The sequence below is a fragment of the Littorina saxatilis genome, linkage group LG11, assembly GCF_037325665.1.
Source record: "Littorina saxatilis isolate snail1 linkage group LG11, US_GU_Lsax_2.0, whole genome shotgun sequence".
Taxonomy (NCBI): Eukaryota; Metazoa; Mollusca; class Gastropoda; order Littorinimorpha; family Littorinidae; genus Littorina; species Littorina saxatilis.
In genome coordinates this window covers 31,168,513-31,306,759 of record NC_090255.1, presented here as the reverse complement: position 1 = coordinate 31,306,759, position 138,247 = coordinate 31,168,513, and the positions used below count along the sequence as shown (strand labels likewise).

The 138,247-nt window shown below is 42.0% G+C and overlaps 5 protein-coding genes and 1 long non-coding RNA gene across 12 annotated transcripts in view; 2 read left to right on the top strand and 4 right to left on the bottom strand.

Moving 5' to 3' along the window:
* LOC138980604 (alpha-amylase-like) overlaps positions 1-8,576 on the bottom strand; it is a 335,113-nt gene extending 326,537 nt beyond the window's left edge. For both annotated transcript variants that reach the window (XR_011460399.1, XM_070353520.1), the window contains exons 1-7: positions 8,421-8,576; positions 6,942-7,078; positions 5,518-5,663; positions 4,860-5,034; positions 3,453-3,629; positions 2,107-2,274; positions 554-763 (exon numbers count right to left, since the gene is read on the bottom strand). Coding sequence is in view for 1 of the 2 variants with exons in the window: in XM_070353520.1 (XP_070209621.1) it covers positions 554-763; positions 2,107-2,274; positions 3,453-3,629; positions 4,860-5,034; positions 5,518-5,663; positions 6,942-7,078; positions 8,421-8,463 (1,056 nt within the window). In the remaining variant the exon portion in view is untranslated. The remainder of the gene's footprint in view (positions 1-553; positions 764-2,106; positions 2,275-3,452; positions 3,630-4,859; positions 5,035-5,517; positions 5,664-6,941; positions 7,079-8,420) is intronic.
* A 10,315-nt stretch (positions 8,577-18,891) lies between these two features.
* Positions 18,892-36,944, bottom strand: LOC138980249 (uncharacterized). The gene is made up of 8 exons (XM_070353094.1): positions 36,436-36,944; positions 32,903-33,600; positions 31,272-31,382; positions 26,596-26,933; positions 25,656-25,736; positions 22,612-22,824; positions 20,788-20,856; positions 18,892-20,340 (listed from the first exon to the last, which is right to left on the bottom strand). The coding sequence occupies exons 1-8, from the start codon at positions 36,669-36,671 to the stop codon at positions 20,236-20,238; spliced, it is 1,851 nt and encodes a 616-aa protein (XP_070209195.1). The 5' UTR covers positions 36,672-36,944; the 3' UTR covers positions 18,892-20,235.
* Positions 36,945-40,002: 3,058 nt separating this feature from the next.
* On the top strand, positions 40,003-72,436 carry LOC138980623 (uncharacterized). The gene is made up of 11 exons (XM_070353546.1): positions 40,003-42,414; positions 47,948-48,360; positions 53,155-53,287; positions 61,153-61,250; positions 62,615-62,740; positions 66,456-66,632; positions 67,757-67,958; positions 68,927-69,086; positions 69,581-69,765; positions 71,296-71,383; positions 72,014-72,436. The coding sequence occupies exons 1-11, from the start codon at positions 40,524-40,526 to the stop codon at positions 72,102-72,104; spliced, it is 3,564 nt and encodes a 1,187-aa protein (XP_070209647.1). The 5' UTR covers positions 40,003-40,523; the 3' UTR covers positions 72,105-72,436.
* A 9,605-nt stretch (positions 72,437-82,041) lies between these two features.
* Positions 82,042-117,001, bottom strand: LOC138980602 (cytochrome P450 4A4-like). Its single transcript, XM_070353517.1, has 11 exons — positions 116,829-117,001; positions 116,560-116,648; positions 115,209-115,352; positions 100,937-101,043; positions 100,495-100,613; positions 99,711-99,823; positions 96,572-96,717; positions 94,305-94,429; positions 92,931-93,103; positions 87,957-88,070; positions 82,042-86,678 (listed from the first exon to the last, which is right to left on the bottom strand). The coding sequence occupies exons 1-11, from the start codon at positions 116,982-116,984 to the stop codon at positions 86,405-86,407; spliced, it is 1,560 nt and encodes a 519-aa protein (XP_070209618.1). The 5' UTR covers positions 116,985-117,001; the 3' UTR covers positions 82,042-86,404.
* LOC138980631 (uncharacterized) lies at positions 112,634-125,659 on the top strand. Of its 2 annotated transcripts, none has more exons than XR_011460406.1 (2): positions 112,634-112,906; positions 125,480-125,659. It is a non-coding gene; the product is annotated as an uncharacterized lncRNA (long non-coding RNA). The 2 variants fall into 2 exon arrangements; XR_011460407.1 differs by lacking the exon at positions 112,634-112,906 and adding an exon at positions 123,603-123,724.
* Positions 125,660-130,155: 4,496 nt separating this feature from the next.
* LOC138980601 (uncharacterized) overlaps positions 130,156-138,247 on the bottom strand; it is a 24,014-nt gene continuing 15,922 nt past the window's right edge. Inside the window, exons 10-13 of one of the 5 annotated variants that reach the window (XM_070353511.1) lie at positions 135,944-136,206; positions 134,949-135,026; positions 132,377-132,489; positions 130,156-130,741 (exon numbers count right to left, since the gene is read on the bottom strand). In XM_070353511.1, coding sequence (XP_070209612.1) covers positions 132,425-132,489; positions 134,949-135,026; positions 135,944-136,206 — 406 coding nt within the window. In that variant the 3' untranslated portion in view covers positions 130,156-130,741; positions 132,377-132,424. The remainder of the gene's footprint in view (positions 130,742-132,376; positions 132,490-134,948; positions 135,027-135,943; positions 136,207-138,247) is intronic. The other 4 variants (XM_070353512.1, XM_070353515.1, XM_070353514.1 and 1 more) reach the window with 4 other exon arrangements.

The following is a 138,247-nucleotide window of genomic DNA, read 5'->3' as shown; positions in this document are numbered from 1 at the left end:
AGCATTGAGCGATACATGAATCAATGTTAAAAGCAAAACAAGGCGTTTATCACACACATAATCACCAACACGTTCATGCGCACTTATGAACGTGCTCGCGAAAGAAACAACAACACACACGCACGCGCGCGCATACACACACACACACACACGCACGCACGCACACACACACACATACACACACACACACATACACACACACACACACACACACACACACACACACACACACACACACACATAATTCATCAATCGAACACCTAACATATACCTTCGTGAAAGATATATCTTTATATATCTATATATAGATAGTAAATTTTCCCGGACTAAAAAAAACAACAACGCGCCACGTAGAAATTAGGAATTCACAAAGCATCATCCAATTTGCGAAACTATCTAGTACTAGTAGTTCAATTCAGTAGGGTTATGTGTAAGACTGGATGGAAGTTAAACACTTTCATAATAACTTGACATGCGCATTCCTGTACACTTCATGGTCCGTCGGGAAAATAATTTATAATTATGATAATTGAACACAGAACAAACTGCCCACCTGGTTGACCTCAGTGAAGTTATAACTGGACGTGATGATAGGAACGCCGTGAGGCCAGGCCAGCATGAAAGCCGTGGCCATCTTGTAGAGACGCGAGTCTTTGTAGGTCAACACGTTGCCGTCGTTACGCTGACTGTCATGGTTACTGATGAAAACCACCACGTCCGTGCTCTCCCCGATGCCCCACGATTTGCCGAAAGTTTCCAGCCACTGAAATCACGCAGCCATGGTATTCATCTTACGGGTATTTTCATGCAACTGGGACCACAGGAGCTTGTGAATAATAGTAGCAATACTACCGGACGGATAAAGAAGTAGGATACTTTGATAGACCGGCGCTTTGATGCAAGCTCCTGTGACTAGGACACAGAAAGGTACGGTCCATTCAAACACACCCTCGTTGCACATTTCTGATCTAATGTCAACAGTGTTTGTGCGTGAAAACAGCTATAGTTCTTTTATTTTCAGAAGGACGATTTTCAATGACCTGCTTTGACTTTAAGAAAGACATTCCTAAAAGTTGATTATAAAAAAAGATCCAGACTCCGTGCCGGATGCTTTAAAATGTAATAGCCCAAAATGTTGTTAGGTTGGATTAATTTATAATAGTATTTTTGGAAGGAAAGTCCTTTCAGTTTTCCCATCACCACCATTCCATCGCCCTCTTTCAATAAGGCATTACACCAAGGAGTACCGATAGAGAGCTCCTTGCATTACACATTTTCTGGTTCTCCTGGTGTGGTGTGGTGTGGTGTGGAGTAGTGTGGCCGTGTGGTGTGGTGTAGTGTGTTGTGGTGTGGTGTAGTGTTGTGCGTGCGCGCGCCTGCGTGCGTGCTTGCGTGCGTGCGTGCGTGAGGTGTGTGTATGTGTTTGCATGCGTGTGCTTGTGTGCGTCCTTGCACGTGTATACTTTCGTGCTTGCGCGTCCCGGTGTAACACGAAATTTTTACCCCACGAAAAATTCACTCCGGAGTAAAAATTTCGTACGAAATTCTTACTCCGAGTAAATTTTTTGTACGAGAAAAGAACTCCCCAAGGCTCGAAAAAATTACTCCCTCCACGAAATTTTTACTCCCCATTTTTTGTGCTTCCAGTAAAAAATCTCGTGCGCGAAAATGGGATGCGGGCGAAGGGATAATGCCAATAATGTGATCTCGTGCAAACCAATGTCGCGCTACCCTCCCTCCACCCCTTCCACCACCAAGACTAACAGGGGACAAGGGAGTACAAATTTCGTACACCTGGCATGGGAAGTTAAATTGCTCGTGTTGGGGTGAAGTAATTTATTCGTTATTTATTCGTCAGGGGAGTAACATTTGTGTACGAAATGTTTACTCGGAACTCACCTGTCTTGGGGAGTAATTTTCTCGTGTAATGGGGGAGTGCTTTTTTCGTAAAGGGAGTAACTTTTTCGTACGAAATGTTTACTCCGGAGTAAAAATCTCGTGGGAGTCATTTTCTCGTGTTACACCGGCGTGCGTACGTTTTTCCGTGCGTGCGTGTTTCCGTGCGTGATATTGTACGTGCGTGCATTTGTTCGGATGTTTCCCCACCTTCAGCGCATTCTGTTTGCGGAAAACTTCATTGAGTTTCACCCCATAAAGATACTTGGTGATTCGCCCTGTGGTCAGGTATTCGCCGTCACCCACCGTCTGGTCGTCTCGGATGTCCTGATAAAGGAACGGTTTCTTCCCACTGCCGAACACCGTCGAGTTCAGATTCTGAGGGAAAACGAAAGATAAAATATCATACAGTCGAACCTGTCAAAACATTTTACCCAAGGGAACGACCATGGCATACGTGATGGTTAGGCCAAATAAAAAATATATGTTGTTTTAGGGTAACCCGACCGACCCTATTTTTTTCCCGACGACCCTAAAACTTTTTTTCATTTCTAAAAATAAACAACAACTTTTGGCGCATTTTACTAACCATACCAGATGTGCTGTGTATCTTATAAGAAGTTCTTAAAAGTTCGAAGTTATTTTAGCATATAGGTTTTTTATGGTCTTAACAGTTAAACATGTATTACGTTATCATTAAGATTCATGCTTTGTTAGCACTAAGCAGTTGTTTTAATCAGTCTGGTTTTCTCTTGTTTTCATCTTATGAACATTCTAAATGTTAGACTAACTTATTGTCTTGTACAGAATAACAACTGTGTGAATGGTGCTATACTGAATGAAAGAGTGTGACATGAAGTTCTTGTACATCATTGTAAAGAGTGTGAATGACGTTTAGTTTAGATGTCAAGCGCTTAGAGCAAGCCTTTTTAACGAAAGTTTTTGATTTTGATTTAGCGCTATATAAATGTTCTTCTTATTATTATTATTATACCGAGACTGTAAGGGAAGTAACCTCCTCTAAAATCGACTAAATTAAAAAAAGCAAAGAAAAAAAAGCCACGTTACCCTAAACCAACATATATTTTTATTTGGCCTTATGGCCCAGGTGGTGGCTATGGAAAGGTGAATATTCAATTTAAAGATTGAAAAGACCTCGTTCGGGTTTCTTGGAGGCGGTCGTTGTGGGCATGTGGTCGCAATGAACAGGTGGTATACAGAGCAGGTTATTCTGTAATAAACATGTTTCAGCTCGTCTCGAGTTATCTCAGCTTAACTCGTCTCGTCTCGTTTCGTTTCGTCTCAGCTCACTTCCTTTCGTCTTGTTTTGTCTCAGCTAGTTTAGTCTTGTCTCGTTTCGTCTCAGCTCGTCTAGTCTTGTATTGTTTCGTCTCAGTTTGTTTTGTCTTGCCTTGCTTCGTATCAGCTCGCTTAGTCTTGGCTTAGCTCGCATAGTCTGGTCTTGTTTTTGTCACAGCTCGCCTGGTTCGTCTCAGGCTGCCTTAATTGTCTTATCGTGTTTCGTTTCAGCTCGCTTTGTCTCGTGTTGTCCATACCTGCAAGCGGCCGAAGATGGCAGTGAGGTCTCCAGGCCACATGTTCCGCGTAGCGTCCACCCGGAACCCGGCCACCCCGATACCCAGCAGTTTGTTGAGGTACTCGGCTATCTTGTCTCTCACATAGTCCTTGCCCTGGTGCAAATCTACCTTGCCGTCCAGTCTACACTTTCTCACCTGAAAATAACATGGTTTGCTTTTAGGTGTTGACACTCCCGGGTCGGGCCCGGTGGGAATGCTAGCTTCATCCTCCTCGAACACTGATTGCCACTGAACTGTGTATTATAGTGTTAAACTTTTACTGAGCCTGGGCCACCCACAGACCCATTTTAACCAGCGCTGCTTAAAAACTCCACTCGCAGAACTTTTAACGTCCGAAAGGACACAGTCCATGATTCGGAAGAAGAGGAAGAAATATTCAAATATTCCGTAAATTCTGAAAGGGTTGAATAAACTTATTATTCTTGGTAGGGGTTAACTGTGTACTGCATGGAGCATCCAGCACAACAATTATTGGACCGAATTTGTTGTATATTTCCTGACGCAGGGCAAAAAACCGAGCGAACAGCTACCTGTCCAGTAAACCCAGTATCTTCGCCTCTGTACACGCACCCGGAGTGCATTACACGGGTATCACTGGTGTAGAAGTTGATCGGATGAATACAGAAAATATAAAGGGTCACAGGAGAGAATGGTAGACAACAAGAAGAGAGTTGAATGGCGAAAAAAACTACTGAAAATGAGAAAAGATATACGCAGGGGAATAAAGGAGGAGGGGGGGGGAGGGGGGAGGGGAGGGGAGGGGATGAGGGGTCGATCTAACTGGAAAGACTGAAGGATATTTTAGCAGAAACACTGCATGGTCCGCACTTACTATTTTCAGTAGTTGTTTTCTAAAGTGCCGTTCATTTTGCAGACTTGCAACCAACTTTTGCCCAACTTCTGTTGTTTGAAAATCGCTTCTGAGGTGTCGAGGCCAAGTTGGCGAAAAGTCGGCCATGTGGACGGCCCCTGCGATTTAGACAATTTAGGCCAGATTCAGCAGCGACTCCAAAACTCAGTTGAGCACTGCTCGACTCGGCCGTGACTTGGCGAAGATTTTGCGTAGACTTTTCTTATCGCGCCTACTCATTGGTTAGCTCTAGCCAAACTGCACCTACTGCAATAGGAGGTAGCTCCGATAGCTGAACTGGCCTTCAAGTCTGGCGAGAATAGCCGCTTAAAACTAGTTATGGGCAGCGATTTTGATTTGACTTGGTGCTGACTAAAATCGTTTGAAAGTTGGGGGAAAGTTGGTACAAAGTCTGCCATGTGAACACCGTTTAACAGGTGTTCGCGATACAGGTTTGTATTAATTGACTTTGTTTTGTTTTTTGTATTTACTTTAAGCAAAAATATACTGCATACCCCTTGCGCATCATAGTTGCTTTGAATGGTGCTGGTGCAGGCCGTGTTGACGTCCGAATTGCCAAACGGGACACCGGGGAAATCATTCAGTGTCCCGTCCCAGCTTGTCCCGCCAGTCCCAGTCCCTTTCCCAGCTCCCGAGGCCATGTTGTTGATCGCCACATCCGCGTAGATTCTGTCAGATAACAAAACGAGGATATATATGTGGTTAATACAGATAATCATCATCATCATCATGGAGGTGATCATGATGACGATGATCATGATCATAATATTAATAATAATCATAATAACATTATCTTATCAAGGGCAGAAATGCAGGGAGGTCCTGCTCAAACCTCTGTAACACTTAAAAATTAACAGTGCATTAATACACACACACACACGCACACACACGCACACGCACACACACACACACACACACACGTGTGGACACACACACACACACACACACACACACACGTGTGGGCACCCACATACACACACACACACACAATTATAAACCACCACTGCACCCTCGTCTCGATCCTAAGTTTATCTAAAAAAAACATTTAGTCAAATTAACCTACCATCCTCCTCCGCTGATAATAACGGGGGGGGGGGGGGGGGCACAAGAGCAGAATTCACAACAACAAACTACAACAACTACAACACCAACCTGACGTTGACGTTGTTGCATCGTTCCACCATGTCCTGGAACTGAGTCTCGTTTCCGCTGCGAGTTGAAAGCTTGTAGCTGATTGGCTGATAGCGCTCGGTCCACGGTCTTCCGGTAACCACGGCATTTTCACTGGGAGGTGAGATCTAATGAAAACAAAAACAGAACATTCGGGAAAGACATGAAACTGTGCAGTCAATTAACAAAGCAAGAAGAAATTAATAGTCAAGCGATGCATCTTTTTCATTTACTTCTAGTTTCTTGATTATTGTTAAATCCAGTTGCCCGGGCCCCATGCATTAATAATGATAATTGCGCACTTGCCCTCACTGATGCGTCCTGCATTTCTGTTTTAGTGCCATATATACTTCGTGTACACTACATTGGGGTGTGCACGTTAAAGATCCCACGATTGACAAAAGGGTCTTTCCTGGCAAAATTGTATAGGCATACATAAAAATGTCCACCAAAATACCCGTGTGACTTGGAATAATAGGCCGTGAAAAGTAGGATATGCGCCGAAATGGCTGCGATCTGCTGGCCGATATGCGATGTGAATGCGTGATGTATTGTGTGATGCATCTCACACAGCATAAATAAATCGCATAAAATTAAAAAAATTAAAAATCCCTGCGCTTAGCACTGTACCCACGGAATACGCGCGATATAAGCCTCATATTGATTGATTGATTGATATATACTTCAAACTATGACGGTAATAAATATAATCTTTATCATGCTGCTTGTGATGAAAACTAACGTAATGCTTTTTTGCAAGGATCACAATGTGTAAGTTTCTGTGTGTTGAGCAAATTGCAAACTGACGATGTCTTAAGAATCTGTGTCAGCCACAACGTCCGGCGAAAGTTAATACACACACACACACATGTATACACACACACCCACACATGCACACACACACGCACACACACACACACACACATACACTCACACACAAAGTTCGGTCAGTCAATGAGTTAGTCGGTATTCTTCTTCGCCGTTGTGAATACATTTTTTGAAACGAGAAGTTAATTGCTGACGCAAACGTCGTTGATAAAAAAAAGTTCTCCGAAGAAGAAGAAATGACAAGGATCAGCCGTGACTTCACCCTACAGGATATAACCGTTACAGCAAGGCGTCGAAATATTATGTTATGATCAAAATCGATAACAAACAAATAACAAGTCGCGTAAGGCGAAATTACTACATTTAGTCAAGCTGTGGAAATGAGCCGAACTCATTTTGATCTGAGTTCAGGATGCTGTAGACGGGTGCATGTTTTTGATTAAAAGCCCCACAATGTGCTTGGCAAACTAAAAAATAAATAAAAAATAAAATAAAAACATTCCCGCGCGCAAGGCGTCGAAACATTCTGTAATGGTCAAAATCGACAACTAACAAATAAACCAAACATGAAAAAATACCTGCACGCCACAGAATCCCTTGGGACCCAGAAAGTCCTCGCACTCCCTGGCAACGTCCGCCCAGCGCCACTCAAACAACTGTACCAGGGTGGTGCGACCCGTGACACAGTGAAGCTCGCTCCAGTCACTGCATGACGCTGTGGTTTTGTGGTCAACAATAAACGTCGGTTAATAAGGTACAGTGGAACCCCCCTTTTACGACCCCCCAATCTAAGACTCCCACCTTTTTAAGACCTTGTTTTCTCAGACTTTCTGTTCTCAAACTCTGTAAAATTACCCCATTTTTTAAGGCTCCCTCCTTTTAAAGACCCTATTTTCTCAGATTGTTGGAGGTCTTAAAAGGGGGGGGGGGGGGGTTCCACTGTACACATTCCCAATAAAGACTGACCCGTCCTTCTTACGACCATTTTCAAGATAGTTAGTGCCGGTGTTACACGAAATTTTTACTCCACGAAAAATTTACTCCGGAGTAAATATTTCGTACGAAATTCTTACTCCGAGTACACTTTTCGTACGAGAAAAGAACTCCCCAAGGCACGAAAAAATTACTCCCTCCACGAAATTTTTACTCCCCATTTTTTTTACTTCCAGTAAAAAATCTCGTACGCAAAAATGGGATGTGGGCGAAGGGATAATGCCAGTAAGTGATCTCGCGCACACGAATGTCGCGCTACCCTCCTTCCACCCCTTCAACCACTAAGACTAACAGGGGACAAGGGAGTAAACATTTCGTACACCTGGCATGGGAAGTTAAATTGCTCGTGTTGGGGTGAAGTAATTTATTCGTTATTTATTCGTCAGGGGAGTAACATTTTTGAACGAAATGTTTACTCGGAACTCACCTGTCTTGGGGAGTAATTTTCTCGTGAAATGGGGGAGTGCTTTTTCTCGTAAAGGGAGTAACTTTTTCGTACGAAATGTTTACTCCGGAGTAAAAAATCTCGTGGGAGTAATTTTCTCGTGTTACACCGGGAGGTTTTGCTGTACTCCTTTGTTTGTCTATAACAGACAGAAATAAACCGAAGGTAAAGAGAGGGGAAAAAAGACAGAACCCCAAAAGCTTCCTTTTTGTAGTTTTTTTTAATTTCAGGATAAGAAAGGAGAAAATGAAAGAAGAAAATGAAGAATGAAATAAAATGTTGAATTTAAAAAAAAAAAATTTTAAGAGTGAAGAACGAAAGAAAAAAGAATGAAGAAAGAAAGAAAACATGAATAAGAGTAAAGAATGTGGACAACGAAATGATGAGAAAAGAAAAGAAGATAATTATAGACACACACAAATGAGAACAACACATGAAACAAAAAAAACAAAAAAAAGAAGAAAAGAAACGAAGACACGAATATTAAAAGCAAGGAAGAAGAAAAAACATCAACAACAAAAACTAATAAGCACACAAAATAAGAATAAAAACTTTTTTTATCAAAAGAGAAAAAGAAAAAGACGGAAAATGCCCCAAAACAGAATTACAGTCTACTTACCAGAGGAACAGCACAAGACGACCACTAACCACCGGAGGAACATCTTTACCGATCAAATCCTCATCCACTATTGATTCGATCTCCTTGTCTGTGTGTGTTGTAAAAGGCGTAGGTATCTCCCGGCATCGCCCCAGAAACTGCAGGGGGTACAGAACGCTAGTCGGATTAAACGTCACCCGATACCAGGAATGGGAAAGCGCATTATCTCTCAAGAGTGTAACCCCTTCAGAAGTGTGTGTACGCGTGCTGATCATAAGTCAGAGAGTGTGTGCCGGGGGGGGGGGGGGGGGGCGGAGAAATGGACAGACAAAATGAGAGAGAGGGAAGAGAGAGTGAGGGGAGAGATATATAGACAGACAAAATGAGAGAGAGAGAGAGAGAGAGGGGGGGGGGGGAGAGACGGACAGACAAAAGAAAAGAGTGAAAGAGAGCGAGAGGGAGAGAGAGAGAGGGGGAGAGAGAAACGGGGGGGGGGGGGGGGCTGTCGGACTGGTATCCATGCAAGTCCCACGTATCTTTACCTGAGATTGGCACGGTACCAGCCATCAGTATGTACCCTGGTGACTAACACATAAATACAAGCGAAAAATAAGCAAATCCCAAAGCACTGATGTAAGGTGAGACAAGTCAAGTGTGAAAGCTTAGAAGAAGCGATCTCAAAATCAAACAGTTTAAAAAGATCACTTTGCAGAGTTGACCAATTCGATTTGAGCATCTTCAGTGTCTCTGCATACAGGTCGCTTCATTAACCAGATAAGGGGACGGTTTCTATTTATTCAGGGATGATTCAAATTTGCACATGATGTCAGCAATGGCGAGTAGAACACATAAAACATTTTTCTGGCATGAAGTCAGGAACGTTATAGGAGAAGGATATTTGGACACACCGACGAACACTCTCACACAACCGGATCGACAGATAATAATAATAAATGAGCATTTATATAGCCCAACATCATAACTTTACAATTACATGTATGCTCTTTGCGCTTGACACATTTAAAATTAAAACACGGTTATACAAGCATTTACATCTACATTCATAGTCAGCAACGCTTAATTAAAAGCATACACCATCAAACATTCATTACAATAGATTCTTCCACTACAGGTACAGAATAGAGACAGGCAGGAAGACACTGACACACGCGTACGTTGACAGCTCTGCGAATGGATGGCACACACACACACACACGCGCACACACACTTATTACATGCCGATGCTGGAACACAAGCACAGACACACAAGCACTATTCAAAAATAAAAGACATTACCTGTCCGTGTGCTGCCCTACATGCCAACAGGCATAACGGGCAGTATGTAAGTAAGTGTACCTGTCCGTTAACAACCATAGTCGGTGTGTGTGGGTGTGCGTGTGTGAGTGTAATCAGAGAGAGAGAGAGAGAGAGAGAGAGAGAGAGAGAGAGAGAGAGAGAGAGAGAGAGAGAGAGAGAGAGAGAGAGAGAGAGAGAGAAAAAAAAGAGTGTGTTCGTGCGCGCGAGTGTGTGTGTGTGTGTGTGTGTGTGTGTGTGTGTGCTTGCGCGCGAATACGACCATAGGCAAATGTATAACATAAAAATGTATGTGTCTTGTCTGCGTGGGTGTGACTGTAAGCATACAAGAGAGAGAGAGAGAGAGAGAGAGAGTGTGTGTGTGTGAGTGTGTGTGTGTGTGTGCTTGCGCGCAAATATGACCATAGGCAAATGTATAACATAAAAATGTATGTGTCTGGTCTGCGTGGGTGTGACTGTAAGCATATAAGAGAGAGAGAGAGAGAGAGAGAGAGAGTGTGTGTGTGTGTGTGAGTGTGTGTGTGTGTGTGTGAGTGTGTGTGTGTGTGTGTGTATGTGTGTGTGTGTGTGTGCTCTCAAGGTAGAGAGCTCTTCTTCTGCGTTCCCGAATAATCGAGATGAAAGGAAAGTGCAACTCTTTCCCAACTAGAAGCTATGTTTGTAATACTTAATTGCAATGGTGTGCGGATTCATAATGAATTACATGGATAATTTTATCAATGCAAGCATTCAGCATCAACCAGTGCAAAGTAATATCCCAACCACAGCTGAAAATTAAAATACAAGTTTTAAAAACAAAAACATTAAAAAGAAAGTTTTTATTGAGCACAAACAATAAAAAGACCAATCTGACAAAAAATGTGCATTTGCAGTATGAAAAAATCAAGTTCGACATTAAAAACAGGACCAAAAAGGTCTCTGCTTTAAAACTCGACTGACAAGCTTTATCAATTGAAACTCTGTGATCACAGACATTGAAAAGTAAAGAAATTGTCACACACACACATTTTTCTTTTGTAAAATACACAAGAATAAACCACGTGGGATTTTCAGAGATATGAACAAATATTTTGAATGAATCATTTTGATTCTTAGCACCTGAAACAGTCACAGAGGTGTGTACTTAACTGCATCAACTTAATGTCAAGAACTCTGCAAAATGTTACATGCTTTGGTAGTATAAAAAAATTGTTTCTGCATGGGAAACTTGCGGAGGATATAATTCTGTAAAATGGAAAACATATTACTCACACAGAAAAATGTCAAACACAAAACTCGTAACTGGCACGTACTAATACATACAACCTTAATGTTTTAGCGAACGAGAAGAAGAAGAATAAAAGTTTCAAGCCATAACCAGTTACCACAGGGTCTTCTAAAAATATCATAAGTCATATAACTACTGCAAATAATTCTAAATCTTTCTTTCTTTATTTGGTGTTTAACGTCGTTTTCAACCATGAAGGTTATATCGCGACAGGGAAAGGGGGGGGGGGGGGGGGGGGGGGGGAGATGGGATAGAGCCACTTGTTAATTGTTTCTTGTTCACAAAACCACTAATAAAAAAATTGCTCCAGGGGCTTGCAACGTACTACAATATATGACCTTACTGGGAGAATGCAAGTTTCCAGTACAAAGGACTTAACATTTCTTACATACTGCTTGACTAAAATCTTTACAAACATTGACTATATTCTATACAAGAAACCCTTAACAAGGGTAAAAGAAGAAACAGAATCCGTTACTCGCCTCTTACGACATGCTGGGGAGCATCGGGTAAATTCTTCCCCCTAACCCGCGGGGGGCATAATTCTAAATGAGCATAGAATTTTATCATTTCTAAAAATAACTCAAGCTATTAGTTGTAAATAAAAAGAAAACAATTTATTCTGTAGGCCTACAACAATAAGCAAAGTAACAAGTGCATTTAATAGACATGCACATATTATCACACTTATTATCTTACTGAGATAGGGACAGGGTAAGCTACATCTAAGGCCTTTAATTTCATTTTTTGGACATGAATCATAAAGCAACCATGGCCCAGGAAGATGACAAAATGTAAAAGTAAAGACAAGTCACTGACTGAGAAGTCATCTTTTTAGTGAGCATTCTGAAGCACTTCACCCATGAAAACTCACCCAGAGGCAGAGTAACTTTTTTTTTAATTCTTTCTTTCTTTCTTTCTTTATTTGGTGTTTAACGTCGTTTTCAACCATTCAAGGTTATATCGCGACGGGGGAAGGGGGGAGATGGGATAGGGGAAAGGGGGAAGATGGGATAGAGCCATTTTTTTTTAATATCTGAGGAACTCTTCATTGGAATCACTGACCATAAATGCATGTCCTACGGAAAAATGTATTTCTGTACAATGAGCATTCTTTGAACACAAACATTCGTTACACAACATTCATTTTGGCAAAAAAACTTTGTTTGCAGTGGCTATACATGAGCATTTTACTAAAACAAGAAGGGCAAAGCCCATACGACTCACATGCTTGACCTTGACCTTTACATGACCTTGACCTTCAGGGTCAAGGTCAAATAACTAAACCTAGCAATGACATCATACACTAAGAACTGCTTTACACATTTTTCCTACCAAAATACATGTGACCTTGACCCAAGGTCAAGGTCATCCAAGGTCATGCAACACAAAGCTGTTAATTCAAGACATAGGAAGTACAATGGTGCTTATTGGCTCTTTGCCCCCACTGCCCTCCCTAAATTGATTCCCCCATCAGAACTCCCCGAGACTTTCAGCAATTTCTTTGACCAGAAGATCTCTGACATTCGCAAAGGTCTCGACTCATCCAAAACACAAATGTCCTTCGCCGCATTTTCAGGGACCCCCCTTACACGGTTTAGCCCTGTTTCTGAGAAGTTTGTTTTTGAACTTATTTCAAAATGTGCTCCAAAATCCTGCACACTTGACCCCATTCCCACGTCACTCATGAAAACTTGCCTGGATTTCCTTGTTCCTGTTGTAACGAGAATCTTAAACCTTTCTCTTCAGTCTGGGTCTGTGCCTGCACAGTTTAAAGAGGCAGTCATAACACCACTTCTAAAAAAGCCAGGCCTTGACACGGAGTGCTTAAAGAACTATAGACCCATTTCAAACTTACCCTTTCTGACCAAGCTGTTAGAAAAGTGTGTGCTAGCGCAGCTCCAAGAACATCTGCTGAGTAATGATCTTTTGGACGTCCATCAGTCCGCATACAAGAAAAATCATAGCACAGAAACCGCTCTTCTTTACGTAACTGACAAGCTGCTGACCAGTGCTGACAACAAGGAAGTGTCTGTGCTCGCACTCTTGGACCTCTCGGCGGCATTTGACACCATCGACCACGACGTCCTCCTAAAGAGACTACAGTTCACGTTTGGAATTGCCGACAAAGCCTTCCAGTGGTTCGTGTCATATCTCTCTGAACGCTTTCAAAGAGTACAAATAGGTCAAAAAGAATCATCCCCTGTTCCCCTGAAGCACGGAGTACCTCAGGGCTCTGTTCTAGGCCCGGTTCTGTTTACACTATATACACAGGACCTATCTGACGTCATCTCGAGGCATGGCTGCGAACACCACAAGTATGCCGACGACACCCAAATAGAGGATTCTGCTCCCCCCAGTGATTTTCCAAAAGTGGTTAAAAACACTGAGCGCTGCATTGAGTCAGTTAAAGACTGGATGATAGACAATAAACTCAAGCTGAATGACTCAAAAACTGAGGTGATGCTGTCAGGCTCAAGGCATGCTTTAAATCAGATTGACTGTACTTCCCTGACAATAGGCGACACTCAGATTGTTTCCCAAACCGCTGTTAAGGACCTAGGCGTGTACCTGGACTCTGCTCTGACAATGCAAAAACACATTAGTTTTGTTTGTAAATGTGCCTTTTTTGAGTTGCGCAAGATTTCCTCTGTCAGATCATTCCTGACACTCCAAGCCACTGTTCAACTTGTCTCCTCTCTGATCCTGAGTCGACTTGACTACTGCAACTCATTGCTTGCCGGCCTCCCCACTGAAGAACTTGATCGCTTACAGAGAGTCCAGAACAGTGCTGCAAGGCTCATTCTGCAGAAGTCTAAGAAAGACCATGTCACTCCCCTACTTACCACCCTTCACTGGCTTCCTATGAAGTATAGAATCGAGTACAAGCTCGCTCTGTTAGGGTACCGCTGTTTTGAGAAATCACTTCCCCCCTATTTGTCCCATTCCCTCAGTATCTACGAGCCATCCCGTTCTCTCAGATCCTCCTCTGAAAAACTCCTTCGCATCCCCAAAACCAGGACCAAGACCTTTGGTGAAAGAACCTTTAGGTACCAGATTCCGACCGTCTGGAACTCGCTTCCAAGTTCTATCCGTGATTCCAGCAGCCTTTCCTCCTTCAAAACCCAACTCAAAACATATCTGTTTCGTAAAGCCTTTGCTTAGCCTGAGTAGACTCTCCACAACTCTATTCTGTTTTGGAACTCTCTACCCTGTATGTGCTTTATGGTCTCTTTGTCAATGGTATCTTTGTGTGTGCGCGTGCGTGCGTGTGTGTGTGTGTGTGTGTGTGTGTGTGTGTGTGTGTGTGTGTGTGTGTGTGTGTGTGTACTTTTAACATTGTACGCTAAGTTTTGCTTAGTGCTTGGTTCTTGGTGTTATGTCTCAGTTAAATGTATGCTTTGTATGCTTGTTGATTTGTGCTAGTTTATTCTATAATGAATTTGTAAAGCGCCTGGAGCCAATTGATGGGACTCGCGCTATAGAAAAGTTATTTATTATTATTATTATTATTATTATTATTTCTACCATGACATATGGTCACTTTTAGTGGTTCACTACCTTATTTTGGTCACATTTCATAAGGGTCAAAGTGACCTTGACCTTGATCATATGTGACCAAATGTGTCTCATGATGAAAGCATAACATGTGCCCCATATAATTTTTTAAGTTTGAAACAGTTATCTTCCATAGTTCAGGGTCAAGGTCACTTCAAAATATGTATACAATCCAACTTTAAAGGACCCTTGCGACCTTGACCTTGAAGCAAGGTCAACCAAACTGGTGTCCAAAGATAGGGCTTACATTGCCCTGTATAGCATACATAGCTAAGGTTGCCATTCTCGATAACTTCAGAAAAAAATGCGAAAATGTGAAAAATAGTCGTTTTTAAGACAACAATTACGGCCCCTGTGACCTTGAACTTGAAGTGAGGTCAAGTTGCCGCACATGTTTTTTGAGATCTTGTAACCATACACCATCAGGCCACATCAGGTGTTGATAGACTTAATAGTGTCCAAGAAATATCCAACGTTAAAAGAATTCTAAACAACGAAGTGACTGTGGTAAGATGAACAAAGTTAAAAAACAAAGGAATACTGTACTCACCAATACAAGAACGGGACAAGACGGTACGAATTTTCGCTTATGGAAGCTTCATCAGGAAAAACAAGAACACAAAAGACAACAAAAAGCAGACGCAACACGGAACGAACAAGGTTTGAAAGGTGTTGCGTCTGCTTTTTGTTGTCTTTTGTGTTCTTGTTTTTCCTGATGAAGCTTCCATAAGCGAAAATTCGTACCGTCTTGTCCCGTTCTTGTATTGGTGAGTACAGTATTCCTTTGTTTTTTTAACTTTTTTCCAACGTTAAAGTTTTTCGGACGGACGCCGGGACGGACGGACGGACGGACGGACGGACGACTCGGGTGAGTACATAGACTCACTTTTGCTTCGCATGTGAGCCAAAAACCATCATCAAACAGCTTCTACATGAAGCAGCTAGAGCTTTACATTTTTTACAGAAATATGGACACTGCCATAGCCAATGCATGGACCCGATAGATTTTTGGAAAACAAGAAGAAAAGGACAAGAAAGAAGAAAATGGGAAGGAAAAAGTCATTCTTTTCACTTAATAAAACATAGTATATATGTACAGGTAATACAGGAAATAAAACAAGCCATCACATCATTTTTTGTTAGTGTCATTGGTGTGATAAGCACACGATTGTGTCTTCAATGAAAGCAATTTTGTCACATGTTACAAATATCCGGGGCAATGAGTAAGCATCTTTACCCAAGACAAGTATAATCCATTGAAACATGATACACTTAAAAATGAAAGAAGAAAAAATCAGGCACAATCTCAAGCTTATAGTACATGGCCCCGTGAACTGTGGTCATATCTTGGTCACAGCAAAATATAATACTCAATTTGCATATGTTCACCTCATATGTAAGTCATGTCATTTCTGAGTTGACTCACCTGATGTATGCACTGGCTCCTACAGCTTTAAATATATATCCTTGTTTGGACCCATCTTTAAACTTTGACCACTGTATTCAATTAATAAGCCAACAATGACATACACTTTGCAAACATTTTTAAATTCCTCCTTTAAGTTAATGGTAAACAAGAAGGGCAAAGCCCATACGACTCACATGCTTGACCTTGACCTTTACATGACCTTGACCTTCAGGGTCAAGGTCAAATAACTAAACCTAGCAATGACATCATTCACTAAGAACTGCTTTACATATTTTTCCTACCAAATTACATGTGACCTTGACCCAAGGTCAAGGTCATACAAGGTCATGCAACACAAAGCTGTTAATTCAAGACATAGGAAGTACAATGGTAATTATTGGCTCTTTCTACCATGAGATATGGTCACTTTTAGTGGTTCACTACCTTATTTTGGTCACATTTCATAAGGGTCAAAGTGACCTTGACCTTGATCATATGTGACCAAATGTGTCTCATGATGAAAGCATAACATGTGCCCCACATAATTTTTAAGTTTGAAACAGTTATCTTCCATAGTGCAGGGTCAAGGTCACTTCAAAATATGTATACAATCCAACTTTGAAGAGCTCCTGTGACCTTGACCTTGAAGCAAGGTAAACCAAACTGGTATCAAAAGATGGGGCTTACTTTGCCCTATATATCATATATAGGTGAGGTATTGAATCTCAAAAACTTCAGAGAAAATGAGAAAAATGTGAAAAATAGCTGTTTTTTAGGCAACATTTATGGCCCCTGCGACCTTGACCTTGAAGCAAGGTCAAGATGCTATGTATGTTTTTTGGGGCCTTGTCATCATACACCATCTTGCCAAATTTGGTACTGATAGACTGAATAGTGTCCAAGAAATATCCAACGTTAAAGTTTTCCGGACGGACGTCTGGACGTCCGGACGGACGACTCGGGTGAGTACATAGACTCACTTTTGCTTCGCATGTGAGTCAAAAAAGGGCGGGGATGTAGCTCAGTCGGTAGCGCGCTGGATTTGTATCCAGTTGGCCGCTGTCAGCGTGAGTTCGTCCCCACGTTCGGCGAGAGATTTATTTCTCAGAGTCAACTTTGTGTGCAGACTCTCCTCGGTGTCCGAACACCCCCGTACACGCAAGCACAAGACCAAGTGCGCACGAAAAAATCCTGTAATCCATGTCAGAGTTCGGTGGGCTATAGAAACACGAAAATACCCAGCATGCTTCCTCCGAAAACGACGTATGGCTGCCTAAATGGCGGGGTAAAAACGGTCATACACGTAAAATTCCACTCGTGCAAAAAAAACACCAAGAGTGTACGTGGGAGTTTCAGCCCACGAACGCAGAAGAAGAATTAGAAGAAGAAGAATGGTAAAAACTGGTTTCAATTAAAAGCTGGGTGCATTGTTTGCAGTTCCATAGACAGTGGAACCCCCTTTTTACGACTCACCAATTTAAAGGCATATGTACGCGCTCCCGTGTTTACAAAGTGTAGTTTGCCCATAATCGATGTCAAACGCACCATAAGACCATATAATGACGATATGTCACCATGCGCGGACCATAATACATGCATTACAGCTTGTTCTAGCCTCTGAAAAAGTGAGGATGTCAACAAAGCCGCGGTGTTAGCTCCCTTGCATCAACGTTACATGTGTTGCTAAATCTATAAATAGGACGATCCAGATCAAAATGAAAATTAACATATCTCAACATCGAAGGGGTCCTTGACCACAATATTTTGCAGGGAACTTAATTTAGCATGTCTCCAGCTGTTGGTAAAGCAATTAGCGTGTATAGTCATCGAGTACATATGCCTTTAAGACTCCCAAATTTAAGATATCCCCCTTCTCAAGACCTAATGCTTTTTCAGACTTTCTGTTCAGAATGTCTGTACATGTACCCCCATTTGAAGACTCCCTCTTTGGATTTTGTCAGGCCTTAAAGGTGGTCGTCTACATTTTTGCCTTTTTTCAATAATCTTATGGTTAGATTTCGATACAAAATTATGTCAAATGATGAATGAACCATGGGGAAAAAAGTTATAGAAAAAAAATATATGTAAAAAAAGATTTTATTTTTGGGTAGCGTGACTCACGCTTCCAATATTTTGTTTTCTGTTTGCTGAGAACATGTGCTTTGCCTAAAAATACTGACCAATCAAATTCATGTCACTGTGCTTATAGCCACGCCCAAACAAGTGCAGCAACAGTATGACACTGGAGCGCTGTTCACGCTTTTTTTTAAACGCACGAAATGCACGGGATTTGACAGGAGGTTTGCGCTTGGCATTTTTCAAATAAGGATATCCTACTATGAGTACTACGCTGGAATACTACAATGAATTTTCAAACGGCTTCACTGGCTTCGTCTTACCTGATCGAAAGGGGGTGTATTGTTAATATTTGTAGATAATAGACTCTGCATTTTAATGGTCAAATGACGATTTCAGTGTAAAAATGTAGACAAGGACCTTTAAAAGGAGGGTTGAACTGTATATCAATGCAGCAACATTAGACCAATCTCTGTAAATTCTGGTCATGTCAACATGGAACTTCACACTCACATTACTCTCAGCCCGCACTCACACTACATCACCACAAGAAAAGGAAATCGTGAAATAAGAAACAAAACTTAAAGAACACAAAAGTTGCAATCCATGCTATTCATTATATATACAGTGCATAAAACTCACACCAATATGTGAATACACTTGAACCCCCCTTTTACGACCTCCAAAAATCTGAGAAAATCAGGTCTTAAACAGGAGGGAATCTTAAAATGGGGGTACATTTACAGAGGTTATGAACAGAAAGTCTGAGAAAACAGGGTCTTAAAAAGGAGGGAGTCTTAAAATGGGGGTACATTTACTGAGGTTATGAACACAAAGTCTGAGAAATCAGGTCTTAAAAAGGAGGGAGTCTTAAAATGGGGGTAAATTTACAGAGGTTATGAACAGAAACTCTGTGAAAACAGGGTCTTAAAAAGGAGGGAGTCTTAAAATGGGGGTAAATTTACAGAGGTTATGAACAGAAACTCTGTGAAAACAGGGTCTTAAAAAGGAGGGAGTCTTAAAATGGGGGTAAATTTACAGAGGTTATGAACAGAAAGTCTGAGAAAACAGGGTCTTGAAAAGGAGGGAGTCTTAAAATGGAGGTAAATTTACAGAGGTTATGAACAGAAAGTCTGAGAAAACAGGGTCTTAAAAAGGAGGGAGTCTTAAAATGGAGGTAAATTTACAGAGGTTATGAACAGAAAGTCTGAGAAAACAGGGTCTTAAAAAGGAGGGAGTCTTAAAATGGAGGTAAATTTACAGAGGTTATGAACAGAAAGTCTGAGAAAACAGGGTCTTAAAAAGGAGGGAGTCTTAAATTGGGGGGTATTAAAAGGGGGGTTCCACTGTGTGGAACTTGACACTGGCATTACTCTCAGCCCGCACTCTACATCACCACCAAAAAAGGGAACAAACAAGAAGAGCAAACGCTCGATCGAGTCACTTTCGCAGTTCTGAATATTATATGAGGCATCAGATGGACAGGAAGAAATTGCTATTCACAACACAATGAGTCACGTTCACATAAAATTTGAGCCCGGTCACTTTTATAGTTTCCGAGAAAAGCCCAACGTTAAGTTGTGTGTTGCCGAACAGAAAAGGCTAGTTATCTCCCTTGTTTTTCTGATAACGTTCGTAAAAGGCTACAGATGTAAATACTTTGATGTAAAGAATAATCCTACAAAGTTTCAATCACATCCGATGAACTTTGTCAAAGATATAAAATGTCTAATTTTTCCTTTGACGCTGACCTGTGACCTTCAAAAAGGTCAAAGGTCAACGAAACCATCGTTAAAGTGTAGAGGTCATTGGAGGTCACAACTAAACAAAATATGAGCCCGATCGCTTTGATAGTTTCCGAGAAAAGTCCAACGTTAAGGTGGTGTCTACGGACGGCCGGCCGGACAGACTAACACTGACCGATTACATAGTCACTTTTTCTCAAGTGACTCAATAAAATGGATAAAAGTCAAAAGTTGCAATCCAGGATTTCCATTTTATACAGTGAATAGAGCTTCACACCTTCTTCTTCTTCTTCTTCTGCGTTCGTGGGCTGAAACTCCCACGTACACTCGTGTTTTTTGCACGAGTGGAATTTTTACGTGTATGACCGTTTTTTCCCCCCGCCATTTAGGCAGCCATACGCCGTTTTCGGAGGAAGAACTTCACACCAACACAATCAACTGATGATGATACCATGTGGAATGAAAAGTCTATGTGCGTGAAATCTCATCTAAGATCATCCTGGAACCAAAAGCTACAGAGAATCCCAGAATGACTGTCACCATGGCGTTGTACGTCACCGTGAAACTGAACACCTGAAACATAAGCAGAAGTAGTTTTGTATCGTTAGATTAAGAATGACTTGAAAACAAACATTTTACAGAGATCAACTGTGAATCTAAGGTCAAGTACAGACACACACGCATACACATGCAGGCACGCACGCAGGCACGAACACACACATGATGCACACACACTCGCATGTACGGGTATGCACACACACAATACAACCACACACCTCACTCATGCACATGCACACACACACACACACACACACACACACACACACACACACATACACACACACACACACACACACACACACACATGCATGCACACACACACACACACACACGCGCGCGCGCACACATGCACATGCACACACACGCATACACACACACACATGCGCACACACGCATGCGCACACACGCATGCGCACACACGCATGCACACAAACACCCACAAACACTGAAAGTACCTACCCTGACAGTCAGGGGCTGCTGGTTGAAGTAGAAGATAAGAGCCATCCGTTCCTCTAAGGGACAGATTGTCTGCAAAGGAATAGTTTAATTTATTTTGTCAAAATGTAGAGAAACACGATAATCAAGCATTGCTGATGTATGCACCCACACTTACACACGTATGCATGCACCCACACTTACACACGTATGCATGCATGCACCCACACACGTATGATGCATGCACCCACACTCACACACGTATGATGCATGCACCCACACTCACACACGTATGATGCATGCACCCACACTCACACACGTATGCATGCATGCACCCACACTCACACACGTATGCATGCATGCACCCACACTTACACACGTATGCATGCATGCACCCACACTTACACACGTATGCATGCACGCACCCACACTTACACACGTGTGCATACATGCACCCACACTTACACACGTATGATGCATGCACCCACACTTACACACGTATGCATGCACCCACACTTACACACGTATGCATGCATGCACCCACACTTACACACGTATGCATGCACCCACACTTACACACGTATGCATGCATGCACCCACACTTACACACGTATGCATGCATGCACCCACACACACACACGTATGCATGCATGCACCCACACTTACACACGTATGCATGCACCCACACTTACACACGTATGCATGCACCCACACTTACACACGTATGCATGCACGCACCCACACTTACACACGTATGCATGCATGCACCCACACTTACACACGTATGCATGCATGCACATACATGCACACACACTCATAAAAATGCCGACACAAGAAAACATCATTCAACACACACACACAGCCCCCTCACCCCCCCCCCCCTCCCCCCCCCGCATATTCCTCACCCACACATCCTCCAATACCCTATCTAACCCTTCATCCCCCTTTCAAGAATAGATCTCTTCAAATCAAGCCTTATACATTTTCTGGCAGCAAAGTCTGGAACTGAAGTTCTTCAAGAAACAACAATTGAAAAAGGTTTTAAATCCAAACTCCTAGATTATCTAAAAAAATTATTGTTGCATCAAACTAGAATCTTTTGTTGGATACTGCATAATACTAAATAACTTATATTTACTTAATGCCTTGTCAGATGTGATACCTGGATCTTCAGGATTGTCGTAATAAAAATGATGTGATATAATGCGTTAAGTGTTACCGTTAGATTTTTAGGTACTTTTGTTTGTTTTTTCCCTCATGGGCGAGGGCTGATTGAAAAAAAAGCAGCAACTGCTTAAATCATAACACTCGTAATCACAAAACAAGAAAGGTAAGTTGTTGGAACGTTCTTTGTTTGTTTGTTTGTTTGTTTGCTTAACGCCCAGCCGACCACGACGGGCCATATCAGGGCGGTGCTGCTTTGACATATAATGTGCGCCACACACAAGACAGAAGTCGCAGCACAGGCTTCATGTCTCACCCAGTCACATTATTCTGACACCGGACCAACCAGTCCTAGCACTAACCCCATAATGCCAGACGCCAGGCGGAGCAGCCACTAAATTGCCAATTTTAAAGTCTTAGGTATGACCCGGCCGGGGTTCGAACCCACGATCTCCCGATCACAGGGCGGACGCCTTACCACTAGGCCAACCGTGCCGGTGTTGGAACATTCATGGACCCAACTGTCTTTTAAGTGCACAGACAAACAATAAGTAGAATAAACTTCGCTTGACGGAATGTGCGGCCGCTTGTTAGGAAGTCACAAGCGAATGAAAATATGAATGACACTGACGTGAATAAAATGAAATAACACTCGTAAATAAAGTGTATCTTATCTTATCTTACCTTCAACAACCTCTGCCCCTCAGCATTGACCTCTGCGTACGCCGAGCAGACCAGAAGCAGGATAAGAAGCGGGACGATGAACTGCAGAATGCCGGCGACGGTGGCGTCATGGCTGGTCCAGTAGATGACGAAGTAAGCGTCCCACATGAGAACAAAGGCTATCCAACTGGCCATCCATCGCTGCAGGAATCGTGACGTTACGCTCAGTCGTCGCTGTACAGGGCAAAAAAGTAACATCACCAGACCTGGAAACCCCTGTTTTGCACTTGGAGTATCAATCAATCAATCAATATGAGGCTTATATCGTGCGTATTCCGTGGGTACAGTTCTAAGCGCAGGGATTTTTTAAAAAAAATTTTAATTTTTCATGCACTTTATATTGCGCACATATTCAAGGTGCAGGGATTTATTTATGCTCAGTATTCTCAAACAAACTTGGCGTATTTTCAGAAAAATTAGCGTACTCTATGGCAATGCAGCATTTGAACATCCATGATTAAAACATGCTCCGCCACACCATTGATTAAGTTTACCAATACATTTAAAAACAAATGCTTCTTTCAATTTTTAATGACAAAAGCTGTAATCATTTATCAAATTCCGAGTTAAAAAGTTATTTTTAATGATTAAAATAAACAGTGCCCCAGTCAATAATACAGGAATGACAGGGAAGCCCCTTTGAAGAAAACTAGTCTGGGAATTATTGTTCGTATTTTTTCCCCACCGACCATACTGATCATATTTTGGACAATCAGGAGTACAAAATACAGCAAAATCGTATGGGTTCCTAGGTCTGCATCACGGATTATCCTATCAAAGTTCTTGTGAATGCTTGGTTTTGTCCTGAATTAAATTTCCAATAATTGAACTTTTCTTGTTTTCTTGATTTGGAACCTTCGGAGTTTATCTTGTTTTGGGATTTTTAACCTATCAACAATACAGAAATCAGAAATGGTATTAACCAAAAGTTAACTGAAATTTACTGGCTTAATATTGAAAACTTCAGCAACAATTAAAACAATCAGGCGGTTGAACAGAGCGACCGCTTGGTGCTTCCATTGACAAACGGCTGCCATGCATTTACAGATACAAGGAATCACGTGCACTGGTCATTTGCTTTGTTTTACGTGTTGAAGACATTGCTAGGATAATTTTTATCAGCGAATATACCGAAATGTCCGCCCAACCGACCTTCCCCTTGACCCTACTTGTGACCTCGATGTTTGATGCCCGTGCAAGGGGCATGGTACTCTCTAAGCACCCAAAACCTCAAAGAGAGATAACTGGCGGAAACCTTCCTATTGTAATCTCCTGTCCGCCCAGCCGACCTTCCCCTTGACCCTGCTTGTGACCTCAATGTTTGATGCCCCCGCAAGGGGCACGGTACTCTGTAAGCACCCAAAACCTCAAAGAGATAACTGGCGGAAACCTTCCTATTTTGTAATTTTTCAAAAGTTAATAGCAGACTTTGGTGTCATCTTTGTCCCACTGTGAAAACAGTTTTGCAATTCAGCCCCAAATCACGACACTCTAATTAGGTGAAATAAGTTAAGGACGTTAGCAGACTGCCACAGATTGCCGAAACTTAATTGTTCCGGCAAATTTGCCAAAGAAAATAAATTCTAGCAACATCCTTCTAGCCTCCTAGATTTAAACAAAACAATAAAATCTTGTAAAACAAATAAGAAATAAAAAAAATACACCCCAAGTACTGAAAATGTATTAGCTATCTTTTGATTAAATATAAAGCATTAACACTTTGTACCCCACCTATGTTGACCAAGGTTTCTTTTTAGCCGAGACCAGCTGTGCTGCAGCAGGTCACTCAGAATTGTAGTAACTGTGTAGTAACTGTGTATCAACACGTTGGAATTCAGGCGTTAGATCAAAGTTACAGGAAGCGACTGAAGCTAACAGTCTGAGCGGATATATCCATACCCGGTCAGATAGAGCCATATGACTCATGAGTGGGTACGGATATATCCGTACCTGGGAGACAATGAGTTAAACGTAAAGAAGCAGTGAAACAGAAAACAATAAATTCATTCCTAGATTCAGACTGGACAGCATCACTGCACAGACTTATAATATAAGCAAACAAGAAGGGCAAAGCCCATACGACTCACATGCTTGACCTTGACATGACCTTGACCTTCAGGGTCAAGGTCAAATAACTAAACCTAGCAATGACATCATACACTAAGAACTGCTTTACACATTTTTCCTACCAAAATACATGTGACCTTGACCCAAGGTCAAGGTCATCCAAGGTCATGCAACACAAAGCTGTTAATTCAAGACATAGGAAGTACAATGGTGCTTATTGGCTCTTTCTACCATGAGATATGGTCACTTTTAGTGGTTCACTACCTTATTTTGGTCACATTTCATAAGGGTCAAAGTGACCTTGACCTTGATCATATGTGACCAAATGTGTCTCATGATGAAAGCATAACATGTGCCCCACATAATTTTTAAGTTTGAAACAGTTATCTTCCATAGTTCAGGGTCAAGGTCACTTCAAAATATGTATACAATCCAACTTTGAAGAGCTCCTGTGACCTTGACCTTGAAGCAAGGTAAACTAAACTGGTATCAAAAGATGGGGCTTACTTTGCCCTATATATCATATATAGGTGAGGTATTGAATCTCAAAAACTTCAGAGAAAATGTGAAAAATGTGAAAAATAGCTGTTTTTTAGGCAACATTTATGGCCCCTGCGACCTTGACCTTGAAGCAAGGTCAAGATGCTATGTATGTTTTTTGGGGCCTTGTCATCATACACCATCTTGCCAAATTTGGTACTGATAGACTGAATAGTGTCCAAGAAATATCCAACGTTAAAGTTTTCCGGACGGACGTCCGGACGTCCGGACGGACGTCCGGACGGACGGACGGACGGACGGACGACTCGGGTGAGTACATAGACTCACTTTTGCTTCGCATGTGAGTCAAAAACAATGGCGACTGCACGTGAGAGCGAACAACAAATAGACCAAAATAATATAAGTTTCACACACAAAAGAATAAAGTTTATACACACCAGGAACTTCCAGTAACTGAAGAGAAGGTCCTCGTTGGTTAATATAGTTGGTCCATCGTTCATTTGAAATGACTCTGTGAACTGGAAATTATTCAATTGAAAACAAATTTAAGTGTTATAAGCAAAGAAGACAGATAGTAAACCAAGTTACCCAAGAACAGGTATACCAATCACGTACCAATATGCTGTCATTCAAACAAATCTAATCTATATATTTATATATATATATTCATATGTTATTTATTTATATTTATGTGTAAGTTTTGTTTTCTTTCCCCTGTCCCCCAAGCAACATAAAGATAATCAAAGAAACCATTTCCAGATAATTAAATCACTTATAGTGCAAATAAGGCAATGCTGATGTTTTCCATGAAGTTCCTTACAATAATCATCGACCATTTTTCATGCCATTTCTCAACTGCAACAACATTTTGTTTACACCCCTTGGTAACTATACATATACATCATCATGTACAACATGTGACAGCATTGTCACATTATAATGATCCTAAGGGGGACCGTTTAGTCTTGATACAAAAATAATGTTTGTCAATTATGTGTATTTAGGTATTTTCAGTGGTACATGTATTCCCTTCCCCAACAACCCCTGCACCCCCCCCCCCCACCCCCCTCTTCCACAAAGCCCCCTCTTTCTCTCCCCCCCCCCCCCCCCCCACACACACAAATCCCCTTTTGTGGTTCCACTCTACATGTACTGCAATATAAACATGTAATAAAGTCTTGAGCTCGTCTCATGTAAATCTTGGCCTGTTTACATAAAGATAACCTAACCTAGCATACATGTCAGTGTACTTTACAGATTCACAGAGAGTACTTGAAAAGGTTCTAAACATGATGCAACTGAGAGCAAGATCAAGAAAATCATCTCTCAACGTAAGCATTTGTAACTGTAATGAATCAGCCAATCAATCTTTCTTACCTCTTCATGTATCTCTTCATCGTCTTTTCTTTCCGATGTCTCTTCAGTAACAAAGCCGTCAGTTTTAGCCTCCTCTGGCCGTTTCTCCTCAAAAGCATCATCGTTCCCACTGGCATCGCATACCTCACCCCCATCATTATTAGCATCATTAGCATCACAACCAACACCAATGCTACCACCGCGGTTCTCCTCCCGAGCAGGGGAAGACATTTGCGAGCCCAGTCGACGATAAGCGGACGATCGACGACGGTTTGAAAAGGACTGTAAGAATACTCCTTGAGTAGCTAGGTCTTCATCGCCGTCTAAATTGCCCAAATCGTCCCACAGATACCAGGAATCTGCACACGCAAAATGACACAGTCAATATAGTACTGATATACAGTAAAACCTGTCTCTAAAGGACACCCTTGGGGTATGGTAATGGTGTCCCTATTAGACAGGTGTCCTTTCTTCACAGGTGGAGGGGCAGGGGCAATACTTTACAAAAAGCACGTAAAATGTACAAGACACTTTTTGTCAATCCTGGAGTATGTATTTATTTTTATATTCTATGTTCGAAAGTCTGACTTCTGTTGGGGATTCGCGTGATGAAGACTGCGGTAAATCTGTAGATGATAAGAGAACAAGGATTGTCTCAGAAGAAACGACTAAATGTTTCAGACCGGTAACTTCATTTCAACAATGGACGTTCCATGTGACAGGAGAGTTTGCTGAGATCGTCTGCTAGAATCAGAGATAGGTCGCTTCAGATTGCAGCTTCTTGAACTTTGCAAGGTTTGTTGCCCGTTAAAGAACTGGATTTTACACGTAATGTATGTCAGGGTTCGACACTAGCGGGGGCGGGGGGCGGAACGCCCCAGAGTTTTGTGTTCTGCCCCAAACATTGCCGAAGCTTGGGGCCCACTCTGCCCCAGGATAAATTCCAACAATGACAACCCGAAAATTCCAATGCAAGAACCAATCACTAAAAATCGCCAGTCAAAGTCGTCACTGAAATTTGCGTTACGATCAATGCCACAGTCAAGAGAAAAAACAACATTGAAATCGTCGAAGGACAATGCCGCCAGGGAAATAACTCCCAGATTGCGCTCTTTAGCGTGAGAGATAAGTATCGCCTTCAAATGCCAAACGCAAAATGTGGCGACACATCCCTGGTGTAAAAAGACATGGAAATGAATATGAAGAACAGGGTGGAGAGAAACGAAACAAGAGCAAAGCCCATACGACTCACATGCTTGACCTTGACCTTTACATGACCTTGACCTTCAGAGTCAAGGTGAAATAACTAAACCTAGCAATGACATCATACACTAAGAACTGCTTTACACATTTTTCCTACCAAAATACATGTGACCTTGACCCAAGGTCAAGGTCATCCAAGGTCATGCAACACAAAGCTGTTAATTCAAGACATAGGAAGTACAATGGTGCTTATTGGCTCTTTCTACCATGAGATATGGTCACTTTTAGTGGTTCACTACCTTATTTTGGTCACATTTCATAAGGGTCAAAGTGACCTTGATCATATGTGACCAAATGTGTCTCATGATGAAAGCATAACATGTGCCCCACATAATTTTTAAGTTTGAAACAGTTATCTTCCATAGTTCAGGGTCAAGGTCACTTCAAAATATGTATACAATCCAACTTTGAAGAGCTCCTGTGACCTTGACCTTGAAGCAAGGTAAACCAAACTGGTATCAAAAGATGGGGCTTACTTTGCCCTATATATCATATAGGTGAGGTATTCAATCTCAAAAACTTCAGAGAAAATGGGAAAAATAGCTGTTTTTTAGACAACATTTATGGCCCCTGCGACCTTGACCTTGAAGCAAGGTCAAGATGCTATGTATGTTTTTTGGGGCCTTGTCATCATACACCATCTTGCCAAATTTGGTACTGATAGACTGAATAGTGTCCAAGAAATATCCAACGTTAAAAGTTTTCCGGACGGACGGACGGACGACTCGGGTGAGTACATAGACTCACTTTTGCTTCGCATGTGAGTCAAAAAGGAGACCGATGCAGCCAAAAGCGCGAAGCGCTGTCGTAATTTCAATGTCAAATGGTTGAAAGAATTTCCCTGGCTTCAGTACGATGAAGAAAAACAGACAATGCATTGCCGCACGTGAATAGAGAGTGGGCTCCAGATTTTTTTTCCGCCCCAGCAATTTCCATCTCTGGGGCCAGTGTGGCCCCAGGCCAAATAAGTTAGTGTCAACCCCTGTATGTCATGTACAGTAAGCAACAAAAAAAACACACACAAAGCAAATGGCATCGTCTGTCGACTAGTCACAGAAACAAACCTGGTGAGGTATGCGTGTACTTTATACACGTGGAAGAAACCGGAACCATGCGTCTTTGTTATTGCCGATATCGTTTGGATATCGACAAAAAATTACCAACTTCCGTAGCGTTATCCTTTGATGATCGCAATAGGGATGTGTGAGAGGTCCATCCAATCACAGCCCCCGAATTCCCCCACGTGTCTATGAGAATAGCTATACAGTAAAACAGTATTTTTGGTCCACTGACGGGCAGATTCTTCGATCTTGCAGTACAAAACCACTCCCATACCACGTTGTTCAGGTCTTCATATTGCGTTTTCCGACGTTTCACAGTTTTTTGATCGCTTCGTGCCCCTGACTCCCACTCCTTCATCACGTCTTCTTTTTCCGATTAATCCTCGCGATCTGTGTTTTACCACATCCCATCTCCTTCGCCACATCTTGGCATGATTGGCCGCTATCTAGTTTTTTCAAGGCAGCGACACGCTGCTCTAAAGTCAACGCTTTTCTTTTTCCTGCTGGAGATTCCATTTTCAAACACGGTACTGTTGCTTTTGGTTGTGACTGTATCCACCATGCGGAAAAGCGAAAGTGAGCGAAAGTGAGCGAAGCGAAAGCGAGTGAGCGAAAGTGAGTCTCCATCTAAACAAGCCACTGATTAGTCAGAAAAGGGACAGGACAACCAATCAACAACCATTTGTGCTACGGCTGCCGAGCACTGACCTGAATAACAGTCGAGTTTTCAAAGTTGCGTTTTCATGTACGTAGTGTCCGTTTGTGACAGTGTTTACACTTCCTACGGTCCGAAAAATCGTGTCCGCGTCCGTAAGTGGCAGGTGTCCGTCCGTTAAAGTTAGTTATTGTTGAAATCGTGTTCGTTCCATGATAAACTGTCCGTATGTAGCAGGTGGCCGTTACAACAAGGGTCCGCTAGACTCAGGTTTTACTGTAGTACTTTACATGTTTTTTCATAGAAATGTTATGTTTCTCAAATCAGTAGAGTCTATCAGTTATTTTCACTTCATGCAGCTTAAGACACTTAACTGTAAGTTCTGAAAAGACACAGAAATTTCAAATTCAAAAGTAGTATTTCCCAGAAAATGTATGTTTCTTAAAATCAATTCAGTCTGACAGTGAGTTATTCTCTGTTCAGCTTCAGACACTTATAAGGGAAAAAATTTGAAATGCAATAATTATCACTTTAACTTTTAATTCATGATAATTGAACTGTGACAAAGAGACAGGTTTTCTGTGCTTATTCACACATTCAAGCACAAAGAAGATGGATTGATTGATCGATTGATCAATTGATTGATTAATGATTGATTGATTGACTGACTGACTGATTGATTGATTGATATGTGTACTGTACAACTTCAGTGATCGGCACCTGGAAAAAAATAAACCGGTTAAATGTCTTTTCATATAATACATGTATCACACACAATGATTTTATTGGTAAATGACTATGGTATCCACAATAATAAGCTAACAAGTCGCGTAAGGCGAAATTACAACATTTAGTCAAGCTGTCGAACTAACAGAATGAAACTGAACTCACTGCATTTTTACAGCAAGAGCGTATACTCGTAGCATCGTCAGTCCACCGCTCGATGCACAGGCAGTGAAATTGACAAGAAGAGCGGGGTAGTGGTTGCGCTGAGAAGGATAGCACGCTTTTCTTTTTAACTTTCTGAGCGTGTTTTTAATCCAAACATATCACATCTATATGTTTTTGGAATCAGGAACCCACAAGGAATAAGATGAAATTGTTTTTAAATCGATTTCGGAAATTTTATTTTAATAATAATTTTTATATTTTTAATTTTCAGAGCTTGTTTTTAATCCGAATATAACATATTTATATGTTTTTGGAATCAGAAAATGATGAAGAATAAGATAAACGTAAATTTTTTTTAAATTTTTTTTTTTACAATTTTCAGATTTTTAATGACCAAAGTCATTAATTAATTTTTAAGCCACCAAGCTGAAATGCAATACCGAAGTCCGGCCTTCGTCGAAGATTGCTGGGCCAAAATTTCAATCAATTTGATTGAAAAATGAGGGTGTGACAGTGCCGCCTCAACTTTTACAAAAAGCCGGATATGACGTCATCAAAGGTATTTATCAAAAAAAAAGAAAAAATTGTCCGGGGATATCATTACCAGGAACTCTCATGTCAAATTTCATAAAGATCGGTCCAGTAGTTTGGTCTGAATCGCTCTACACACACACACAGACAGACAGACAGACACACACACACACACACACACATACACCACAACCCTCGTCTCGATTCCCCCTCTACGTTAAAACATTTAGTCAAAACTTGACTAAATGTAAAAAGTCACACATTTCTATCTTTACTTTTTCTCTATGTTTTGATACCTTCTAAGCTGTTGGCGATAGACGCATTTCTCTGAATGTTGTGTTGCTGAAGGCAGAAGTTTTCATATGATTTGGCATCATAGTTCAGCTCCCTCATAAAGCGCCGAATTCCTGTAAATCATAAATAAAATACATTGTACATGTATACATATCACGTGGCAATTAGGTTTGACATGTATAATGTATTGATGGAGTTTTCTTCACTCAAAAGATTAATTTAATGTTCTTGCTACTACTTTTTCAAAAGAATGAGCTCAGAAAAAACAGCAGTTATCATGCATTATTTAACTGACAATTACCGTGTTAGCAATCAACAGTCTGTGTGCAACCCTATTCTTCCTCCCGACCTTAGAACTTTTTTTGACCCTTCAAATAAATTTCATTATTACGACATAAATACAGACATTACAAGAAAAATAACTCTTCTCCAACATCCAAGGGACACAGCTAGAACAATTTTCGGCCAATAAGCCACGCACCTTCGTAAAAGAAAATATGAAAACTTCGATTAACAATATTTTTAAAAAGCAATCGACCTGCCGACCCTAACTATTTTGGCCTTATCATAAAAAAAACCATGGTGGGGGGCTCTTGACAAATATTAAAAACAGACAGAGCGACTGAGCATCAGATATATATATATATATATATATATACAGTGAAGTCCGGATGTAGTGATAGCCCTCGGGACCAAATTTTTTTATCACTACATCCGGACTATCATTACACCAGGACGTCCGGTTATAGTGATATTTTTGTAGGTTTTATCACTACATCCGGACGTCCGGTTATAGTTCTATTTTTGTAGGTTTTATTACTACATCCGGCCAATCGCTTGTAGTTGTAGTGATATCTTCAAAGCTTTTATTGCTACATGCGGCGGCACATTTGGTAAACTAGCCTCAAGGCAGTAACAAGGTGATTTTGGAACCACTATTGATTTCGTTTTGGGACGTTTCTTCTGTCGTCTTTGTCAGGCTTGCAAATGTCCTGTGTTAACCTACCCCCGTCCTGGCAGTTCAACAGCCGGTGTGTGTGTGTGTGTGTGTGTGTGTGTGTGTGTGTGTGTGTGTGTGCGTGCATGCGTGCGTGCATGCGTACGTGCGTGCATGTGTGTGTGTATGTTTTAGAGCGAGAGAGAGAGAGAGAGAGAGAGAGAGAGAGAGAGAGAGAGAGAGAGAGAGAGAGAGAGAGAGAGAGAGAGAGAGAGAGAGAGAGAGAGAGAGAGAGAGAAGGGCCACTTAGAAATAAGGGTTAAATAAAAAATTGTCAGATCAATTTTTCGCTTCAGGGTAAGCACAGTGCGTGGCTGGCTTTTGCTCGCCATTTTGGTAAAGGGAGATTACTCTCGAACATTATCACTACAGCCGGACTTTAGCTTCCCCGGGACTTGAAAATAGTATCACTACAAGCGGACTATCACTATATATATCCGGACTGAAAAATATCACTACAACCGGACTAAGTTAACAAAGAACATGAACAACTGGGACCGGGACCCAGAAATGCTATTACTACAGCCGGACTATCACTATATGGGTCTTTCACTACAGCCGGACTTCACTGTATATATATATAGCACCAAGAAGTCCTCGGACTGTATAATTCAAATACATTTATAACAGTCTCACCAATGGTGTGCGTCCTGCAGACAGAGAAAAGAACGTAGACGACGATAAAGTTCCACAGGATCATAAGCACAGCATACACCACTCTGCCGACATAGAACACCTGGCACACCAAAATCTCAATCTGCGCCGTGCCACACGTGCTGTCCCCAAAGATCGGCGCAGCCTCGTAACAGTTGACACCAACGACCAGCACACCAAGAATCAGCGTCAGCCATGACACGCTGATTTTGAGAAAGGTCTTCGAGTGAATGCGCACACACTCCACAAAGTTCTTGTTGCTGAACAGTCTCCCGGCCAAATTGTGTGCGTACACGCCCAAGCAGGCCCAGGCGAAGCCGATGATCATCTGAACAGTGCCAATCAGAACCGTTGTCTTGGAGTACTTGCTTTTGATGTCATAAACCGTGTACCAGCCACCTGGGATGGCGAAGGTCAAAGCTGCAATGAGGGTGAGGATGTGAAGAAGCGTGGCGCAGACGGGTTTGTCCGCATGGCTGAGCTTTATTCCCAGTGACTTGGCGAGAATGTACCAAAGACGACGAGGTAACCGTGACGACAGATGGATGTTTTGATGCTGTATGCCGTCTTCAGTGGACATGCCGGGGTCGAATCCCACTGCGCCGGGAGTATGCTGAGAGTCAATAAAGCGATCCACTACGGGAATAAGCGGGTATTGTCGTGTTATTCCTGATGCAGACCTGGAGAGAAGAAAAAATATTAAATACAGCAATATGAAACAAACAAAAATATGAATGGAGCCTTGTTCTCTTTGACTTAAAGGTGGTCATCTACATTTTTGCTTTTTTTCAATAATTTTATGGTTAGATTTCGCTAAAAAGTTATGTGATCTAGTACACTAAACAGCAGGCAAGAAGAAGCACAAGACATATAATATATATATCCGTCTTAGTTCTTTGTTCATGCAGGTTTTAAGCATGTCACAGAGATAACCATGGCACAGAGATAACCAATCGGGTTGTGTCGGTTAATCATCAACACTGTCGGTCAGTGTTATAACTCTTCACAATGGAAAGCAGAGGACAATGACACTGAGAGGCTACTGGTCACTGCTGATAGAGTTTACCACATTTATTCTCAACTTGACACAATGGACTTATGGTGAAAGCCAATTCAGCATACTGGCAGGATCAAGTGGTAGTTATACGTACAGTAGAAGTACATGTACTGCAAAGTAGCAGTAGTAGTACTGTACGTAGTAGTAGTACTGGTAGTAGAAGTTAATAGCAGTGGTAGAAGGAACTGCATGGTGGAAGAAATATAATGGTGGGGGTAGAAGCTGGTCCTTTCTTTGTTGTTTTTACTACAGCTGGGCCTGCAGGACATATTTATTATTCTGTGTATATTATGTGCAAGGGCTTTTACATGCATGTATCAGGGATGTTGCTACAGCAGTCCCTGCAATGTACGGCCCCCGGCGTGAGCGGACACCTGACATGTACGGACACATTTGCTCGGCACGGAGTGTTTTCCTTCTATATTTGCCCCCCCTTAAACGGACACCTGCAAAACGTGGACGCGGACACTCATTTTCGGTCCCAACAGCAGGTCATACCTCCAATGTACGGACAGACCATCGTCAAATTTTCACCACAACAAAATCGATAACAGAGCAGTCCGGCTCTTGGTACGAAGATCACAGCCGCAATGGCGTGATGACAGTCACTGTGTGTCTGTGTGTAACCTCTTTCATTGACAAGATACTCTTGTTTCCCCTCAGCCTTGACCAGTGAGTCGGTTGCCTAATCTATGAACCCTTCAGTTGTCTTGCTTTGTCAAAAGTTACGACACAGTCAACTGGTTTTGCTCTGAGTGAACAGTGCAGCTGGCCTCTCTGGCCACAGCCCCCAACAGTACATGGCTGGAGGGAGTGAGAGAGAGGAAGTGGGGGGTGGGGGGTGGAGGGTTAGCTGGCTAAACTCTGTGGGGTGTCCGGTGTCACCGCATGTCAGCAGGAAGAGCATTGGAGAGAAATAGAGAGGTGTACTCTTCCACACAATTTCCAAGCATCAGTTGTCACGGCTTGGGGTAGGCATTAGTGAGGGAGAGTGGGAGCTGTGTTATGTACAGTGTATTTCCGTCTGAAGAGTGAAAAGTCACTGCCATGCCACATGATCGGCATGCAGTCAATAAAGCCAGACAAGAAACAAATAAATTACTTGATTATGACATGCAGCTCTATCTGCTGCTATTTATTCAAACTGGTTTTCAAGCTTATTCTTGCAAAGCATCTGCACACGCTCCTCTGTGCTGTGTTTGTGTGGCTGCTTTCGTATGTCAGTGCATGGTGAGTGTGTTCACTGCCTTGAGGATTTATTTTATCTCTTCTTTTCAACACTTTTCATACAAATCCTTTTTACAGAACGTTTAAAGAAGTATTAGAAGTTTATTGTTATTGTTTAGTAGCCACAAGAAGTGCACACATAGACTCAATCCTGTTGTTTGTGTGTCTCTGTGTGAGTGTGTGGGGGAGGGGGTGCATGGTGTGGTCACCCCTCCCGTGACCGGACACCTGCAATGTACGGACAGTTTTGCTATGTCCCAAGGGTGTCCGTTCATGAGAGGGACTGCTGTACAATTATGTGCTAATGGGACAAATGTCCTGACTTAATCAACATAAACAGAACATTTGACCCGCTTCACAAATTTTAATAGGACTATTCAGGTGACCTACATTGTGGTCTGCACACACATTATCGTCTGCTATTAACTGTTCTCTCTTTATGTCGTCTTTTCTTCTCTTTCGTTTAATTTGGGTTGCATTTACCTCCTTTTGTTTACTTTTGGCTGCTTTCAGTTTCACTTATAACCTCTCTCTCTCTCTCTTTTTACATTTAGTCAAGTTTTGACTAAATGTTTTAACATAGAGGGGGAATCAAGACGAGGGTCGTGGTGTATGTGTGTGTGTGTGTGTGTGTCCGTACGTCTGTCTGTCTGTGTGTGTGTGTAGAGCGATTCAGACTAAACTACTGGACCGATCTTTATGAAATTTTACATGAGAGTTCCTGGGAATGATATCCCCGGACGTTTTTTTCGATAAATGTCTTTGATGACGTCATATCCGGCTTTTTGTAAAAGTTGAGGCGGCACTGTCACACCCTCATTTTTCAATCAAATTGATTGAAATTTTGGCCAAGCAATCTTCGACGAAGGCCGGACTTCGGTATCAGTGCTTGCGCAATTACCTCTGTGGAAACTGTCAACAGAAGCGAGATCGATCGAAACACAGACAAACACACACACACTAACCGGATACACTGGCAAATTCTCATATCATCTTATGGCACTAAATTAGTAAATAGCACTATATTTTGCATCTTTGGACAAAGCATTTTCAGACAGCCTAGCCTGCTTTGTGCGTTTTGCCTTCGATTATGTAATGTCCTATTAGAATTTGGTTGTGGGGGACAAATGTCCCATTGTCTTTTTCTTCCAGGCTAAACCCTGCACACACACACACACCGTGACTCACGATTGCATAACAGTCATGGACGACTGATTTCACTACAACTTACCACAGTCCTTGCGAACTGTCGTATCTGCCAGTAACAAAGTCGCCGATGCGGTTCCATTCCCTTCCTGAACGTAACGATGACCCGACAGAATAAGAGTTGGAGTGTGTTCGCGACGCAGGAAATTCGGCAGCCCCACCCCTTCCTTCCGTTGATGCCATTGCTGCTGATCGCTGCCTCTCCATGTTTATTTCTCTAACGCGTCGCAGTAAGGAGCACCGTTCATCCAAATCTGCCATTTTCCTGTCGACTCATCCTACTGCAGCGAAAAAAGCCAGCAGAATGTGTGATGAAGACAAACAGCTTTCCTTTTCTTTTTTTTGTTGCCTATGTTTAAAGTTGAAACCGCGGGGGTGTTTTCCGTGTCGTCTGCGGCAAGTATTCGGCAGCTACAAGAGTTATCGTTCATACGCCCGCAAGGGAAGCAACTCCAAGGGAAGCAAGCCGATCTGCGATGGCCACAGGCCCACGACATTGTCATTGAGGGCTAGCCGGGTGGGTGGGTGTTGTCAGTGTTGAGGCCTGACAACAACGCTTCAGTGCCTCGGAAGCAGGGAGGGGATAGAGGGGGGGGGGGGGGGGGGGGGGGGGGGGGAGGGGGGGGTGTTTGGACGTGCAGTCTAATTTCAGCAAAACTCGGCATATAACGCATGCATTTTCTTTTTTGCTGTCGGCTTCCGGCGCAGGGCCCCAAAGACACTCTGAGCAGGGACCTATATTTAGATAGGTCTGAGTAACTTGACTTTTCTAATGTGAAAACGTAGAGGGAAAAGCAGAAGCAAGACAGAAGAACTATATTGATCATGCTGTTGCCGATCATTTTCACATTTTGCGACCGATGTTAAACTGAGGCACACTCAATCAATCAATCAATCGCGCGTATTCCGTGGGTATACAGTTCTAAGCGCAGGGATTTATTTATTTCTTTTTTATGTTTTTTATGCAATTTATATCGCGCACATATTCAAGGCGCAGGGATTTATTTATGCCGTGTGAGATGGGATTTTTTTTTACACAATACATCACGCATTCACATCGGCCAGCAGATCGCAGCCATTTCGGCGCATATCCTACTTTTCACGGCCTATTATTCCAAGTCACACGGGTATTTTGGTGGACATTTTTATCTATGCCCATACAATTTTGCCAGGAAAGACCCTTTTGTCAATCGTGGGATCTTTAACGTGCACACGTACACCCCAATGTAGTGTACACGAAGGGACCTCGGTTTTTCGTCTCATCCGAAAGACTAGCACTTGAACCCACCACCTAGGTTAGGAAAGGGGGGAGAAAATTGCTAACGCCCTGACCCAGGGTTGAACTCGCAACCTCTCGCTTCCGAGCGCAAGTGCGTTACCACTCGGCCACCCAGTCCACAGCGGCGGCTTCACGTAAACCATCAGTTTCTGGTCACAGACACTGTCAGGCTTTTCAACACAGTACAAACACCCTTTCGTTTAAACACTCACCGCTTGAGAACATCCTAGGTGCCCTCCATCAAGAACGAGCATCAGTCTTTCAAAGAATTTATTTTTGCGTGGCCAGGCGGATTGTCTCGTACCACAATTAGACGCCTCGTTTTGGCACTTGAACTAAATTTTTTAATCTAAATAATAAATTGACAGCTTGTAACACAAACATTCTTAAATCAAAAAAGATTTTTTTTTTCTCTCATCAAGACAAGATCAGTACAATTCGAAGTTTTGAAAGTTTTAAAAAAGGGACCCACCAAAATATTGTGAGAAAAAAAAGGAAAGTGTGTGACACGGGTTCATGATGGCTCAGGGGTAAAATAAACCACGAAATCTGGTGTGTGGTTTACGCAAGCTAAATACCCATTAAAACGAACTGTGTCATGTAATGCTGTCAAATGCTTTTGCAAGTGTGTTCCATAATAGTTAGAACTGCTTTTTCTCGTGAGAAGATTTAAATCGTTCTGTAAACCATTTGAGGCAGACTGGACCTTTAAAGGGCCTTCCTACTCCCTCCCCTTCATCCCCCACCCCATCCTGACCTCAGGTCAAAATGAGTTCGGCTCATAACTGGCAATAGCCGTTGAGCGATGTAATCAAAATGCCCCCACCCCACGTTCTATTACCTCCCCTTATCCGCCCGTTTCCTTCTCCCCCCTCCTCATCCTACTCTCACCCCTTAGCACCTCCTCTTACCCCCTAGCCCCTAGACTGAACTATCCTTGGCACAAAGGGTCAAAAATAAAAAAAATAAGCCCTTATATGCCCATATTTTTGAAAATATGCCCATATTTTTGAAAATATGCCCATATTTTTGAAAATATGCCCATATTTTTGAAAATAAGCCCTTATTTCTATAAATAAGGCCTTATTTTAGAAATAAGGCCTTAAATATTTACAGCCATAAGGAAATAAGGGCATAATGAAATAAGGCCTTATTTCTGTTAAGGCCTTACTGAAATAAGGCCTTATTTCTGTTATGACCTTAAAAAAATAAGCCCTTAAAAAATTATGCCCATATTTTTCTGCGCATCGCTACTGCGCATCCGGACATTCAAAAGCGCACACAAACTCGCCTCTCGTTCAAAACATCCGTCATAACATCGAGCGGATACAGCATGGCTTCACGCATTCGAAAGCGCGCACAAACTCGCCAAAACCCCAATTCTCTCGCAATTTGCAATTTCAGCACAAATTCTTCTCAAAACTTCATCACGATCTGTGAACCCCCCGGCCCATTCGCCATGTTTCTTATGAGATCTCTGCGCATGAGCGGCGCAGCCGAATTCTATTCAGCTTCATGATTGGTCAAAAAAATAAGGCCTTATTTTTTTATGCCCTTATTTGTTTATGCCCATATTATTTTATGCCCTTATTTTTTATGCCCTTATTTTTTATTAAGGCCTTACAGAAATAAGCCTTATTTCTCGTAAGGCCTTATTTTTAAATAAGGGCTTATTTTTTTATGCCCATATTTTGTTAAGGGCTTAAAGATTTAAGGCCTTAATAATGGAAAATAAGGCCTTATTTTAGAAATAAGGGCTTATTTTCAAAAATATGGGCATATTTTCAAATATAAGGCCTTATTTTTTTAAGGGCTTATTTTTTGGATTTTTGACCCTTTGTGCCAAGGATACTGAACGCTATGCCCCTAGCCCAACTCGCTCCTATGATGTCTGTGAACACTACAGCTCCCCTTACGCCTTCTTCCTACTCCCTCCCCTACCCCTCCTCTTCCTACTCCCCCCCTTGTTAACCCACCCTCTTCCTACTCCCATAGCCCCCTTTTCCTCACTGGACCGGAAAAAAAGGACACGCCCCTTTTCCGGCCAGGACCACTTCAAAATGTCGTCTGCTTCTGAGCTGCGCTGTCTGGATAATCTAGGCACAGTACACAGTATAAATTATCTTGTTTTACGCGCATTTTGTTGCCATTTCTTCTAGCTTTTTCTCGAAACTTGTTCCAATCACTCAGTATCTTTCCATGGAGATATCTAGAGAGACGTTTCAGTTGTGTCGGCTGGACGAGCAGAGAGCCGGCCCTGGCATAATCACATGACCGTCACATGATCATCTATAGCGAACTCTAATTCAAGATGGACGCAGTCACCTGAATCACAGTGTCAATAGAGTGGATGCAAACACATTTTAAGGTCTTCGTCGGTCCGCAGACTCGGCAACATGACGACGATGGGTGAAATAAGCAGAAGGGTGCACATTTTATCCACATCGGTGCTTTGTATAGTGGAGCAAAGGCGGGTATCGCCCCTGCACAATCTGTTGGGACTGTCTGTTGCGACTTGGATCATTGCGTTTGTGACAGGGCAGTGGGGCCTGATAATTATATTGATTACCAGTTTGATGGGGTTGTTCTATTTAACCGACAGAGCTGTGACAGCGGGGTGGCTGGGAGCGTCAGACCCGTTCGCCCGTTTCTTGGAAAGTCTGGAACACTGCAAGGAAACTATGTCCCAGGTTTGTTGTCGATTGTTCAACACCAGACGGGAGACCGAAACACAAGGACTGAGAGCGAGAAGCGAGTCAATAGCAACTTCACACATTCCAGACCTCGATGTTGACTTGGAATCTTCGAGTGTAGGCAGCAATTTCCACAAAAAAATGCGCCTGGAGCTTAATTCCATTGTTTTGCTCATCATTCGTGATTTTGTGCAGTTTTGGTACAACAAGTTCAGTTACAACTCTCAGTTTCTCAAAGACTCGCGCCAGTGTCTGTTCAAGGGGCTTCACAACATTGTTGATCGTATGTCACGATTAGGGCCGCAGCCTACTTCAGCTAAAGTTATCCTCGCCTACCGAGAGCATTTATCAACATTCCAAAAAGCAAAAAGTTTAATGGAACACCAGGAACAGACTCAAAAACCACCAATAAAAATTCTGCCTAATGTCAAGCTCAAAAAACTTGAATCAGTTGATGAGGCTTTTCATGCAAAATTCAAATTCCACCCTGCACTGAAAAGCAAGGATGCAGAGAAACGGTATCTGCGGTCGCTGACGAAAATGATCCTGCTTTGTTCGTGTTCTCGCGACGTTGTATCAGCTCAGAGTGCTCAGCTATTCTTCATTGAAATTCTCTCTGTGAACCTTCTGCTTCCTGTGATGGAGATGCTGAGCACACCAGACCGACTGTACGAAATCTTGATCAGACTGACATACAGTGACGATGACGTTATGCTCAATGAAAACACCATCAAGGAACTCATTGATCTTGAAGTGAAAAGGATGCAGTTACAAAGTGCAGCAGTCCAAACTCAGCCTGATACAGACTCTCCTGTTTCCCAGACGATAGCAAAAAGTCTGGAACTACAACTACAAGCAGGCACGCATACAGAAGGCTGGAACCAAACAGATGGAGAAAAGGGACAGAGTAGCCAAAGCTCAGGGCCATGTGATTCTCAGAACTCTCATGTCAGCTTCAAACCTCAGTCTCAGCCACAGCAATCCTGCAGTTTGTTAGAAGTCAAAGCGGGTGCTGAGGGTGATAGGAAGCTAACAGCTATCGGTGATAAAAACCCACCTGGTCTACTTACACCGGAAGAGACGAGTTGTAAGGCCCTGACAAAGATGGGGAGCAGGGAAGACATCACTGAAAGTGAAAGTAAAACACAAACAGTGGCCAGTGATGGTAAAACTGGTAAAAGCAGGGATGATGTCACAAGAGCAGACAAAGTGATGGGTGATAGTAAAACCGGTAAAAGCAGGGATGATGTCACTCAGGCAGAAACTGTGATAAGTGATGCCAAATTCAGTGTAAGTGGCGCATTTGATTCTGGCGAAACAGAAAAAACTACAACCTCTGCTTCATCAGATACAAGGAGTGAAAAGGAGAAAGTACAGGGGGTGTCGGAGCTTGAAACTGTGACAGAGCAGTCGGAAGTCTCTGAGATTGGTGACAGTCCAGTAGATGGTCATTCTGTGAGTGAACAGGAACAAGGTGTAGAAGAACCAGCAGCTACTGGGAATGCTGAGTCTGCTGTTGCAAAGGAAGGAAAGAATCATATCTACGGTGAAATAGTGGCCACTAACGTACCAGCGGTGAGGCCCAAACTTCAGGCGTTTAAAGACTTGTTCAAATCCAAGAAATCCAAGCAGCAGGAAGAGAACAAATCTGACACGAGCTCTGACAAAATCAAGTCAGAAGCGAACGGCAGGTCTTTCAGCGACAGCATTCTATCGTCAGAGAGACTGAAATCCTTGCGGCTCAGCCCGCTTTTGGGCCGATCCAACAAACTGAGCAGCTCTGGGAAAACTGATGATTCCTCCGCCATGGGTGATCGTGCAGCAACGGGTAAAAAACAGACTGATTCCGACAGCGAGAGGAAATCCCCCAGCCCCCTCCCGACCCCCAGCCCCAGTCAGCCCAGCAAAGGGGGACCACTCAGCTTTTTTAAGTTTCGTAAGCCGACATTGGAGTTCCGGAAAAGTTCTCCACCAGCTTCAGATCAAGCCAAGACAGTTGATTCTTCACCGGCTGATGTGTCACCGGAAGGAGGTGGGTATAACACTGTGTGAAAAAAAAGTTGATAGGGCCAAGAAAAAAATCAATGTTTTCGATTCCCAAGCTGACCCCATTTCAGGATCAGGATCAGGATTGATGCGTTGCAGGAACCTTTTTTGTTCTCACAGCCCTGGAACTTTTTTTGTTGTCCCCTCAATTTAAAAAAAAAAATTATGTCAAAGCATAGACCACTTATCCTGGACCGCCAAATAGCTCTCTCTCCGCTCTTTGTCTCTATTACGAGGTAGCGCCTCTTGCATTTAGGAACCTACGCTTACATGGCCTTTCAGAAATCAGGGGGACGTCATATCCGGTGTCGATTGTAAACATGGACGAAGTTGCGGAGGTAAGTTCTGAAAATGCTAAAATACACTCAGCAAAAGTGCATACGGAACATGTTTTTCGATGAGTTTTGTTAAGTTTAGTTTGGAGTTTTGGAAAATCCAGTTCATTGTCACCTCCCATTGTCACAAATAACTGGAGCGTGCTTTCTTTTCACTGTCTTCGAATCGCTGGCCTTTCAAACCGGACGTGACGCGCCCCTGAAAGTCAAGAGTCGTAACCTCGAAGGGTCACGTGACGAGTTGGTGGTCCAGGCTATTTGGTCTATGGTCAAAGTAACAATTCTCAGTTTTGTAGACTTTGCAAGGAAAGTCATTTGTTTGCAACATCCAGGGGACACAGTATGCATGATTTCCAACCAATACAAAAACTTGAGTTTGTGTAAATGAAAAGCAAACTTGAATCCGCAAGAAAAAAGTAGCCAACCTACCGGTCGACCCTATTTTTTATGGCCTTGTCATATAATGTAATCGGAAACAAACTTTTGTGTGTGCCTAGTCTTCTCAAATTGTATTGAATGACGCCCTCTGGTTTTGCTTTTCCTATCTTAAGTTATTTCATTGAATATTTGGTGGACAGTGTTGTGATGAAATAAGATTTATTAGATTTAAGGTAAGTCGAGAAGTTCGTAACTACACCCCCTCCCCTTCAAGCCTAACATTTCAGAGGATAGCTCCAGTGTAATTTGTTTGTTTGTTTGTTTAACGCCCAGCCGACCACGAAGGGTCATATCAGGGCGGTGCTGCTTTGACATATATTATATAGACAGACAGAAGTCGCAGCACAGGCTTCATGTTTCACCCAGTCACATTATTCTGACACCGGACCAACCAGTCATAGCACTAACCCCATAATGTCAGACGCCAGGCGGAGCAGCCACTAGATTGCCAATTTTAAAGTCTTAGGTATGACCCGGCCGGGGTTCGAACCCACGACCTCCTGATCACGGGGCGGACGCCTTACCACTAGGCCAACAGTGCCGGTTCCAGTGTAATGCTAGAAATGGTTTTAAATGGTGTAAAATCACATTGAATTTGATACAAAATCACAAACTTGGATTGAGGCAATAGGAGGATTAATTAGAGTCAGTAATACTTTTTCTTACAAGTTTGCTTGATTCTTTTGAGGTTTGTTTACTGTTTATAAAACTAAAAGAGCCTACACGCATACACGCATTCTGTGTTCATGTATAATCTGTCTGCTGATATTGTCCCACTCACACTCACAGTGCAATTACGCCTGCAGGCATGAATAATTTATATTTTAATGGATAGCTCGATCATTGGCAATATTCTTCATGAGTGAAATTGCGTGATTAGCCTTTTATTGACTGGCAGTGGCACCTTAGGCTTTATTTGAAAATGTGTCCAGTGAAACTAAAAGATCGCCTGTCAAAACATATTTTTTCCCAGTTTTATAGTTTCAGTGTCACAGTGCCTTTCTACAACTTTCAATATGAGGGCTAAAAGTAGGCTGTTTTGGAAAAATGTGCAGATTTTTTAATCTAAAGTAAAGGTAGTAACCAAGGCCTAAAAATTCACCACAGAATTTACACCTCAGTTAATCAGATTGCACATGATATAAGTATGTATCAGAACTCAATGGCAGTTCTAAACTTTTATTGGTTGTGTTTCATCTGCATTTTACTTTTTAGCCTCATTATTTAATCAGATTTTACATCATGTTAAAAAACAAAGGATGTCTGTACTCACCGATACAAGAACAGCACAAGACAATATGAATTTTCGCTTATGAAAGCTTCATCAGGGGGGAAAAAACCCACAAAAGGCAACAAAAAGCAGACGCAACACGTCTTTTTACATTTAGTCAAGTTTTGACTAAATGTTTTATCATAGAGGGCGAATCGAGACGAGGGTCGTGGTGTATACATGTGTGTCTGTGTGTGTGTAGAGCGATTCAGAGTAAACTAACTGGACCGATCTTTATGAAATTTTACATGAGAGTTCCTAGGTATGATATCCCCAGACAGTTTTTGGCTCACGTAAGTGTAGCCTATGCGATCGTAACTTTGTCTGTCTGTGCGTGCGTGCGTGCGTGCGTCTGTGCGTGTGTATGTCTGTGGTAGAAACTCTAACATTTGAAGACGTCACATTACATTGACGTCACATTATGACGTAAGAGGGTTAGACGTCACGCGAAGGAAGTACTGACAGTCTCGGTCATTATTATTTTGAGCGCGCCGAGACTAGTTGGCAGTCGTGTCCTTGTAAGTAGGCTACATGCAGACAGACAGATCTAGATCTAGTGTCTCGCTTTCTTGCACAGTTTCACCTATGCTCTTTCTCTGTGTGTGTGTGTGTGTGTGTGTGTGTGTGACGGAGTGATTGAGTTTGTGTTACTGTTTGTCGATTACTTACGTGAGCCTTGATGGCTTCGCCTCTTGTTTTCTTTGTTTTGATAAATGTCTTTGATGACGTCATATCCGGCTTTTTGTAAAAGTTGAGGCGGCACTGTCACACCCTCATTTTTCAATCAAATTGATTGAAATTTTTGTAAAGCAATCTTCGACGAAGGCCGGACTTTGGTATTGCATTTCAGCTTGGTGGCTAAAAAATTAAAAATCTGAAAATTGTAATTAAAATTAATTTTTTTATAAAACGATCTAAAATTACGTTCATCTTATTCTTCATCATTTTCTGATTCCAAAAACAAATAAATATGTTATATTCGGATTAAAAACAAGCTCTGAAAATTAAAATTATAAAATTATGATCAAAATTAAATTTCCGAAATCGATTTAAAAACAATTTCATCTTATTCCTTGTCGGTTCCTGATTCCAAAAACATATAGATATGATATGTTTGGATTAAAAACACGCTCAGAAAGTTATAACGAAGAGAGGTACAGAAAAGCGTGCTATGCAGCACAGCAAAACCACTACCGCGCTAAACAGGCTCGTCAGTTTCACTGCGTTTTGCACGAGCGGCGGACTACGGTCATTGTGAAAAAATGCAGTGCGTTCAGGTTCATTCTGTGAGTTCCACAGCTTGACTAAATGTAGTAATTTCGCCTTATGCGACTTGTTTTTTTTAACTTTGTCCTTTGTTTTTTAACCTTTGTTCATCTGACCACAGTCACTTCGTTGTTTAGAAAAAAATTTTATCAGTTCGTCCCCACGTTCGGCGAGAGATTTATTTCTCAGAGTCAACTTTGTGTGCAGACTCTCCTATATATAAGAACTTAGTGGCAGAACTATTTATCAGTCTGTGTGTTTCATTTTGTTTTAGCCTCATCATTTAAACATCAGAACTTCTTCTTCTGCGTTCGTGGACTGAAACTCCCATGTACACTCGTGTTTTTTGCACGAGTGGAATTTTACGTGTATGACCGTTTTTTACCCCGCCATTTAGGCAGCCATATGCCGTTTTCGGAGGAAGCATGTTGGGTATTTTCGTGTTTCTATAACCCACCGAACTCTGATGTGGATTACAGGATCTTTTTCATGCGCACTTGGTCTTGTGCTTGCGTGTACACACGGGGGTGTTCGGACACCGAGGAGAGTCTGCACACAAAGTTGACTCTGAGAAATAAATCTCTCGCCGAACGTGGGGACGAACTCACACTGACAGCGGCCAACTGGATACAAATCCAGCGCGCTACCGACTGAGCTACATCCCCGCCCAACATCAGAACTGAACGGCAGAACTTGTGATTGTTTTTGTTTCATCTACTTTCTGCCTCAGCATTTAAACGGATTTGACACCAGAACCCAATGGCAGATTTGAGAGAAGTTCTCTGTTGTGTTTCACACCATTTCACATTCAGACTCAATGTCAACTTTTGTTTGTATCAGTTGTATTACATGTATACAATTCACATCAGAGCCTGTGGCAGAACTTCTGGTGTTATCAGTTGTGTGTCATACAATTACAGGTCAAAACTTGATGGCAGAACTTGTTCTCACTCTCAGTGTACTGTTTCATACAATTTCACTTCAAAACTTGATGGCAGAACTTGTTCTCACTCTCAGTGTACTGTTTCATACAATTTCACTTCAAAACTCCATGGCAGAACTTTTGATCAGTTGTGTTTCATAGATCTGCTTTCAGTCTCATCATTTAATCATCCCGCAGTGGGGCACTGCGGTTATGAAATTAAAAGCCCCTCCTGTTTTTGGAACCGCAGGAGCTTTCTAGTTTGCTGTTAGGTAGATTTTTGGTTCCTCTTTCCTGTCATGCTCTCTTTTTCTTCATGAATTCTTTTCTTTTTTCTGCCTTCTTGCTCATTCACCTGTATTTTTTCCAAAAATCTCTTCTCTTGCCGCTTGTCTCGCGATTCATGTATAGTTTAATCTGTTAGTGTTCTGATGTAAGTCCAGCAGTAGATAGGTTAAGCCTATTTTAACATACTGGAAACTGGTAATCTTCCAGTAGGTATTAATTTAGTTTTACTAAAGCCTGCTGGGACACAAGTAATGGGTTAGTGCATTTGTAAACAGGAATCGCTTGACAAGTGGCCCCCTTCATCCCCCCCTTCCTCGTCCTGATATGGCTCTGCGTAGTCGGCTGGACGTTAAGCAACAAATAAACAAACAAAAATCATTTAATCAGATGTCACATCAGAAGTGATTTGCGGAACTTCTTATCATTATCAGTTGTGTTTCATACAGTTTCATATCAGACCTCCATGGCGGAACTTTTGATCACTTGTGCATACAAACTCAATCAATGGCAGAACTTCTTATCTGAGTGGCGTTTCATAAGATTTCACACCAGAACTCATTGCAGAACTTCTTATCAGTTGTGTTTCATATGATTTCACATCAGAACTCTATGGCGGAACTTTTGACCAGTCTAAGTGTGACAGCATCCAAACTCGATCAATGGCAGAACTTCTTATCTGAGTGGCGTTTCATAAGATTTCACACCAGAACTCATTGCAGAACTTCTTATCAGTGGCGCTTCATAAGATTTCACACCAGAACTCTATGGCGGAACTTTCAATCTGTAGTGTGCATCCAAACTTGATCAATGGCAGAACTTCTTATCAGTGATGTTTCATAAGATTTCAGACCAGAACTCTATGGCGGAACTAATTTGATCTGTAGTGTGCATCCAAACTTGATCAATGGCAGAACTTCTTATCAGCGATGTTTCATAAGATTTTCACACCAGAACTTAATGGCAGAACTGTTTATCAGTCGTGTTATTTATTTTCTTTCAGCGAAATCTGACAGACCGGCAACTCTCATCATCCCCAGCGTACAAGTCACAGACGAAAATGGCGACGGCAGAAACAGAAATCGTTCCGCGTCAGGCGGCAGTGCTTCCAGTGCCACCTCCCCTTCCCATCTTCAGATTCTCAGCATCTCTTCATACGATGAGATCTCCCAGGCAGACATGCAAGGGTCACCCAGAGAAAAGAAACGACGAATGTTCTTCAGCTTCGGGGAGGAGGAGGGAGAGGTTGAAGAGGCGGAGGAGGGGGAGGAGGTGGAGAGAGAGGAGGGGGACGATGAGGGGGTGTTGGTCATACCGCCGGACAGTTCGCTCATCTTCCAGGACATCTCCGTCCCCTCCACCATGACGTGTGCAGAATTCCGCAGCAACACCCCGTTCACCGTCTATCAGATCGAGGTAATTATTTTTTTTTATCTATTCAGCGTACATGTATTATCCTGCAGCTGTCATTAACTCATTTACTTGCAAATTTGTGACTACTGATTCTGAGAAAGGAGAGATTCAATAGTAGTTTAATTGATGAATTTCTGAGGGGGTGTTTGTGGGGATTGAGCTTTCTGATTGCATGTTGAGACCTAGAACTAGAACGTTTTGTCTATTTAAAGCTGTGGTCTATTTATGACTTTCCGGGGCTACGAGGTTGAAAAATAGGGATACAATCATGTACAGAATTCTGTACAGCAAACGCTACCCGAAACCCCACCTATACGGCGTGTATGACCTTGAGAGCTTCAGTCAACGCTTGAATTTTGCAGGGATAACATCCTGTTTGCTCTCTCAAGACTGATCATATTTTATCTTCAAGAGAGATCGAGGGGAAAAAATAAACGCCCCGGTGAAGATTTGATCTCTCGACCTCTCGACTTTGAGACTTCGTGTCTCATGTCCTAACCACTAGGCTAATGCGCCAATTGGGAAAAAGAAGGAAAAACATTGATATGAATTCATGTTATGTTATTCTTCAAGCAGCATGATTTATATCTCTATCTGCCCATTGTTCAGAAGTGAATACATGTATAACTATTTCTTAGATGTCTGGTTTCAACTGCACAGAGCTTTGGAGAGATTCAATTACTGTTCTTGTCATTTTCTTGCATGTTGTAAATAGAGATATCGCAGCTATTTGCATGGACTGCGATTCCGTAAAACATGTTTGCTTGGGCATGAACAGTCACCAAGAAGACCATTATTTCGCATACTGGCTGTGTGAAAACTATTGAGGTCAATGACAGAAAAACCGTGTACTTCCTCACTTCAGCCCTGGGAATTTTTTTAATCCTGTCCCACTTAATTATCGGGATGTTCATGTGGTACACTATGCACTTTGTCTTTGTAATGTTGTAATGTTAATTTGTAAGGACGTGCTTTCCTGAAACAAATGAAGAGTTGGATTACAACGCTGCAGTGTTCTCTGCCCTGGATTGTAGCTTGCCCGTCGTAAATCAGCAGTAGATCTGCGGGTACTGTGTTCATTTGGAAACCTACCATCCGCTTATCTGTCTTTTTCACTGCAGACACTAAGCAATTCACTGCAGACACTAAGCAACAGGTACCTGCCATGTGGTCACTTTTTCCACTGCTGTCCTCAGTCTTATACTTTTCCTCAAGACTTGTCACCATACCGAGTGGATCTAAATTCGGAAGTCGTCATGTGGCTGAGGCTGCGTCGATCTTGTTACTTATCCTCCACTTTCTGAAACAAAAGGCAAAATGCGATTAGTTGTGATGACTACAAGTACAACCTACACAAATAAACAATGTTTTGATACTGAATAGTCAGGTTATACAAGCCACTTTACTTATGCAGCATGGGAACCCTACAATATGCGAAACATGTCAACTGACTGCAGCAGCCTGGTTCTTGAAATAATTCTGACGGACCAGTCAACACAGTCAACACACTATTCACAGTCCATTTTGAGGAGCAACTGAGGTACTCTCCAGTGGTGGATTTAGGTGGGGGGGGGGGGGGGGCGAAGGAGGCCCGGGCCCCCCCCTTCAGGAAAAAAAGAGAGAGAGAGAGAGAGAAACAGAGAGAGAGAGAGAGCATTTTGCTTCCTTGGAAAAAAAAAATCCGGGGGGGGGGGGGCGGGGCATGCCCCCGGACCGCCCTAGCATGTTCGGGCGCTTCGCGCCCTCAATTTGGGCGCTTTGCACCCTCAATTCAGGCCTTCGCGCCTTCAAATTTGTGCAAAAACGTTTGGGTGTGCACACCCCCCCCCCACACCCCCACCCCCCCCCCCCCCCCCTTAGGATCCTGGATCCTGGGGCGGGGCATGCCCCCGGACCGCCCTAGCATGTTCGGGCGCTTCGCGCCCTCAATTTGGGCGCTTTGCACCCTCAATTCAGGCCTTCGCGCCTTCAAATTTGTGCAAAAACGTTTGGGTGTGCCCCCCCACCCCCCCTCCCTCCTTAGGATCCTGGATCCCTTGCTCTCTTATGGTCTTGTTTGAGTGATAACAATCAACTCAGGAGGAAGAAACCAACAGAGGAAAAAATAAACCATTAACATTAACCGCAGAAACATACAGAATCACATGTGCCATTATGTAGAACAAACATCCACAGCAAGCCTTCTTTGCACGACTGTCGTTGTCTCAAAAACTCGCATTCTACCTGCTGTCCAAAAGAAGCTAATCTTACGTTGTGCTGCTTTGAAAAAAAATGCCAACAAAGAAAAGGAAGCTGTTTCAAGGTAAGTTTACCAAGCGTTACAAACATTAGCGAATCATGATAGTGCGTAGTTTACCAAGCGTTCCAAACATTAGCGAGTCATGATAGTGCGTACAAGCGTTACAAACATTAGCGAATCATGATAGTGCGTAGTTTACCAAGCGTTCCAAACATTAGCGAGTCATGATAGTGCGTAAACAGCAAACAGCACAATCAAAGAGAAGGAGTCTGGAATGAAACGCGATACAGATCTAGGTAGATCTAGCTTTCAAAAACTGTCTTTCAAATTTAAGGAAGTTGTTGAAAGGCACCAAAATTTACAGACAGAACCATGACGGAGCATGTTTTGAAACTGAGGCAAAATCGTAATCATTTTGACTTTGAGAACAGATTCATTCCGTTTCCTAATATCTGCATGTTCAAAGAAATGGTGGACAGTTTTATACGGGCAGAGGAAACTGGAGACTCTACTGCAAGTCTTGAAATTCACATAAATCGAACCAAGAACAAAGACATCCAAACATTACAGGCAGTTTAGATCAACTCATTTCACTAGAGGTGACTGCCTAGCACTGTTTTTGATATCCGTGTCTGCTGAAATAGAAAGAAATTAAACAAAACGGATTATCCGTAAGCTTTCGTGACACGCTGTAAGAGTGGGAGACACTAGATCTGTCTGTACTTACCGGGGACACGACTGCCAGATCGACACTGCGCTTTCGACAGCTCTTCCTTCGCGCACACTGGAAACACGCTGTGCAGGTCAGACTGTTGGAAATCTCCTTTGGTATCTTCTTTATCTATTTTTCTTGAGCTAAGAAACCGAACAATGTGAAATCGTCTTCGAATGCAGCTCGGTGAGAACTGAAAAGTGAATCTATACCACAATCCTTCACGCGACCTGACCTGATCTTGACCCCTGAACTGGTCTACATACCACACACGACACAAACCAGTCACGTGCTTTTTTCCCCCAAAAACCCCCCCACCACCCGTTTTCTTTGGATACACACTTTAACTGCACACATGCCGACGAAATGTTGATCATTGCTTCAATACTTTGAAGATGTTGCTTGGATAATAACCAGGTGAAATTAGTATTTCGGTGTTCAGTCAAATGTTAAAGTTTCTACCACAGACATGTACATACATACATACATACATACGCACAGACAGACAAAGTTTACCATCGCATAGGCTACACTTACGTGAGCTAAAAATTAAAAAAAGGCTGACCTACTGACCCTATTGTTTTGGTCTTGTTACCCTAAACCAACATTATAAGATGTTTGATGGGTTGTTGACAGACCAGCTTTTTTGTCGGTCCGAGGGGGAGCATATCGTCTTTTGTTTCATATTTATTGACCAAGGCCGAAGTCCGCGGTCAATGAATATGAAACAAAAGTCGATATGCCCCCCGAGGACCAACAAAAAAGCTGGTCTGACAACAAACCACCAAACATCGTTTTTGTCATCATTTTGGTAGTGAGATTGAGAAAATAAGTGCCAAATCAACACAGGGAGCCATGCTTTGAAACATGAGTTCCGTTTTGATGATATATGGTTTGGGGCCCCAGCACGTTGTTGCAATCAAAGCTAGCATGTGAAAGCAACTTTCTGTGTTTTGAGTTCATAAAATGTTGGGATAAATATGTCAGGTTTGAGGATGCACAGTTCTGTAGGTTCCTCTCAGTATTCCATCCCCTCGGTTTTCAGTTGTAAATATTAAGCTTTGTGATCGAATGTGGAAGCTACGTTGGGTCAAAGGTTACAGAAGATGAAGGAAAGAATTGCGATCTTGTTTCCGATTCATTGCCTCTTTGTTTTTCATTAGACCTGTCATTCTGCTTGCTCGGCTTTGTTAGATGTTAATTTGCATATCTTGTTGCTATGTTCTTTGCTTTTATTATTATTTCTTATTTGCACTTCGTTTATCGATATAACGTCTTGTGCACAGGTCAACATTTGTGTGTCAGGGGTCAATTGGTTTGACTTGAACTTGACGTTCGTGTTTCTCCGAACGTCTGTGTATCAAAACACAGATACACGCACTCCATGACTTTGTAAGAAGACAAAACATATCGCTAGGTTTCATTTGTTTGTGATGAATTTATGACCTTTCATGAAGTATACTATAGTTTTGTTTTTTGTTTACTTTTGCAAGTTTGCCAGTTCGTTTTGGGAACTTTGCAAAGCAGTGTCGTCTGTTTAGGTCTGGGGAAACGCCAATGAAAGAGCAGAAGAATCCCCGAGCGTTTCTATTGGGTTTGCTTTTGATTATTCATGTATAACCTGCTTCCTGCAACTATGGTAACCGGGCATTTATTGCATGGGGAACATGAGATTTATTTCCCAGGTGTTTGTGAATGAAAACTCATGAAAATGATGACAAATATTTTTGTTTGGTCTAACTGGTTATTACTAAGCTTGAAGTTGAACCCATCGACTTTGGCTGTGAATATGACAGCCCAGTGTTGTTTCTGCTAAATGATCTCATCTGACTTAACTGGGTTTCAGTACGAAGCGCTGTACTTCTCAGAAACAGGAAATCCTGTGCTGAAAACGGGAGTAGCCAAGCGACGATACCGCGAGTTTGTCATCCTCATGTCACGTCTGGAGGATAACCCAGCCTATAAAAAAATGCTCAAAGGTCAGTTGAATTTATAATTAGATTTTTGACCAGTGATTTGTTACTTCAGTATGCACCCCCATCAAACCTCACATCAACCCCACTATGTATGAAATGGAATGGTGGGGGGGGGGGGGGGTGTTGCAGTTCAGTAACTAGCACAGTTGGGAAGGGAGCATCCATGAGGTATTGTGTGTGTTTGTTTGTTCGTGCTTTGTTTCGTTCTGGTTGGCTGAGAATTGTATGGTTCGTGATAGGTAAATTCTGTTCATTTACGTGTACATTTCAACAAATTAATCAGATCAAGTCGATATGTGACCATTGAACTAGAAACTGTCACACAGAGAATTTCAACTAAAAACAATGCAATTTTTTAAATTTTTTTTTTAAATGAGAGGTAAGCTCTTTGTCTTAATTACTTTTAGAGAGATCTATACACAACATGGAGACTCTCAAAGCAGCGTTTTAATGACGGGAGAGAGTCGTGTGATTTTGAAGAGTCCAAAGGTTAAGGACTTTCATGGTTAAGGAGAATCTTATAGCCATATGTACTCGATGACTATACACGCTAATTGCTTTACCAACAGCTGGAGACATGCTAAATTAAGTTCCCTGCAAAATATTGTGGTCTAGGACCCCTTCAATGTTGAGATATGTTAATTTTCATTTTGATCTGGATCGTCCTATTTATAGATTTGCCAACAGAGGTAGCGTTGACGCAAGGGAAATAACTCCGCGTCTTTGTTTACATCCAAAGTTTTTGAGACTCTAAAACAAGCTGTAATGCATGTATATGGTCCGCGCATGGCGACATATCGTCATTACATGGTCTTATGGTGCGTTTGACATCGATTATGGGCAAACTACACTTTGTAAACACGGGAGCGCGTACATATGCCTTTAAGTACAGTCATGACTCTCACAGTCACAGGAGAAGGGGTGAAGGGTCAACACTCATGTCCTTATCTTGAGGAAATTCCTGTGAGGAAAAGAAGTGTTTGTATTTTAATTTGTACCAATTACGGGGTTAGAAAAAGCTTCTGCCATTTTTTGCTTATTTTTCGTGAAAACAGTCCGTCTTGAACAATGCTGCTTATGAAAATGTGTGCGAGAAATGTGTTTTGTGTCAAGGGGGTTGGGAACACTCAAGCCTGGCATGTCCCTCGCTTAAAGGTGGTCGTCTACATTTTTGCTTTTTTTATATTTAGTCAAGTTTTGACTAAATAATTTAACGTAGAGGGGGGAATCGAGACGAGGGTCGTGGTGTGTGTGTGTGTGTGTGTGTGTGTGTGTGTCTGTCTGTCTGTCTGCCTGTCTGTGTGCGTGCGTGTAGAGCAATTCAGACCAAACTACTGGACCGATCTTTATGAAATTGTACATGAGAGTTCCTGGGATTGATATCCCCGGACGTTATTTTCATTTTTTTGATAAATGTCTTTGATGACGTCATATCCGGCTTTTCGTGAAAGTTGAGGCGGCACTGTCACGCCCTCATTTTTCAACCAAATTGGTTGATATTTTGGTCAAGTAATCTTCGACGAAGCCCGGACTTCGGTATTGCATTTCAGCTTGGTGGCTTAAAAATTAATTAATGACTTTGGTCATTAAAAATCGGAAAATTGTAAAAAAAAATAAAAATTTATAAAACGATCCAAATTTACGTTTATCTTATTCTCCATCATTTGCTGATTCCAAAAACATATAAATATGTTATATTCGGATTAAAAACAAGCTCTAAAATTTAAATATATAAAAATTATTATCAACATTAAATTTTCCAAATCAATTTAAAAACACTTTCATCTTATTCCTTGTTGGTTCCTGATTCCAAAAACATATAGATATGATATGTTTGGATTAAAAACACGCTCAGAAAGTTAAAACAAAGAGAGGTACAGAAAAGCGTGCTATCCTTCTTAGCGCAACTACTACCCCGCTCTTCTTGTCAATTTCACTGCCTTTGCCATGAGCGGTGGACTGACGATGCTACGAGTATACGGTCTTGCTGAAAAATGGCAGCTACTTGACTAAATATTGTATTTTCGCCTTACGCGACTTTTTTTCAATAATCTTATGGTTATATTTCGCTAAAAAGCTATGTCAGATGATGAATGAACGATGGGGAAAAAAGTGATAGTAAAAAAATATATGTAAAAAAAGATTTTATTTTTGGGTAGCGTGACTCACGCTTCCAATATTTTGTTTTCTGTTTGCTGAGAACATGTGCTTTGCCTAAAAATACTGACCAATCAAATTCATGTCACTATGCTTATAGCCACGCCCAAACAAGTGCAGCAACAGTTTGACACTGGAGCGCTGTCCACGCTTTTATTTAAACGCACGAAATGCACGGGATTTGAGAGGAGTTTTGCGCTTGGCATTTTCCAAATAAGGATATCCTACTATGAGTACTACGCTGGAATACTACAATGAATTTTCAAACGGCTACACTGGCTTCGTCTTTCCTGATCGAAAGGGGGTGTATTGTTGATATTTGTAGATAATAGACTCTGCATTTTAATGGTCAAATGACGATTTCGGTATAAAAATGTAGACAAGGACCTTTAAAGCTTAAATGTTAACTAACTGCCTGCTGTGGACTTGCAGCTAAGTAGGATTGTTTAGAATGTTATCATTTTGCTACCAAACAGTGACCCACTTGACTTGGAGAACCTGAGAATAGTATGTTAAATCATAAGTGCATTTGGTTATGCCTGGAGGAAGAGCTGAGGAAAATTGATAGCATTATGCCAGAAAAGAATTAATTAAGGTTTGAATCAAAGATGTTATCTAATGGTATTGGTGACTTTAAAAATGTTCAGACAGTACCCATAGAATACCTCACATGCACCTAGGTAAAAAAAATATTCAAGATCAAACAAATGAAAGGGGTCAGGCTGAACCCAATCCAGCACAGCTTCACAGCTGATGCATTAAAATCTTCAGACATGTGAAACCCAGCGCTGTGGTAAATGATTCAGCGTAACGCGCAGCAGATTACGAGCAAGTTGACAGGGCTTTAGTGCCTGAATGCATTGTTGCGGATATTGATTTGTCTCCCCCTGAAGTCGTTCATTTGCGTCAAGTTGTCACACCAGGCTCTGAGAGTTGCCCTCACACAATGGGTGGACTGCCTGCTGCTAGACGCAAAACTTCCAGTAATTTCCGTAGTGCCTGATGAATAAGTCTTGTGACACGAACAGTGGAACCCCTCTTTTAGACCGCTAATAATCGGAGAAAGGGTATTGAAAAAAGGGTAGTCTTAAATTAACTCAGGTAAATTTATGGACACTTTATTGTCAGACAATCTGAGAAAAAAGGAGGGGGGGGGAGGGGGGGGTGTCTTACTTTGTGGGTTCCACTGTCATAGTTGCAGTGCCTGAGGGATAAGTCTAATGTGATACAGTTGTACCTCTCTTTTAGATCGTTAATAATCCGAAAGAGTATTGAAAAAGCGGGAGTCTTGTTAAATTAACTACAACGTGAATTTACAAACACTTTATTTTCAGAAAAGTTCAGGGATAAGTCCTGTGACACAGTGGTACCTCTCTTTTAAATCCGCTAATAATCTGAAAAAGAGGGAGTCTTAAATCAACTCAAGTGACTTTATTTCCAGATAATCGGAGAAAAAAGGGGTTGGGGGGGGGGGGGGGTGGGGGGCTTAAAATAAAAGGTGTCTTTTGGGGGGGCTCCACTGTTATTGTTGCAGTGCCTGAGGGAGATGCCTTGTAATATCGAAGTGCCCTGTCTTTGTTTTGGCTTGATGTGGCTGGGGAGTAAATGACAAATGCTTCAGCCATTACATGCCGAAAGTTTATGCAAACGAACCATGATAGATTCTGCAAAAAGACTTCGCTAGAGTGCTGTTATAATAATAATAATAACGGGCATTTATAAAGCGCCTTATCAGAAGTTCAAAGCGCGTGACAACAATACATGTATACAAAAATCATACAATCACTGTCAGATTCAAACAACAACACATGCACATCTCACATCCCCAGACTCTATACTAAGGAACTATCCGTAATGTTGTTGGAACAAGTGAGTTTTCAAATTGGACTTAAAAGATGAAATGGATGGAGAGTGACGTAATTGAAAGGGGAGTGAATTCCATAACTGAGGTCCATAATACGAAAACGTGCGGAAGCCATGAGCCTTGCGTTTAAAGCGACCTTGACAGAGAAGTCGAGCATCATCAGAAGAACGAAGGGTGCGAGAGGGAGTGTAGAGAGAGACCAGTTCAGAAAGATAGGCAGGTGCCGATTCAGAGATGATATTGTAGCAGAAGCAGGCAGCTTTATACCTAATACGTTCAGATACAGGAAGCCAGTGAAGTTCTTTCATGAGAGGAGTGCAGGGTTGTCGATGCTGTGCTCTGAAAATGAGACGTGCAGCAGAGTGTTGTACTTTTTGCAAGGGTTGGAGAGTGGAGTCAGGGCAGCCTATGAGAAGGGAGTTGCAGTAATCTAATCTGGACAGAATGCAGGATGTAACGAGAGTTTTAGTGGCATCAACAGTGAGAAATTTTCTTATGGAACCTATTCTTCTGATCTCAAAGTAACATGTCTGACAGACTTTTTTGATGTGTTGTTTCATTGAGAGGTGGGAGTCCATGATGAACCCAAGATTCCTAGCACTATCAGAGAGAGAAATGTCACTAGAACCTACTGTGATGGAGGCTGGAAGGGAAGTGGTCGAAGAGGAAGCTCCAGAGAAAAGAAGAAATTCAGTCTTGTCATCATTTAACTTGAGCATATTGTTTGTCATCCATGATTTAATATCTGAAGTGCAGTTTTGGAGAGTGTGCGTCACCGCTTGGATTTCTGTAGGCTTGCATGCTTGTTGGAGTTGTGTGTCGTCTGCAAAGAGGTAGTGTTTGACTGCGTGTTGCTTGATGACGGCAGAGAGAGGAGTGGTGTATAGTACAAATAAAACTGGGCCTAGAACTGATCCCTGGGGAACGCCGAAACAGAGAGGAGATGGAGGAGATGAGAGATTATTGACAGACACATACTGACTACGGCCCTGTAGATATGAACTAAACCAGTGAAGAGCGGTAGAGTGAATGCCAAAAACAGATTCGAGACGAGAGAGCAGAACAGAGTGATCGATCGTATCGAACGCAGCTGAGTTATCCAAGAGAAGCAGAACTGATAGGTCATCATTATCCAGAGCAGAAAGAATGTCATTCACAACACGAAGCAAAACAGTCTCGGTGCAAAAACAAAATGCGTGGGGATAGTGAATGGTATGTTTCAATCTGTTTGCCCTCACTTTTACGTTTAGAAATCTAAAACAAACAATATGACGGTAAGACAAACAGTGTTAAGAAACGAAAGAGATCTTTGCTCACCAGGACACGGACAGCACCTTTAGACCTTAGCCCCTCTTGCAAAATTTTATTTAATGCTTCTGTGGTCCTTGTATGCGATATGCATGCATTGATGTGAGAGCGAGAAAGAGAGAGGGGGGGGTGGGGGGGCGGGGGGTTGATAATTGCTTCTTGTACCTGTTATGGCTTGAGCTTTGGTATGTATGTACATGTAGCTTTTATTTTTAAAGTTTAAAGTAAACCATCAAACAAACAAACAAGTCGCATAAGGCGAAATTACTACATTTAGTCAAGCTGTCGAACTCACAGAATGAAACTGAACGCACTGCATTTTTTCACCAAGACCGCATACTCGTAGTTTCATCAGTCCACCGCTCGTGGCAAAGGCAGTGAAATCGACAAGCCAGAATAGTGCGGTAATGGTCGCGCTGAGTGGGATAGCACGCTTTTCTGTACCTATCTTCGTTTTAACTTTCTGAGCGTGTTTTTAATCCAAACATATATCTATATGTTTTTGGAATTCTTTCTTTCTTTCTTTATTTGGTGTTTAACGTCGTTTTCAATGTTTTTGGAATGAGAAACCGACAAGGAATAAGATGAAATTGTTTTTAAATCGATTTCGGACATTTTATTTTAATCATAATTTTTATATTTTTAATTTTCAGAGCTTGTTTTAAATCCGAATATAAAATATTTATATGTTTTTGGAATCAGAAAATGATGAAAAATAAGATGAATGTAACTTTGGATCGTTTTGAAAAAAAAAATTTTAATTACAATTTTCCGATTTTTATTGACTAAAGTCATTAATTAATTTTTAAGCCTCCAAGCTGAAATGCAATACCAAAGTCCGGCCTTCGTCGAAGATTGCTTGGCCAAATTTTCAATCAATTTTATTGAAAAATGAGGGTGTGACAGTGCCGCCTCAATTTTTACAAAAAGCCGGATATGACGTCATCAAAGACATTTATCAAAAAAAAGACAAAAATGTCTGGGGTTATCATACCCAGGAACTCTCATGTAAAATTTCATAAAGATTGGTCCAGTAGTTTTCTCTGAATCGCTCTACACACACACACACACAGACACACACACACATACACCACGACCTGTGACGTCTCGATTCCCCCCTCTATGTTAAAACATTTAGTCAAAACTTGACTAAATGTAAAAACAGAAGGTTGTTAAGGAATGTGCTGTTTATTATGTTTAAGCTATAATATACTGTAACTGTAAGAAAAGTGTCAGTGTTAACTAACTGTAGCTTGTGCCAAATAATCTTGCATCAAAGAGGAATCATAGGCCTTTTTTATTTTGAAATTTTCAAAGCTTAGTAAGGCTTTTCTAATGTACTGGACATGCTTTCAAAGACTTAAAACAGATGGAGACTATAATCACTGCGAAACAGTTCTAAAACAGACCCATGGACATTCAGGGAAAGTTCCAAGCCTGGAATGTCGCAAACACACAGAATTTATAACACTATAATCTTCTCATTATCGTGTCTATAGCAGTGATTGTCCGGTGCAAATAGTTCATCGTTTGATCGTGATATTGACACACAGGAATGTGTCACCTTTTGTGCAAGCTAATCAATCAATGAGTCACAATGTTGACACATCTGGGGAGCTAATATAATCTGATCATGGCGTAACTACAGGTGTACCTATTATCAAATGGCTTGGTCAATAAGTTGAAAGCAGAGCGGTGGGGATTTGATTAAAAGATGCAGGCCTCTGTTTTGCCAAGCTGCTGTCAGAGCTTAGATTTGTGTTCTAGCTTTATGGATGTGTTGCTTGGTGTGGCTGGTGGTGGTCTTGAGGGGGGGGGGGGGGTTGTGGTATGTGTGTTAATCTGTCTGTCTGTGTCTGTGAGTGTAAGAGAGAGAGAGACAGGCAGGCAGGCAGGTAGGTAGGCAAAGAGAATTTAGGACATGTATCTATATATCCGGGGCGGAGATATAGCTCAGTTGGTAGCGCGCTGGATTTGTATTCAGTTGGCCGCTGTCAGCGTGAGTTCGATCCCAGGTTCGGCGGAAATTTATTTCAGAGTCAACTTTGTGTGCAGACTCTCTTCGGTGTCCGAACCCTCCCCCCGTGTACACTACATTGGGTGTGCATGTTAAAGATCCCACGATTGACAAAAGGGTCTTTCCTGGCAAAATTGCTTAGGCACAGTTAATAATTGTCTACCTATACCCGTGTGACTTGGAATAATAGGCCGTGAAAGGTAAATATGCGCCGAAATGGCTGCAATCTACTGGCCGTATAAAATTTCATCTCACACGGCATATCACTGCAGAGCGCCTAGAACTGTACCCACGGAATATGCGCGATATAAGCGTCATTGATTGATTGATTGATTGATTGATAGAAACAGGAACTGAGAGAGAAAGATAGGCAGGTAGACAGACATACAGGGAGGATTGCCTTGTTGTGCATATGTCTGTGTGTTTGTGTTTTTATGCATGTGTAAGTGTGGTAAATCAATTAAGCAGGATTGTATGTGATCTACAAGAATTGTATCAGATATACCGTTATCAATGTTTCAGATGTGAAAGGTCCCAAGAGATGGCTGACACTGCCTTTCAAAAACATGGACAAGGAGAATGTAGCTGACAGGCAGAAAGCTCTGGAACAGTTTCTCAAGGTGCTGTTCATTTCCCTCTTCAATGCTGTGTAGCTTTTAAGCAGCAGCTCTTCTTCTTTTTACATATAGTCAAGTTTTGACTACCGTATTTGACGGATTACAAGACTTATTATAAATTCACTTATTATAGTGTGTGTGTGTGTGTAGAGCGGTTTTATAAGGCGCACCCCCGACTTTAAAAAAAAAAAAATTGGGACGAGCCACGTATAGGCCGCGTCACTATATTAGCCGCCGCCGATAAAAATATAATTAGATCGTGTCAATCAATCAAAACAACCAGGCAAACGAAAGTACGGTATTTGGCGAAATCGGCTCCGAGAATAAACAAGTGAAACAAAGAAGAAAAGTGAAAAAGTTTGTTTTGATTGATTGACACGATCTGATTATAATTCATTTTAGGCAGAGTATTTTATTTTTATCCTTCAGTCTTATACTTTCGCTGAGCTGTCTTTACCCTGATCGTTTGAACATAGAATTATTTCTGTTTTGAAGATAGAACGCATGATAAGACACACATTTAATCAAGGAAGAATTTGTATTGATTGAACAAGGAAGCCTTTATGTGTATCGATCATTATCAGTGTGAGATATTTTTGTTGTGAAAATGAGTTGCCCAACCACTGCCACACTTTTAATGTGTCGTTCGCCACCTGCAGCCCCAGCTTTCCCTTTCACTGATGACATATATCACCAGTGCTGGACTGATTGTGTAACCTCTGCGAACGCCAAGAAGAAGAAGAAGACTGATGACATTGAATAAGATGAAAAGAAAGAAAAGAAGAGAGAGAAAAAAAGTTTTATCTTGGTTTCTTTCTTGGTTTCTCCGTCTCTGTCAGTTTGTTTGTCTGTCTGTCACTGTCTGTCTGTCTCTCTCTCTCCCTCTCTGTCTGTGTCTGTCTGTCTGTCTCTCTCTCTCTCTCTCTCTCTCTCTTTCTCTCTCTCTTTCTCTCTCCCTCTTTCCTTATCTTATGTATTAAAGATCAATCAATCTCTATTTCTCTCCCTATCCGTCTCTCCCTCTCTCTTTCCTTCTGTATTGAAGATCAATCTCTCTCTCTCCCCCCTATCTCCCCCCCCCCATCTCTCTCTCTCTCTCTCTTTCTCTCTCTCTTATGTCTCTCTCTCTTATCTCTCTCTCTCTCATCTCTCTCTGTCTCTCTTATCTCTCTCTCTCTCTCTTATCTCTTTCTCTCTCTCTCTCTCCCCCTCTCTCTCTCTCTCTCTCTCTCTCCCTCTCTCTTATCTCTCTCTCTCTCTCTCTCTCTCTCTCTCTCTCTCTCTCTCTCTCTCTCTCTCTCTCTCTCTCTCTCTCTCTCTCTCTCTTTCCTCTTACTTTTATGTTAAACATGAAAATGATGTTCCAGTCTCTGATACAAGTGGAGGCAGTGTGCAACGGACCAGAGATGAGAGAGTTTCTGGCCTACGAGGGAGACTCGCACATCGCCTTTGTGAAGAAAGCCACAGAGATCAACGTTCCACGCATTGACAAAGTATGATGTGTGTGTGTGTGTGTGAGTGTGTGTGTGTGTGTGTGTGTGTGTGTGTGTGTGTGTGTGTGTGTGTGTTTGTTTGTGTGTATGTTTTCTTTTGTGTGTGTGTTTTCTTTTGTGTGTGTGTGTGTGTGCGTGTGTGTGTGTGTGTGTGTGTGTGTGTGTGTGTGTGTGTGTGTGTGTGTGTGTGTGTGTGTGACTGTGTGCGTGTGTGCGCGCGATCAACGTTCCACGCATAGACAAGTATGATGTTGCATTGAAGGGAGTGGAGTTTGTTGTGTTGTTTTTTTAGCATGGTGTATGTGTGTGTGTGCGTGTATGCATGTGTGCATGTGTGTGTGCATGGGTGAGTATGTGCATTGATGAATATGTGCATTGGTGAGTATGTGCCTGTGTGTATCTAAGTGTTGATACATGCATGCATGTGTGTGAGTGTATGTGCACACCTATGCAAATATGCGAGCAGGAGACATTTGATTCAAAACATTGGGGTTATCTATGTGGGTTTTTTTAAACTAAAAGAACAACAAAAGTAATTATGAAACAAAGCATTGATAAAAGCAAGGAAAATTGTGACAGCGTATTGAAATGCTGATTACACCCGACATGATAACGATGACTGGACAGGAACATTTTTAATCCTCTAACATGTATATAATCAAGAATATGTTCTGGTGCATAGCAATGTTACCACTACAGTAATGATCAACTCATTGATAATATATCTTGACAAACAGAAACTTGTGGAAAGAGTTTTGTGCTGATAAGACGGAGGAATGTATTTGAGATTTATCGCTAGCAAATTTGCTGAAATGGCTGTGAAGATTTAAGCAATTTTCAAAACTTTGGGCAGCTCACTTTCTGTTACAGTGTCAGTGAAAAAGTTTGTCAGCTTTTAGTTTTCATCAATTTGAAATAATTAGTGTCAGTGATTTGCTGAATGCCAACACTACTAATCGGCATATATTTGTAAGATGTTTAGCAAGTGCACGCAATCAGATGTGAGAAATGTAACACATGGTTTTATAAGTGATAGGGTGGAACCCCCTTATAAGACCCCCCCATTTAAGACTCCCTCCCTTTTAAGACCCTGTTTTCTCAGACTTTCTATTCATAGACCGGCACGGTTGGCCTAGTGGTAAGGCGTCCGCCCCGTGATCGGGAGGTCGTGGGTTCGAACCCCGGCCGGGTCATACCTAAGACTTTAAAATTGGCAATCTAGTGGCTGCTCCGCCTGGCGTCTGGCAATATGGGGTTAGTGCTAGGACTGGTTGGTCCGGTGTCAGAATAATGTGACTGGGTGAGACATGAAGCCTGTGCTGCGACTTCTGTCTTGTGTGTGGCGCACGTTATATGTCAAAGCAGCACCGCCCTGATATGGCCCTTTGTGGTCGGCTGGGCGTTAAGCAAACAAACAAACAAATTCATAAGCTCTGTCAATTTACCCCCATTTTAAGACTCCCTCCTTTTTAAGACCTGATTTTCTCAGATTTGTGGAGGTCTTAAAAGGGGGGTTCCACTGTACTCTAGTTTGCCTGTGTTTATCTGGAGCACTGCACAGGGACTAATTAAATACTCTGTTTGATTGTGGCTGATGTAAATTATCAGGTCCAGCAGGAAGGAGCTAAATCAGCATTCATGATATCCACTACAGTGGAACCCGGCCCCTTTTCAGACCCCCAAAAATCTGAAAAAATCAAGGTCTTATAAAGGAGGGAGTCTTAAAATGGGGGGTAATTTTACAGAGGTTATGAATGTAAAATAGGGCGGGGATGTAGCTCAGTCGGTAGCGCGCTGGATTTGTATCCAGTTGGCCGCTGTCAGCGTGAGTTCGTCCCCACGTTCGGCGAGAGATTTATTTCTCAGAGTCAACTTTCTGTGCAGACTCTCCTCGGTGTCCGAACACCCCCGTGTGTACACGCAAGCACAAGACCAAGTGCGCAACGAAAAAGATCCTGTAATCCATGTCAGAGTTCGGTGGGTTATAGAAACACGAAAATACCCAGCATGCTTCCTTCGAAAGCGGCGTATGGCTGCCTAAATGGCGGGGTAAAAAACGGTCATACACGTAAAATTCCACTCGTGCAAAAAACACGAATGTACGTGGGAGTTTCAGCCCACGAACGCAGAAGAAGAAGAAGAAGAAGAAAAAGAAAAATGTAAATTAAGTCAGAAAAAAAGGTCTTAATAGGAGTGAGTGTTGAAGGCACAGTGCAGCTCACAGCCTTCGTTTTGTTGTTGCAGCTGAGTGCATTTACAGCTCAAAAATCCTCCTATGGTAGTAAAACAAACCCAAAACTACCCAACGACGACATCTGTGAAGCTCGACAGTTTCTTGTTCACGCGAGTGCATAAATTAACCTAGTTATTACGTGGTGTTTGGTCGGAGTTCGATTCAACTGAGTGATTCCGGCCTCCATTTTGTTGAGTCACTTGAGAAAAAGTGACTCTATGTAATCGGTCAGTGTTAGTCTGTCCGGCCGGCCGGCCGGCCGGCCGGCCGTCCGTAGACACCACCTTAACGTTGGACTTTTCTCGGAAACTATCAAAGCGATCCGGCTCATATTTTGTTTAGTCGTGACCTCCCATGACCTCTACACTTTAACGATGGTTTCGTTGACCTTTGACCTTTTTCAAGGTCACAGGTCAGCGTCAAAGGAAAAATTAGACATTTTATATCTTTGACAAAGTTCATCGGATGTGATTGAAACTTTGTAGGATTATTCTTTACATCAAAGTATTTACATCTGTAGCCTTTTACGAACGTTATCAGAAAAACAAGGGAGATAACTAGCCTTTTCTGTTCGGCAACACACAACTTAACGTTGGGCTTTTCTCGGAAACTATAAAAGTGACCGGGCTCAAATTTTATGTGAACGTGACTCCCAGTGACCTCTATACACTTTGACGTCTGCTTTGGTGACCTTTGACCTTTTTCAAGGTCACAGGTATGTCTTGAAGGAAAAAAATTGAAATATCATATCTCTGAAACTATTCATCGGATTTGATTCAAACTTTATAGGATTATTCTTTACATCAAATTATTTACATCTGTATTGTGTTGTGAATAGCAATTTCTTCCTGTCCATCTGATGCCTCATATAATATTCAGAACTGCGAAAGTGACTCGATCGAGCGTTTGCTCTTCTTGTTTTACACAAACTCATGATGACGTCTGACATAGTATTGACATGTCTTTTTGTGCATGATGTGGTGATCTACCTGATCTAAATTTAGATCCAAAAATAGGTCAAGACCAGCCGGGTCCGAGTACGAAATTAATTCGTAAAAAAATCGCAGTTCTTGACTCTTTGGGTGCAAGTCAATGAAACTTGGTAGTTCTTCTAACGGATAGCTGCCTGAGGTATGACTAAAAGCCAGGGGCTCTGTGCACCTGGATTTGACAAGTTCAGTACCTTTAAACTGGGGGTCTTAAAAGGGGGTTCCACTGTATTTTAACCAGTCTTACAAGTACAAGTCCTGGGTTTCACAGAAACTGGTCATTCTGTTATGTGTAATAATAATAATTAGGGTGTTTATATGGCGGAAATCCTAATATTTTTCTTAAAGCGCTTTACAATTAATGTTCTATGATAAATCTTCATTAAAGCAACAATACACATTTAAAGAATCTTCAAATAAATAAAAGCATTATGCGACAGTGGATTTGCCCTAAAAACTATCAGGCTTTACCAACAGATGTTTCTTTTCACAGATGCTGGCTCGCACAGTGTCGGGTGTGTTTGACAAATTGAAGAGCCTTCCCAATCTCCCTGGAGAGGTCATCTCCGGCATCCGAGGTCGTGACGCTGTGACGGAGAGAAAGAACAGCATGGAGTCGGAGACAGACGTGGACAGTGTCACGATCATCACTCACTTTGCCCCAGACAATGTTGGTTTGATTTACTGATCTGTTCTGTTCTGGATAAAAGACTGTTTAAAGCTTGTATGCCTGTTGCACCCCTTAACACTTTCTACCCCACCTATGTTGATCAAGTTTTTTTTAGCCAAGACCAGCTGTGCTGCAGCAGGTCACAGAATTGTAGTAACTGTGTAGTAACTGTATCAACACGCTGGAATGCAGGCGTTAGATGGACGTTACAGGAAGCGACTGAAGCTAACAGTCGGAGCGGATATATCCGTACCTGGTCAGATAGAGCCATATGAGTGAGTACGGATATAAATTATCCGTACCTGGGAGACAATGTCGAGTTAAGAAACATTTATTAGGAAAGCTCTTACACATAGAAGAGGTTTTCTGATGATTTTGTATCAACTAACAATTTTCAAAACTTGTTCAGATGTTATAAGGCTGTTTAAAACTTGTATGCCTGCGGCACCCCTTCAGAAACGTTTTTATCAGGAAAGCTGTTACACATGGGAGAGGTTTTCTGATGATTTTGTATCCACTAACAATTTTCAAAACTTGTTGAGATGTTATTAGTGAGCTGTATATATTCGAACTTGTTGAAACATAAACAACTATTCACTAAGCTCTCAGCACAAGATTGTTTAAAATGTCACAAGAAGTTGTACAAGTGATGTGTACCAAAATGAAGGATGTGAATATGACTATGAGCATGAAACTAAACATAAAATACGTACATATGCTATTCAATTTTTACATCATTCGAACCCTCAAACCAAAGTTCATAACTTTTAACACTTTCTACCCCACCTATGTTGACAATTTTTTTTTAGCCGAAACCAGCTGTGTTGCAGCAGGTCACTCAGAATTGAAGTAACTGTGTAGAAACTGTGTATAAACACGCTGGAATGCAGGCGTTAGATCGACGTTACAGGAAGCGATTGAAGTGACTGTGTGTACGGATATATCCGTACCAGGTCAGATAGAGCCATATGAGTGGGTACGGATATATCTGTACCTGGGAGACAATGAGTTAATCAAATTAAAACTCTGAATTGCCAGAAAAGTCTTGAGGGCAAGTACAGTCAAACTTGACCCTTTGACAAGAATGAGGCTTCACATCACTAACTTTACTCCTCTCTCTGCAGTCCCTAGAGAACACGCTCCGTGACGTCTCGGAGAAGTACACCCGCGACATTCAAACCCAAGGTCATCCTGACCTTATCCCCTCCTCCCCGACCTCCCAACTTCTCAAGGACATGCGTTCCAACCTGGCGCAGCAAATCTTGCTGCACGTGCCAAGGGTAGATGGGGATGGCGCAGAATATCCTGATGATACGGAGGAAGCAGGTAAGGGATTAGTTTTGAGCTGTTAAATAATGATAATAATACAGTGTAACGCGTACCAACAAAAAATCTGTGAAAATTAGGTCCTAAAAAAGGAAAGAATCTGAACATGAAGGTCAATTTCCACAAGTTATTAACAGAAAATCGGACAAATTAAGGTCTTAAAGGTCCTTGTCTACATTGTTATACCGAAATCGCCATTTGACCATTAAAATGCAGAGTCTATTATCTACAAATATCAACAATACACCCCCTTTCGATCAGGAAAGACGAAGCCAGTGTAGCCGTTTAAAAATTCATTGTAGTATTCCAGCGTAGTACTCATAGTAGGATATCCTTATTTGGAAAATGCCAAGCGCAAAACTCCTCTCAAATCCTGTGCATTTCGTGCGTTTAAAAAAAAGCGTGGACAGCGCTCCAGTGTCAAACTGTTGCTGCACTTGTTTGGGCGTGGCTATAAGCATAGTGACATGAATTTGATTGGTCAGTATTTTTAGGCAAAGCACATGTTCTCAGCAAGCAGAAAACTAAATATTGGAAGCGTGAGTCACGCTACCCAAAAATAAAATCTTTTTTTACATATATTTTTTTTCTATAACTTTTTTCCCCATGGTTCATTCATCATTTGACATAATTTTGTATCGAAATCTAACCATAAGATTATTGAAAAATAGCAAAAATGTAGACGACCACCTTTAAAAAGGGGGAAGTCTTAAATTAGGTAGGCTTCAAAGGGGGGAGGGGGGGGGGGGGGGGGATGCCACAGTATTGCATCCAATTTCAGTAATGTCATGTGGGTCTTTTTTTGTGTGTTTTTCTAATTGTTTTATTGATAGCGCTTTGATCTAAAGATTTCTTTCTAGTTGTTCTTTGTGTGATGTTAGTCTTATTCTCCACCCACACATTTCTGCGTTTGATCGTAGCCATCATTGGTGTCTTGCATACTATGTGTCACCTTAACTGTTTGGCAGGTGGAGAGTTTGGTGTGGGACAACCAGGACCCGGTCAGCTGTTGCTATGCGACGCTTTGATAGACTTGGTGGTGCAGCTTCTGATTGGTCAGCACCACTGGCTGTGTCATCAGCGGGTCATCACTGCTCTCAGGAACGTCCTGGGTAGAACTCTTGACAGGTCAGTGCTAGTGTCAACAGATATTTTACTGGTCTGAAAAGGATAGCCCAGTGGTACCTGTGATGTAAAGCCCGTATCGTGAGATAACACCTCCCGACAAAGGACACTTTCTGTTATCCCTTTGTCTTTTATCTTGGGACGGGTGCAATGGCATAATAGTTAAGACATCAGCCTTCCATGTGGAAGGTTTGGGGTTTGGATCTAAGCCGCGTCTGCTGGTTATGGATGGAGATTTTTCCGATCTCCAAGGTCAACTTATGTTTAGACCTGGTAGTGCCTTTCAGCCCCGTTCGTTTGTTAAAGCAGGCACAATTCCAAGTATGCACAATAAAGATCCTGTAATGCATGTCAGAGTTTGGTGGGTTATAGAAACACGAAAATACCAAGTTTTCATCCCCTGAAATCAGCGTATGGCTGTCTAAATCACGGGGGGGGGGTTTGTTTTCATGGATGCTCCATTATTGTGTTAGCATTATATTTGATCAAATGTGCAGGTGGCTAAGGGAGGCTGTGTCCGGCCTAACAACAGAGGAGCGATGTCTGTACTACATACGTCTGCTGCGGGAGACAGTGTGGCCCGGCGGGAAGTTCTTCTCCTCACAGTCAGAGGAAAAGTCGCCAGAAGAAAAGGCTGCTACCAGAGCGGTTGCTAAGCGATTGCTGGTGGAGTTTTTTCCTGGTAAGGCTTAGTCTATTGCATGTGGATGGGTGGTGGTGTTGCTCGATTGTCGGTTTTCTTTGTTGATTAAGTCAGTGTTGTTGTTGGTGTTGTTGTTGTTGCTGTTATTTGGTCTGTCAGTCTGTCTGTCTGTACGTATGTACAAGTTTAAGGGCCTGTGTCTGTCTCTCTGTTTTCTTCTCCGTTGATGTAATTTTGGAAGCATAGGATTTTCATTTGAACAATGATTTCTGGATTAAAACATCTTTATGTTTAAAGACTTGATACTTATGTAAGGAACCAATTCAGTGGAACAATCTTTTTCAGGCTACCAAGAATATGAGAAAACTTGATCTGAAGAGGGAGGGAGTCTTAAAAATGGAGACACATTTATAGATATTACAAACAAAACATCTGAAAAGCTCAGACTGTTAGCTTCAGTTGCTTCCTGTAACGTCCATCTAATGCCTGCATTCCAGCGTGTTGATACACAGTAGCTACACAGTTACTACACAGTTACTACAATTCTGAGTGACCTGCTGCAGCACAGCTCCAGGTCTCTGCTAAAAAAAAACCTTGGTCAACATAGGTGGGGTAGAAAGTGTTAAGCGGGGGTAGGGGCGGGGATGTAGCTCAGTCGGTAGCGCGCTGGATTTGTATCCAGTTGGCTGCTGTCAGCGTGAGTTCGTCCCCACGTTCGGCGAGAGATTTATTTCTCAGAGTCAACTTTGTGTGCAGACTCTCCTCGGTGTCCAAACACCCCCGTGTGTACACGCAAGCACAAGACCAAGTGCGCACGAAAAAGATCCTGTAATCCATGTCAGAGTTCGGTGGGTTATAGAAACACGAAAATACCCAGCATGCTTCCTCCGAAAACGGCGTATGGCTGCCTAAATGGCGGGGTAAAAAAACGGTCATACACGTAAAAGTACGTGGGAGTTTCAGCCCACGAACGCAGAAGAAGAAGAAGGGCCTTAAATGGGAGTGGGGATGGGGTGGGGGGTCCTAATCGGAAGTATGGGTGGGATTAGGAGGGGATCTTAAATGGTGGAGTTGGGGATGGGGCATTCAGCTGCATCCAGAGGAGAAAATGGTTGAAAAAAAGAAAGACACTTTGTTGAATCTTTTTAAAAATGTTGAGAGTGTGACTGATGTTTTAGCAGGACTCCCTTTTTTTTAGCACAGAGTACTGTGGAGTTAACTCCCCTTTTAAGACCTTGACAAATCTGAGAAAATGGAGGAAGTCTTAAAATGGGGGTCATTTGACAGAGGTAATGACCAGAAAGTCTGAGAAAACAGGGTCTTAAAAAGGAGGGAGTCTTAAAATGGGGGTCATTTGACAGAGGTCATGACCAGAAAGTCTGAGAAAACAGGGTCTTAAAAAGGAGGGAGTCTTAAAATGGGGGTCATTTGACAGAGGTCATGACCAGAAAGTCTGAGAAAACAGGGTCTTAAAAAGAAGGGAGTCTTAAATGGGGGATCTTGAAAGGGGGGTTCCACTGTATTTGATTTTGGAATCGAAAATCTGAGTGCAGGCTGTATTGTTTTCAGGTGTTGTATCGTCAGTTGTTGGAGCTGACAGTATGGAGTATGCTGTGGAGCAAGTGTTGGAGTCTATGCAGTATGACAAGCTGAACAAGTGAGTTGTTGTGTGTGTGTGTGTGTGTGTGTGTGTGTGTGTGTGTGTGTGTGTGTGTGTGTGTGTGTGTGTGTGTGTGAGAGAGAGTTTATGTGTGTGTGTGTGTGTGTGTGTGTGTGTGTGTGTGAGAGAGTTTATGTGTGTGTGTGTGTGTGTGTGTGTGTGAGAGAGTTTATGTGTGTGTGTGTGTGTGTGTGTGTGTGTGTGTGAGAGAGAGAGTTTATGTGTGTGTGTGTGTGTGTGTGTGTGTGTGTGTGTGTGTGTGTGTGTGTGCGAGAGAGAGTTTATGTGTGTGTGTGTGTCTCTCTGTCTGTGTTAGTTCTTTGCATGTGTCTGTATGATATGTGTGCGTATGTCTGTGTGTGTCTCTGTGTGCGTGTGTGCACATTAGCATAACATGTGGGTCAGTGCAAATTTAATGCATGGGTGTGTGAGAGTCCAAGATTTGAACATACTTATAAGTTAATGCAATTGCGTCGCTTTGTAAATTATGGTTAAGTCTAAGCGCTGCAAACAGAACTGTTCTATGATCAGTTGAAGAAGTTTAGATCTGTACAAAATCTTAAATCATTCACACTCTTTGGGCTTCAGTGCATTGTTTTTTCACGATTTTCTCTCATTTTGTTCCAGACATTTTCTCTACACAGCCGTAGACATGCTACTGGAAAATCTGTTTCCCGAGATTGCCGACCCACAGTTTCAGAGTCGTCTCATCCTCTGACATGTCAGTCACCCAATCACCCACACGTGTGCATGCGACCATGCTGAAAGTTGATGTGCAGGCAGTCTGATTTGAGTTTTAACAGGCAGAATATGACTCTCTGGTCTGAACGAAGGAATATGAATCAGATTCTCCTGTGGTGTTGGTATGGTGTTCAAAATATTGCAGACAGAGGTTTTACATGCAATATTCATTTCAAAGTGGCGTATGGCAAGGTAAAAACAGCTATAATGTAAAAACGGTTATACACGTAAATACCCACTTGTGCAAGAAACAAGAGAGAACGAGGGAGTTTCAGCCGATGAATAAAGAAGAAGAAGAATATGCAATATTCCCCCCTCTGCTTCTTTACCTCTGTAAACTTGTAGAGCTAGTTATTTTTCGATAATGACCCAGCAACCAAACAAATAACGAGCCAGCAACAGCCTGAATCCTCGATAGTGCAATGGGTTGAGAAGCTGTTCTGTTTCGGTACTACTTTTGCGACTGAAAAGTTCCGAACGCTCTATACGTACGAAGTATACATCTCTGGAGCAAACAATACAAACATACCGCATTTAAATTAACAACTACAGGCCTGAACACATGAATCTCCATATAAAATCCATGAGTTCGGTTGTTTTCTGAATCTAGATCTGCAGTGCACAAATCGTTCATCACAAGCAAATTCCCAAGGCAAGTAACTCATACTCTGGCGACAAGAGTAGTTCCCCTTCTTTTAACGCAGTTTCTTCGACAACACTGACTGCAATCCGACGGTCAGTTTTCAACAATATTTCATTTTATAAACAGATCACACGCAACCAAATGCACACATCTCATCAATTTAAACAACATAAAGCGGTTTCATACACTATTTTCCTCAGAAAACTGAACTTCATACAGTAATTAACGTTGGAACACGGGTGCAAAAGTTCGTCTGCTAGTCCCATTTGACGAAAGAACATTTACTAAGCGATACTAAAACATAAACAGAACACACAATATCTGCCTTTACCGCCACAGCAGAATAACAGCATATCTGTGTACTTGATTTTAGTCCAAAACAGGGAAACTGAAAAGAAGTGTTAACAGAATGGAATGATTTGCACGGAACTATACAACCGCGCATTAATCGATCGCCTGCGCAGGTTGACTGGTTGAGTGATTCGGATTCGATCAAACTTTCGCACAAAAACTCCTGTTTTTTTGGAATAACTGAAGAAAGGAGGAATAAAGAGGTTACACACCTCGTCTCAGTGATTATTAAAAATAATGGTCTCAGTTCGCGGTCATGAAAAAGCTCGCTGAAGCTCGCATTTTTCATGATCCGCTAACTTCGACCATTATTTTTAATAATCACTGAGACTCGGCATGTAACCTCTACATATTCACCCAGTCGCCAAAAGAAACGAACTTCTTAGTGACTTAGACTTTTTCAAAAGTGTCGGGAGATACAACTGTGAAGCTGACAAAGTGACTGTGTGATGTGCTCGAAAGCCACAGTTTGAGATTGAGACCACCATGACTGTGTGATGTGCTCGAAAGCCACAGTTTGAGATTGAGACCACCATGACTGTCATCATGTTGAGACACAATGCTTAGAGTGGAGTCAGTGAAATGACCCTTTGATCAGATCAATGCTTAGAGTGGAGTCAGTGAAATGACCCTTTGATCAGATCAGAGTTGGAAAGGGACAACATATTGTACTGCTTTGTTTTAAGCCCATTCTTAATCGAGCCCGAAGTCAACTTCAGGAAGACATCGCAAAGTCGTTTTACCGAAAACTTAGTGCTTAAGCTTTTTTTCGGCCAGCTTTGCAAAGTATAGTCGACTTTGCCCAGTAAAGAACAGGCTTTAGATTCAATGACTTAATCCACTTTCCAAAGTTACGTTATCTGAAAATACACAGGGGAATGACCCAATGACTGTCACTTTGTTAACAGAAGGCTGTCTTCGTGGCTGCATGGCCCCGTCATTGAAAACAATTGCATTTACACTTGATCTGTCCTGAGTGTGATGACAGATTCACTGTCTCTGTAACGAGTTGCCAGCGAGAGCTAATTAAGCATGGGTACGGCCAAAACAACAACTTGCTTCTTTTTGCCGCCGAGTTGGATAAGCTCAGAAATACTGAACAAAGTTATACATATGATAAATTGTCATATGATGCAGTGTTTTGAGAATTGTCAGTCTTCAGGTGGCGCTGAACTGTTCCAAGTTCAGAGATCTACAGTTCTCAAGCCAATTCCTGCTGTGATGTTATGTGAGGTCACATTTCTCAAGTTATTTTTCGACATGTATTTCCTACCTTTAAAGCTGGCACGGTTGGCCTAGTGGTAAGGCGTCCGCCCCGTGATCAGGAGGTCGTGGGTTCGAACCCCGGCCGGGTCATACCTAAGACTTTAAAATTGGCAATCTAGTGGCTGCTCCGCCTGGCGTCTGGCATTATGGGGTTAGTGCTAGGACTGGTTGGTCCAGTGTCAGAATAATGTGACTGGGTGAGACATGAAGCCTGTGCTGCGACTTCTGTCTTGTGTGTGGCGCACGTTATATGTCAAAGCAGCACCGCCCTGATATGGCCCTTCGTGGTCGGCTGGGCGTTAAGCAAACAAACAAACAAACCTACCTTTAAACACCTATATGCCCAAACACTGCATCTACTGTGCAATTATTTCATGGAATATTTGCTGCAATAGCAGTTCTAGTCTCCCCTTCTTCCAGTGTGACATTGGGAGTGAAATCATGTTTTCCCACCTTTACAGGTTTTTTAGGACATTATTTTGAACCAGGTTTTTGGTTCTTCTGGTATGTGCATTTACATGTAGTTGTTAAAAGTACATGATGTCCATCTATGAACGGAAATTAGTATTAACCTGACTGATGATATGTTCATGCAGCATGTGAGTGTTCAAGTGTGTGTGTGTGTGTGAGTGTGTGTGTGCACTGTGTGCGCAGTGTGTGTGTGTGTGCGCAGTGTGTGTGTGTGTTTGCCAGTTCATTTTTGTTCCAAATTCACATCTCATTCATTAATAGACCGGTCAGTCAAACTGGCCAGAGATTTTACAAACCCTAAGCTAGCAACCACCTCTCTTGAACAGCGATGCTAAGAAAGACAATTTTAAAGGACTGACAAATAATCTATTGAATAATTATGACCTGAGAGTGATGAAATATAGTAGAAGAGTCTAAAACTGAATGATTACCACCCAGTTTTGCAAGAAAACTACGTTTCAGCAAATGACTTTTACATCATTTCGTGAGACTGATGTGTTGTTTGTTAGTGGATCATTTTTTGTTGTTGTTGGTAAGACTGATTTGTTGTTTGTGGGTTCATTTTTCCATTTCTAGGGTAATACGAATGCGGACACATTCTGTTGGATTTGAGTGCATTGCTTTTGAAGCATGGGGACAAAAGCAATATTTTCCAGTTCATTTTTTTTCTTGTAACAGATATTTACATATGTATAAGTAAATAGTGTTGTATTTCCTTTGATCACACACGCATGTAAAAGACCATTCCCTTGCTTACAGTCCCCATTGATGAATTGAACTACAGAGACTCTTGGCTGGTTCAAAAAGAAACTCTCCTAATGAATTCTTGATGGCTTTAGCTAATATTATGCCTCTCTGGAGCCGTTGCATAGCATTCCACTGAGTTTTCAATCTTAGACTTGAGAAAACTAACGAACTGTTCATGTGATATAGCTAATATCAGCTAGTGTGTTTGCTCATATTTGTTATTGGGTCCAAGACGGTCTGAGTAATGATCAGTCCATCAACTTTGCGGATGGTTGTTGTGCTAAGATGAATAAAAAAACCAGGAAAGGTAGTTTGTTCGAAGGTTTGTTATTGACAAAACAATACATTCACAAATATTTCGACCCAACGGTCTTTTAAGTGAACAGACAAACAAATATTCACACAAAACTGATCTTGATAGAATCAGAATTCAACAGAATTTATAAAATATAATAAAGTGAATGTATTGTTTTGTCAATAACAAACGTTCCAACAACCTACCTTTCTTGGTTTTTTTAATCTGATTTTTGGAACGTTGGCAGTCTCTTTGTTTTTGGATGTGCTAAGATGGTTTACAATGTCTTTATTTGAAAATATTTTATTAATAAAGTGACTTGCTTGCATTTTGTGAGTGGGGGTGCTCGCTTTTTAGTCATTGAAAACTTGTCTGCTTTTCTTTTGCAGGAAGGTATAATTTGTTCGCATTTTTTTTAGTGAGGATGCTATTAAATTACTGAAAACTTTCCTACGATTGTCATTGCCCAAGCGAGTAACGGTGTTCTCCATAGAGATTATTTTCATCACAATAAAGTACATGTTATTCATTTCCAAGTTTTGACATTGTAACAAGTCCACAAAAAACTAATACAGAATTACATCAAAGCATAACAGTCATTAAATTACATATCTGATCCCAATTCACATTTAGCAATTTACTTCAGTTTAGTGCTAGGACGCTGAAAACTACGCTCACCCTGGTAAGGGGGTGAAGTAACCCTAAAAATAGAACGGCCTTGACGGTCACATGACAACGTCAGGTCAAGGCTACCTCCCAGCATGCTAAGATACAGACGTGTGACCAGGGTAGGTACTGCCAAGAAGCAGTGGGCTAAAGAATAGCCCGAGCGTAAACCAAAACACGTCCTCAACCAACGTCGCTGAAGAGAAGAATGACTACAAACATGGCGGCGAGAGCACGCATGCGCATATCATGCTGGGAGGTAGCCTTGACCTGACGTTGTCATGTTACCGTCAAGGCCGTTCTATTTTTAGGGTTACTTCCCCACCTTACCAGGGTGAGCGTAGTTTTCAGCGTCCTAGCACTAAACTGAAGTAAATTGCTATATGTGAATTGGGTAAGTATATTAATCAAATGAAAATTTATTATTAAAATTTTCGATTCATTGAAAACAAGAACACTTTAGAGGCACTGTTAACTGTGGAAACTGTTAAATTGTGTTTTGAATATTTCAATATTTTTAATATTTTTCTTCTCTCTCGTTATTTGAGCGCTCAGACTTTTGATTTTGTCAGCCTGTTGAATGTGTTGTCATTTTGAATACAAAAACAACAAGAAAGGTCAAGTTAATGGCACATTTTATTACTGACTAATCAAAACATTTACAAGAACTTTGACCTATCGGCAAGTAGACAAGCAAGTCTGCACAACAGACACACAGTGATAAAGTGAAATTCTGTGACATATCTCTGAATGAATCTCTCCTTCAAAATGGATCAAGTAGACTTCTTAATGTCATTTTGACTTTCTCATTTTCTTCTAAATTAGTCTGTTGCAATATAAGGAGCCACTCTGTAGTGTATTTTGTACATAATGGATGCTGGCACATTTACATGAATGTTTCACCAGAAAAACGAAAGGAGGCTCAACAAGATTTGGTCAGGTTTCGACATCATAAGTATGACATCATCCCTCCACTTGGAATTATACCAAACATTAACACTCTGACTGCTTGCTATGGTCAGTTGGGATTTTTGTTATGATTGAATTTCTTGTACATCATTGTAAAGAGTGTGAATGACGTTTTAGTTTAGATGTCAAGCGCTTAGAGCAAGCCTTTTTAACGAAAGTTTTTGATTTAGCGCTATATAAATGTTCTTATTATTATTATATTATGATTGAATTTCTGAAAAAATTTAGAATTCTAATTTTTTTTTAAAATGAATTCATAACAAATTTAACTCTGCATTGAAAGCATTGCTGGTATATATAAATATATATATATGCATGTGCCCAAATGGAAAGGTGTTCCTAAACCATGGTAGGACCTAGTCAGATATCTACAGTGATTTACATTGTCTTCCCAAGAAGGAAGATATCTTAAAATAATGAGTTTGTAATTGACTGCTTCGACAGCCAAACAGCTAAGATGTTTTTGACTATTATGCAACATCATGGTTAATTTAACAAGATGGGTTTTTAGATATAATAATGTGTTCAATTCAGTTCATTCCGGCGTTTCTAAATGTTTGGTTGTGCCATACAGATACGACTGCGAGCGTTAGGGTGTTAGATCGCATATTACATACATGCTCTTGGATTTATTGCCATTGTAATATGATTTCTCTGGGCATTAGTCTTTTTTATTGTGCAATGTATATTTCATTGTTGTTTGTTTCACTCACGAAATGCTATTCTGTGAAAGAGAATGCAGACATTGACAATTTGTTGTTAAAAAATGTGATTGTTAATTGATACTTAAATTGGTCTATTTTTATTCCTTGTTTGTTCGTTTTGAAATTGTGGATGGGTTTGTGTGGTGAAATGTGCTTATTTTGTCTGAATAAATATGAAAAACGTATGTTAAGAATGGGAATGCTATTTTTCTCTCAGTCTCTCTCTCCCTTTTAAACACAAACACACACACACACACACATACACACACACACACATACACACACACACACACACACACACACACACACACATTTATACTGTTGTATTGTTAACAGCAAAATATTATTTTGTCAGTCTTTCTGTGATTGTTCATATTATGATGTCAATATTTTCAACATTTCTTTCACATTTGGTTGCTGATGATTATACAAGTACTGTGCAATTTTGACAGAAAAGAGATTAATTTGACCAGTGGACTATATTTTGACAAGTGAAGAAAATATACACATTTCTAATATAAACAAGTATATTTCATAAGGATTATACTTCTTGAAATGCATACAGTATCTTCTTACATCAGGAATGTGTTTGACATTTCTTGACAAATACATCTTTAAAATGTCATGCATGTATGTAACTGCAAGAAGAATGTCACTCTTGAAATACAAGTACCTGTCCTTTAACACTCTAGTTTTAGCCTGCTTATAATAAAGTTATGTGAAGCATGGAGAAGATAATTTTAAAAACCTCCATATAGATGTCTTTTGTTGGAGTGTCAGAGGGAGAGACAGACCTGTTTACCCTTACGATTTTGGCGTAATTTATTACGATTTTCTGCAAAAAATACGCCATTCCGCTATCCGTGTCAAGACTACGATTTTCATAAATAAAAAAAATGTAAAAAAAAATTTTTAAAAAAATTTGTTTTATTTTTTAATTAATTCACATGTTTGGCATTGTTTTTTTAAATGGCAAAATGGGGTGAAAAAGCACAGCACTGAACAGAGATCATGTCTGTCTGATGAGACGCTGGAGAGCCTTATTCTAGGGGTGAAGTCTCGCCCTCACTCATTCGGCAAGCGCAAGTACAGTAGAGAAGCGCTTGACACACTGAAAAAGGCCTACTACGAGCAAAAGAAAAAGAATCAGTGATGCATGTGCTTTTGATGTGATCTTCTTTGAAATTATGATGACTACAAAAACTGACTGATGTGTTTTGTTTGTGAATGATGGATATATGTGCATGATTGCGTTTCGCAGACACAGTTGTCATGTGCGTTGTAATTGGCGACAAATGCTGGATGATTACTATTTTTGTGCCAGGATTATTATTTTTGGGGCTGAGCATTACTCCAAAACACTTATGAGGGTAAACAGGTCTGGAGAGAGGGTGATAATGATGGGGGGTGGGGGGTGTTAGAGAGAGAGAGACAGACAGATCGATATCGGAGAGGCCCAGGTGGAATCAGTTGAACGTACCAAATACCAACAACCTAAAAATCACCACCTCAAGCAAAAAAGAAGCCCCCTTCATGCTCTGGTGGTTTTCAACAATTCAGTTCAACAAAATCTTTAACAACAGCAACAACAACATCAGTGGTTCAGTGATAATGATATTATATATTCATGCCATTTATGCATTTCTAACGTTCAAATTTGGCAGCAGCCAACATGCATCTTATAAAAAAAACAAAAAACCCAATTCAAGTTAGATTTCTTTTTGAAAATTAAAACTATGTAATTAAGGAGAGAGCTATAAAACCACAAAACCGTTACTTCCAGCAATAACTTTACATTAATCACAAGCCCAACACAATTATCACGGTAAAAATAATACAAATTTTGTTGTTCCTATAGTAAGTACATGTACTTGCTTTGTAAAAAAACCAACCAAACACAACATGTAATGAGGTTTTTCTTGGTACACCATAATTATCGTTCAATCTAAAAGTGATCCTCGTCAAATTGATGATAAAAATATCTGAATACAAAATATAATGCTGAGTATTACAATCATATTAGATAAATAAATAAACAGATAGCTTCATCCAATACATATAATGCTGCACAATTATAACACCAAACATCTCCTAATATGCCTTTCTTTCTTTATTTGGTGTTTAACGTCGTTTTCAACCACGAAGGTTATATCGCGACGGGGAAAGGGGAGGAGATGGGATAGAGCCACTTGTTAATTGTTTCTTGTTCACAAAAGCACTAATCAAAAAATTGCTCCAGGGGCTTGCAACGTAGTACAATATATTACCTTACTGGGAGAATGCAAGTTTCCAGTACAAAGGACTTAACATTTCTTACATACTGCTTGACTAAAATCTTTACAAAAATTGACTATATTCTATACAAGAAACACTTAACAAGGGTAAAAGGAGAAACAGAATCCGTTAGTCGCCTCTTACGACATGCTGGGGAGCATCGGGTAAATTCTTCCCCCTAACCCGCGGGGGTTGTTCTTCTGCTTCTGCGCTACATTACTTGTGGTGTGTAACCCAAATCGTGCAGTTTGGGTCTAGCTCATACACCGATTAACAGTTCCGCAGCCATTTTGGATTTGGCGTATGCGCAGATCTGTTTTGCGAGCATTTTTTCGAGAGTTTTTGTTCTTCTTCCTTTTCCGGTTGATTTGAACGCATAGATTCAGTCTGAAGAAAGTAAAATTTTGTAGTCTTCCAGCCCTGAAGTTGCTTTTGAGTGTCCGAAGAAAGAGTGTAAATAAAGGTTCTTAGGATTACATCGGGCACACAAACACGCGATTTTTCTTTTTATATTTAGTCAAGTTTTGACTAAATATTTTAACATCGAGGGGGAATCGAAACGAGGGTCGTGGTGTATGTGTGTGCGTGCGTGCGTGCGTGTAGAGCGATTCAGACCAAACTACTGGACCGATCTTTATGAAATTTGACATGAGAGTTCCTGGGTATGATATCCCCGTACGTTTTTTTCATTTTTTTTATAAATGTCTTTGATGACGTCATATCTGGCTTTTCGTGAAAGTTGAGGCGGCACTGTCACGCCCTCATTTTTCAACCAAATTGGTTGAAATTTTGGTCAAGTAATCTTCGACGAAGCCCGGACTTCGGTATTGCATTTCAGCTTGGTGGCTTGACGGGCGCTGTGGCGTGGTGGTAAGACGTCGGCCTCTTAATCGGAAGGTCGAGGGTTCGAATCCCGGCCGCGGCCGCCTGGTGGGTTAAGTGTGGAGATTTTTCCGATCTCCCAGGTCAACTTATGTGCAGACCTGCTAGTGGCTTATCCCCCTTCGTGTGTACACGCAAGCACAAGACCAAGTGCGCACGGAAAAGATCCTGTAATCCATGTCAGAGTTCGGTGGGTTATAGAAACACGAAAATACCCAGCATGCTTCCTCCGAAAGCGGCGTATGGCTGCCTAAATGGCGGGGTAAAAACGGTCATACACGTAAATACGTGGGAGTTTCAGCCCACGAACGAAGAAGAAGAAGAAGCTTGGTGGCTTAAAAATTAATTAATGACTTTGGTCATTAGAAAATTGTAAAAAAAAAATTATAAAACGATCCAAATTTACGTTTATCTTATTCTCCATCATTTGCTGATTCCAAAAACATATAAATATGTTATATTCGGATTAAAAACAAGCTCTGAAAATTAAATATATAAAAATTATTATCAAAATTAAATTGTCCAAATCAATTTAAAAACACTTTCATCTTATTCCTTGTCGGTTCCTGATTCCAAAAACATATAGATATGATATGTTTGGATTAAAAACACGCTCAGAAAGTTAAAACAAAGAGAGGTACAGAAAAGCGTGCTATCCTTCTTAGCGCAACTACTACCCCGCTCTTCTTGTCAATTTCACTGCCTTTGCCATGAGCGGTGGACTGACGATGCTACGAGTATACGGTCTTGCTGAAAAATGGCATTGCGTTCAGTTTCATTCTGTGAGTTCAACAGCTACTTGACTAAATATTGTATTTTCGCCTTATTTGAACGCATGCGCAGATCGTTTTTGAGAGTGTTTTTGTTCTTCTTCCTTTTCCGGGTTTCTTCTTCGTTCCATGTAAACGCCGAAACTGTTAACTGGTGTATTAGGTACAGTGGATTCCCCACATTCTTCAGATTAATCAAATTTGCCAAAACTCTCCCCTAAACTGTCGGATAAATAGTACCCCCTTTAATGCAGTTCTTACATTCTACAGGACTATTCTTGAAGTCCACAGTGCAGCATACCTAACTGGTCATCCCAGGTATAAGACAGAGATCATCAAGTTGTCATAAAAAACATTATTTTATGGAATGAAGGATCGAGATGCAGCTGCACGCAATTTATTAAGCGGTCAAGATATGATTTTTTTTTTTAAAGCTTTCACAAGACAGCAACATTTTCAACTGTAGAAGACGCTTGTGGTTTTTTTTTTCCACTAAAAAAAAAAGAACTTGAAGAACACATACAGATACACTTGGGGAAGGGGGGCACAACTACATTTTACCCGCAAACAATTCAGAATCATAAAAAATATTGATTCTTCAATATGGTCCTGAATACAAAATGCTGAACAACTAATAAACACTATTTTCCAGGACTCCAGTCAAGAAATCCTTAATCTTCTGTTAATTTAACTGATCATGAACGTATTATGTTCCTTCACTCCTTAGTTCAACTTGCTAAACTGCTGATTATTAATATTCTACCTAATAGGTCACACTGCAACATGATTGTAATCGGCACGGTTGGCCTAGTGGTAAGGCGTCCGCACCGTGATCGGGAGGTCGTGGGTTCGAACCCCGGACGGGTCATACCTAAGACTTTAAAATTGGCAATCTAGTGGCTGCTCCGCCTGGCGTCTGGCATTATGGGGTTAGTGCTAGGACTGGTTGGTCCGGTGTCAGAATAATGTGACTGGGTGAGACATGAAGCCTGTGCTGCGACTTCTGTCTTGTGTGTGGCGCACGTTATATGTCAAAGCAGCACCGCCCTGATATGGCCCTTCGTGGTAGGCTGGGCGTTAAGCAAACAAACAAACATGATTGTAAAATACGTTGATGAAAATATGGGTAATTATCATTACGCGCAAGCAGACATTTTTTGGCAATGATCAAACATCGCTCTCACCTTTTTCTAAAAATTCTTTCAGAATAAGGCCTTAACACTTTCTACCCCAGCTATGTTGACCAAGTTTTTTTTAGCCGAGACCATCTGTGCTGCAGCAGGTCACTCAGAATTGTAGTAACTTTGTAGCAACTGTGTCTCAACACGCTGGAATGCAGGCGTTAGATCAACATTACAGGAAGTGACTGTTAGTACAGATATATCCGTACCAGGTCAGATAGAGCATATGAGTGGGTACGGATATATCTGTACCTGGGAGACAATGAGTTAAGCAGGCAATTGTATCTACCTTAGCTAGTACACACATACAATATCTACTTAGTATCTGAGTGAAGAACTGTTGGTCTGAAAAGTTTGAAACTATCAAAGAGAAGCTCCTGATGGATGTTATCCATCATATTTTCAAGTTATGGTGTGGAGGCTGGAACGGGGGCGTTCGCATTGATTGCAAATTTTCTGACTTGCACTAGCTTCGTAGCACACTCTATTATGTATCCTCCAAAGCTACAACATGCATGCGATGCAACCATAGCTTGATCTACGATTTAGTTACATATGCGTTCATATAGTCTTGAACACAAATTGTGTGACCTGGCAAATCCTAGAAAAAACGCCAAGTGTGACCGCTCTCTAACAACAAAACTATGCACAGGTATAACATAAGATTAAACACAATAAATATCATATAAATTAAAAAAATTGTGTTCCATTCTGAACGTATTAAGAAAACAGTCCAACAAATGATTACAGTTGTAACTACAATACACATACACAAATACTTGATAACATATATAGTAAGCACCAATACATTCAATTTACAAACTTTAGCCGAGATATATTTCCATAGAAAACAACATGCAGTGATCAAACCCAGGGGAAAAGTTGTCAGGATTTTCAAAAGCAGCAAAGCATTTCATCCAACCCTAAACTTTTGTCCTGATAAATGAAAATATAAAAAATCCTGAGATGAAAATAATTTAAAACAAGCAGAGAAATTAAACACATATGGACGTGAATATGCATGAACAAATGCACATGTTAGAACATGTGCTCCTGTGTACACACACACACACACACACACACACACACACACACACACACACACACACACACACTAACCCTACAACAGGCATCAATCAGAAAGAACTCTTACATTCAACCCCACCCGCACCCCAAAATAAATCAGAATAAAACTCATCTTACCATGTCTATGACTAGTATGAGTAAAACCTTGATTCCAAAGGACAAAATAACAAATGTCTACCATGCCAAATTTCTTCTTCAGTTCTGCTAAATTCAGTCAGGAAGGCACACTGACACTTCCTTGTCATGTCAACTCTTAACATTTCTTCTTTCCCTTCTACTGCTGGCATCTGTTGAATCGATGTTGTCAGGAAATATAACTCTGTCAGGATGATTGTGCAATACAGAAGAGTTGTGCTCTGACAGTCAAGCAAACAACACATCGACAGCCTGAGGAACAACTGCCAACTGCTGCACTTTCAGCATACCCTATGCTACGTTTTAAGACAAATTGCTATGCTGTTACGCCAAGCTTAGAATGAATATGCTCAAACAAATAATCACAAGCATGCAACAGTTTGCTCTTTCTTGTGAGTCCTGGTACTCATTTCTGGTTCTCACTCCAGGAAGCGGTCAGAAGTCACACTGAAAAGTGGTACTGCAGACACTGTCTACTGGCCATTATGTTTCTCACTTTACTTAATGAATGTATCCTTGCGCGAACTAGCCTAAATGTGGATGGGCGAATACATTTTAGACAATGCTACACTAAAACACCATTTGCCACGCTGAAAATTCCAGACAAAAATAAATTTCTACACTTGAGCTCTTGTTTTATCCCAGTTATTTGTATGCTTAGTATGCTCGTTAAATTTTCCCTCGTTTGTCTTAGAATGAAATTGTAAAGTGCCTAGAGCCAATTGCTGGGACTCAAGCTATAGAAAAGCTATTTATAATTATCATTATTATTATTTCACAAGAGTTGGCAGGTCAGCAGGAAAGACGAGCAATCGCCACACCTGATTAGCTCAAGTAATGCAGTTAAGGCCCTTTTCTTTTGAAAATGTGAGAAAATATGCACATCCAACCTCAATACTTGTAGCGCCAATACTTGCTGGCCTGCAGTGATCACTGAAAATGTGTTTCGCTTGAGGTCACATGAGTTTAAGAAAGCATTCACGCTCAGCAATCACTGTAGGTCATCGGCAGCGAATCGTGGCTCGGATACGCATTTTATTTTTTTAAAAGGGCATCTTATTGAGCAGAAATTGCAAAACATACACATCAGATTTAAATAATTTGCTGGTTGGCGGCGTGTCATTGTTGGCCTCACGGTCAGGGGCACAACTCTTTCACAGCCAGTACAAACCCCAATAGAGTTATTTCTGAACATCGTCTATTGCCAGACTCTGCCAGCAGTGCAACTGTGCTGTCCCATTTTGGCATACCAAAATTTCCAAAACAGAAAATGATAAAATTAGACATATGTTAGCAAATAAGTCTTTGTGACAAAGCTATGGCTGCTGGCAAGACTAGAGTACTCTGATTATATTCTTGCACTCTACTGAGATTTACAATTATCTAGAAGCAACAAATTACGTTACAGAGGTACATATATTCAGCATACACTGGTAATTATCAAGGGGTATCCATGAATTGGCGTTGTCAATACAACCTATCCAGAATATTCATTACAGTATGAATTTGTCAAATGCAACCTATCCAGAATATTCATTACAGTATGAATTGTCCAATGCAAAATATCCAGAATATTCAAAACCGGGTGATCTGCTTAATGCAACCTATCCAGAATATTCAAAACCGGGTGATCTGTTTAATGCAACCTATCCAGAATATTCAAAACCGGGTGATCTGTTTAATGCGTTCCTATCCAGAATATTTATTACAGGATGAATGGTTCAATACAAACTCGTCCAGCATACTAGCGACACAATACAACACTTCTGTGGTTTGGTCTCTCATATCAAAACACTACAAAGTTTATTCCACCCACAACCACATCTTTCTGGAAAAATCATACCACACAGCGAACGTACAATTGCAACGGTGGAGACGGTCGCATGGTGATGGTCTGTTTTTTGCGGTACGTCACGTCTGGCAGGGGAGAGAACTCAAACTGACGCAGCAGCAGGGCAAGGGTCATCTTGAGTTCCTGTAGGGCGAACTTGTATCCGATACACATGTGAGGACCGGAGATGAAAGGTTGGTAGGTGTAGAGGGGGATGCTCGATTCGTCCAGAAATCTTTCGGGTTTGAACGTCTCTGGGTCATCCCAGTAGGCTGGATTTCTGTAATACAGTGAAAGTGCTCTTTTAAGACTCCCTCTTCTATAAGGCCTCATATTCTCAGATGCTTTCTTCGTGGTGTCACTAAAGTTACCTCCATCTTAAGACTCCCTCTTCTATAAGGCCTCATATTCTCAGATGCTTTCTTCGTGGTGTCACTAAAGTTACCTCCATCTTAAGACTCCCTCTTCTATATTAGGCCTCATATTCTCAGATGCTTTCTTCATGGTGTCACTAAAGTTACCTCCATCTTAAGACTCCCTCTTCTATATTAGGCCTCATATTCTCAGATGCTTTCTTCATGGTGTCACTAAAGTTACCGCCATCTTAAGACTCCCTCCCTTTTAAGACCTACGTTTCTCAGATTTTATGAGGTCTTAACAAAGAGGTACCATTGGTTTAAGCGTGTTTTATTCAATTTCTCATACACACGTTTCAAACAATAACAACATTAAGAACGTTAACAAGCAGATTGCTTATGGACACGTTCTTGAAATGATAATCAATACACATTCCGATAGCAAAACATGGCGAACAAGTGATAGCTTCAACACTTATCTTTATAATCTTTCATTATATTCTATACAAATAAGATGAAGAGAGAGAGAGAGAGAGAGGGAGAGAGAGAATGCCTGGCTGCATCAATTGCACAGTTAATATAATATCAGCCGAAGTGATTAATAAACATAACATAGTCTTGTAAAACAGAGAATATTTTCGTGTTCAAAGATATAGTTAAATCAGTATTTCCAAACAAGAGTGTTTTGCAGTCTAGAACATGTGTTGGCAGACTGTATTGAATAAAATGGTTCTATGTTCTTTAAATTTTGGACAGTGTAACAAGAAATGTTCAGAATCTTCCGGGCAAGCTCCACATGAGGTACCATTAATTCTACACACAATGTGAAAATTGATGTTGCTATAATATAAACTTATTGATCCAATCCCTTATTTTTTAGTCTAACTTTACAGGAAATGTATCACACCACTTATTCAAAGTAAATTCTGGTCTCAAAACAAAACGTTTCTTTCACAGATATAATTATGCTAAAATCAAACGTACTGCATAACAAATAAAGTGACTCCACAGTTTCTTTTTCAAAAACAGAGCTCTCAAAGTGCATGCAAGAACAGTAGCCTCTCAAGTCCAAAGCATCATCCGATGAAGGTTATACGTTTACACAGGAACTGTAAATGAACATATGTACAAATGCAAGGCCTTTTAATTCAGAACAGGCCTCTTACATTTAGGGAAAATACCAGTCATAACAAACTTCATACCTGTGTAAAGCTCCGATGGAAATGTTGACGACGGTTCCTTTGGGTATCTCATATCCACACAGCATCATGTCTTTGGCAGCCTGACGCATAATGATGGGGGCTGGCGGGAAAAGCCTGTGCAAAATACAACAAAAATGATGTTCATACCAAAGAGTCAGATAAAGCTAGACCCCTTTAAAGATCACCAAAAGTCTTGGAAAAAAATCAGGTCTTAAAAAGGAGTGAGTCTTACAATCGAGGTAAATTTACACAATACAGCAGACTTCTACTAACTCGCGGTCCACTAAATCGCGAATTTGGCTATATCGCGGAGACCTCTTGGACCCAAAAAAAACAGGACCGACCTTTAAAAAAAAAATAAAAAAATTAGTCACGTAAAGGCCAAAAAATAGTACAGATCATGAAAAATTGTTCTATCATAACCACGCTATCTCTCTCTGGGTCCGATGGCCTTTCATCATGCAGTAAATTGTCATTTCATCTTATCAGTCTCTCTCTCTTTCTCTCCCTCAGTCTCTCCAAATAGTGTTCTACGTGTGTGTGTGTTTTCAGGTTGTGTACATTACGGGTTGATCGAGACCTGCGAACAAAAGAAAAACAAACCTTTCACGCGCACGTGCCCCACTCAGTCAAAAACTTTCATGCCACGATCGGTATCATCAAATTGGCCACGTGCCTATAGAGGTTAAGTGTCTGACCAGTCTGAACACTCGAGTCCAGGTAATTGCGATCTCTGCTAGATGGTCCGGGTGGCCACAGGCGCCAATCAAGTGCTTAAACTGCGCTTCAGTCTTCTGCAATCTAGTCAGGCATGCAATTTAACACTCGAGTCCCGCTAATCGCTATCTCAGCTAGACGCCCCGGATTTTCTACAGGCGCCATAAAGTGCTTCAGCTTCTTGCGTTTCCAAACGAAATAAAATAATGTGGTAATTCACCATGGCTTGCGTTCTGTTCATTGTCAGTTCAGTGTGTGTGTGTGCAGCAGTGAGTCGCTATACGCGTACAGTGTATGTCTGTGTCTGTCTGTGTCTGATTAACTAGTAAGTTTGTGACGACGTATGAGTCGGAGGAAAAAGAAAAGAAATCGTCATCTGCTGATAAAAGAAAACGTGTCATCGCAGTTAATCTTTTGAGAACTTACCGTATTTTCCGGGTTACAAGGCGCTACAGCGCATAAGGTCATGATTCTTTAAAAAAAAAATTGTAATCCAGTCACCCATTGGGCGCAGGGGGCCGATAGGGCGCACCAAAATTGAAAAAGTTGGGGGCTCGTCCGGGATCCTAGCACCTGTTGTTAGAAATTTCAGTCACCTCAACTTAGGCAAAGTCCTTTGTCCTTTTCCCTCAGCAAGTTCGATCGCTTTCTACTTGTATTCTGCATCGTAAGCAAGTCGCTTCGTCTTCGGCATGGTTGCTGTGTGACTGTGTGAGGGTGTGTCATGAAATCAAACTGCCGAGAAATGTGACGATCAGTGTGAGTTGTGTAAACAAGTGCTCACGGAATTTTAACAAACGACTGCTGGTATTCGAGATGGAGGTGAGTTCTTGTCACGTTTTGTTCCCCATGATTTTTTCCCAATTTATTTTTTTTTTCGTATTTCATACACGGATTAGGTGCTTCGTTATACAAGGCGCAGGGGTCAAACTCGAGGAAAAAAGTCGCGCCTTATGACCCGGAAAATTCGGTACCGTATTTGACAGATTACAAGACACACCGTTTTATATGCCGCACCCCAGACTTTTAACAAAAATATTGGGACGAGCCACGTATAGGCCACGTCACTATATTAGCCGCCGTCGAAAAAAATATAATCAGATCGTGTCAATCAATCAAAACAACCAGGCAAACGAAAGTACGGTATTTGGCGAAATCGGCTCCGAGAATAAACAAGCGAAACAAAGAAGAAAAGTGAAAAAGTTTGAAGAAAAATATCACACACACACAATTTGTAACCAACACACACATGTAGTCCCACCCGGAATAAGCTTTTTTAGGATGATTTACGACTTTTGCGCACATTTCGAGCAGACGAAAACACAACATGGCGGCTCTCGCTCCTCCAACTATCGCGAGACACAAAAAAACGAAATCTCGCGCACGCGAGTTCCTGATACATCCGGTGTTTCTCTGTACGCTATCTTGTCACGACAACTTGTTGAAAAACAAAGATTCGCGAAAGAAAGAGAAAAGCGCCGAGTCTTGAGTAGAGAGCTAATAAAGTACTGGTAATCGCAAATCGAGCGAAATGAAAATCCGCGGCGACTTCCATTAGGTGAATGCTATTCAAGTTTAGGTAACGTTTTAGCCGCATCTTTTAATAAACCGCAATGCGGTTGTTTTTTTTTAAAAGTCGCGGCTTGTAGTCCGTCAAATACGGTAGTTGCCAACAGAAGCGTCACACTTGCGAGAAACGCAGTAACACATACACATGAACATTGTAGCACAACCACATGCCAGGCGTGCGTGCGCACATGCACACACACACGCACGCACACACACACATGCACGCACACACACATGCACTCACACGGCAAACGCACACACGCCAATGTGACACTCACATGCTTTTTGTGACCAACAAGGGAAATAACCGCGCTTTTCTCTGACTCAGAAGAAAACGCGGTTTCTTCCCTTTAATTGGACCCCAAACTGCATCGCGCATCGGATATATCGCGATCAAAAATCTTTGGACCCCAAAGACCGCGAGTAAGTGGAAGTCTGCTGTATTAACAGAAAATCTCAAAAATAAAATAGAAATCAACTATTCTCTGAAAATCATTTTTTTCTCAATAACAAAAAAGCTAAATTTTAGAATCAGACCAAAATACACCCTACCACAATCCAAGACTTAAAACACCCATTTCATCATGCAATGATCACAATCAGTATAGCTGGCAGACAAAAAACTGCGCACTGTCTCCTATATGGTCAGTACCATGACACATCAAGCCTATTTGGCTGTGGGCTTTGTCGTTCCTCAAGAGCGGTCTGCGTCCTCTGATACTTCATTTTCTCATTTCATTAGGCCAAAAAAAAAAAATTGTCTGTTTAGGGTAACATGACCAAAAAAAGTAGGGTCGGTAGGTAGGTAGTTTTTTTTTTTTTTTTTTTTTTTTTTTTTTTTTTTTTTGGTGTGTAAATGCTATGTTGGCTGAACATTCACTTCTTATATTTGATGAATACATGTTTCAAAACTAACGTATAAATAAAACAGAGAGAAAGGGAGAGAAAGAAACGCCAAATGTCTCTTTTTAGCATTTTTACCTCTTTTTTTTTCTTTTTTTTTTTGAAATCAAAAAAAAGTTTTTGGGTCGGCGCCAAATCGATAGGGTCGGTCGGGTTACCCTAAACAGACAATTTTTTTTTTTTGCCTTAACTCTAGTATCCCCATGCTGGGAAATCCGGGTCGCTTCTTCCCATTGGAAAGCTAGTGGCAACAAGAGCGCTTACCCAAGTGTGTCAGCCCTGAAAGTCCAACAAACGTGAGCCTGCATGGGAAAACCCGGCTAAAGACGCAGCAAGCTATTTTCGGCTACAATGGAAATCCATCAATCAATCAATGAGTCTTATATCGCGCATATTCCGTGGGTACAGTTCTAGGCGCTCTGCAGTGATGCCGTGTGAGATGAAATTTTATACGGCCAGTAGATTGCAGCCATTTCGGCGCATATTTACCTTTCACGGCCTATTATTCCAAGTCACACGGGTATAGGTAGACAATTATTAACTGTGCCTAAGCAATTTTGCCAGGAAAGACCCTTTTGTCAATCGTGGGATCTTTAACGTGCACACTCAATGTAGTGTACACGGGGGGAGGTTCGGACACCGAAGAGAGTCTGCACACAAAGTTGACTCTGTGAAATAAATTTCTGCCGAACCTGGGATCGAACTCACGCTGACAGCGGCCAACTGAATACAAATCCAGCGCGCTACCAACTGATAGGGATACTTCTTCTTCTTCTGCGTTTGTGGGCTGAAACTCCCACGTACACTCGTGTTTTTTGCACGAGTGGAATTTTACGTGTATGACCGTTTTTTACCCCGCCATTTAGGCAGCCATACGCCGTTTTCGGAGGAAGCATGCTGGGTGTTTTCGTGTTTCTATAACCCACCGAATTCTGACATGGATTACAGGATCTTTTTCGTGCGCACTTGGTCTTGTGCTTGCGTGTACACACAGGGGTGTTCGGACACCGAGGAGAGTCTGCACACAAAGTTGACTCTGAGAAATAAATCTCTCGCCGAACGTGGGGACGAACTCACGCTGACAGCGGCCAACTGGATACAATTATCAATCTTCAGATTTACTGCTAAATCGCTTTATTGATCATCCAACTTCATCATCCCAAAAGGATTTCACCTGTGTATTTCAAATAAGAACTGTGAAAAAACTATTACAGTTAGATCAATTCTGTTTTTTGTCAAATATTTGTCAAAGTCTCAAGTTTCATATCATTTCAAAAAGTAAAAAGTAAAAATGTTCCCATTTAGCCTGGTTTTCCCATGCAGGCTCACAAATGGTGTACTCGCCTTTGGCTTGTGATTCTGAACATTTACTAGCCAGAGAGCAAACTTTACTAGCCAAACCAACAATTTGTTTCAGCAACTTTACCCGCATTTGACGAGTAGATGAACATTTCTACTTGCCAGTTACATGTTTCTACTTGCCATGGCGAGTACAATACTCGCCACTTTCAGGCCTGTGTGTGCATGTTTCGGTGAATTCAGCCACCTGCACTTATGGCAGATTGACCAAGGTCTTTTATGTGCCATTGTGGTGACACGGGGGTGCGACAAGGATACCGTCTCTGAGTCTGCACATAAAGTTGACCTATGTCTGTCCCTGTCGGGATTTGAACCTGTGACCTTAGGATCACACTGTCAGTGCTTTATCACCTGAGTTACAACAATAACAATGAAATACAAAGAAAAAAAATCACATGGTACATCATGAGAATTGCAGCTACATACCTCAGAGCTTCCTTGACGACACAGTTAATGTAGGTCAGCTGTTCCAGGTCGTCGTTTGTGATTGGCTGACCAGAGCGAGGCAGGTGTGACATCACTTCCTCTCTGGCTTTGGTCTGAATGTCAGGGTGTGTGGCCATACACAGTAGGATCCAAGTTAAGCTGGAGGCAGTTGTCTGTTAAATAAAGAGAAATCATTTATTCAAATTACATGTATATTTACCTTCACTGGAATTTTTAGCAGAAATATACTGCAAGCACAATAATTCATTCTTCAAATTCAAAAACAGAATGAAAACATCAGAGATGTTCTTTGGAATCAACAGTTGACCTTATTTCAAATCGCTGAAACCTTTGCCAACATTTCAGCACAGATGCTTTCTTTATTTGTCTTTTATTTGGTGTTTAACGTCGTTTTCAACCACGAAGGTTATATCGCGACGAGGGAAAGGGGGGAGATGGGATAGGGGAAAGGGGAGAGATGGGATAGAGCCACTTGTTAAGTGTTTCTTGTTCACAAAAGCATTAATAAAAATTGCTCCAGGGGCTTGCAACGTAGTACAATATATGACCTTACTGGGAGAATGCAAGTTTCCAGTACAAAGGACTAAACATTTCTTACATACTGCTTGACTAAAATCTTTACAAACATTGACTATATTCTATACAAGAACCACTTAACAAGGGTAAAAGGAGAAACAGAATCCATTAGTCGCCTCTTACGACATGCGGGGTGCAAAGAAATAAGGATGTGGAAAAGAAGACTTTTGGTAAGTGAAATAAAGGTGATGGATCCAGTCAGGTAGAAATAAGACAACAAGAAAAGAATTGGAAAACTGCAGGGAATAGTAGGGAGAGTTTTCTTGGAAGGAAATATAGGTGAAAGGACTGGTAAGGCAGAAATAAGACAAAAGAAGAGAAGTAATTAAAGGGGTGGGGTAGCTCTGTTTAAACGCTCCCGCTGCGTGAAGGCGACCCCATGGGAGCAACACAGATGCTGAACGTTTTCCTACATGGAGAAAGTTGAAGAGAAACTTCAGAAAACTTATAGGTTTCTTATGTGTCTCTTATATGGCCATATATGTTCATTTCGTACGGTTAATATATTGCTCAGACTGTTAGCTTCAGTCGCTTCCTGTAACGTCCATCTAACGCCTGCAATTCAGCGTGTTGATACACAGTTACTACAATTCTGAGTGACCTGCTGCAGCACAACTGGTCTCGGCTAAAACAAACTTGGTCAACATAGGTGGGGTAGAAAGTGTTAAGAAGACCATGGCATTGGTAAATGCTACAGGAGTGGAAGTCTAAAAGGAACAAACGAGAAGAAGCAGAAGAAGAAGAAGAAGAAGCGATTCAGCATGAAACAAATGTTACCTCGTGACCTGCCAACATGAAGGTCATAACGTGGTCTTGCAGTTGTTGTTCTGACAGCCCCGCCCCTGACTCAACGTCCGACGCTGACAGCAACATCTCCAGCAAATCCATCCCCAACAACTTTTCTGTGAGAAAAAGAAAACGATAAAGCACCTTGCACTTTTCTTCTTCCCTTAATTCTTCCTTCGTGGGCTGGAAATCCCTCGTTCACTCGTGTTTTTACGCGCATGGCCATTTTTACCCTGCCATTCAGGCAGCCATACGCCGCTTTTGGGGGCTTGTAGTTTTAACCTCCAAAGATGCCTTCCTTCCCGTGCAAAATGTTTACAGTTAAACCCCCCTTTTAAGACCCCCAAGTTTAAGACTGATCCTCCCTTTTCAGACCCTGTTTTCTCAGATATTCTGTTCATAACCTCTGTAAATGTACCCCCCTTTTAAGACTCCCTCCTTTACAAGACCTGATTGTCTCTGCTTTTTTGAGATCTTAAAAGGGGGGGGGGGGGTAACTAAATCAACATAGACTTGCCCAGGCCTTATCATAGGTAGAGAACATCGTTCCACTTGAACAGTAGAATTTTTGTGTGTGGAAATAATTTGGTATCTGGCAGCTATGTCAATCTGTTAAATTAAATCAGAAAATAATTCCCACTATGAGCAGGAAGCAGCAGGGGCGGGGATGTAGCTCAGTCGGTAGCGCGCTGGATTTGTATCCAGTTTGCCGCTGTCAGCGTGAGTTCGTCCCCACGTTCGGCGAGAGATATATATTTCTCAGAGTCAACTTTGTGTGCAGACTCTCCTCGGTGTCCGAACACCCCCCGTGTGTACACGCGCAAGCACAAGACCAAGTGCGCAACAAAAAAGATCCTGTAATCCATGTCAGAGTTGGGTGGGTTATAGAAACACGAAAATACCCAGCATGCTTCCTCCGAAAACGGCGTATGGCTGCCTAAATGGCGGGGTAAAAAACGGTCATACACGTAAAATTCCACTCGTGCAAAAAACACGAGTGTACATGGGAGTTTCAGCCCACGAACGCAGAAGAAGCAGGAAGCAGCCAGGCTGTAGGTGTGTGGTATGTGTCCAAGTGGCAGAAAGCTCTCATCCCATGTTTCTTCTTCTTCTTCAGCGTTCCAGAATTGTCTGGTTACGTGTGAGCTCGTTTGCCCATTTGGGTTCCCCACACTATACTCTGAGAGCATAGTCAGCTTCACTCCGCTTTCGTTGAGTAGGCATGCTGGGTATTTTCGTGTTTCCATAACCCACCGAACTCTGACATGGATTACAGGATCTTTTCCGTGCGCACTTGGTCTTGTGCTTGCGTGTACACACGAAGGGGGTTAAGTCACTAGCAGGTCTGCACATAAGTTGACCTGGGAGATCGGAAAAATCTCCACTCTTAACCCACCAGGCGGCAGCGACCGGGATTCGAACTCACGACCTCCCGATTAGGAGGCCGACGTCTTACCACCACGCCACGAAGCCCGTCTCATCCCATGTAAAAGCCTGTTCAGATCTGTGGCCGGCAATGTGATGGTTTACATGGGAAGCAAGATGTAACTTCCAGAACTGAAGTGGAATAATATTAGTCCTGCATGGACGGGCGCATGCAGTGGTGTGGTGGTAAGACGTCGGCCTCTTAATCGGAAGGTCGAGAGTTCGAATCCCGGCCGCGGTCGCCTGGTGGGTTAAGAGTGGAGATTTTTCCGATCTCCCAGGTCAACTTATGTGCAGACCTGCTTAGTGACTTAACCCCCCTCGTGTGTACACGCAAGCACAAAACCAAGTGCGCACGGAAAAGATCCTGTAATCCATGTCAGAGTTCGATGGGTTATAGAAACAGGAAAATACCCAGCTTGCCTCCCCCGAAATCGGCGTATGCTGCCTGAATGGCGGGGTAAAAACGGTCATACATGTAAACATCCACTCGTGCTAAAAACATGAGTGAACGTGGGAGTCTAAGCCCATGAACGAAGAAGAAGAAGAAGATGTCCTGCATGGAAGTTTTGATATGGGCGTGGCCATATTAATATGTATTGTAAACAACTTTGTGATGCCAGTGCTATTGATATCACTAGCAATGGTAAATTTCAAAAATTACTATTTTTCCCCCAAAACAAGTTTCTGAATTTGTTGTACGTACAATATTGAAATTGCACCTTGAACATTACTTGTCATTTTGTATAAATCTTCTACCCTTTCAGTGACATGTTTCATTGCTCTGAATCTCTCTCAGATTTGGTAGAAAGCCAAAATTCAAAGATGCAAACCTGCAGCATTTTCTTCCATAGATTTCTTTTTCTTGCTGATGATGGTGTGAATGAGTGAGTGGAGCAACGACAGGCTGGAATCAAACGTCCGGTTATCCTCCGTTGGCATTAGTCGGTAAAGAGCTGGTACCACGATTCTCAGCAACCTGAAAATATTTTACAGTTCAGTTTTACTGTGGTAGCTTAATTCCATTGCAGGAATTTTCACCATCACTCTTTTCATTAGACTCTAAATGAGAATGTTCAAAACAGGTTCTATATAGTGCCTGTCAGGATGTAAATCTTTATTGGTCGGTCATTTATTAAACCCAGATAAGACTGTGTGTGTGTGTGTGTGTGTGTGTGTGTGTGTGTGTGTGTGTGTGTGTGTGTGTGTGTGTGTGTGTGTGTGTGTGTGTGTGTGTGTTAGACATGACATTTATGGGTTTTATGTATGAACATGTATGTAATATGAGTACTAAATTAATGATGAAATGGTGCTGTTATTGGTATGCATTAATTGACAGAAGAAGACTCGTATCGTGAAAAACATTATTATTGATTCGCATGCCTGTTGGACCATGATTATGGGGCCTGTACCGTTACCTGTAGAGCTGAGTCTCCATGCACTCACGTGCAACAGGTGGAAAACCTGAATGTTCAAATGTATAGGGTGAGCTGCGACTGTGTCGCCAGTTAAACAAGTTGTTACAGCACTTGCCAAACTAACATCTTAGAGGCAAGACGGAAGGCTCTGTCGCTCCAATGCGCAGGTAAACTATTTTTCAAGAATGGTTTAGCATAGCAGTAATTCTTTTATGATGGTGAATAAGCACTGTAATAGTGTTCATTTATGTAATATGTATTCATTGTATTGGTTGTTATTGTGGATACTTTAAAGGGTTGAATAACTTGTAGATAATTAGTTCGGACAAGTGTGTGTGCTTGAATGTGAAGTATAATTACGACCCAGGGTGAATGATGAGTGAATTACTACGTGTACCACATAAATATTTAGAATATTAATTGACTCCCTTATTCCTTAAAGGAGCCTGTCTATCCGGAGCGGATGCTGCCGGAAGACGAGAACTATCTTCGCGAGAGCTTCGTTCAGGAAAGCAGACGCAGGACCCGAAACAGAAGGAGCGGAGGATTCCTGACTATCTTTGATGCGACGCCATTTTCGCAAGAGCTCAGGGAAGCAGACGCAAGGAAACGGAAAAGACTATGAACGGAGGATATCTTCGAGTCTACACTTATGAGCAACTCAACAGACGTCTACGGCTATGGTGGTAATTTTACTCATCTAGTGCCCTGGGTCGTTATGTTGAAGGATGATTGAAGAATTGCTGTGAGTGTATGTGTATTTGTATGTTATGTTCTGTGAATCATATAAACAGTTAAGCTATATTTTTTTCTCGTATTGTTTGGAATGAAGTGTGGGAGAAAGACGAACGCGTATGAAAGAAAGAATATTAACTTCTGACTGTCTATAACTATTTTGAGTATTTCATTCCTGACAGTGTGTGTGTGTGTGTGTGTGTGTGTGTGTGTGTGTGTGCATGTGCGTCTGAGCGTGCATGAGTGCATAAATGAGTGTGTACTTGCATGTGTTTGTGTGTGTGTGTGTGTGTGTGTGTGTGTGTGTGTGTGTGTGTGTGTGTGTTGAGATGGTAGGTCTTTAGGGGTCTGTATATCAGTGTATGCATGTCCACATACACATGTTCAATGTGCATCCTTCTTTACCAATAGCAAGTATACCATGAAGCACAATACAGCAAAGTTTACATTTGGTTCACAGCTTTCGGTCCAAGTAGTGTAACCACTTTCAATAATGTGTATTGTTACTTGTAGAGCAACCTGGCCTGAGACTTTGGTTTGGCTTTTGGTAATGGTAAACTTGAGTGTCCTTGGGCAATTACCTTGAGAAAATTCTGGCTGCTATGCCTATGCAGCAGCCGAGTCATGCTACCCAGTCTTTTTTGTGTCTTTTTTGCAGACATGGGATTCTTCCGTAAATTTAAATTTTTAGGCTCCAGGGATCATTCTTGAGATTCGTGCAAATCTGCTGAGAAAATTTTGGGGTATATGTAGGTATAGACCCAAGTTTTTCGGCCGGTCCGCTGATCGCGACGCTCCATTCCATACTATTCTTGAACGGTTGGTTCCTAAAACGGTCAGACTGTTGCTGGTCGATCCGTATGGGAACGCGCTCTTTGTCTCCTACAGTCACCGTTTCAACGTAGCTATCGGGGATTCAGTATAAGCATACCGTATGAGAATGATTCGGCGCCATTTTTACATCGCTTCGAGCCACCTGCCAAAATGATGAGGAAGCTAAAGCGAGACGAAACCGTTCTAGCCCGAGAAATTGACCAGCAGAAGTACAAGAAAAATCTCTGGAGATTCGACTGGCTAGATGAAGATGTATCATTAAGCTGGAAAGACGAGAAAGGCCAGAAGACACAAGACGTGAAACTGAAAGTTGGCGATGCTTTTGCTAAAATCAACTTGCCGGGAAAAGCTCAGTGCACTTTGTGCAACGATGTTATCAACTACGGCTCCAATGGAAAGACTGCCCTCAAAAGCCACTTGAAAAGCAACAAGCACCTGACTATCCTGAAAACCCAGTCGGGTAATCAGTCACTGGGGTCGTTTGGCACCGACAAGGTAAGAACATTGAAACCACACGGTGACACCGTCACACGCCACCACCCCCCACCCCCCGCCTCTCTCTCTCTCTCTCTCTCTCTCTCTCTCTCTCTCTCTCTTTCTCCTCCTTATTTTGAGTCTTAGTGTAAAATTAATTTGAGAAACATGGGAAGGAAAAGAAAGGGGGGGGGGGGCTATGATTAAGCTGAAATATGCATTTCAGGGCCATTTTTGTGTGTCTAAAACACTAAAAACCTTCAGCGTCTGGGGGCGCTGCCCCCACACCCCAACCAGGGACGTTGCCCCTGAACCCCACTGGGGGCCTTCTACGGCCCCCAGACCCTCACCTTGTTTTTCCTTAATTATCACTTTTTCTGAATCCCATGTCTGTTTTTGTGTGTGCTAAATAATGATTAGTGCATCATTTTGCAATGTCATGCACACATTGGAATTGCAAGTGCCTTACTCAAAAGATGAAGAGTCAAATAATCCAGCAAATTCCTCTCACCTGTTCCCTCCACCAGACAAAACATAGTTAAAAGCGCTTGAGGTTTTCTCGCTTGGATCTTGTTGTGAATTTGACTTGTAGCCAAACCCTGCCTCACAAATGATGTCAAACGTCTGCAACAAAAATTAGTTGTGTTAATTTTGGATGAATTCTACTTGCACAATACTGTGATCTAGCTAGCTCATTTCTTCTTCTTCCTCTTCTTTAGCATTCGATGCTTAGCTCATTTCAAATGTTGTCAGTTTAATTGTGACTGGCAGGAAGTATGCAGCAGCCCAGATAAGACTTTCGCAGCAATGGCAAACCCCCAAGGAAATCACTATTCTAAAACAGTAGCAAATGTAACTACACGTACAAGTGCAGCCTAACCTGTTACGTGATGTCCCTCTGATGGCAGGACACGTCCTATCTAAGGACACATTGTGTTGTCCCTTGCTTAATAAACTCGACTTATATCATACATGTATAACATACTTGTCATAAAAAGACACCTGTAATAATGGCACATTTTGGCTGTTAGGTCCATAGCATGTCCTTTCGTCATAGGTACCACTCAATAATTTTTTCTCATCCCTCTCCCATTTAATAAGGTATAGTCAAAACCTACTCTGGTGATTACCTCTCAATAACGATCACCTGCCAACAACGACCACTCAAAAGAAACCATGACGAGTTTTTTAGTTTTAAACAATTCACGTTTCCATAGCAACCACCTGTCTAAAACCACCACTTTTGGTCAGTTCCTTATGTGGTTGTGAAATACAGTTTCAACTGTAGTACCCACCAAATTGGAGAGACTGGCATGAATATTAACTTGGGTCGGTCCCTCTGTGTTGCTTTTAATAGCAGCTTTCCATCGCTCACACAGAATTTCTGAGTGCTTTTGAAATAACGGCAGCAAACCTGAAACACCAGAATTTTTTTTTAAAAGCTGCCGAACACCTCTCTCTCTCTCTCTCTCTCTCTCTCTCTCTCTCTCTCTCTCTCTCTCTCTCTCTCTCTCTCTCTCTCTCTCTCTCTCTCTCTCTCTCTCTCTCTCTCTCTCTCTCTCTCTCTCTCTCTCTCTTAGAAAAAAAAGTCTTAAAAAGATGTGTGTGTGTGTGTGTGTGTGTGTGTGTGTGTGTGTGTGTGTGTGCGCGCGTGCGTGCGTGCGTGCGTGCATGCGTGCGTGCGCGCGTGCGTGCGTGCGTGCGTTTGTCCTAAAAGGGGGGTTCCACTGTACTTACCGACAACAGAGGAGAGTTTGAATGCAGAATTGCACAGCCGACGCTGCACCTTGTGTTCCTGTCCCTCAAGAGTCAGCAAGCTTCGTCCCACAACACGAAGAAAGAAACTGAAACAAAAATGCGACATTGAAAGACACTGAGAAGTTTGCCTGTTTGACGAACAGACTATAGAATAACTACATCAATCAATCAATCAATCAATGAGTCTTATATCGCGCATATTCCGTGGGTACAGTTCTAGGCGCTCTGCAGTGATGCCGTGTGAGATGAAATTTTATACGGCCATTTCGGCGCATATTTACCTTTCACGGCCTATTATTCCAAGTCACACGGGTATAGGTAGACAATTATTAACTGTGCCTAAGCAATTTTGCCAGGAAAGACCCTTTTGTCAATCGTGGGATCTTTAACGTGCACACCCAATGTAGTGTACACGGGGGGAGGTTCGGACACCGAAGAGAGTCTGCACACAAAGTTGACTCTGTGAAATAAATTTCCGCCGAACCTGGGATCGAACTCACGCTGACAGCGGCCAACTGAATACAAATCCAGCGCGCTACCAACTGAGCTATATCCCCTCCCTGGGGGCTCGCTGGATGCTTTCTGCAATGCTGCAAGGCCATCTGCAATGTAGCGACAATTTTGGCTGATCCCAAGGTTATCCCTTCTTTGCTGGCACACCTGCATGTGATGAACAGATCTGTGCAGTGTCATAGTAAAGACATTTTGTTTTAATGCCATTCAGTTCACCAGCAAGCCTTGATGAACAGATCTGTGCAGTGTCATAGTAAAGACATTTTGTTTTAATGCCAGTCAGTTCACCAGCAAGCCTTGATGAACAGATCTGTGCAGTGTCATAGTAAAGACATTTTGTTTTAATGCCAGTCAGTTCACCAGCAAGCCTTGATGAACAGATCTGTGCAGTGTCGTAGTAAAGACATTTTGTTTTAATGCCATTCAGTTCACCAGCAAGCCTTGATGAACAGATCTGTGCAGTGTCATAGTAAAGACATTTTGTTTTAATGCCAGTCAGTTCACCAGCAAGCCTTGATGAACAGATCTGTGCAGTGTCATAGTAAAGTCATTTTGTTTTAATGCCAGTCAGTTCACCAGCAAGCCTTGATGAACAGATCTGTGCAGTGTCACAGTAAAGACATTTTGTTTTAATGCCATTCAGTTCACCAGCAAGCCTTTATTCACTGTACAGGCTGCTACAAAGCATCAGCAGAAAATAGCTCAAGAGAAAAAAAAACCCAGTGTATCATAGGTGCGTTTCACCATAAATATAAAATTTCAAAAATAAATTTTGATTTAATTAATATACTTACCAACTCACATAGATAGCATTAACTTCAGTTAAAGTGCTAGGACACTGAACTACGCTTCACCCCAAAGGGGAAGCAACCCCCTAAAAAAGAACGGCCTTGACCTATAACCCAAGCTATACAGGCAAATCCAGCTAACTCACAAACGGTTAAGTCAAAACTTCGCTTAGCACACAAAGAAATTCTGGTCCGGAATTATCCCTCTTTATCTATGTGTACAAAGTACCCTGAGCTCGAAATGGGATTTCTCTTTCGTAAGTCGAAAGACGGATAGCACACAACAGAAAGTCAGTCCCAAAGACAAAATTTACTCTATATTTACTACAGCAACTCGAAACACGAAACTTGGCGTCTCACACTAGCGCATTGTGTAACCTTATTCCCTTCTTCTCTACACGGACGCCACACCGACTGGTCAGTCGGCACGCAATAAAGTATGAAGTGAAGTTAGGAGGGGGCGAGGAGTAAGGAGAGGCGAGTGGTACTCACAGTGTGTGTTTGTGTGTGTTCACGGGTGAACCACGTGGTTACTATACGGAAGAAGAAGAATTCAAATTGTGGGTTGCCTCTCATTCAGTCTTTGTTCAGTCTTGTGTGCTCTGTGTGTGCGGCCAGATCAAAGGCATTGGGTGGCCTTGTTTACAGACACGACCTTCTTCCCAGGGGTCAATGACCCAGTTTTTGCCATGAGAGGTGGTTCCCCTGTCATATCTGAGAGAGGAAACACTTCCTGCATGGGGGTCAGTGACCGGTCAGTGACCGAGTTTAACAGAGTGGAAATCTGTGTGTGGGCCAGATCAAAGGCAGGGCAGTACCTAGTAGCTGAAACATGCATTATCACAAGTTGTTTGACTGATACTCAAGCGGTCTCTTTGATTTTTTTCGTAGTTCACGGTACTATGACCAAGTCGAAATTTCGGATAGGACACAATAACAATTCGGTCCCTTCAATTTCGTCTTATCCGGATTTGCCTGTACAAGAGTCGAGATCATACCGTCACGTGACCTATCACGCGTGACTCAACCGCCGCCATGTTGAAAGCTCACTCCCATTGAAGAGATCTGTTCGTTTTTAGGGAAACCCTAAGCAATAACTTCGTTTTGCGATAAGACATTGAGACATGGCAACATGGGGAAATAATTCTGAAACAAAAACCGTATGCCATATAAGGCATGGTCCTTGGTGGTTATTTCACTACCGGTGTACTGCGCCTGCGCAGGATGTATACCGGTGAAACTCATTCCGTATTGAAAAACATACCCCTTTAAAAAATTTGCGGGGCAGGCTGGGAGGGAATTCAGTATGTGAGTTGGTAAGTATATTAATTAAATCAAAATTTATTTTTGAAATTTTATATTAAATTACATATTCTTACGCAACTCACATAGATAGCAGATTGCTAATTTAGGTGGTGGGAAAATGAACTCACAGTTAACATCTTGCAAGTATCTGGCCTGTAGCTACAATAGCTGGCAAACCGAAATTTCTGTTCTGCCGAGCACCAGATAAGTCCCCAGGAAAACATAAAAAGACATCTTCTGCAGAAGATGTCTAGTAGATATGTGCTAAAATAGCGGGTACTTAAAATACCCCGCCGATAGAAACTCATGACTACGTCCTTGAACATTCAATGAGCTGCATTCATGACTTATGTAAGTCCCTCAGACTTGAGAACAGGTAAAGAAGAGGCCTACACTCTGACCTCTTGAGCCCGTGCTGCCTGAAAAGAGAGGACTGCATGACTGCCCCCCCCCCCCCCTTTTTCCTTGCCACCACTGTAGGCATGCCTAATCAATGTGGCAGTCCATTCAGTTAAGGTTGACTTCACTAAATCATTGCCTCTAGAAGAGGCTAATTTTGTCAAGGATTAAACAATCCGAACTCAAAACCTCCAAAACTAGGAGCAAGTCCCAAGTCGGGACTGGAGATTTGCTTTCAGCCAACCAAAGGGAGGTTCCCTTTAATCACACTGGCTACAAAGAACCCAAGTGAAAATATTTTTGCGACCTAGCTGTGTCAGTGCAACTGATATCACATAAAGTCTTAATTCAGAGACGTGGGAGAAAATTCGGAAAGCCAGGATAGATGGTTCGCCACCCGCATTGAACGGAGAGAAGTGGAGTTCTTTCCGTTAATATACGCCATTAGTTCCAAGCCAGTCAAAGTGACACAAAAACGAAGACGCTGAACCCCTAAGAAATCTCTAGACCAGATCCAGAGTTGGGGCAGAAGCCCCTGAGCGTCTCAATGATTCCCGTACAGTAGACACCCGTGTGGCTCGAGTGTAAAAACGGCGCCCTCTTGCCGGCCTAAAGGACTGGCAACCAAGATTGAATGGGCCCATAATGTGCGACCAACAGGCCGCTCAAAGTAAAGTCTAGAGTATTATCCGGGAACAGGGAGACGAACATTTAGCAGAAGGTGATAGTACCGAGAGGCAAAACTTCTATCAGCGGCTTCTCCAAATTCACCAGAAGGAGTAGAAGCGCGTAGTGAGATAGAGTCCAATCCGAGTGGGCATTCTTGGCCGACTGACTAGAGTCTGCCAATACATAGAGCCTCTCAGAAAGGTACTTCACTGCTAATAAGATCTCGTGGTGGTAAAAACCACATCAAAACCTCGCATGCTCGCTGAGGCAGTGATAGGGAGCGAGATGCCACCCCCTGCTTATTGAGATAAAAGACCACTGTGGTGTTGTCTGATTGAATCAACACATGTTCTCCCCTGACAAGGGGAAAGAATTCCACAAGAGACAGAACTGCTTCGCTGGTGGAGAGAGAACCAACGGGAACGCCCTGCATGAGCAGTGGTGTGAGAATCCAAAGATTGGTTGTGTCTGTGAACCAGACAGGAAAAGACACTAACATGTTCCAGCTCTTCATTTGATTGCTTAGAAAACGAAACCAGAGCCCTGAAGATCTTCTTTATTTGGTGTTTAACGTCGTTTTCAACCACGAAGGTTATATCGCGACGAGGGAAAGGGGGGAGAGGGGATAGGGGAAAGGGGGGAGATGGGATAGGGGAAAGGGGGGAGATGGGATAGAGCCACTTGTTAAGTGTTTCTTGTTCACAAAAGCACTAATCCAAAAATTGCTCCAGGGGCTTGCAACGTATGACCTTACTGGGAGAATGCAAGTTTCCAGCACAAAGGACTAAACATTTCTTACATACTGCTTGACTAAAATCTTTACAAACATTGACTATATTCTATACAAGAACCACTTAACAAGGGTAATAAGTGAAGAATTTTATGGGTGAGAAAAGGAAAGTAAAAGGACTTTGGGGAGGCAGAAATAGAGAAGAAACAAGAAAAAGATCCTAATTAGGTTCACGGCATCGAGAGTGATGCGACCTTCTCTCAGAAATTAGTAGAGAAGGCTCCCCCATCCACCACCCGGGGGACGCGCCTCTACGCCAATTAGGGGGCGCGAGGCCCTGAAGATCTGAATTAAATAAAAAGTAGCCACTTCCGATCTATTTTGTATATCCAAAGGTGGAAGTAAACATAGGCACGATCTATAAGTGACCCAACAGGAAGGGCCCCAGTGCCTCCCTCAATAAAGTGGGAGTTCTAATCGCCCCTCCAGCCGCTGTGGGAAAACACAGAGGCAGAGAGAAGAGTGGAGCCGAACGCTAAGACTCCAGTTGACAAGTGCCAAGAGTATGCATGAAAGCCTGCTATTGTTTGCCCACTGAACCCTACCGCTAAATCGCCTCGAGGAGATAAGTGGTGGGTATTTGGCAACGTGCCATGCCGAGAAGAAGATAAACAAGAAGAGCAAACGCTCGATCGAGTCACTTTCGCAGTTCTGAATATTATATGAGGCATCAGATGGACAGGAAGAAATTGCTATTCACAACACAATGAGTCACGTTCACATAAAATTTGAGCCCGGTCACTTTTATAGTTTCCGAGAAAAGCCCAATAGTCAGGGTAGGTAGGGATATTTTGGTTCAGATTCTTCCAAAAGCACCATATTTGGCCCAGAGGTCGCCCATGCCATACTGTTTCCATTTTTGCCGACTGCCAAGACGGGCGCCCCATGGGGACGCCATATTGGCAAAATCCAATATGGCCGCCGTCCGGGTTACATATTGATCACAGGTAAAAAAAAAACTAAAAATGCTAGAATCATAAATGATATCACATTTTAGGGTTTTTTGGGGTCAGGGAATCCGATTCAGATGTTATTTCAATGATCTGAGGTCAAAATCCAATATGGCCGCCATCCGGGTTACATATCGATCACAGGTAAAAAAAATAAAAGTGCTAGAATCATGATTGATACCACATTTTAGAGGTTTCCGGGGTCGGGGAATCCGATTCAGACGTTATTTCAATGATCTGAAGTCAAGGTCACAAAAAGGTGCTATTGGAAGAATCTGAACCAAATTATCCCAAACACCTCTAATTATACCAAAAAATCAATGATTATTCAGGAACAATTTTAATTCAAATAATTCGGAGACATCTGTAGTGGCAAGACACTTTTTGCCGCTGTGTGCATTCAATACAGGATTATTATTACTATGCATATGTTCTGGCTGGCACTCTATGATTCCAGCAAGTCCTACTGGTCATCACCACCGTTATTAACACACCCGCCTTTGCATTTGCAGTGCTAGAGGACCGTCACATTTTCAGAGGACCGTGCATCGGACACTAACGCTGTTGCATTTGCACTCTATGATTCCAGTAACAAGTCCTACTGGTCATCACCACCGTTATTAACACACCCGCCTTCGCATTTGCAGAGGACCGTGCATCGGACACCGGCGCGGTTGCATTTGCACCTTCCCGTGCATGCCTTGAGGCAGCCACATTGCAAGAGAATGGCACATGCCAATGAAGCGTCGCTTAGAGTGGTCCATAGTGGTTGCCAGGTATTGGTGCCATCTTTGTGCCAGCCCCACTCACTGAAGTCAGGAATTTCCTGCTGGATTGAGGTGGCCTGACCCCAGTAGAAACTCGCCTGTAGTAGCGCTCGCTTTACATGCTGGAACAGTGCGGCTTGGGTAGGTGGAAGCTTTTCCAGCAGTTTGCATCCAGTGGAGAAGAGTTGATATCTGGCCGTGTTGACATCAGCTGCACTGCACCCCTTGCTGTACATGACTATGACAAAGCGTTCGAGGCGCTGCATATGCACAGACTCAAGACTGAAGAGGTCAGGGTCATGCGTGAGAGCCACTAGTGTGTCGGTGAGATCCGGTATGCTTGTCCATGCTGCCCATGCTGTCTTCTTGCCACATCCAAGAAATTGTGAAGTCGTGTCGCACCCCGTTAAGCTGTGAAAGAGGGGTAGTGCCAAGGATTTTGACGAGCCAAGGTCAGAGTAGATTGTATGGACTGGTATGTCACGGTAGTTTTTACCAGTACCGAAGCCCACCCAGAGCTCTGATAGGCCCAGGGACTCGAAGAACCGGATTGTCAAAACTAGGAACAAAGGCTGTTGTATGACCCTGCTTGCTGCATGTGCCAGATGCAGGAGGATCCTGGTGTCCGCCTCGGAATGGTTGCACGGCTGAAGTGTTGTGAGGTCACAATACTTGTTGGAGAGCACGGTCTCGAAGCGGGTACTCAGGAGCAGCTTTCCGTCCATGTCAGCCTTGGAGATCTGTGTGGTGATGAAAGAGAACAGCTCCTTTTTGTTTTCCTCATTTTTCAGGAATCCGCTGTTCCAGTCACGCTTCGGGATTGGAGTACTGCCATCACCGACTCTTGTCCGTGGGCCATTTCCACGTCGTTGCTGTGTGAGCGCTTTGAGGTTATTTTCCTCTGGGTAATTATCCCATATGGCGTCAATGCGTTGGGTACTGCTTGTGATTTGGGCCTCCAGATATGGTACAATGTGGAGTGACACATACTCGCTGAATGTATTTGCTGTTGTGGGTCGCACCATGTGGATAACAGCTGCCATGTCCAACACCACGATTGTGGCTTGTTTGGCAGCATCTGCGCGGCCAGTGGGTGCATTGAGGCACTTAAGAATGTCTGATTTTGTCCCTGATCGCAGCAACCCTCGATCCGCCAGGCTCGGTGGCTCTCTCTGATTTTCGAACCGAAAGAAGTCTGTCATGTCGGCATCGGGACGTGACTGGAGTGAGAGAAAAAGTTGTGTGATTAACATCATGTTCTGCCTCTGGACGCCGCTGTCCTTTGTACCTTTTTTCTTATTGGGGTCAGGTCGGTTGGCGAAGGTTAGCATGTTATTCCGCTTGATTGAATCAGTTACTGATACTGAAGCCTTTTCCAATCTGTCCATGACATATGCTGCATGCAGGGTTTGGCCAGTTTCACCGATTTGAGATAGAGAATCAGTAACGGCTTGTTCCATGACATTGTGTGTATCGAGTGCTATGAGCTCATGACTTGTAACAAGGAAAGGATTGCCCAGCTGCTCTACCACCTTGATGAACGCTTGTACATCCTTTTGAAACTTTAACTGCAAGCTGTGTCCTTCCTCGTGGTGAGCGGTGGATGGCAATGGTGGGTCATTGACGGCCTCAAACTCCTCAACTACCCGCGTGCAGTCAGGTCCGGCCAGCATAAACAGTGTAAGAGCTTCGGGGTTCTCATAAAGTCACAACAGCTCCACCGTGTGTCTGGAGGTTTTTGTTGGACTGTTCATGGGCTTGGTCCTTGGCCATGAGGCTGAACTTTCTGGCTTTTACAGTGTCGATGAGGGGTAAACTTGACTTCAGATCATTGAAATAACATCTGAATCGGATTCCCCGACCCCGAAAACTTCTAAAATGTGGTATAATTCATGATTCTAGCACTTTTAGTTTTTTTTACCTGTGATGGCGGCCATATTGAATTTTGACCACAGATCATTGAAATAACATCTGAATCGAATTCCCCGACCCCAAAAAAACCTAAAATGTGATATCATTCATGATTCTAGCCCTTTTAGTTTTTTTACCAGTGAACAATATGTAACCCGGACGGCGGCCATATTGGATTTTGCCAATATGGCGGCCCCATGGGGCGCCCGTCTTGGCAGTCGGCAAAAATGGAAACAGTATGGCATGGGCGACCTCTGGGCCAAATATGGTGCTTTTGGAAGAATCTGAACCAAACAACCCCTATAAATCCCTACCAAACCTGACTACAACGTTAAGTTGTGTGTTGCCGAACAGAAAAGGCTAGTTATCTCCCTTGTTTTTCTGATAACGTTCGTAAAAGGCTACAGATGTAAATACTTTGATGTAAAGAATAATCCTACAAAGTTTCAATCACATCCGATGAACTTTGTCAAAGATATAAAATGTCTAATTTTTCCTTTGACGCTGACCTGTGACCTTGAAAAAGGTCAAAGGTCAACGAAACCATCGTTAAAGTGTAGAGGTCATTGGAGGTCACGACTAAACAAAATATGAGCCCGATCGCTTTGATAGTTTCCGAGAAAAGTCCAACGTTAAGGTGGTGTCTACGGACGGCCGGCCGGCCGGCCGGACAGACTAACACTGACCGATTACATAGAGTCACTTTTTCTCAAGTGACTCAAAAACCAAAGCTGAGAACGGCCAGCTTAGCGCTTTTCTCTGATAAGAGAAGCCGAGGCCTGCCGTGGGCTTTTCCTTTTGCTGTGAGATTCTCTCTGTTAGAGAAGAGTCCGCGTGCAAAGAAGAGGATTCGCAAAGAAAACCCTCGAGCAAGGAAGAGATTTAAGTCTCACCGACAGAACAATACTGTCGGCCGAGGCCTTTTCCCAGACGAACAGCAAAGCTAAACCCTTTGTATATGTGTCCCGACAGAACACAAAGGCATCCCGTGAGTACGAAACCGCACAAGGGAAAGAACGAATCAAAGTCTTGTACCAAGACGCGGATTCTTCTTCTTCTGCGTTCGATGCTATTATCGTGGAAGCGTAGACAGCCGATTTTCTCCCCACGCCAAGTTGGCTGCTGTCTTCCGTCTTCGGTGGTTGAGGTTCTTACTCAGGGTTGCCTCCTCCCCAAGAGTAGCTGCCTTGCTGGGCTGTCGAGTCCACTCTACCCGGGTTTGACGTCGAAGTTTTCCTTCTCGTAGCCTTTGCCTTTCCCAAGGCGCACACAAGGCAGTGCGGGTTTTGAAATCGGAGTTGTCCTTCTCCTAGATGAGCGACCATCCAAGGTTAACGAGCCCCATCTGCCCGAAGCAGCTGGTTTTAAGGCGCCAGTGACCCGCCTGCATCCCTTCTCCTGTTAGTCGAAGACAGGGCCCGCCACGTGAAGGCCAGGAGCTGGATTTGACTGTCAGAGGTGTTTGGAGACACGAAGCCATATGGAGCATTTCTTGGGAAGTAGGCGCTTATCTCTACTTCCACCCCGGCATAACAGTCCTTGGGCCCCCAAGATGCGGATAACAGACAGAAGAGCGGCCACAATCTTCCACAGCCAGGAGATCATTGTTCTTGAAAACAGACAGTTTCTCCTTGCTATGAACATTAAGATGTATGATCGACAAGTACGGTGCAACCGGAAGCGGTTCCGTAGTACGAAGAAAGAATAAACTAAGTTCTTAGGCTTGGTGTAACCTAGGCCTACGGATATCGCTCAGCGAGTGAAGCGTTACTTGCGCGGGTGACGCAAGCGAAAGCAACGCCGCAACGCTGCCCACAAAGGAAGTGATGGAAAAAGAGAATCATATGAGAAAACTTCCACAAGGTCAAATTCTAGAGCCAGACAAGAAAGCGTCCCTGCGTGTGTAAACCGCATGTGCATAAAACCGTGCCGCAACAGACATTGTTCGGCTGAAACCTTAGCCAAAGAGGCCAGGAGTATGAGGACGTCTTTCACGCTGGAGTCGTTTCAAAAATCGAAAGGATTCAACGACACCGCGACCGACCGCGAAAGAGATCGAAGAAGTGTCTCTGAAAGAGACGCAAGTTCCAACGAGTATCTTCCCGTCTCCTCCAAACCAAGTAATGCGCCTTCAGAGTAAGCACAAGTTTGTCCAGACGATAGACATCCTCCCTGAGATTAGCCAACTCCGGAGTGACCGGAAGCGGTGCACTCGGCAAAGCGTAAGTCTCAAAAAGACTGTGATGACGACGGGAGAGAGCAAACTTGCGTGAATGAAACGAAGTGCTCGCTTCCGTAACTGGTCTGAGGCAAGCCATGGCTGAGCAGCATCAGGAGCCTGACCGTGTGCAGCCAGTAAAGGCACAGTATCCACAGGCAAGCTATTCTCAGAACCCGAAGTTCTAGCCAGCACCTTGGAAAGTTCGTAAGCAACAGAAGGAGACTCGCTAAAACGATATCCCTGAACTTCCGTTAAAGCAGGGCGGAAATCACCCGCCACTGAGGGTGGTGGTGCCGCAGAGCTTGTCATAGCTGTCACCCCTTCAGCGAAGTACTTGGCAGACACCTGAGCTGCAGTAACCATAGCTGGTTAAACTTTGAGTGACAACTTGACATCAACTTCCTCCTCAGAAACTGAGTGAGAATCGTCGAACTCCGAATCTGCTGAGACTGGACCGTGAAAGTCGCTGTGACTAGCTGCGTCACTAAAACGATCCACCACAGGCGAGGCTGATTGCAAAACGGAAGAACCGTGCAAAGCCTGCCCGAAAGCAGCTTCCTGCCCAAAAGGAGGAAGTTGAGACATGTACACATTCACCGGAGACATAAAAGTCTGCCCGTGAGTACATCTGTCTCGTTGTCCGGTGTCGACCCCCCGTGAGTTCCGCTTGCTAAGAGCGATAGCCTCCGGGAGAGTCGAACTTTCACCCCCCGGCCGTGGCGGGGGGGCTACTAGTTCCGGCCCAACTTGTTGTCCGGTGTCGACCCCCGTGAGTTCCGCTTGCTAAGAGCGATAGCCTCCGGGAGTCGAACTTTCACCCCCCGGCCGTGGCGGGGGGGCTACTAGTTCCGGCCCAACTGGAACACTTTCACCAGAGAACCTGGCTACCGGTGAACCTGACTAACCTGTAGAGCGTGAACGCTCCTCGTATGAAGTAAACACACTCCTCTGCGTGCACGTCAGCCGAAGTGACTGTGCATGAAGGCGGAACCTCGATGCGTGACAACAAACCACGTCGCCCACTCCCGCCGGGAGCGAGCGCAAACTCGACGAATGGTAACATGTTATACATTTGGGTCGAAAACATCTCAAAAAGGGAAGAAAAACCATCTTTAACACAAGTATTCTTTCCCACTGCGTTCGCCTTTGGCTGAAGTAACCTAAATTTAACCTGCTTCAGCACCGGCATGATTGTACTCATAGGGTCCGAAATTTAACAGACATTCTTTCTTTCTTCTTAATATGGTGTTTAAAGCCATATGTACTCGATGACTATACACGCTAATTGCTTTACCCACAGCTGGAGACATGCTAAATTAAGTTCCCTGCAAGATATTGTGGTCTAGGACCTCTTAAATGTTGAGATATTAGAATTTATTTTGATCTAGATCGTCCTATTTATCTAGATTTGCCAACAGAGGTAGCGTTGACGCAAGGGAAATACCTCCGCGTCTTTGTTGACATCCTCACTTTCAGAGGCTAGAACAAGCTGTAATACATGTAAATGGTCCGCGCATGGCGACATATCGTCATTACATGGTCCTATGATGCGTTTGACATCGATTATGGGCAAACTACACTTTGTAAACACGGGAGCGCGTACATATGCCTTTAACGTCGTTTTCAACCATTCAAGGTTATTTAACAGACGTAGTAGTAAAACAGAAAAGATAGTGCCTTTGCCTTTCTCTTTATGCGAAACTTAATAGGAGAAACCTCAGCAGCTACTGACTAGTCTGTGGTTTCTAATTCTCCTTGTCAGCCAAAAACCAGTCTGAGTTATGATATTGATAAACAACAACCAGACCGAACAACGGAGAAAGAAACAAACGCAAGCAAAAGCGAACAAATTAGAACGAGCTCACCCAGACTTGTGCATGAGAAGCAGGGACCTGTAGACGGGGTGAAAACACTGTCCAGAAGACAGTAGGCTCAAAGCCTGCAGCGTAGTGTAAAAAGCGTCCGAGCTACTCGGTGCTGAAATGGGAGTGAGCTTTCAACATGGCGGCGGTTGAGTCACGCGTGATAGGTCACGTGACGGTATGATCTCGACTCTTGTATAGCTTGGGTTATAGGTCAAGGCCGTTCTTTTTTAGGGGGTTGCTTCCCCTTTGGGGTGAAGCGTAGTTCAGTGTCCTAGCACTTTAACTGAAGTTAATGCTATCTATGTGAGTTGCGTAAGAATATGTAATTTAATCAAATGGGTCAATTTCAAAAACACTGGTTCAGTCGGTCACCGAATTGGCTCTCACATTTTGTACATGTTTGTCAAGTGCAGCATTTATTTTTACAATATTCATCAAGAATCACAACTGGGCACTGGCATACAAACTCTGACATAGACACGCACTTATACTGACACAAACTCTGACATAGACACGCAGATACTGACAGTTCATGGTCTGCCATCAACCCAACAGAAGTTTAACATCTAGGACCCTTTGGTTTAAAGGTACTGAACTTGTCAAATCTGGGTGCACGGAGCCCCTGCGGCTTTTAGTCATACCTCAGGCAGCTATCCGTTAGAAGAACTACTAAGTTTCATTGACTTGTACCCAAAGAGTGAAGAACTGCGATTTTTTTACGAATTAATTTCGTACTCGGACCCGGCTGGTCTTGACCTATTTTTGGATCTAAATTTAGATCAGGTAGATCACCACATCATGAACAAAAAGACAGTCACTAGCAAACTATGTCAGACATCATCATGAGTTTGTGTAAAACAAAATGGAGGCCGGAATCACTCAGTTGAATCGAACTCCGACCAAACACCACGTAATAACTAGGTTAATTTATGCACTCGCGTGAACAAGAAACTGTCGAGCTTCACAGATGTCGTCGTTGGGTAGTTTTGGGTTTGTTTTACTACCATAGGAGGATTTTTGAACTGTAAATGCACTCAGCTGCAACAAAAACGCAAAACGAAGGCTGTGAGCTGCACTGTGCCTTTAAACAAAACTTTATTCAGAATTTCTTCGCATGAACAGTTTGAAACACACAGCTAGGACACGCACTCAAGCAAATGCTTATATCACGTGACCAGAACAATACTAAATTACACACATTTTGGATCCTTTGCTTATAGTAAAACACAAAGATAAACCACTCAGACATTTAACCAGTGCAAAGATCTACAGAGACAGAACTAACAAATCAAACAACCACAGAATATTAAAACAAGAAGAGCAAACGCTCGATCGAGTCACTTTCGCAGTTCTGAATATTATATGAGGCATCAGATGGACAGGAAGAAATTGCTATTCACAACACAATACAGATGTAAATAATTTGATGTAAAGAATAATCCTATAAAGTTTGAATCAAATCCGATGAATAGTTTCAGAGATATATTTCAATTTTTTTCCTTCAAGACATACCTGTGACCTTGAAAAAGGTCAAAGGTCACCAAAGCAGACGTCAAAGTGTAGAGGTCACTGGGAGTCACGTTCACATAAAATTTGAGCCCGGTCACTTTTATAGTTTCCGAGAAAAGCCCAACGTTAAGTTGTGTGTTGCCGAACAGAAAAGGCTAGTTATCTCCCTTGTTTTTCTGATAACGTTCGTAAAAGGCTACAGATGTAAATACTTTGATGTAAAGAATAATCCTACAAAGTTTCAATCACATCCGATGAACTTTGTCAAAGATATAAAATGTCTAATTTTTCCTTTGACGCTGACCTGTGACCTTGAAAAAGGTCAAAGGTCAACGAAACCATCGTTAAAGTGTAGAGGTCATTGGAGGTCACGACTAAACAAAATATGAGCCGGATCGCTTTGATAGTTTCCGAGAAAAGTCCAACGTTAAGGTGGTGTCTACGGACGGCCGGCCGGCCGGCCGGCCGGCCGGACGGCCGGCCGGCCGGCCGGCCGGACAGACTAACACTGACCGATTACATAGAGTCACTTTTTCTCAAGTGACTCAAAAAAAGCAAACAAACCTGAAGAGAAAGACGGGGCGAGGATAATGCTCTACGTTGGTCACCAGGATATCTTTAATGGCGTCTGCATCAGCAACCACAACTCTCTGAGATCCCAGCACGTGGCGATATCGGATGATGCCAGCCTTCATCTCACACACCCATCTGAAACAGGATTAACTGCACTGTGAAACAATCACTCTTCTCTCTTTTTTTTTTTAAATGCTTATGAATACTTTACATATATTTAAATGGTGTTTTTGTGTACTTCTTTTAAAATGGGACTGTTGAGAGAAAGTATAGTTTACTATGAAACATTTGTCTTTAATATAGGGCCTTCTTTCTTTTACAACAGTTTCCCAAATTTTCAATCAATCAATCAATGAGTCTTATATCGCGCATATTCCGTGGGTACAGTTCTAGGCGCTCTGCAGTGATGCCGTGTGATATGAAATTTTATACGGCCAGTAGATTGCAGCCATTTCGGCGCATATTTACCTTTCACGGCCTATTATTCCAAGTCACACGGGTATAGGTAGACAATTATTAACTGTGCCTAAGCAATTTTGCCAGGAAAGACCCTTTTGTCAATCGTGGGATCTTTAACGTGCACACCCAATGTAGTGTACACATTTTTATGATATGCACCCATGCACTTTTTCAGGTCCTAATATATTTTCTTCTTTTTTTTACTGTGTGAATCCTTTAAACAGAGGGGCTATTGTTTAGTGTAAACCCCGTCTAAAACCTCCAAAACCCGGAGAAAATCAGTTTTTAAAAAGTAGGGACTGTCCTAAAAATGGAGGTAACTTTACAGATGTTACTGCATTAATATAAGAGTCCCTCTACTCAGGCATGGGAATTCCAAAATAGTAAAAACTCTGAAAATTGGCTGAGGTCTAGGGGCCGCCGCCTAGGCCCCGGCAGGTTACAGGGGAAACGAATTTTAGCATTTTAGACCAATATTTTGATAGTTCTCGTTTAGGCAAATAATGGATAGAGAGACAATAGTACACATATAATTTGATTTACCTTTTTTTTGTCACGGACAATTGTTTATTTTTGCTGAAACATGAATCTCCTTTTCGCAGAAAGCCGCGATTTCGCAGAAATTTTCACGCCTGCAACTATAAGACCTTCCTTTCTCCGATGATTTTTTGTAGTGTCAGTAACTTTACCTCTATTATATCTTAGATCAAAATTTCTCAGATTTAGGAAGGTCTCATTAAAACAGATCAAGGTACTAAATGTACTGTACATGTACATGTATCTGGAAAACTAGGGTCTGAAAAAAGAGTAACGTTAAACCAGGGGGTCTTAAGAAGGGAAGTCTATTGTACACAAATATGCATCACATGTTCCGTATACTCACTCATAGTAAGGGTCAATGGCTTCTTTTCTCAGAATCTCCGGCAGCTGGCCCAGGAGCACACCACTGAAGGATACAGGGCGACCGGGAATCTTGAGACAAAAAAATTGTTTTGACAATGTTGACATGATTTTTCACATCTCTTGGTGGTACAGCTTTCAAAACACAAACAACCATACTGCATGCAAGAGTACAGACATGCATACATCCACTTGAAATGAAAAGGGACAGCCATGAAAGACGACAAAAGAAGACAAGAAGAATATTCACACCTTCCTGAGCGGAGACAAGAGGGGGAAGATGAAGAGCTTGCTGGCTAGCCACGACACCAGGAGGATGGTCCCGTAGATAAACACTGCTCGTAGCGTGAGTTCTTGGAGCACCAGGCTATACAGCCACCACACGCTCTCTGTCACTGCCCCCACCATCTTCTGTCTCTTTTTCGAGATCTAAAAAAAGCAAACAAAAATCATCATCATTATCATAAGAAAAACTTTCCAAAAATAACTAACCATAAGTATGACCAGAAGCAAAGTGAAACTGTAATTGTGTCTGCCACATGGACACACACAAAATCAAATACGTGTTGACTTTTCTTTGTTAGTATTAAGGATGCGTGCAGGTGTCAATGTCAGGGAAGACAATGGGGGATAGGAGCTGCAATGGGCACCCGGTAGCTCAGTTGGTAGAGCACTGGACTTGTGATCGAAAGGTCGCAGGTTCGAATTCGGGCCGGGACGGACACGGGTCAACTTTATCAATCAATGACGCTTATGTGCAAACCCAGAGACGGAAGCCATGTCCCACCCCCATGTCATCACAATGGCACGTAAAAGACCTTGGTCATTCTGCCATAAGTGCAGGTGGCTGAATACACCTAAACACGCAGACACCTGGGTAGCGCGACTCCGTTGCTGCTAGCTTTCCACTGGGAGGAAGCGACCCGAATTTCCCAGCGATGGGACAATAAAGTAATGAAAATGAAATGAAAAATCCTCATAACTACAGGTGGCCCAAGAGCATACTGTGAAACCCCCTTTTAAGACCTCAAAAAACTAAGATAAGAAAACCGGGTCTTAAAAAGGAGGCAGTCTTAAAATGGGGGTATAATTTTACAGAGGTTTTAAGAACAGAAAGTTTAACAAGTCGCGTAAGGCGAAATTACTACATTTAGTCAAGCTGTGGAACTCACAGAATGAAACAGAACGTAGTCCGCCGCTAGTGCAAAAGGCAGTGAAAGTGACGAGCCTGTTTGGCGCGGTAGCGATTGCGCTGTGCTTCATTGCTTTACTCTACCTCTCTTCGTTTTAACTTTGTGAGCATGTTTTTAATCCAAATATAACCAGACCTGGGAACCCTTGTTTCGCACTGGGAGTATTCTCAAACAAACTTGGTGTATTTTCAGAAAAATGAGCGTACTGCACACAGCATTATTTTGAACATCTGTGATCCAAACATGTTTCACACGCGTCCGTTGCACCGTCGATTAAGTTTACCAATACGTTTAAAACAATTGCTTCTTTCAATGTTTACTGACAAAAACTGTAATCATGTGTCAAAATACTGGAACGACTTTGGGATGAGCTTATAAGGAAAAGTTGTCCAGGCATTTTTCTCGTCGTATTTGCTTTACACTGACCGTACTGCTCGTATTCTAGACAATTATGCGTACAAAATACGGCGAAATCGTATGGGTTCCCAGGTCTGTATAACATATGTATATGTTTTTGGAATCAGAAAATGACGAAGAATAAGATGAAATTGTTTTTGGATCGTTTAATAAAAAAATAATTTTAATTACAAGTTTCCAATTTTTAATGACCAAACTCACTCATTAGTTTTTAAGCCACCAAGCTGAAATGCAATACCAAACCCTGGCCTTCGTCGAAGATTGCTTTGCCAAAATTTCAATCAATTTAATGGAAAAATGAGGGTGTGACAGTGCCGCCTCAACTTTTACAAAAAGCCGGATATGACGTCATCAAAGGTATTTATCGAAAAAATGAAAAAAACATGCGGGGATATCATTCCCAGGAACTCTCATGTCAAATTGCATAAAGATCGGCCCAGTAGTTTAGTCTGAATCGCTCTACACACACACAGACAGACAGACACACACACACATACACCACGACCCTCGTCTCGATTCCCCCCTCTATGTTAAAAGATTTAGTCAAAACTTGACTAAATGTAAAAAGGAGGGAGTCTTAAAATGGGGGTATAATTTAACAGAGGTTTTAAGAACAGAAAGTTTAAAAAGGAGGGAGTCTTAAAATGGGGGTATAATTTAACAGAGGTTTTAAGAACAGAAAGTTTAAAAAGGAGGGAGTCTTAAATTGGGAGGTCTTTAATGGGGAGTTCCTCTGTAGTCAGTTGATATAGATCTCCAAACATCTTAGGAAGGAGCGAATCTCCCCAATCTAAAAGGCAAGCGATTCACAGAGCACGACGCGCTGTGCAGCGCGGCGATTCACAGAGCGCGGCGTGTTGTGCAGCGCAGCGATTCCCAGAGCGCGGCTATTGCTCTCACCAGCGCCGATTGTTGATGCGCTTTATTTTTGTACATATGTATGATTATCAGCAACATTTTTAACAACAATTGATTGCACCTACCTCTATTATATTATCTCAAGTGAATCTATACACCAGTTAACAGTTCCAGCGCTTACATGGAACGAAGAAGGAACCCGAAAGAGGAGAAAAAAACACTCGAAAAAACCGATCTGCTCTGCGTTCAAATCAACCAGAAAAACAAGAAAAATCGCGTATTTGTGTGCCCGATGTAATCCTTAGAACCTTTAGACTCTTTCTTTGGACACTCAAAAGCAACTTCAGGGCTGCAAGACTACAAAATTGCACTTTCTGCAGACTGAATATACGCGATCTAATCAACCGGGGAAAAAAAAACAAAAAAAACCCGATCTGCGCATGCGCGAATTCCAAAATGGCTGCTGAAGTGTTAACTAAAGTTACACCGATTAACAGCGGTTCTGCGCACTGTAATCGGATACTTGTTTAAAAACGTCATCCCAGTTTAAAAACTCAGCTGCTTTCCATATATAGTAGAAGCCATTGCAATGACATGTAGTGATATGACTGCCAAGTATTCAAGGCCGGAACTTAGGCACGTTTTACATCGGCGCAGCGATATATGGTGAACTCAGTTGAAAGAGTGAGAGAGAGAGAATGGAGCTCTGTTTTTCGTTTTATTGAGTTTTATTTCTCAAATAGATCAGATAGATGTAGCTGTTGTAAACTTTGCGATTGTGAAGAAAATGTAACAGCAGAATACATCGCGCGTCGTGAATCGCAGCGCTCCTCGTAGCGCCGCGCGTTGTAAATTGTAACGCTGCACAACGCGCCGCGCGGTGTGAATCCACTTCGAATCTAAAAATGTTTTTCAATACGTGGCATTCCTTGACTTCTACAGGAGATAAACCTCGCTAGCTCTCCTACAACCAAAAATGAATAGGGGACTATCAGTCTTCACCGGTGTGCTAGCTATCACGATCAAGTCCAAATTTGACCTTTAAATGGAAGGCTTGTTTGTTCTTCTTAATCTCTTTCTGTCAGATCACATGACTGTTTGTGTTATTGTGCTCTGCTGATCAACCAAAGAAGAAACAAAAGCAACACTGATTGACATCCCCTTATCAAAAGAGCAAAATACACCAAGGACATGCGTGCACCGAGCGTGATCAATCCCGACCCCATGCCCAAACAACACAACTGAACAAAACTGATATTAAATTGCCGCTTCACATGCCCTTTTCATTAGACCCTGACCGGAGGAGATAAAAAAAAAATCTCAGGTGTAACTTTCAGAGGATAGAATGCGGCCTTAGTTATTTCCTTAATTTGTTCATTTTCCAAAGAACTTAGGTTCATGTACGCTCTCCACTCATGAACAAGGCAAGCTCTTGTCAAACTCTCTAATTTCTAAATCAAACTTCTTGCACAGGACCAAATATTTGACAGAAAAAAAATCCCCTAATTACTCTTTGGTCAATGACTGCTTCATGTCCGCTAATAACTTCAAGCCACGAGCAAGCTTTATGCAGCCCAAAACACAAAGGTTGTCGTAGATCATCGGATATTAGTTCGTAAAAACAAAAAGATCGCGAAAAGTTTTGCAACTTGCCTGGTCAATGGGAGCTGAGAGTAGCGTTTTCCTGTCTTGTTTATCACCAAGAGTAACGTACCTTGATTGATAGCAGACGATAATTATGGTCACTGACATAGTCCCCACACTCAGCGCATCTTACTATCTTTCTATGTTTTCTTTCTGAACATCAAATAAAATGGGACATGCATTTTCACCAGGACTCTGTCTTTGCACTAATTCTGTGTCTGTGTCTAGAGATCAATGTCCTTTTAGTCAGGACATCGTGCCATCATCTCCATGAAAATTTGGCACCACCTGCAAGACTTCACCAAGTGTTTGATTTTGTGTGTGTGTGTGTGTGTGTGTGTGTGTGCACAGTTCACCCTTTTGTTTATTAATCTATTTTGGCACATTATGTTTGCCTGTTATACTAGCAGTAACCAACACTCTAACCCTAACCATTAACCATTCTTTTTTCAAGAAGTCTACCACTGATGTAACGAGGAAAAATACGGACAAAATCTTGATTGAATTTAGTCAAACTAATATCCGGAAACATTCCTTTTCTAACAGAGTTGCACCATCATGGAACACACTGTCTGATGTTGTTAAAAATGGACAAACTATTAACACTTTCAAAACTCTGCTGGACATACAAAAACTTATGACTGAGTCACTTTATCTGTACGATAATTGATATTGAGTAAATACGACTTTGAGCATGTTAATAGGATTGACCTGCAACAAATTTGATAATGAGATGGGACGCGAAAAAAGCCGTGAGGCTCAAGGATACCAATCCAGTCACTAACCACTACTAGTACTACTATATATACTTACCTCGAGAAGCCTGAGCAGAAAACCCAACATTTTTTGGGGTGTATAGGATGTCTGGTGAGAGATGGCAGCAGCTCCCTTTTGGGATGGACAGGAACACTGGTCCTCCACCAGCACCCAACTCTCACTTCTGGCTCCAAGAAAGCTGTTAAAACAGCGGCCACACCCCAGTCAACCGTCTCTGCTGGCGGGCTAAACGAAGTGAGGGGCTGATAGGTTCTGCTTTTGAGCGCAATGTAGTGTAGATACAACACTAAATTTTCACGTTCAATCAATTTATTACCACAACTTTGTGCTAAGGCCAACAAAAAAAATTTGTCTGTTTCTGGTCACCCAACCGACCCTAAATTTCGGCGCCGACCCTAAACTTTTTTTTTCCAAACTCAAAATTTTTGTTTTGTTTTTTTGGTGGTAAAGGACAGGGTGAGAAAATGAACAACAAAAACGTGTGAAAACGAAAGTCCGCTGACGATTTGTAAATGTGTTGAGTGTCTTGTCTCTATGTATAGTGAATCCAGTCTCTTTGCGCGATTTTTAAAGTTAGTTTTATTGTTCTACATTTAGGGTAATAAAAAAATAATAAAAAAAACCTACCTACCGACCCTATTTTTTTTAGCCATGTTACCAGAAACAGACCATTTTTTTTTTAGGCCTAATTTTGCTTTTCTGTCTTTGCAGGTTAACAGTGTATCTAAATCTGACCGATAAAGTAGTCTCAATTTCGCTTAAAAAATGTGCGGCAGATTTAGTTAAACACTATCACAATAAACTTCACAAACAAGCTATTAAAATTAAATGTGAAGTGAGCAAAACTACGTCCATCAAATGGTCTCATCTAACCCCTTTTTAAGTTAATTTTCTTCTCAATTGAGATGCAGTACCAGGCCATATTGAGAACAAACAAGAGAAACAATGTGTGTGTGTGTGTGTTCAGATAAAGTAAATCAAATAATCAGTTGTGAAGTGTAACAATTACTGGATAAATGCCTTTTCTTTGTCTCTGTCCGTCTTTAATTGTCTGTCCGTGTGTACTTCTATCTGTCCGTCTGTCTGTCTGTGATTGTTCATTCCTGTCAATGTCTATCTGGTTTTTTTTGGTCTCAGTCTTATTCTTATTCTTTCTTGTTAAACTTGTGTTTAGAGCTTTCTATAGCAATGTTGCAGTCTGTGCGTGCACCGAAGTCAGGCCTAAGAATATGTACACTGAATGTTCACTTCTGCTCAAAATCCTTTGCTTTTCCATTAGGATTTAAAGACTAATGCCCTACAGCCAAAGAGGCGTATATATATAAGCAATCAGTCTTATGCAAGATGACTTGAATTTGCTGTAAGCCGTGGTCAGTTTCACAAAATCTGTTTGTTGTACACCCGTCAGAATGCTGAGAAAAATCATCACCCGAGTTGGAATTCTCGCTTATCTCGCTTGTATTGTTTTTGCTGAAGCAGGTATATGTACACACATTTGCATGAGCACGGACGCACGCACGCACTCACACACAAACACAAACGGAGCAAAAATACAAAAACACTGGTATCTTTTCTTTCTTTGTTTAAAAGGCGCACAGCAGGAATCGCAAACAAGGCTTCATACACACCCAAACTCATCAGAACCTTGCATGAGTGAATGAATTAACAACAGACAACGTTTTAACATTGTAAAAATCAGGATTCCTGCCATGAACGCCGCCACAGCAGGAATTACACACACGCACAAACACAAGTTTCTAATCTAGATTCCACTTGTGCAATACAGGCGCTGCCTTCAAATCAGAGAGTAATAATGAGTATTTTAACCTAACTTGGGACTCGAATATGCAGCATCATTAATCATACATGGCAAACAGAAACAGAAAAAGTAGAATCAGAAATAGGCAGATAATCTGTGTACTTGGGGTTTAGCAGCACTGCAAAAATATACACATTACATGTACACCAGGTGCAGTGTACATGCATATATACATTTCAATGCAGGCAAACACCCGTAGCCAGAAAATGAATTGATTAATCTGATTGTATGCATCCCCTTAAAAACCTGTTAAATCTGCTTCAGTGGAACCCCCCTTTTAAGGGGTTACTTGTGTGTTCAAATCGCTCGACAGATACATTACACATTTTGTGCACAGGTTCCTCTAAGCAATATGGACACATCTGTGCAAAGAAAAAAGGTGGTTGACTTATTAACCTTTTTGTTTTGAATTATTTTACTGGGGGTTTTCAACCACGAAGGTTATATTGCGACAGGGAAAGGGGGGGAGATGGGATAGAGCCACTTGTTAATTGTTTCTTGTTCACAAAAGCACTAATCAAAAAATTGCTCCAGGGGCTTGCAACGTAGTACAATATATTACCTTACTGGGAGAATGCAAGTTTTCAGTACAAAGGACTTAACATTTCTTACATACTGCTTGACTAAAATCTTTACAAAAATTGACTATATTCTATACAAGAAACAATTAACAAGGGTAAAAGGAGAAACAGAATCTGTTAGTCGCCTCTTACGACATGCTGGGGAGCATCGGGTAAATTCATCCCCCTAACCTGCGGGGGGTATCATCCATCAGAAATGCTTCATATTTGGCACAAAGATACACATGACTTATCTACAATCATATAAAACGATTTTTTGAGAAAAGACTAGAGTTGAATATATATTAATTTTTGAAATAAGGATTAATGAATATGCAGTTAGAAATTCATTAATCCTTATTACAAAAATTAATATAAAATCAACTGTAATCTTTAGTAAAAATATTGTTCTATATGATTGTAGATAAAAGTCATGTGTGTCTTTGTTCCAAATATCATGCATTTCTGACGTATGATGTCGCTGTAAATCCGTTTCATAGAAATCCAATATGGCTGCTGTTTCCATAGCAACGGTGATCTGTGTCCATTAATATTTACAATTGTTGTTATAAGTCACTTCAATAACTACCAAGAAAACTAGGTTAAGTTATTCCATGTATTCTCCAAGTTTAATTTTAGTGCCACACATCACCTTAAGCAATCTCAATGATACACAAACAAGGAAAATGTCATCACATTTCAAAACTGTAAACATTGAGCAAACAACAATACCATACATTTCTTTCTATTTCTGAAAACTACCTCAAGTCATAAAACGTTATACATGAAATATCAATGACAAAAACTAACTTTCAACGAATAATCAAAACATAACAAAAAATAACACAAAAAAAGGGTGCTTGTAAAATGTTGGTAAAAAAAATAAGGTGTAAAACCCAACTAAATGTATCAAGGACAGACAACTTTCTGCGCCACATATTTCAGACATCGGACTTTCAGAGTACACTCACAGGCACTAAAAATGAAAAACTTAAAAAACAAAAAATTAGCACAATTAGCCCAAACAGTAAGAAAAGGCTGCGTAGGGTGTTTTAGATGGTTTTATGTTCATTCCTCAGTGGCTGCTACACCATAAAAATATGCATTTACAGAACTGTGCACATCTACGGTTTCTCCGTAATTTCTCCGATTTTTATATGCAGAATACGGTGCTACGGATTTTTAATTAAAATTCCGAAATTCCGATGTTTTACTCCAAAAAAAAATGTTTGTACTTTTTTTTCTGTTTTAAGATGTTTTGACCAATTAGTTGGCTGTTGCGCTGAAAAGACGTTTTCCGATTTACCGGAAGCGCGCGTGTTCTCAGCATTGAGTCTTTGTTCTTAGACTTAGTTCGTCCAGCGTCTGCGTGGCAACTTGTGATTGAAGTGAAACATGGAAAAGAAAAAAAGAGTGCGATATTCAGATAGTGAAGAGGAGACACCAGTTCCGTCACCAAAGAAGAAGAAAACGGCACAACAGTGCTGGAAGTCCAGTTATTCTCAAGACAGTCCAGTGATGAATGAACGTCAGAATGACGAGACCAAAGACATTTTCAGAACAAATGTTACAACAGTGTTGATGTTTCACCTTTCTTTCTTTATTTGGTGTTTAACGTCGTTTTCAACCACGAAGGTTATATCGCGACGGGGAAAGGGGGGAGATGGGATAGAGCCACTTGTTAATTGTTTCTTGTTCACAAAAGCACTAATCAAAAAATTGCTCCAGGGGCTTGCAACGTAGTACAATATATTACCTTACTGGGAGAATGCAAGTTTCCAGTACAAAGGACTTAACATTTTTTACATACTGCTTGACTAAAATCTTTACAAAAATTGACTATATTCTATACAAGAAACACTTAACAAGGGTAAAAGGAGAAACAGAATCCGTTAGTCGCTGGGGAGCATCAGGTAAATTTTTCCCCCTAACCCGCGGGGGGTTGTACTGTCTGAAAAGGGGGGTTCCACTGTAACTAAAATACATGTGACAGCGGACAAGAAAACACAATATTTTGGAATTTTCTTTCACAAAAGGATGCTGAAAACCCTGCAAAAACCAGAGTCATGCTATCTTTCTTAGTTTGGAAATTTCAAGCTTCTGAATGTACTTGATGCCAGCACTCATGTTGTGGAAATTTCACCCAAAATTGACAGATTTGACAGAAAATATGCACTGAAGTATTGTAAACAAAGTAACACGCGTCTGATATCACCAAACTTTTGGTATGTACAGAGATTAGACCCTGTTAAGTCCAAGAATGTCAGAAGAACAGAAGGGGCTTAACGTCCTCACAGGGAATTTCCTATTTGGGACATATATGTATGTGGTTTGTTTGTTCGTTCATGGGCTGAAACTCCCACGGCTTTTACGTGTATGACCGTTTTTACCCCGCCATTTAGGCAGCCATACTCCGCTTTCGGAGGAAGCATGCTGGGTATTTTCGTGTTTCTATAACCCACCGAACTCTGACATGGATTACAGGATCTTTTTCGTGCGCACTTGGTCTTGTGCTTGCGTGTACACACAGGGGTGTTCGGACACCGAGGAGAGTCTGCACACAAAGTTGACTGAGAAATAAATCTCTCGCCGAACGTGGGGACGAACTCACGCTGACAGCGGCCAACTGGATACAAATCCAGCGCGCTACCGACTGAGCTACATCCCCGCCCCATGTATACGCCATATTTTGGTTCAAAACATATTGGTAAATTTGTCCACAATCTGTTGATATCTCCATTAACCTGTTCCTTTTTTTTTTTTAAACACAAACAATATGAAAACAAAGACTTAAATTTCTCTAATATTTCTCCGTCACACCTTATAATAATAATAATAATAATAATAATGATAATAATAAGGGTATTTATATGGCACAAATTCTTATATAGTTCTAAGCGCCTAAACAACAGCAAGTTTTCAAAGGCCATTTTAAGGCGATGTGAGGCACTAAAATTACCAAAATTAAACTTGGAGAATACATGGAATAACTTTGTTTTCTGGGTAGTTATTGAAGTGACTTATGAACAGAAATGAAAAAATATGTGAATACTACAGTAACAGGACATAGACTGCCGTTGCTATGGAAACTGGCTTAAACAGCGCCATATTGGATTTGTAGGAAACGGTTTTACAGCAACATCATCCATCATCTTTCTTTACTTTATTTGGTGTTTAACGTCGTTTTCAACCGTTCAAGGTTATATCGCGACGGGGAAAGGGGGGAGAGGGGATAGAGCCACTTGTTAATTGTTTCTTGTTCACAAAAGCACTAATCAAAAAATTGCTCCAGGGGCTTGCAACGTAGTACAATATATGACCTTACTGGGAGAATGCAAGTTTCCAGTACAAAGGACTTAACATTTCTTACATACTGCTTGACTAAAATCTTTACAAAAATTGACTATATTCTATACAAGAAACAATTAACAAGGGTAAAAGGAGAAACAGAATCTGTTAGTCGCCTCTTACGACATGCTGGGGAGCATCGGGTAAATTCATCCCCCTAACCTGCGGGGGGTATCATCCATCAGAAATGCTTCATATTTGGCACAAAGATACACATGACTTATCTACAATCATATAAAACGATTTTTTGAGAAAAGACTAGAGTTGAATATATATTAATTTCTGAAATAAGGATTAATGAATATGCAGTTAGAAATTCATTAATCCTTATTACAAAAATTAATATAAAATCAACTGTAATCTTTAGTAAAAATATCGTTCCATATGATTGTAGATAAAAGTCATGTGTGTCTTTGTTCCAAATATCATGCATTTCTGACGTATGATGTCGCTGTAAATCCGTTTCATAGAAATCCAATATGGCGGCTGTTTCCATAGCAACGGTGATCTGTGTCCATTAATATTTACAATTGTTGTTATAATTCACTTCAATAACTACCAAGAAAACTAGGTTAAGTTATTCCATGTATTCTCCAAGTTTAATTTTAGTGCCACACATCACCTTAAAGGCATATGTACGCGCTCCCGTGTTTACAAAGTGTAGTTTGCCCATAATCGATGTCAAACGCACCATAAGACCATGTAATGACGATATGTCGCCATGCACGGACCATATACATGCATTACAGCTTGTTTTAGAGTCTCAAAAACTTTGGATGTAAACAAAGACGCGGAGTTATTTCCCTTGCGTCAACGCTACCTCTGTTGGCAAATCTATAAATAGGACGATCCAGATCAAAATGAAAATTAACATATCTCAACATTGAAGGGGTCCTAGACCACAATATTTTGAAGGGAACTTAATTTAGCATGTCTCCAGCTGTTGGTAAAGCAATTAGCGTGTATAGTCATCGAGTACATATGGCTTTAAGCAATCTCAATGATACACAAACAAGGAAAATGTCATCACATTTCAAAACTGTAAACATTGAGCAAACAACAATACCATACATTTCTTTCTATTTCTGAAAACTACCTCAAGTCATAAAACGTTATACATGAAATATCAATGACAAAAACTAACTTTCAACGAATAATCAAAACATAACAAAAAATAACACAAAAAAAGGGTGCTTGTAAAATGTTGGTAAAAAAAATAAGGTGTAAAACCCAACTAAATGTATCAAGGACAGACAACTTTCTGCGCCACATATTTCAGACATCGGACTTTCAGAGTACACTCACAGGCACTAAAAATGAAAAACTTAAAAAACAAAAAATTAGCACAATTAAACAGTAAGAAAAGGCTGCGTAGGGTGTTTTAGATGGTTTTATGTTCATTCCTCAGTGGCTGCTGCACCATAAAAATATGCATTTACAGAACTGTGCACATCTACGGTTTCTCCGTAATTTCTCCGATTTTTATATGCAGAATACGGTGCTACGGATTTTTAATTAAAATTCCGAAATTCCGATGTTTTACTCCAAAAAAAAATGTTTGTACTTTTTTGTCTGTTTTAAGATGTTTTGACCAATTAGTTGGCTGTTGCGCTGAAAAGACGTTTTCCGATTTACCGGAAGCGCGCGTGTTCTCAGCATTGAGTCTTTGTTCTTAGACTTAGTTCGTCCAGCGTCTGCGTGGCAACTTGTGATTGAAGTGAAACATGGAAAAGAAAAAAAGAGTGCGATATTCAGATAGTGAAGAGGAGACACCAGTTCCGTCACCAAAGAAGAAGAAAACGGCACAACAGTGCTGGAAGTCCAGTTATTCTCAAGACAGTCCAGTGATGAATGAACGTCAGAATGACGAGACCAAAGACATTTTCAGAACAAATGTTACAACAGTGTTGATGTTTCACCTTTCTTTCTTTATTTGGTGTTTAACGTCGTTTTCAACCACGAAGGTTATATCGCGACGGGGAAAGGGGGGAGATGGGATAGAGCCACTTGTTAATTGTTTCTTGTTCACAAAAGCACTAATCAAAAAATTGCTCCAGGGGCTTGCAACGTAGTACAATATATTACCTTACTGGGAGAATGCAAGTTTCCAGTACAAAGGACTTAACATTTCTTACATACTGCTTGACTAAAATCTTTACAAAAATTGACTATATTCTATACAAGAAACACTTAACAAGGGTAAAAGGAGAAACAGAATCCGTTAGTCGCCTCTTACGACATGCTGGGGAGCATCGGGTAAATTCTTCCCCCTTACCCGCGGGGGGATGTTTCACGTAGCTTGGCTTGTTAATAAATAGTAATTCCCATTCTACTGCGTCATTGTGTTTCAGTTTTGTGAGCAGAATTATGTCTTGAACTGTTGTTGCAGCTTACCACTGAAACATTTTAAAAACTACTGAAATTTGGTTTGTTTACTACTGATGAGCGTTTTCAGTGTGCACAGGTCTGCATTTACCATCAAAATTATCAAAACTGAATCATCTCATACCGTGGAACCCCCCCCCCCCCCCCCCCCCTTTTAAGATACCAAATGTGAGACGCCTCCGTATTACATGTAAAGCCTTGCTTCTTCAGATCTTCTGCCCATAACCTCTGTAAATGTACCCCCAGGGGCGGACGAGAGGGGGGGGGGGGGGTTCTGGGGTTTCCGGAACCCCCCCCCCCCCCCCCAGCCAAAAAATAAAAATATTTTTATGGTGCATTTCTTTATTTTACATTGAGTTTCAATTTTTGGGGTATTAATCAGTGACAAAATCTGCTGCCTGAAACTGGTAATGATCATCCTCAGAATGCACCAGATTGCACCATTTTTTCAAAATTTCCCGGGGGAGCATGCCCCCGGACCCCCCTAGCAAGCTAGGCGCTTTGCGCCGTCGGCTCAGCACTTCGCGCCTTCACACCCATATCTTCACAAAATACTTTTGGAAACCCCCCCCCCCCCCCCCATAAAATGAACTGATCCGCCCCTGACCCCCATGTTAAGGCTCCCTCCTTCTTCAGACCTTTATTTTTCAGATTTATTGAGGTCTTAAAAGGGGGGTTCCACGTAATGTACCCAAGAACTACATATTAAAACGGAAAACTAAAAAAAACCAGTGTGTGTGTGGTTGTGTGTGTGTGGTTGTGTGTGTGTGGTTGTGTGTGTGTGTGTGTGTGTGTGTGTGTGTGTGTGTGTGTGTGTGTGTGTGTGTGTGTGCGCTCAAGTACATGTGCCATATTCTTTCGGGGATTTCTTGATCCGTTCAAGTTAAAATGCTGAAGACCCGTCAGAAAATCACAGCTGTGCTACACTGACTTGGTAGTACTCGTGACAGGCATGCTATCACACTTTCCTGTGAAGCATGTACAAAATATATTTACAAAACCAAAAGAGCCAGTGCTTAGAAGCAAGCTTTTCTGTAAGCTGCAGATGGATCAGAGTTAAAAAGCACACCTCAAAACTGTAAAAAGTCTCTTAAAACGTGCTTTCAAGGCAAACCAAACTTCTCCTGTAGCTTTGCCTCTTGTTCTACTGCGCCGCTTTGCTCCCTGAAAACAAATGAACACGGTCTTGATTACAACAAACATGGGTGCTGTGATCTGTGTGACATTAGCAGTGACATTCATGTCACTCATTCCGGCATTTAAGGATCTAGTACAAGCCCGACCTCCTCTACAAAACTTTCCCTATTGTGGTTCTGCAGCCTTCATCAGCTAAGCTGTCAACACAAGACCTCGTGCTAGCGGTGGTTTGTTCAGCGGAGTCAATTAGGCGCTTATAGTAGCGCAAAGACTGTTTGTTTATCTAGCGCACCCATGCTATCGCCGTCTACTGACAGCTCCTGTAGGCTAGCATTGTACCCTGGGACAGGGAGATTTACGATGCAGGAGCTGTCAGAAGTCGGTGATAGCATGGGCCCACTAGATAAACAAACAGTCTTGACACTACTATAAACGCCTAATTGACTCCGCGGTCGCTGCCGCCTGGTGGGTTAAGAGTGGAGATTTTTCTGATCTCCCAGGTCAACTTATGTGCAGACCTGCTAGTGACTTAACCCCCTTCGTGTGTACACGCAAGCACAAGACCAAGTGCGCACGGAAAAGATCCTGTAATCCATGTCGGAGTTCGGTGGGTTATGGAAACACGAAAATACCCAGCATGCCTACTCAACGAAAGCGGAGTTAGCTGACTATGCTCTCAGAGCATAGTGTGGGGAACCCAAATGGGCAAACGAGCTCACACGTTACCAGAAAAATTCTGGAACGCTGCAGAAGAAGAATGTACAGTCTCCAAAGAGTACCTCTCAAAGCATCAACATGGGTGGGACTAAACAATGTCATGAATCCTGAAGAACTTTAAGGGGGTATCTGGGGGCCCCCAGATGCTGAAGGATTTATATAATTAACAGCCAAAAAAACGTCACCACAGAAATTACGAATCCTGATTTCCGGAATGTACCGGAAGAATCCCACCCAGGCATCAATAAGAAAAACATAGATATTTCGAATAACTGAACTTTTAACACTAATTCTAAGGAATTACTTGTTTGTGGTGTGAACATATCAAACCCTGAAGTGAACTGTGTAGCTCTTGGGGAAATTTGAGACGATTTGTTTTTCTTGCCAGGGGTATCCCTTAAAAGAACAGTCCAACCTGCCCTGACGACCAGCTTTTGATAACGACCACCTTCAACATGACATAACGTTAGCTAATATTGGGAGAGAGATGTGGTAATGTCTGTTTCTGAGATGGGTATTAGGCCCCCCCAAAAAAATAGTCTGTTTACGGTAACCCGACCGACCCTATTTTTTTCGCGCGACCCTAGACTTTTTTTTGGCATTTGGGGAAAAAAAAAAAAAAAAAAAATCTTGTTTTTTTTGCCAAATAACGTAAAAATATGGTTTTTTGGAAAAAATAACAATAAAAAAAATAAAAAAAATCCCAACCTACCGACCCTATTTTTTGGGCCTATGTTACCGTAAACAGACCTATTTTTTTGTTGTTGGCCTTATGTGTTCTTCGTTCACTGCTTGAACATTGTGTTTTGCCTGCTTTAGCAGCAGACGAACCAAGCTAGGTTCTTCAAAACGGCAGAACCACCCCAATGGCTTAAGCGGGAGGGGGGGGGGGGGGGGGGGGTTCACGGAACACATTCAACTCTTCTGCTTTCCACATGAACTTACAGTGAACAGGTCCAGTGTCACACCTTGATGTCATTCTGGTCGATCCATCTAAGCTTCATCCTGATCTACCTCAATTTGTTTGCTGCCCCGGCCACCTTTGTCAGACAAGTATGCTGTTAGCACACATCAACGACAAATCAACAGACCTCAAGAAAAAGCAATAAACATTTGAACGGTGAAGTCGAACCACCCTTTTAAGACCTCCAAAATCTGAGAAAATTAAGTCTCAACAAGAAAAGCAAATACTCATATGATTTGACACCTTCGCCAAAAGTAATATGAATCAAAAATAAAGTATCTGCAGCTCTAGCTCCATGGACATGGAAGGAAATGAAAAACATAGACTATGCTCATTACTATGACTCCCTTATTACTTAGGCAAGTCAAAAAGGATAGTCTTAAAATAGAGGTTTGTTTGTTTGCTTAACGCCCAGCCGACCACAAAGGGCCATATCAGGGCGGTGCTGCTTTGACATATAACGTGCGCCACACACAAGACAGAAGTCGCAGCACAGGCTTCATGTCTCACCCAGTCACATTATTCTGACACCGGACCAACCAGTCCTAGCACTAACCCCATAATGCCAGACGCCAGGCGGAGCAGCCACTAGATTGCCAATTTTAAAGTCTTAGGTATGACCCGGCCGGGGTTCGAACCCACGACCTCCCGATCACGGGGCGGACGCCTTACCACTAGGCCAACCGTGCCGGTCTTAAAATAGAGGTAAATTTACAGAGCTTACTAGAAGATAATCTGAAAAAGTAAGCACTTAGAAGTAGGGAGTCTTAAATTGGGGGAGGGGGGGGGGGGGATGAGGGGGCAGCATGGGTGCGTATGTGTCTTGAAAGGGAGGTTCCACTGTAAAATAGCTTAGCGGTAAGGATGTTGGTCTCCAATCTACAAGGCTCAGGGTTCCAATCCCAGCTGTGCCTTGTGGGTTTAGAGTTGAGATAATCTGACCTAGATCAACTAACATGTAGACCTGCTAGTGCCCTTACCCCCTATGTGTGTGATCAATCGACTGACATGAGTTTGCTGGGTTATGAACAGAACACCCAGCATGCACACTACATGCATGCATCCCTCCCTCCCTCCCTCCCCCCCCCCCCCCCCCCTCCCCCAAGAATCCTCCAAAACAAGAAATCATGTGGGGGAGATCCTCAAACCCTAGAAGGTTGCAGTTTCAAAACTCTAGCTTCAAAATCATCCGAGAAAACGTCAACGTTAAGAATTTTGTCCACGGCCAGCTGGCCATCCGTACACTGATGAATACTAAGACTCACCAATTACTCAGGTGAGTCAAAATACAGTGGAACCTCCCGTAACGACCTCTCCAAGAACGACCCCCTCCTTTTGCCAACCAAATTTCTCGGCACGGATGCCTTTTACTATGTAACTAACCTCCCAAGAACGACGACCTCCGTTTTCAGACGACCGACCTAATATCAAAGGGTCAATAACGACTTTGACCTTTTTATCAGCGAGTGTCAAAGTTCGTAATTGCCCAGCACACGCACGCGATTAGTCACGCATCAAGTCAGGAGTGGTGGTCTGTGGTCAGCGGTGCGTGCCGGTCGAGTGGCCTACGGCTGTCCTCCTCTCCCCTTTTGCTGTCACAATTGAATGACTGCCCTTGAAGTAGGGGAAGGGGGGTGGAGGGGAGGGGAGAGAAAGGGAGTGGAAGGTGTTGGTAGGCGCAGTTTGAACAACAACTCAATAATGAAGGCGTCAATATTGCCTGCCTACCCCATGGCGTTCTTTTTGGCTAGTTTGTTTGCGTATGTATTCTGTGATTTTGTGCTCACCACCTGTGTAGATGAATAATCCTCAATAACCAATGGAAACACTCCCCTTGACTTGAGTTTGTGAGTTGTTTTGTGTCAAAGCGCTCTGTCTTAGTTCAACTTCATTTTACATTTTGAGAGGTAATTGTGTGTTACTGTTAACATGGCGACTCCAACAAAAAAACGAAAACTGTTGACGCTAGAAGACAGAAATACAATGTGTTAGAAATGAAAGGAACCGTTGATTTTAACTGACTCCGTTTTACCTGGAACTTGTTTTAACTTGTTGTAGCCTGTGTTTTACCAGAGTCAACTTGTATACTCTTAAGACATGTATAACTACATACACGTATTATACCACAGATTTTGCAGTCTCAATGTGTTTAATTCTGTGTGTGTGTGTGTGTCACAGTGTGTCTGTGTGTGTGTGTCTGTGTGTGTGTGTGTGTCTGTGTGTGTGTGTCTGTGTGTGTGTGTGTGTGTGTGTGTGTGTGTGTATGTGTGTGTTATCTGCCTGTTTTCAAATGGGAGCAAAAATGGTACATGTATAACGAACCCAAAGCCCAAGGGACATAACTACGGAAAATCAAAGACTTAACTGCACAACAGTTGCCTCCCCTGTCAAAAAAATTAAAACCTCCCAAACTCCCAATAAAGACCCCTCCTTTTTACGACCGATTTCTCTGGACATTTTCAAGGTCGTTAGTGGGAGGTTTTTACCGTAGTATGTTTCACAGAGCGAAAACAGAGGCCAGGCGAAGGACACTGGATTATAGCATGTACTTACTGTCACTGGATAGGGAATCTGATGAGGGCACTGCGTAAGGCATGGGAAAAGATTTGTCAACCTCATCTGCCCAAGACCCTACAATGGTTGAAAATGGACATAAATTTGTGTTTTCTGAAGAAATTCGTCAAACAAAAAAATCACAATCTCTCTGAATTGTATCATCTTGCGCCAACAAAGACATCCAGACCCCAAACATGCACAACATCCTTCATACACATCCACCTATACCTCCAAAACATTCAGCAACCTTACAAGCAAGTCCTGCTACAAAGAAAAGTTTTTCAAACACAGTTGAACCTGCCCTCCCAGCCACGTCTCAGTAACAACCACTCACCCCCAACCATCACCCCAAAAGAGGTTTTCTCCATATAATTCACTTTTCCATTGCAACCACCTCTCTCTTGTGACCACTTGGTCAGTCCCTTGAGTGCTTATCATAGACAGGTTTGACTGTAACTCAGATGAAAGGACAAAACAGCGAAAGTGCTCTAATTATCATATATATGACATGAGCAACAAAATTAAGTGAGAATTACGCAGAACCAATCTCATGGCACCCGAGAGAATAAGTGAAATGAACAAGCAACTTTCATTCTCAGAAAATTTCAGTTTTTCTATTACACACACACAACTTTCAAACGAACCAGTGACTTTCATCCTCAAAAGATTTCAAGTTTGCACTAACTTCTACACTAACCCACACATTTCAAACGAACCAGTGACTTTCATCCTCAAAAGATTTCAAGTTTGCACTAACTTCTACACTAACCCACAACTTTCAAACGAACCAGTGACTTTCATCCTCAAAAGATTTCAAGTTTAGCACTAACTTCTACACTAACCCACAACTTTCAAACGAACCAGTGACTTTCATCCTCAAAAGATTTCAAGTTTTGTACTAACTTCTACACTAACCCACACATTTCAAACGAACCAGTGACTTTCATCCTCAAAAGATTTCAAGTTTTGCACTAACTAACTTCTATACTCACCCACAACTTTCGGGTTGGAGGCCATACTGGTGGCACTGGCAGAGTGACTTGCTGCTGCCCCCTGGTAGTTGGAATTCAAACTGGTGGCGCTGTTGGAATAACTCGTTGAAGGTTGAAGGTCACCTCCGTAACCCCCACCCACCCACGACGGTGCATCATGGTACTGGCTGTCGTCCTCCGTATCGCTGCTACTGCTCATGTATTGCTGGGGTTGTGCGGTGTATCCCATGCCACCCGCGTGTTGCGCAGTCATGCTTTCATTGCTGTGACAAAGATGAATAAAACATTTGTTGCAGGCTCAGTGAGCCAGTAGGGTTCAGACATCAGTCAACAGCTAGTACATTTGTGACCCTCCACCACGGAATGAGTCGCATGTCATCTTTGCATGATTTTCATATTTTTACATTTTCCTAATGAGTGTTTTATGCTCTATCCAGTGGTAAAAACCGTTTTAGAAAAGAGCGAAAACTTTTCGAGTTATAAGCCTGTGACTGAGGTGACCCTCACACTTTTACCACAGTACCCCCGGACTTATATTAAGCCTAGCGCAGAACCGCGCGAGGTGACATGCGATTCATTTCGTGGTGGAGGGTCACATTTGAACCTGCGTTGTAAGACCTCGCCCCTTTTAACTCATTGTCTCCCAGGTACGGATATATCCGTACCCACTCATATGGCTCTATGCGCCGAAATGGCTGCAATTACTGGCCGTATAAAATTTCATCTCACACAGCATCACTGCAGAGCGCCTAGAACTGTACCCACGGAATATGCGCGATATAAGCCTCATTGAATTGAATTGAATATCTGACCAGGTACGGATATATCCGCTCAGACTGTTAGCTTCAGTCACTTCCTGTAATGTCCATCTAACGCCTGCATTCCAGCGTGTTGAGACACAGTTGCATTCTCATTCTCATTACTTTATTGTCCCATCGCTGGGAAATTCGGGTCGCTTCCTCCCAGTGGAAAGCTAGCAGCAACGGAGTCGCGCTACCCAGGTGTCTGCGTGTTAAGGTGTATTCAGCCACCTGCACTTATGGCAGAATGACCAAGGTCTTTTACGTGCCATTGTGATGACACGGGGGTGGGACATGGCTTCGTCTCTGGGTCTGCACATAAAGTTGACCCGTGTCCGTCCCGGCCCGAATTCGAACCTGCGACCTTCCGATCACAAGTCCAGTGCTCTACCATCTGAGCTACCGGTACCGTTACTACAATTCTGAGTGACCTGCTGCAGCACAGCTGGTCTCAGCTAAAAAAAAAAACTTGGTCAACATAGGTGGGGTACAACGTGTTGAGGCCTTTCTTTTTCAGACTTTCTGTTTATAACCTCTGTAAATGTACCTCCTTTTAGTGACTCCCACCCTTTTAAGATCTCGTTTTCTTAGCTTTTTGGAGGTCTAAACAAAAGGGGTTCCACTGTGTAGTGTGACACCTGCAATGAGAGAGTGTGACACCTGCAATGAGAGAGTGTGACACCTTCAATGAGAGAGTGTGACACCTGCTATGAGAGAGTGACACCTGCTATGAGAGTGTGACAACTGCAATGAGAGAGTGTGACACCTGCTATGAGAGAGTGTGACACCTGCTATGAGAGAGTGTGACACCTGCTACGATAGAGTGTGACACCTGCTATGAGAGAGTGTGACACCTGCAATGAGAGAGTGTGACACCTGCAATGAGTGTGACACCTGCTATGAGAGAGTGTGACACCTGCTATGAGAGAGTGTGACACCTGCAATGAGAGAGTGTGACACCTGCAATGAGAGAGTGTGACACCTGCAATGAGAGAGTGACACCTGCAATGAGAGTGTGACACCTGCAACGAGAGAGTGTGACACCTGCTACGATAGAGTGTGACACCTGCTACGAGAGAGTGTGACACCTGCTATGAGAGAGTGTGACACCTGCAATGAGAGAGTGTGACACCTGCAATGAGAGAGTTCTGCAGGTGGCTTTTCAAGACAGGTGTATTTTGGTCAAGATTATAGACAAGGGGACAAGAACATTTGTCATCATTTTAAAGACTTCCATTCATAACAAGCCGGGTAACAAATATCAATGGTCATATGTTGTTTCTATATATCCCACCAAACTCTGACATAGAATACAGGATCTTTTCCGTGCGTACTTGGTCTTCTGCTTGTTCGTACACTAAAGGGGATAAGGCATAAGTAGGTCTGCACATAAGTTGACCTGGGAAACTGGAAAAATCTCCACCCTTAACCCACCAAGCAGGACCGGGATTCAAACAAGGAACTTTCCACACCGACGTCTTTACCACTGGACTATTGCTCTCAT

Bases quoted from the DNA above. Each gene is read 5' to 3' on its own strand.
- LOC138980249 (XM_070353094.1), bottom strand. From the start codon at position 36,671: ATGGCAGATTTGGATGAACGGTGCTCCTTACTGCGACGCGTTAGAGAA. The intron at 33,601-36,435 runs GTAAGTTGTAGT...TCTTCTCTCCAG, and splicing joins GACAGTTCGCAAGGACTGTG to GTCTGCATCAGGAATAACAC. The intron at 26,934-31,271 runs GTATCAAAACAT...TTGCGTGTGCAG, and splicing joins TATCGCCAACAGCTTAGAAG to ATTCCTGGTATCTGTGGGAC.
- LOC138980623 (XM_070353546.1), top strand. From the start codon at position 40,524: ATGCGCCTGGAGCTTAATTCCATTGTTTTGCTCATCATTCGTGATTTT. The intron at 42,415-47,947 runs GTGGGTATAACA...ATTTTCTTTCAG, and splicing joins TGATGTGTCACCGGAAGGAG to CGAAATCTGACAGACCGGCA. The intron at 53,288-61,152 runs GTCAGTTGAATT...TCAATGTTTCAG, and splicing joins CTATAAAAAAATGCTCAAAG to ATGTGAAAGGTCCCAAGAGA.
- LOC138980602 (XM_070353517.1), bottom strand. From the start codon at position 116,984: ATGGTGGGGGCAGTGACAGAGAGCGTGTGGTGGCTGTATAGCCTGGTG. The intron at 116,649-116,828 runs GTGTGAATATTC...TTTTGTCTCAAG, and splicing joins TCTTGTCTCCGCTCAGGAAG to ATTCCCGGTCGCCCTGTATC. The intron at 101,044-115,208 runs GTTTGTTTGCTT...TTTTTGTTTCAG, and splicing joins CGCCCCGTCTTTCTCTTCAG to TTTCTTTCTTCGTGTTGTGG.